The sequence below is a fragment of the Sinohyriopsis cumingii genome, chromosome 9, assembly GCF_028554795.1.
Source record: "Sinohyriopsis cumingii isolate HCF-2022 chromosome 9, ASM2855479v2, whole genome shotgun sequence".
NCBI classification, from domain to species: Eukaryota; Metazoa; Mollusca; class Bivalvia; order Unionida; family Unionidae; genus Sinohyriopsis; species Sinohyriopsis cumingii.
The window spans coordinates 42793162-42937340 of record NC_142969.1 but is presented as its reverse complement, the minus strand read 5'-3'; the positions used below and the strand labels follow the sequence as shown (position 1 = coordinate 42937340).

Sequence of the window (144179 nt, the reverse complement as noted above, 5' to 3'; positions counted from 1 at the left end):
AAGTGTAGAATTTTGAAGTACAGAGAATTTAAAGTTGAATGCATTTAGCAATTAGGGTTATCGCAGTTAAACCAGGAAAGTCTTTGTGAAGAGTCACTCTGAACTTTCGTCGATCATCTCCCCTATGTCAGTGTAAACTTCAAAGGAACAATATATCCTATCCAGTGAAATTGACCGGGGTATCTTAAACAGTCCTTAGAAGTAAACATTTGAGCTACCGACCCTAACCGCTTGGTAGGAACCTATGTCCACTTATCATATTTTCAAAGGGAAAATTATCACGCACTGTCTTACACAGATTCTGAGCTGTCTAAATCTGATGAACGAAATTATTTCTTTGGGAAAGATTAGGGACCCTTGCCTACGATTATGTAGAATAAATTAGGGCGTACACTTTAGTGCAATCGGACTTTAAAGTGACAATCCCAGTGTAGATTCTTTAGCCTGGAAATCTCCTACGAGAGGAAACTTTGTCTCGACTCTGTGGAAGCCTAAAGATTAGTGCTTTCCTCGTGAAACAAGAAAAGGGACCAGTGGTCGTTGTATAAAAAGAAAGGCATGTTTAGTGCAAGGACGCGGAAGTCCTGAAAGAAAAGCAGCGACGAGGTACGCAATTTTAGTTTCACGTAATATTATATTAATTGATTGCTTGTTTTATGTAACTGTGTTTGCTATGACTAGGTTACTATAATATGTATCGTTTATTCAATTCATTGAAATGTGTTGATGTTAGAGTTGTTATGAAACTTTATTCAATTTCATGGAGAGTGTTGATGCTAGATGTGATCAACGTCGTAATTACAAAACTTAGACTCAACATTTAAAAATGTTATTTGTATTTATGCAATAATTGTAATACATCTGCGTACATGTACCGGTCTGTGTTAGCTTTAGGGCCCTTAAGTCTTTAATCCGAACACAAAATCGGTTTCCGAGTTCTGCATTTTTGGAGGGAAAGGAAAATGGGTCTCATTATAGAGCTATATAGTTTTACTCTTCTGTATTACCATCCGCTATAGTGCATATTATATGATGTTGTCGTTACAGAGCTTAGAAATATCGTACAACGCGGGGTTAATAAGCCACGTCCCGGTTTAAGAAGGAAACTTAACCTACAGGTCAAAACCGCTGTCGGCGTAAAGAACTTTAGACTCAGATTAACATTATTATTATTACATTTTTTTGGGGTGATATGACGATGCAGTCGTATACATCACATTCTTGCTTTAATATTGATGGCCGTGAAAGCCGAGTCTGATACTTACTTCATGTCTCTCTTGATCTCTAACTTCCTAGCTTTATTATTATTATTATTATTATTATTATTATAGGGAGAAGACGGATTTCAGCCTTTTCAACGCATCCTGGAAGGACAGATTTCACCATGAGTTTAATACTTCGCAGAACAATGTGTCCAGTTATAGCCATTTTTGGAATAGGGCTGCTCTTGTTCATCACGATCAAAACTTTCACGAACACAAAATGGTTGAATGCCTCGGCTTTCAGGTATCGTTTCAGTCAGGCCAACATAAGCAGCTTCAATTCGAACATTTCTCGTTCCCAAACAGCGGGGCAATTTAACCAATACATATATCCTTATTTCGAGGAAGAATTCAAAGTAAACAAAGGTTTCATCGCAAAGTGGACACAAGATGGACACATTCATGAAATGTGTGATGGAAATATGAAGATATATGGGTGGAAATTTGCACGGTTGCATAATGTCCTAATGGATGCCACAGAATTTCATTCATCCCCTATAAGAGGAGGTAGAAGTTTATTCGATCATATCACGAGCGGAGATGTTAAAATCAACACGTACTGGAATTTTAAACTAGGATTTTGGAAGCTTTTTTGTAGGAAACAAGAACATCTTTCATTAAGCAATGAAATCTCGAAAAGTATGCCATTTGCAAACGCTCTGAGCATCGGAAGGTTATCAAACCAAATTCTTTCGAATGAGAACGAAACATTTACTCAATCACACAAAAATATTGTCACTTCAGCAGGATATATAGAAGCTATTGGTACAAAAGAGAATATTACAGTAATACCTGGATTCACTATAGCTATTTTAAGAGGTGATTACTGGAACCTTCATCAGTACACGATGCACTGCTTTCACATTTTTCTGATGATGATGTTCTACAAAAAGACACCAGAGCAGACGTCATTACTGGTAGTGGACGGGCACCCGGCCATATACAATTATGAAATGACCTGGAGGAAGCTTGTTGGCTCAGTTGTGAGAGTGGCAGACTTTGGTAATCAAGTCTTTTTTAAGGACCTAGTCTGGAGTATTGGAGAAGGATATAGTCCTCTTTCTCTATATCACGAGGATAACGAATACTTTTTGGAGGAGTATCGACACTTTTATCTTCAACAGCACGGGCTGAACAGTACATCATATTTAGATTGTAGAAAAGTGAAAATAACGGTTATCCTTCGGCGAAATTACGTCTGTCGATTAGGAGACATTAGTGGACGCGCAGAAAGAAAGATTCTTAACGAGGGAGAAGCTTTGTATGCGCTAAGAAATAATTTCCCTGACGCTGTAGTGAAAGGTCGAATGTTTGACTCAATGCCGATGGAAGACCAGTTGGCGTGGATTCGAGACACAGATATTTTAGTTGGAATGCACGGGGCAGGGATGACACACTCTATATACCTCCCCAAACACGCCGCCCTCTTTGAGATGTTTCCATTTGGCTTCAAAAATGGTAGGCCATGGTATTGTGTATATGAAGCTGTTGCTCGATGGAGAGAGCTAAAATATCGATCTTGGACAAACAATGATCCGAAAATTGAGATTGATGGAGGATATATTAATGTTCCTATCAATGTTCTCGTTGATAATGTTAAAATCCTCTACGACAATATGTGCAAATCATATTGAAATTAAAGAAGGAATACTACTGTATATTTAAGTGGGTTGCATGGAAAATAATTCTCGAACTAATTTTCATATCGTTAAGTTCTTATTTGTTCACACGTGAAGAAAGATTTGTTTAAAATGGGAAAATATATCCGTATATTGTTTCCCATTATTTATTATGAGGCATGATTATATGTTCCTACATAAGAAAAACGAGACATTTGTGAGCTATAACAAATAGATGGAAACTGCATTATTTTTCAGACATTAAAGTTAATTCTTCCTACAGACGTTTGCGCGTATCTAAAGGTTATTTGATCGAGCCATATTGACAACAATAATAAACCTGCTGTGATGTATTGCCGAATCCGACTTTCTTTATTGTCAAATAGGGTTCAATACTATCAAAATCTTCCAGCATCTTCATATACGTTATGACATATGATGTGCCTGAGATCTCCCTGTTCATTCCATTCATGCAGATTGTTGGTAGGAAGCGCTCTCCAGGCCATGATCTAAAATACCTCTCTATTTGTACACTTTTACATAAATGCTGACATAAGACAACATAACACATGCTTTCGCACATGCAAAAAGAAACAACAGTATGCAGCCATATTTCGCACTAATAAAACAATACCATTGGCAAATCCCAGTCCTCGAATCGGGTGACAGCGCTTCTAATATTTCAATTCTCTTACAAGCTGTGAAACATATCGGATTGCAATGCCTAAGACTTTCGATTTCGTCAACTTTCCAACTTCCTGCGACCGATGCGGTCATGTTCTTCAGACGGCATGCCGTACCTAACAATTGTTTCAAAATACCGGCTGAAATCCAGTCCGAATTTCAGGACTGAGCAACCTACCGTGTGAATCACCACATCTTTCAACAGCTGTTGTTACATATGCTTTAGGTTGTTACTCTATTCTTAGCGTAATTAGCAAACATTATGTCATTTAAAAAATACTGGTTGAGGAGGTAACACTTGTGTCGAAAGGAATGATATCTTGTCACCTTAAAATAAATGCAAGCACGGTAGGTACCAAGTACGTTTTGCAAATCGTTTGTATCTAAAAATCATCGCGTAAGCATCATCTGCCAATAAACATCATTTTGGTGTAATCACGTCATATTAGTACACGCCTCTAACGAAAATTAGATAATAATAATAATAATAATAATAATGAGGACGTTGTATAGCGCCTGGTCTTTAGAAGCTCTAAGCGCTTTACAACATTAGACAACACCTATAAGATAAAAACATATAATGATATGATTACAAAAACAAACAGCATGAAATTAGAAAACATAAAAGAAACATACTAGAGTCCGACAGTGAAACGTAGCACTGAGATCAAATTTTGTGTTTGATTCTGGATCTAATGGATAGCCAGTGTAGGGAACGGAGCAGCGGGGAGGTGTGCTCTGATCGTGGTACTCAAAGCATGATCCGAGCAGCTGTGTTTTGAAGTTTATGGAGCAGATATTGAGATGAACCAGACGTATTTGAGTTACAATAGTCCAGTCTTGAAAGTACTAATGAACACGTAAGTGTTTTAGTGGCATCATCTGAAAGATATTTGCGAATTGAGTTGACGCGTCTCAGCTCAAGATATGCATCCTTGCATATGTTCATGACATGTTGGTGCAATGTGAGAGTACTGTCCAGAATAACACCTAGGTTTCATACTGATTGTGTGCATTTAATGTTGGTGCTGCTGATATTTATTGTTTGAGGTAAAGGATGTGAATAAGAAAGCCTTTGTGTTGTGATCAGAATGGCCTCAGTTTTATCATCATTCATGGTTTCAGTTAGTTGCATAGGTGAAGGATAGTAACGACATGACTCCGTTGGCTATTACAAGAGCTACAACAAAGCTTTTTGTCCTTTAACGAAATCGTACAGAGAAAATTTCTATCCTCACGTGAGCTCATGGCTCTGCCAGCATCTCTTGACAAAATGATCTTGGATCTGCGTTCCTTGATTATGCTGATAAAAAGGGAGCTGTACTCTTTTAATAACGACACGGGTCTCTACTAATAATGCTACGTCGAATCTAATGTAGAAAATCAGTTTTAATCTTGTACAAGAGAATTACAATTCATAGAGGGATCACATTTTCTTTAGAAATGTGCAAGAATGTATATAAAACCGTATTTGTGCACTATAGCATGTTTGATATATGGTGACCTGCAGATTCTGAAAGCAACCTATAGTGCATAACATGAGTGACGCTTATATCTCAGCAACAGTTTACATAATATTTAACTGTGCGTGTATTATGCAATATAAAACGAGCATACCTGGTGTTTCTACGTCATATAACTAGTAGTACGGTAATGTTATTGCAAGGAAATCTTTTATAACTGCATTGAATTAAAAAGAACCATTCTTCTGGACAAAAGGCAACCTAAAGAGTCTTAGTACAATGGTTGGCCCCTTTTAGCAACTGAGCCCCATTTGACTATTTTAGTACCTAGCCTTATTATCTGGCAATTTGTTTTAACAGAACGTGAGTCTTACCTCGAGCAGATTTCAGAGACCTTGTATATCACCATTAAATATCTTGTATTGCCATTGTTTCGTGGAAAACAAACTTTTAATGTCATTAATTACTAATTCACGCATATTTCAAATGGTGATATCTGTGCCACCAAAACAAAATCGAATGTCTGTACAAGTTGTATTATTAGATGCTGAAAAGAGCTTGCCTGCCCATTCGGAACGAGATCTTAATTCAGAAATATTCTGATTTCAGACGCACATTGTCATTTTTTTATTAATATTTTGTTTGTCTCCATGTGGACAAACAATTTGGCGTGCGCTATTTAAATCCACACATTGAGTACGACACCTAGGTGTCACTCTCGACAGTACGATCTCATTATATATATCTAATGGATTGCATCATATGGATTTACTTTCTAGCCTCTGGCTTGGATCAAGCTTCATTAAATGAAATGTGTCCGACCTCTCATAGTTTCGTAAATATTTGTACTATTATGTAACAATTAAATGTAGCTCTGTTCCAGCCCTGGACATTCTCACCTAATACATTTCTCTTGGAATTCATAATATGGCATAATGTTTTATGTAGGTGATATCACTTACCTATCTTTTTTTATTTTGCACTGGTTGGACAAAATGCTGTCATCTTTACATTTAGACATTTGTGATTAACCAAGCGCAAACGACTATTACTCCCGTTAAATGAAGTACGGGTATTGTAGTTATCTAGAATATTGCAGATCTGCCACGTAGGTTCGCTGCCGATGGGTATAAATGTTATACAAGTTTGAGAAGATGATCACAAGCAATTTTAACAGTGTGAAAGGAGTCATTATAACAACGTATGAGCCTAGGACTAAATATCTTTAGCAATTTGTTACTATTATTTCATGACTAATGGTCATGTTCAGATCTGAAGCAGGAGATTATTCTTTGTATCAAATACTGTTTATCTTAACGTTATCATATATACTTTTATAAAACAGCCGTGTCTCCATCCCCCGTCTCGTGGAATATTTAACAAAATTAAACTATATATTTAAAGGATTTCTCGCTTGTAAGATATAACCTTCAGCAGAATCAATTTTGGCAAAATGTTTAATTCATTTTAGACTTTAACAACTCATTATAAACGTGGACGAAGAGATAGAGAAGGACGACGTTTGTAATACTATTTATATTGCGTTTAGTCTGTCCTATGCAATTATTCATCTGTTGCATGCGACACTAACATAGACGAAGTTCAAAGAATGTCAGACTGCCGTTCAGCTAGAGAAGATTAAACTCCTCAGTCTGTCACAACTACTCATATCCTCGTGTAACAGACCTTGAAAACTCTTTCTTAGAAAACATTCTCGGTCTCACCATAAAGTTGGTTATACAGCTTTTCCTTGCAACGGTTATATTCATATTTTTGATACCGTATATATGAATTTAACCTACTTAAATAAATAGAGGAACTTTGTCTTTAATACGTGCTTCCGATTCAAGTCCTGTTATTCATCTCTCTTTTGATTGTACAGTTCTATAATTGCACTACATTATGAACTCAAGAAAGTAACTTTTACTACTTATATCTGGTCCGAATAGTCTTCCACCGTTTGGTTCGATCCATAAGTCGCCAATATATATATATATATATATATATATATATATATATATATATATATATATATATATATATTCCCAAAACACATCAATGTATGTACAACAGTTTCGTTGTCCTGCAGCACGAGTATGTTGCAAGAACAGATATTTTTCCTCAAAATCACAAAAACATGGCTCAGTGAGTGTAACCTATGTTCACTCTTGGCAATATCTTTCGTCCAAACTATTAATTTGGCCGGTTTGTGTGTCACAAACCGTGTTGTTATTGTAATTGTAATTATTATATGAAATGTAGCTTTTGAATTGTGGGCTCCAGTGTGCACATTTTGTATTTTAATCAAAAAGCTCCCTAATGTCAGCGCAACTACTTGTTACGGGGGTGGTTGTGGGCGAAGCAATAGGAAATAATGTAAGCTTAATCATCCCACGTCATTTACAGTTTTAGACTCCAACTTTTACAACAATTGACATACGTTAACATAGCTACTGGGAACTGAAAGTCTACGTAATTCGGATTTATTTTTTAAAAAACGGCTATGATTAAATTTGATTAGCTAAAACGTGTGTGGCAATTGCTCCAGCTAGGATTAAACTGGATTAACTAAAACGTGTTTGGTATCTCAAAGATTCGTAAACATTTGTTCTATTATGTGACAGTTAGAAGTATACTCAACCTAAGCCCCAAGGCTTTATACAAACGCGATGGTAGTATCAAAAGTTTGATACTTGGTGGAAACGAAATAATCAAGATGGTAGGTTTAAACAACGTTAATATATTCTGGTTCGAATTAAACGGTGCCGCCTCAGAATTCAATCCCAGTAGTTGTTTTCAGGAGTGTGCCAAAAGTACTGACGCCATGCATTCCACACATTCCGATAGTATCTAATATAATAACAAGTTTTCGCAGGTGGCGAAAACAGTACTAGAGACGAAATGAAGATATGCAGGTCCGCCGTTTGTTAGCGGATCTGAGAAGTCTGAAATTAAATGTTTGTACACATATGATAAACGTTATGCTTGACTTTTTCCCTTCATTTCGTAAAGAATTTATTTATATTTGGAACAAGGTAATCTAAAATAATATAACCTAAAATCAACTACTGTATCCAAGATTTGATACTGTTGGCTTTATATGCTTACAGCGGTGACGTATAAAATTTTTCATTTCAGCTTACGATTGAAATCGGTTGACCCACTGATGTCGCAGATCAACATCGGATTAATTTTTCTGCATGTGAAAATTGGCGATGTTTCTCAGTTTGAGTGAGAAATTATATTACTCTTAATGTGATTAATCGTAGCTATTATATAGTTTTAAATGCACCCAAAGATGTTTTGGTCCAATATCTTTCAGGATTCGGTACGAATAGTCGAATAGGTGATTTGGCATATACGACATTTTACACGTAGCGGCGGCATTATAGTTTCAATCTAGCATGAACTTTTATTACTCCCATTGAACAATGTATTCTCACCCAAACAAACACAGTTGTAGCAAATAATTTAATTAAAACATTAAATGATTAACTGTAACGTTATTGAATTTGAGAGATTTAACATTTTATGTTACTTTTTATGCATATTTCAAATGTATTAATCCAAGTTGCCAATGGCTCAATTTCGCCTCACAGAACATCATAACACATGACTGGAAATGTGTACAATGCAGAAGTCATTCATGTCTGCCTCATAATAATTTACAGAACTGCCCCAGTGAAATGTTTTCCTCCGCAAAGAACGAGCAAATGTATGTCCAATATTGCTTAAAAAGAATATTTGCATTACTTATTTTTTTATATCTCATATCTGAAAAATGAATATTAAATTGTTGTCTTGGGCACCGCCAGGAAAACTAAAAGAAAGATGAGAAACAAAGGTCTCTATGCTGCAATGAAGCATCTTGTAGGTTAGTCTTTAAGCCGATTCCAAAGTTACTTTCAGGATCCTTTGAAAGTACGCCCCCATGAAGTGAAATGGGAAAGTTGCCATAACAAATAATGTAGATTACACTTTTGCCTAAAGAAATATAGTTCCATTTGCATCGAGAGCAGAACTTTAGCGACAGGTTCAAGATGAGATAGCAACGAATTCCTTCTAAAGAATATGTATTTCTTAGACTAGATACTATTTTTGGCCTTTTATGGTATATTTATAGACGTTGTAATACGAATTATTGTTTCATCCTCAGACCTCAAAGAGAAATACATCTAACGATATTTGTACTTTGTTGAGCTCGTGTCTGAAATGCTGGACATTGGTCATATGGAAGTTTTGAATATTGACTGTGGAGAGATTCCTGTGTGATTTTATTACATGTATGAGTAGTAGTACATCATGAAAATTTAACATCCAGCTAAGTAAGGGTATACAATAGCATGCCCCATCAAGTGCCACAATCGTGTTTAGTAACTATGTAGTCACTTCCACAATAGTACATCATGAAAATTTAACTTCCGGCTAAGTAAGGGTATACAATAACATGCCCCATCAAGTGCCACAATCGTGTTTAGTAACTATGTAGTCACTTCCACAATAGTACATCATGAAAATTTAACATCCGGCTAAGTAAGGGTATACAATAGCATGCCCCATCAAGTGCCACAATCGTGTTTAGTAACTATGTAGTCACTTCCACAATAGTACATTCATGAAATTGAATCAACGCGGACATATCCCGAAATGCATTGTTAGGTTCAGTTTATATTTAACGGAAATGCATTGAAGTAGCAAGGTCAAAGTAGAGATATGCAATATTACTATACGGTCTAAAGAAATATTTTCTTTTTCTTCACTTTCTGATATAAAAAAACAAACATTCAAGGTACTACAAAATCAACCAAATGGAAGCCTACTATTAGACAAGTTTTCTCTTATTAAAATTTTTTGTCTTCGATAGAGCAGTTATAAAATTGTAGCACTCGAATATCCCATGGTAATTGAACTAATTTTCAGGTATTTGACCGATTCGGCAACCTTAACGTCTTTACACTTAGATAAATACATTAAGATTCAGTTATTCAACCTAAGTAAGGAGGTTTTAGATAGTAGTTACGTCATCAGAAAAGAAATTTCATCCTGTGTAATAACAAGTAACAATGTTTAAAACCGTTGAAAAAACATCAATTTCAATAACTATTTAAGCAGGTGTGTTCCTTTACGGTCTTTATATATGAATAACAGTAGTTACTACAAAACGGCTATTATTCCTGTAGTATGCGTACTGTAGCTACTCATAGTATCATTGAACTGTAACGCTGATTAGCTGCCCATGCGTTTAAATGTTCTACAAGGTCCACAAGCTGATCACAAGCAGTTGTAACCATGTAAAAGGAGGCATTGCATCAACGTATGAATCTGTGACAAAGGATCTTATTAGAAAGGTAAACACATTTTCCACAGAATATCAGCAAGTTTCTTTAAATATTGTATGAATGGTTGTCATGTATACTTCTGAAGCTGGACAACATACTTGTATCTAATACTGTTTCTTGCATCGGATAGTTTTCTAAAACATTCCGGTTCCCCCCCCCCCCCCTCTCTCTCTCTTTAAGAAAATGAAATTTTTGTTAAGAGATTTCTTGCATATACGATAAATATCTTCAGCAGAATCTATATCGATGGAATGTTTGATTTATTTCTGACTTTAACAACTTATTTCATAAACGTATAAAGTAATAAGTAAGAACTGCGTTTGTGTAACTATTTAAATTGCTTGTTTTTTGTCCTAAGCATTTATTTATCTTATGCGTTCAACAGTAGCTTAGAAAAAAATTCAAAGCATGTCAGATTGCATGTAAGTTTGTGAATCTTTAATTCTGTGTGTGTGTTTGTGTGTGTACACTTGCACAACAGGCATCTGTATTTGTTCTCAAGATCAACACAAATCAGCCAAAACTAAACTATCTTTAAAACAATATTCTCGACTTTACAAAAGAGAGTCATATAGATTTTGAACAACTGTTTTGTACATATTTGATGACGTATATATGCATTTAAATTACTGAGATAAATAGATACATGGACGTTGTTTTCGATATGTGCTACTGCATTCTTGTTCATAATCTGGAATGATTATCCTAGATCAGCATTCCACATAAACGTCTTGAATTCATATTTCATGTTTCCACTGAATCATTACCATGGTATATGTCATTATTTTCGTCGTCGTCTTCATCATTATCAACGTCATCGACATCATCTTTTGTTTGTGTCATAGTCTTAGTCGACATATTTGAAGCTAGAATTGAATAGCAAGAATTATAATTTTATTAAGAGATCAATATAATTTTGAATTACAGTTATACGTATTGTCCCTAATAGCATACTTGCATTCATATCAATTCATCTAGTGTGACAAATTTGGTAGTAATAACATTAATGTCTTTGCATTGCTATTGTAGTTGTAACTATTACAAATATACGCGGCATAACGACAAGTAGTGGCATAACGAGAAATTTTTAATTAATGTAATAATGTTGTTTGTTGTACATTATTACAAAGTGGTACAGTTATTGTATGGCTATAGATAGAGGAGTGCAGTAATCCTTCAAACAGTTCAGTAACTTAATGGTGTTCACACGATAAGAAGATGATTATAGAGATGATATTTGTTTGACACGAATGAATAAAAGACATGTTTCATCAAGCGAGTGAAAAACTTACATAAACCAGCATTCACTCGAAGTAAGCAAAATTTCATTTTATTTTGCGCTCAAACGTATTGCCTTATAATGTGCGTAATACATTGATAGATTTTTTGTTTTACTGTGCTCAAACGTATTGCCTTATAATGTGCGTAATACATTGATAGATGTTTTGTTTTACTCTTGCCCGCTCGGTAATGCCAGCTGTTAACCATGTATGTTCTGCTTTCTTTTGTTTATATTCACACAGAAAGTTTCAGCAAAAACACAATTTGACATCCCAATTGAAGGTAAAACAAACAAAACTACACGAAAAAGTATATGCATATAGTTAGGTTTTAACTTAGCTCTTTTGTATAAGAGGCGACCAAGTAAGCGTATAGAAAGCTTTCAATTTCTTGGCGCTAATGTTATCGATGCGGCGGTGAAGAAAATATAAAGCGTATTTCACTGCAGTAAATTATCAGAATTATTTTTCATGGAAACTCCAGTAATTCACGGCCTAACTTAAAACAAAACCGTGATCTATAATTCTCAAACAGTTAACAGTTAGTAAAATGTTTGAGTTACATAATTAGGCTTTCCAAAACTATCGGGGGTGGGGTGGGTAGTGGTGGATGCTCTATTTATTAATATAAACACTGCACGCTCATGATTCTCGTCAGATGGTAATATGTGTGCCACCAAAACAAAATCAAATGTCTGAAAAAGTTGTATTATTAGATGCTGAAAAGAGCTTGCCTGCCCATTCGGAACGAGATATTAATTCAGAAATATTCTGATTTTAGACGCACGTTGTAATTTTGTTTATAAATATTTTGTTTGCAACCATGTGGAAAAACATTTTGGCGTGCGCTATTTAAATCCACACATTCAGTACGACACCTAGGTGTCACTCTCGACAGCACGCTCTCACTATAGCAACATGTCATGTCCATATGCTAGGATTTGTATCTGGAGCTGAGACGTATGAGCTCCATTTACAATTTTCATTCGTATTATACCAGTAGAGTTATTGTGTGCTCCTTAACACGTCAAGACTAGGCATTTGTAATTCCCTTCTACATGGCTCGTCTCAGCATCTACTACAGAAACGACAAAAAAGGTCACAAACATGGATTCTTAGATCATCCTTTGTCTATGAAGTAAAGAGGATGCCTCCCGCCTGCTCTATAACCTTCACTGTCTACCCGTGCAATCCGGAATCAAACACAAAAGATGTATACTATACTACTTTTCGCTGACTGGCTCCAGTACAATATACTTAGCTGACCTCACCCATGTAAATACCCCATCTAGGAACTTACGCTATGATCGTCTGATATTCGTGAAAGAGATTTGCTTTCTACAGTTGTGAAAAGGCTTTGACTGAAACATGCACAGCCTCACGAAGCTATGCTAAAGAATGGTGAACTGTGCGCTTCCTTTCATCCAGTTAAACCCATCGTCACTCCATAGTTTCGTTCTGAAAATCGAGAGACAGCATTGTCTGCGACAAAAACACAGAAGATAAAATGCCGTACACATACGGTAGATGGAGTCAGGAACTACTGTATGTGGTACACGTGTGTTCTGATGGTTGATTAATTTTAGCGTCTCTTCATGGCGCACAACCAATATATATATATATATATATATATATATATATATATATATATATATATATATATATATATATATATATATAATGGATTGCATCATATATATTTACTGGGGGTGGGGCACCAGACAGATGCCCCCCCTTCCAAAAAAAAAGAAAAAGGTGTTTCATAGCTGTGTGTACCCCCTCATATATGCTGTGTGTTATTGTTTAGTTACAGAATTTTTATGAAAAATTTATTTATTTCCCTAGTGTTATCTAACTGGTTGGTCATCCGAGCCTGGCTTCTGTCACCTTGCTCGGGGTTCCTTCCCTTGTCAGTTTTTGTGACCTTTGCTATAGGTCTCCTAACTCTCAGTGTTTGCTATATGTGATAATGCTATATTCTACGTGTGCTATATGGTCTGCATGTTTGAGACAGCAAATTAAGTCAAATCTTTCCCAGTTGTATTCCTATATTTTGGAATGGATTTCCATTCCTGTTAATATAGTTTATTTGCAGTTTTAGAATTTGGACAATGGAACAGTGTGCTAATAAATTTTTTTTTAAAAAAATCCTATTGTATTATTTGAGTGATAAAGTGTGTCGTTCCTCGTGTTTATTTAATAAGAATTTTAAACAGATAGGTTGCTTTCGATCCAGGCTCCACCCTTCTTTATTTCCATTGTGCTTCACCTAGATCGAATTAGGCCTCCCTTTTTTATTATAAAGATTACGCTTTAGGTTCCCTATTGAAAGTTCCAAAATTGTTTATTTGACCACTAAAATTGGTCCACCATACAGTGCGTGAGCTGTATGATTTTTGGGATAGAGAGAAGTTATTAGGGTCCTATTTTGTGTTTCCCCAAGTTGTTCTTTGTGTTACTGTTTTGTACGTACGTATGTTCTACATGGGGTGTTTTTCCAAGACTCTTTCATGGGCCTGTCCACTTCGCGTAGCGCCAAGTGACTTAGCCCCATGATGTCCTCGTCTTTTACTTTCCACACGTAGAATCCCTGCCCCTCATGAGTTGATGGGTGTAATTGAATTTGGGAGTGACGGGAGAGAGAAAAAGGGGGGGGGGACCGGAAGGGGGAGGGGAGCTTGGGCTATGTCATTTTCCTTCGCTCTTGTAAAGGGGTAAACATTCTGACAAGACTCGTCGTAATATAATTTGGTTATAGAGAATTTGCTATATGTACTCTAGCTGTGACATATGCGCAGCTAGGTACTAAGGTTTTCCCGCTGCAGGCAATTCCCACGTGCAGCATAGTCTGAGTTTCGCTCACTATTTCGAAATAACTAGAGCAGAAAAAAGTACCACCCTCGGGTGACGCTGTACGTGGCAACGAAACCATAGTACACTTTTGACAACATATACATATTGATATAACTCATACACAATTCCGTGACACTACACAGCCTTAAATTGTTTATAAACGGCTCAATGTGTAGTCGTATCCCTGAGGGGCTTGTTCTCACTGGTGATTTAATTGGTAGTTGAGATTGAAATGCTACATAGTTTGTTTCCTGCCCTTTCTAGATTTTTAATCTGACGTCTCTGCTTATGGGTGTCCCATCTTCTTTAAGCTGTGTAATTAGATGTGCATTGCTTAGATTTTGGGTCTTACCTTTCAGTTTTAGTATTGCTTTAAAAAAGGATCTATGGGTGGGTGTTTTAGGGTTAATGGATTGAGTGGGAGTTTCCTTATATTTTCGGTTAAGATTGTTCGGGTCGGAGTTTGCTGCCAGTGTGTATTTCTTAGTTTTATGATGTTTTTCAATGTTTACTGGGTATTTATTAATTGCTTCTATTTCTAGGAATTTTGCCATTTGGCTTTGTGTGCTACAATGTATTATAATATAGCCTGTTTTTGGCCTGATAATCATGAATTGCCCTGAATGAACCCTGTGGAGGGCCCCTACGATACTATTTGTGGTTAAGTTTAGTAGGTTTGATGATTGGCTTTTTATGAATAACGTGAGTTCTTCAGGGTGGTATTTGCTAGTGGTTTTCTAGTTATTGGTGTATGAGTGGGACTTGGTTTATAAATTGGGGGTTGGTGATTTGTTTTTTATTGATCTCGATTCGGGGTGGGGTAAGTGTAATGTTTTCAGGGTTGATATTACTTTTTGTGTTTGTTTGATGGGTGGGGTGGTTGTATTTTCCTGTCCAGGGTTAGGTACTGTTTTCTTAACCTCTGGTTTTGGGGGCCTTTCTCTTTCCCGTCCCATTTGTTGTAGTTTGTTTTAGGACTAGGGGTGGGGTTATTTATTTGCTTATTATGGCTGTCCCTATCGGTTTGGCTATATATTAGGGGTCTCCCTAAACATGGTAATGGAGACAAAAATAGAATAGTGCGAAAGAAATTATAGTAATGTACATTAAATATTATAATTTTTATTGTACGGACTTAAATACACAAATCATAAATAACAAATGTGATTGTGATATTGTTTTATTAGTGCACATAATACGCTTTAGTTAAAATAATGCCAAAATTCTCTCTCTCTCTCTCTCTCTCTCTCTCTCTCTATATATATATATATATATATATATATATATATATATATATATATATATATATTCTTTACTAAGACTGTTATTTTGTTCTAGTCTGACTCCGCTCAGCTCTCATCCTTATCCTCTGTTGAGGTTTGTTCCCTCCCGAAGGTGTCTTTGGTATAGTGATTTTACCATTTGGCGACATTACTGTTAACTTATTTGTACCCTTGTCTTTGAGAAACTTTCTAAATATTGCTTCTCGTTAAGTTTGTTTCTTGACACCACACGTCAATAGAAACGCGGTGATATATTGATTAAAACGAAACTATTCAACATGTACTCCGCAATAATCAATACAAGACATGTGCACATATAACTATATTTAAGTAAGTAAACACATAGACTAAAATAAAAATCAAATTTCCGTAAGTCTGAGTAACTTTACAGATTCCTAAAATTACAGATCATTACAATCAAAAATATATTTGGTCTCCCGAAAAGTTGCAAGAAATTGAAATCGAGGTTATATAATTACAAGTCTAATAATAGGACAATTATATATGTTTAGGAGAAACTTATCGAATAGCCTTGAAAATAAACAATTAAATCCTTATAAAATAATTCATTACTTTTTGAAGTCGTGGGATACCCATCAAGTAATCACATTTGCCTCCTAGCGAACGATACTGACGACAGATGTATCCCTCATCAATGGAAGACCAGGTCTTAAAGTCTTTGCTTGTTATAACTTCGCACGTAGAGTGGAACCAAAAATCACATACCTGAATCAAAATGTATAGATGCAAACTGCCGGCAGGCACAAATTGAAATGGGTAAACTATTAACGTTTATATATATACATATCATGTAAAATAATAATAATAATAATAATAATAATATTTTATTATGCTAATACAATTAGTTCTAGGAAGATGTTGGATGTATCTAATTTAGATATATCAGATGGTTTAAGATTTTACAAAAACATTATAAAAAAAGTAATTAGTGATGTGGGCTCTTAAAATAATCGAGTACGTTGAAAATAATATGCATACTATAGAGATAAATGAGAAGATACGTAATCTAATCTTGTAATATTTCCAGCGGATAATTTTGAGAGTTTTAATATAGTACTCTATGAGAGAGATAGAATATGATTTATTTAACGGCCTGATTAAAAACAACAATTCAACAATAGTTCTAGGGAGCACATTACCGACATCATTTTAAAAAAAAAGTTGGAGTCATTACAACATGGGTGATTTGCAAACAAAATACAGAAACAACATAATACATTGCTACAGTCTGAGATTTATGAATACCATTACGAGAGAGAGAGAGAGAGAGAGAGAGAGAGAGAGAGAGAGAGAACATGTATTATCGAGGTAATGGAATTCATCACCCAAAATGTTATTATGACATTCAGTACATTGACTATTTTTAAGATACATACCGGTATACAATCTGCATGAAATAACATCGAACTGGTCAAATTTTCTTATCGAAGACTCAATTATAAGACAGAAAGATAGAATGCTAATTTAAAGACTAAAACTCATCATTCTGTGATCAGTGACATACATTAATCAATCCGATAATAAAGCTAATGATAAAATTCAATTAATATTGAAAAACATCTACTTTATCAATTTTAACTGAATTTAAGAAATGTACTGTTATTATTTTTATATGTGATGTTGTTAACATTACACAAACAGGACATATATACGCTTGGGAACATGTTATTTATAATTCTAATCGCTTCTTTCATCTTTCCTTTTCACAATTGAAAGCATATTATTGAAGCACTGTGTTTATTATAAATGTCAACAACTGATACATTTTATTGGCAATTATGTATTTTATGTAGGTACTGTTTAATGTTAAACACAGATAACAGGAGGATTGCATATTCAAATGAATGATTGTACAGACAGCTCAACGAATTTGCAGAGAGAATATAATAATAATGATATATATATATATATATATATATATATATATATATATATATATATATATATATATATATATATATGTATGTATGTATGTATGTATGTATACTAAAGATAGTTAAATGGAAACTAAACAATATATAAGCAATTCAAAAGATGACATACCTCACATAAAAGACAGCCCGACTCACAAGCTTTCTTGCAGTCACCGCAAGGAAACTGTTTCTTGCTATTTCCTTTTACCGTTCTGATAATATCCAAGATATCACAAGCATCCACAAAATTGAAAATTTTAACACGGTGAATAGAGAACTGTTTTTTGATTTGACTGCAACATTCTTATATAAGGAATAAATGTCTATTGTAGCCTTCTCATTCTTATTCATCTTGATGTCAAATATTTACACTAAAAATCACTGTTTAAACATTAGTGAAAGTTGGTAACAAGCACTATTGTTCATATATCAGTTCAAGTCTGTCACAAATAATAGTGTTGATACCTCTATTCAATTCTATTAATGTTTATTGACCATTACTCCTCAGTGTGTCGTTCAACGATAATTATATTAGGCCATAATTGACAATGACATACATACATACATACATACATACATACATACATACATACAATGAAATGAAAGGATGAAAGAATGATAAAGTCAGAGGGACAGTGATTCATGTGGTCTGGAATGTAAAATTTTAAATAACAATCGTGATGGAACAAATTTGTTTTATCAGTTTCTGCATATAAATCTTATAAAACTAGTTCCAGTGATTTCTCTTATATTATAGTATTTTCGTCTCCATTACTGTGTTTAGGGAGACCGTATATTAGATTTTCCTTTGTTAATGGTTTGGATGGCCCCGGGGTTTTTACTGTTGTGGTAATAAGTTGCGCAGATTGGGTACCGTATTAAATGGTCTTGAGTAGTTGTGCCCCATGGCGTTATTGGAGTTACGCAATATCTACCTGTATGTTATCGGGCTGCTCTTTGTTTGCAGGGTTCGCCCTGCTGTTTATATCCGTCCCTGCTAGCCTTGGTTCAATGATAACTGATATGTGTTTCTTTTTAGGCGATTGTGCCAGTACTATGTAACTGGGGGGTGTCTTCTTTGGAGATGGTGCTTGTAACTGATAAACTATATCTGCCGCTATGGTTGTATCCAGTACTTCTTCCCCCACTGTAGTATCAAAAAGATTGAAAAACACCGAAATACACTGAAAAGTCGAAATACACTGGTATTTACATGTTCTCTCTGTATATATCGGTTTCCATACACAAATTATTATTTGTTTTTGTTTGAATAATAATATAAAGATTCTGTCCAGGCGTGTACTAGTATGAGTCTTAGTGCCTGTTTAAGGAATGGAGCTGACAACTAGAACTGTTATTTGCTAATTTAGTAAGAGGAAGTATAATTTGTCGTGTTTATTTTCTTTAATTGAAAATCGCACAACGGTTTTTGATGCTAAATCATGTTAGGATTCAATCCAGGGTATTCTGGTATGAGTCCTAGAACCTGTTTAATAAAATAGGCGGCAAATTGAGAGGTATAAATTTGTTTAAAAATGTGACAAGTCTTTAGTATAGAGTAAACAGCACCGAGTTTTGATTGCCCGTAGGCTTTCCTACCTTGTACTTAAAGGAGACTAGAAATCAAACTTTTCCTTTTACGTATGTAATTCTCTACAGATTGTAATTCGACTGCAATGTTTATAAATTAAATATCGTAAGCGGGAAGTGGTTATATTGCCTGGAAGATACCACGATTCCGTAAATTGCCGAGTTTTTCCGAGACGACAGATCACGTGGTACCGTGACGCAATACTAGCCAGTCCTCGAATACAAACATAAACATTGGCGAGCGAGGCAGACAGGAGGAGACCACATTTGGGTTGCACATTCAAAAGTTGAATCTGCAGTCTGATATAATAGTTTATGTACTGTACTGGTCAGTGCTAAAATAAATTTTTTAGGCACAGACCCCGGGCTGGTGACTTAAATAAACTCAAGCCCTGACTGAAATTCCACAAGCCCGGACAGTTCATACCTGGCAACTCTCAAGCCGGGAGAAAAACCTCCCGATTTTGGGGGTATTTCCTCATCTACATGCCGATCTCGTAACATCTCTCAATTTTTCGCAGCGAAGTCCCGATTATTACATTATGTCTGTCAATTTTCATTTGTCAGAAGAAAAAAACCCAACCCCAAACCATTTATAAATAGATATAACGTATGCAATCCACAGTCTAAACTGCCACACTGCAGACATCGTAGCGATATGACTGAAAAATTGTTAAAGCTACGTTAAAAATTCAAATCACACGCACACACGTCTAAATCCGGCACTGGACGAGATAATTAATATCACACAACAGTGTTTTATTTTTTTATTTTTATTTTTTATTTTTTCTTCTTCAGTAAATAGAATGCGAAGATTAAACATTATTCAAGTAAATTTCAGATGTTTTTAAACAACTACAACAGTACTATCAGTGGCGTCACTCGGGTTGGTGTCACCCAGTGCGGTAGCTCATGGTGTCATCCCCATGGTTCTCCTTCAGTAACAGACCATACAGAATCCTTAGTAATGTCATTTTGGTGTCACCCCCTCTGATGGTGTCACCCGGTGCAGTCCGCACCCCCCCCTCCCCGCATCCCCCTAGCGACACCACTGCTGTGCCTGATAGTCGTGTATTTAACTATGATCGGTTATCCGCTTATGAAATCCGACTAGACCGAGTTGTGTGTGCTCTGTAAAATTTGCAATTTTTCATTTTGGTGTCACCCCTCTGAGATGGTGTCACCCGGTACGGTCCGCACCCCCCGCGAGACGCCACTGAGTACTATAGTAAACAAAAATTAAAAGAATAAAACTTCACCAATTAGCTTAAACGAATGACCACTGTGAAATTTTCTCTGTAAACAAAATCGCGTCTCCATTTCCGCCAAAGAAACTCGGCCAGTTAACACCTGACATTCCTCTACCGTATATGTAAAGTTTAATTACCATGATTAAATTACAAGGAATAAAACAAAATATACCATGCAGTATATGTGGCCCTAAAGAACTAATTCTGAATAAATATTTTATTCAGCAAACAGTATTACATGCATTAAGACTTAAACCTAAGGAAATAAGGTGGGGAATAAAACGTGAGAAAACAGTTGCCACATGTACGGTAACTTGTGACTGTAGATTTGAACTGTTAAAATGAAGTCCATGGCATCGTAAGTAACAACAAAATAGGCATCGTTTATTTGGAAATCAATTGCTGGTGCTTACACATACACACACTGTCGAACATGGTTTCTTTGAAGTATGTCCGAAAGGCAGTCCTTCTCACAAGATCAATGCAAGGATAAGGATTATGTTCACTAGTCACACCGGCTTTATTGTTTGCGTACTTAAATAAAAACTTTAGCTATTTTGCAATTTAGCCAGAGCTGACAAGAATATGCAAAAGGGGCTTGTCCTGGGGGAATAATAAGGCGTACCACAGGGAGAAAAGGCACGTCCCATGGGCGCTCGCACACTGGGGCAAGGGGAATCTGGGTCAATAGTCCCCCCCCCCCCCCAGTTTATATTATCAGCCAGTTAATGTGGAACTTTGACCTCTTTTCTTTTAATCGCTGCTATTTAAACTGCCCAAGGAATAGTTTTACATTAGTTCCAATCTTTACAGATTACCGTTTATACATACTACATATATATAATGAAATTTTAAACAAAAAATTATAAGACTACTGAAAATTGTGTTTTCTCGAAACACGACAGGTTTAGAATCTTATTTTTAGCAAAGCTTCCATTTGATTAAAATCAAATCTAAATTTCACCTAGACAGTGGTGATTTGATTTAGATTGTGCCGTGTTAAGGCATGTATGTCAACATCTTGAAAATACATTTACTCATTTCACCAGCACGGTCAAAGTTTCCTCAAGCAAACAATTTTTGTTTCGACAAGCCTGGCGGGCACCTCACTTTGAATACAGGATGGGCCAGAACTAAAACCAGAGGGGCCCAGGGTGTCGGGCTATCAAATTTGTTTTTAGCACTGCTGGTGTAGATAAAAGATATATGAATTGGTTGTTGCATTTTGTGGTCACTTACTCGGCCTTCTGCCTATTTTCGTAACTCACACGTTTAACACTTTTCCCAGGACTTAAAATGTCCAAAGGTATGTCTGGAACAGCGCCAACTTTTAGTCTTGGCCTAGCATTTGCGTATCCTTGAGCTGCCATTTTTTCATGATCCCTCTAGTAACATTCAGTTGAGAAATGTAACGAGCACAGAGTGCTGTATGGTGTTGCTTTGAAATCGACTAGATTGTAATAATGTATCCATTCTTTCATTATGCCTTTATCTTTCGGAAAAGAAAAAGAAAAAATGTTGTCCACAGGCTTTTCTTAATGTTCTATTACACCCGTAAGCAACGCAAAACGGTATTGTCTTTTACTCTGGCAACTCCCACTTGGGCTGCTGGAGTCGCTACTATGACGTCACATCCCGAAAGTAACCGAATAGGCGCGGAAATTTTGCATACAAGGTCACGGAAATTCATCTCCTAGAAGATAGGCCAATATTTAAATATTGGCATTACGGTTGCAGATGATACTTCAGAATAAGGTTTTCTGCTATAGTACTATTAGTATTATTCTATATTTCCATTTGTTTCTGGTCTCCTTTAAGTATTTATTATTATATTAGGTGGTATGATTCCAATATGGCTGCTAGGCAGGTTGCTTGGCTGGATTCCTTTGTCTACTCTGGTCAAAATGGCTGCTACTGTCTGCTAGGCGGTCAGATTAGGTATTCATTGGTCTTCTTCCATCTGTGGCTGGATTTGCACTCTGTATTATTTGGCGGTTAAAAGATTTAGAGATCTTAACAGCGGGTAACGCGCTGTCAAGAGCCAATATATTTAAAGCTTTTAATCACGTGTTTTGCCCAGCCAATCGCAATGCTTTCGCACTGACTGCGCGCTGAGGGATTCTCTCTGCAAGGGACTGTGGCGTCAGTTGAGCCAATTTTCTTCTGGGGTGTAGAAGCGCTTCTTTTTCCGTAGAAATATTTTCTTTGTTGTTGTCGGTTCACCATGTTAGTTATCTTCCTCGTTTCCCGGAATTTTGACCCAGATGAATGGTCCTGAAAGTTAAGTGTTTTCATACATTAAATTGTTTCCATTCCAATAACTCTGCTAACGTTTCTTTTGTTATACATTACGTAACACTCATACTGGGTCATTCCATTCCAAATCAGAAATAGACCATCGATTCCGTCCCGATTTTAATGTTCGGTGCTATTCTAAAATTTATATGCATGGGGTTGGTGGCAGAATAGTCGACATAATGCTCAGGCTCGATCTCTTTGTCGTACGCAAAATTAAACCAGAGAACCATAAAGCTATACGTATATATACTTTCCATCGTCTCTTGCATAAATTCATTTCATCAACATATGTGCCTAAGAGTACTTTGTCTGTCTATTGTCCTTGTTACACTGTTTAAGTACTTTCGAACAGGATTTGCAAACGACTCCACGTTTGTTGCAAGATGTTGTGCAGGCTTTTGGACATTAGGCCCAAAGACAATTCGGTCCAACTTGGACCGAAAATAAGACAATTCGGCCCAACTCAAAAGACAATTCGGCCCAATTTTATAATACAACTGACAATAGTTATGACAAGTATTTATTTTTAACATATATTTTGACAATTCTTATATAATGTTTTTACCGTATAGTTCAAAATCCTTGCATTAGGTAACTTAATTATTCATTCTCATTTTAATTAGTTTGTAAAATAGAATAGGTTGAGAATAAAATTTGAAACATTTGGTGAACTAGGTAAATGTTTTCCGAAGTTATAATGGTTAGGAGCTTTCTGATATCTTTAAGAAAACCGTCCCAAAGACAAATATTACTGTGGAGAAAGGACGTCTGTTAAAAAGAAGTATAGTAGAGATGGACGTGATGCTTTGGGAGTTACGTAGACAATAATGAGATGCATCATATCTCCTGTGGAAGAAGGTCGATTTTGTTAGGCACTTGCCCACTTGGTCTCAAAACCTTAATTCTCAAGCAAAATACATACGTTACAAGAGATCTTCTCGTATTTGAACGTGTTATGATTTACAAAAAAAAATGATATCGGGAAAATGGTTGAAAATTGCATAATTAGGTATTTTGCGATAATTTCACATAAATGTTTTCTTGGTTTCCTTTTGGTCATGAAAATATGGCATGAAATTATTACAGATATGTTTGACTAACCATATTAAACACGTACATTCGTCATTGTAGTTATTTCTCCTGTATGTGACAGCTGAACATCATCATTATTCACATGATCACTGATCTGATATTATCATTATGACTTATTTTTATATTTTATAAGAAGATAAAATGAATAAAAATTTTATATTTAATTAAGTGCTGTTTGAAGAAAAATATCTTTATACAACTATCGCAAAGTTGGGCCGAATTGTCTATAAGTCGTTATGCTGTGTCGAATATAGACGACAGTAGATAAAAATTAACAACTCGTTGTAACATATGTTGGAAGATTGCATATTCTGTCGATGGTCGGTCTGAGGAGCCGTTTGTGGAATAATAATAAACATTTCCAACATGATTGTGTCATACTTTGTCATTATGGTTGTTCGAACTTTGTCGCCCAATTTTCGGTCATTTCGTTCTACATAAAATGTGTTGACAGGTGGTGTTTCGGTTTGGTAGACACTTTGTCCTGTAAATTTGTTAATTACACCTTTACAAACTGACTTGACGCGTCTAAGTCAGCATTGCACATTCTTACTTGAATTTGTATTTCTTCTTTCCATTCGAGTATCATTACATTACGTGTCATCACTGTCATCGTCAACATCATTGTTTGTTTCTTGTTTGTGTGTGATCAACGTCGTAATTACAAAACTTGAAGTTAGATTCAACATGCAAAAATGTTATTTGTATTTATGCAAAATTTGTAATGCGTCTGCGTACATGTACCGGTCTGTGTTAGTTTTAAGGCCCTAAAGTCTTTAATCCGAACACAAAATCGGGTTCCGAGTTCTGCTTTTTCGGAGGGAAAGGAAAACGGGTCTCATTATAGAGCTATATTGTTTTCCTCTTCTGTATTACCATCCGCTATAGTGCATATTATATGATGTTGACGTTACATAGCTCAGAAATATTGTACAACGCGGGGTTAATAAGCCACGTCCCAGTTTAAGAAGGAAACTGTTAACCTACAGGTCAAATCCGCTGTCGGCGTGAAGAACTTTAGACTGAGATTAACATTGTTATTATTACATTTTTTTGGGTGATATGACGATACAGTCGTATACATCAAATTCTTGCTTTAATATTGATGGCCGTGAAAGCCGAGTCTGTTACTTACTTCATATCTCTCTTCATCTCTAACTTCCTTACGTTTATTATTATTATTATTATTATTATTATAGTGAGAAGAGGGATTTCCAGCTTTTCAACGCATTCTGGAAGGACAGTTTTCACCATGAGGTTAACACTTCGCAGAACAATGAGTATAGTTATAACCATTTTTGGAATAGCGCTGCTTTTGTTCATCATGATCAAAACTTTCACAAACACAAAATGGTTGAATGCCTCGGCTTTCAGATATCGTTTCAGTCAGGCCAACATAAGCAGCTTCAGTTCGAACATTTCTCGTTCACAATCAGCGGGGCAATTTAACGAACACATATATCCTTATTTCGAGGAAGAATTCAAAGTAAACAAAGGTTTCATCGCAAAGTGGACACAAGATGGGCACATTCATGAAATGTGTGATGGAAATATGAAGATATTTGGTTGGAAATTTGCACGGTTGCATAATGTCCTGATGGATGCCAGAGAATTTTATTCATCCCCTATAAGAGGAGGTAGAAGTTTATTCGATCATATTACGAGCGGAGATGTTAAAATCAACACGTACTGGAATTTTAAACTAGGATTTTGGAAGCTTTTTTGTAGGAAACCAGAGAAGCTTTCATTAGACTATGAAATCTCGAAAAGTATGCCATTTGCAAAAGCTCTGAGCATCGAAGAGTTATCAACCCAAATTCTTTCGAATGAGAAAGAAACATTGACTCAGTCGCACAAAAATATTGTCACTCAAGCAGGATATATAGAAGCTGTTGGTAAAAAAGAAAATATTACAGTAATACCTGGATTCACTATAGCTATTTTAAGAGATGATTACTGGAACTTACATCAGTACACGATGCACTGCTTTCACATTTTCCTGATGATGATGTACTACAAAAAGACACCAGAGCAGACGACATTACTATTATTAGACGGGCACCCGGCCATATACAATTATGAAATGACCTGGAAAAAACTTTTAGGCTCAGTTGTGAGAGCGGCAGAATTTCATAATCAGGTCTTATTTAAGGACCTAGTCTGGAGTATTGGAGAACGATATAGTCCGCTTTATCAGTATAACGAGGAAAAAGAATTCTTTTTGGAGGAGTATCGACACTTTTATCTTCAACGGCACGGATTAAATAGTACATCATATTTAGACTGTGGAAAAGTGAAAATAACGGTTATCCTTCGGCGAGATTACGTCTGTAGATTAGGGGACATCAGTGGACATGCAGAAAGAAAGATTTTTAACGAGGCAGAAGTTTTGTATGCACTAAGAAATAGTTTCCCTGAAGCTGTAGTGAAAGGTCGTCTGTTTGACTCAATGCCGATGGACGACCAGTTGGCGTGGATTCGGGACACTGATATTTTAGTTGGAATGCACGGGGCAGGGATGACACACTCTATATACCTCCCCAAACATGCCGCCCTCTTTGAGATGTTTCCATTTGACTTCAAAAATGGTAGGCCATGGTATTGTGTATATGAAGCTGTTGCTCGATGGAGAGAGCTAAAATATCGATCTTGGACAAACAATGATCCAAAAATTGAGATTGATGGGGGATACATCAATGTCCCAATCGATGTTCTCGTTGAAAATGTGAAAGTACTGTATGACACTATGTGCAAATCATAATGATATTAAATATCTATATTATTATTATTATTATTATTATTATCATCGAAATAATTTTCATATTGTTTCGTTTATATTTGTTCATACGTGAAGAACGACTTTTCATAAGGGGAAATATATCCTTACATTATTTCCCATTATGCCTGGCGAAGCTTGATTGTGTGTGAGTACTCAGTACATACAAATGAAAGCTCAATAACCTGACTTCTACATGATAGTACTCTGTTGTGGTAACGCTGTTGTTGTGTAAGATGACCATTTTCTTTATAGTATGTTATAATCCATGGCAACATTAGCTATAACATGGTTTCTCACAAAATTGCACTTTTACCACCCAGTACTCCAAAGTTAAGATCTCCGAACGACGTAGGCATAATGCATTTTGCCTGGACACCCAATACAAACATCAATTTGTTAGATTATGCTTACAGACAGCTTGCAATACAACTGAATGAAACGTTTTCCTATTGCAATATGAATTAGATGATTGCAGTGGGGTTGCAATGGTGATGTGGGAGCTCCTACAATTTCAGGAAAGTTCTGGGCAGTCATGTTATTAAATTCATTGGTCACATAATTCAGTTCTTGTGGAGAGGGCCACTTAATTGTTGTAGCTAGGAGTCTCTTTAGAATAGCCTAGGTAACTTGTCTTCCTACCGTTATCACACTATATTCCCTTAACTTAAAATGCTGTCCAATGTCTAGTAATGTGTCTGTGGATCCAACATATGTCAAGAACGATGCTATTTTCTCTTCTGGCTGCACTGGTTGGCTACCACCAAAATATGGACAAACAATCAATCAACACAACAGTCATGGGGTGGAGTACATTGATCAAATATCTTCCAAACAATCAATCAACACAACAGTCATGGGGTGGAGTACATAAATATAAAATATATCCCAAACAATCAATCAACAGTACAGTCATGGGGTGGAGTACATAGATCAAATATCTCCCAAACAATCAATCGACACAACAGTCATGGGGTGGAGTACATTGATATAAAATATATCCCAAACAATAAATCAATCGACACAACAGTCATGGGATGGAGTACATTGATATAAATTATATCCCAAACAATCAGTCGACACAACGGTCATGGGGTGGAGTACATTGATATAAAATATATCCCAAACAATCAATCAACACAACAGTCATGGGGTGGAGTACATTGATATAAAATATATCCCAAACAATCAATCAACACAACAGTCATGGGGTGGAGTACATTGATCAGTTATGTAGATGTTGCAGAAAGTGGGTAGCTTTTCAACTTTGGACCCTTGGTAGGTGGGTGGGGACTTTATTATCTCTTGATGATGACCTGGTAGACCAAAAAATTGTTCTCTGCTGTTTTTCTCCCATTATGGGTGGTGAACGCAAGTAATATTAGAATAAAGGGCAGAGAACAACTTGTTGGTCTACTGATCTGGGTTAACGAAAAATGAAAATTAAACGAAGACCAGTTATTGTGGTCGACATCTCAGTGCCGAATTACCAAATAGGCAGAGTAGACACCGGCCCATGGGCCCCACGCCTTTCAGGGGCCCCGCGACAACAGATCAAAATAATATTGATTTGATCTTGAAAGAAAATTATAATCAAGCTTTCTTAAATTGTTTCCGAAATATAGAAGAAGAAAAAAATTAATCAAAGAAACGAAAACTTTACGTTAAAGACTCATTAGAGAAAATACTGTATTAATGTAGGGGCGAGGTGGGGTGGGCAAGATTTCGACTGCTACTACCAGTGATTTCTTAACTACAATACACATAAAATATATGCATGACAGAAGATACAGTAAGCATCAGAACAAACCAACATGTAGATCTGTTTTTTCTGACATTGCTAGTAGCGGTAATGTCAGAAAAAAGGATGATATCCACTTGGTGGTCTAGCATCAGAAGAAATGTACAAGAGGCATGGATGAAATGGAAGAAAACACAAGAAAAACAGGAATTGCTCTTTAAAACTAATGTTACCCATAAACAAAATATGGGTAATATTTCCAATGAAATCCTACCTGTGCTTGAGGATTTAGTGGAAAATCTTTAGAAAGAACGTACATTAAAATTAGCAAATCCACTGCCGTCACACCTAAAATTACTAACACGAATGCGCTATGTACCGTTCATATAGTCGTAATTTAATATAATTTGTATACTTATAAAGTAAAAAAACATTCAACGCATTAGTCTAGGAACACGCCATTACCGGACTCCATAAACTCAAATGCCACCATACACAACATAGCTATTTCCGCCATTTTGTCTGTACGGGACTTCCTTGATTGGATCACCCGATCATTAAGTCCGCTCACGTGACAGTATCACCCGGGCTACCCGATAGTAGCAAGTTGGAATCGAATGTCATTGCCAAGCTGGCCATGGAACATAAATTTTCCGATATCGTATTCGATGCATTAATATATATATATATATATATATATATATATATATATATATATATATATATATATATATATATATATATATATATATATATAATATGGCAACATAATGCTTAAGTGAAATGCATTCCTACAGAGTCAATAATTTAGTTTATCTTCAACGTTGATCCAAATCAGACCAAACTATCTTTTAAATCGTGAAAATTGGTTGTATGAAGAGTAATTCGTCTTAAATAGGTGAAAAACCTTTCATTATTTTTGATACAACAACGCGATATAAAGCTGTGATGTACTGAACTGTGTTTGGAATACTTTTGTTGTTGTGGGGTTTAACGCCATTTCTCAGCACACGATAGGCTATACATGGCGGCCAGTATTAATGGTGGAGGAAGAATCCGGGAAAACCCCAGAAAGAACCACCGACCCACGAGAAGCTACTGGCAAACTTTCTCACATACCCACATTGGCCGAATCCGAGACTCGAACCCACAAAGACAGAGGTGAGATGGCAGTGATCCGTAACGGAGAGCGTTTAGACCACTCGGGGCCCCGTTTGGAATACTACTTTAGGAGAAAATTGTGAAGTATACTATATTGTTTTTAATACTACAATAAGATATTAAATTATGATGTACCATACTGCAGTGAAGTAGAAAATTGTAGTGTACGCAGTCTTCATCCACATTCCATATATGGAAGAAAATTCCCTTTCTAGGCACGGGAAGATGCTGTCAGTGGGACATGCACAACAAATAAGAAGCTCAAAGAAGCCAAAAGCTGTGTCCGTGATGAGCTTCGCAGGTATGTGCAACCAGGTAAAACAATCCTTATCGTATTCCTATGACCGAAAATCTGGAAACTGCGTTTGCTACCGCTATATAACACAGAGCGCTTTGACGTACACTGACAGCAACGAAGGTGTCATCTACTTCAGAAAGATGTGTATGTATACAACATAAATTTTATTTGGATTCCTTTTGTTTTTAATGTGTTGATTGCCATACTTTCCATCATCCGGTACGTTCACATCTGGTTGTGTCAAAGGTTTGAACCGAACTAGACAAAGTAACATAACTAAATTATTATCATAAGAATACATGACTAACTAATTTGGATATAGAGTACAACTGAATAGGTAGAATATACAGTTATTTATTGCATTTGGTATTTAATTTTTCTTTTCCCACTTTTCTGGATGTACTCATTAACTCACTTAATCACATCCGATATAACGATACATGTTTTGTAGAGCGAATATTTAGATCGTCGTTGACTTTCAGACAATATTGTCGGTGACGTCATACCCGTATTAATAAATGTTTTTAGAGCGATAGGTACAGATCGTTGTGGACCTTGGGAAAAATGTACTCAGTGACACTACAACATCATACCGTTTTGAAAAATGTTTTGTATATCGATAGACAGATTATTTTATCGCAATATTTACCAAGATTTTTATTAAAAAATCCTTCGATTCACAATAATTTTACCTTTGCACCATCTAAGCTTTAATTTAAAGACAAATGAAAGACAAACGTAAGGAATGTTGTCCCACTGTTAGTTTAAGACAATTTCATGAAAGAAATATATTTATAATTTTGAACTAAGATGAATTATTTCATGAGAAAAATTATATCTTTGTTATTGTTACCGAGAAATTAAAGAGAGAGAGAGAGAGAGAAAGAGTCAGGCAAACAGACAGACAGAAATAGTTTAACTTTCATGCATTTTGATTTTTATGTCTGTACATTTTTATATCAAATAGCAAATGAAATTTACTGGTACATTTTACATAAAACCTTCTACAATTGCAAAACATTCCATTCATGCACGAGAAAATAATTGATATAATCCTGTCTTACTTAGTCGAATTCATTAGCAGATGGGACATTTATGTTAATCCTGTCCAACATTTGAAACAGACGGAGTTCAAGACTTTCATAAAAAAGAATTTGAAATAAAACTGATAAATGTTCATCTCAGCTATACGAATCTGATACAATTTGCTTAGCTGAAACTTATATTGATTATACCGCTCCAGAGAAAATATTAACATGGACGGAAACCAGTTTGAGGTGAGGTACTTTTAGGGTGATTGGGGTGGGGATGGGGTGTGGTGCTTTTAGGCCGCGACAGCACGCACTATAAAATCAGACCAGATCTTGATTATTTTGGCTGTTATTTGTTATATGATTTGGTTACAATCGTCCATTAAGAACTAAATCAATTTTAATCTATACGGCATACAGACTATCCAAATTCAAGAACAGATTTTCTCGTCCAGTATTAATGTTGCGAGAAAATCTTCGTACATAATTACTACGGGTAATCCAAGAGCAGACCTTCTTAGACCAATCAACCATAAACTGCACGATCTTTTAGTGCAATTCAATCTACTTAAAACAGTAAATGAGCCATCTCACTTATCCATGCACACTGCGACACAGATTAAGGTACAGACTGAGGGAAAAAGGCATTAAACACTAACAACCCCATCATTTGACAAGATATAAAAAGCAAAGAAATAGAGTAAACAACTTTGAAATAGAAGGAAATTATTTTTCAAACCCTTAGACGGTCGTTTATCCGAAAGCAATAAAAACCTATTCCAAAATAATATTGGAGTATAATAAATTTTTAACATAGATTTTGGGTCGTCAACAATTCCTTACCTCCATGCTGTTTTTATTCAGAACTATTACAATTTTGTACAAGCAACCTACTTAATGAATATTTTTGCTCCATTGTTTATATTAATGATCACGAAAGAGTTGTCTTATTTGGTAACAAAACTTAACACACACTGAATCAAATTCAGGTAATTGAAAGCGAGATTATAGACATAATTATCACTGTACAAAACAATAAAGATTCTGGATCTGAGCATATTAGCAGCTTCTAAGGAAACGAAATTTTCAAATAGCAAACCAATATTACAACTGTCAATGTCATTAAATTTACGACTAGTTCCAAATCAACGGAAAATGACCAATATGATGCCAGTATTCAAGAAAAATGGCAAGTCTATTCCGTCAAATTGCAGACCTATGTCCCATGTAAGTAACATTAGCGAAATTTTCGAACATTGGTTTACAAATTTAAGTATAATTTATTTCTATGAAATGTGAATTTAAATATGCTCTTATCGGATTGATAATATTTGGCTTATTAATTTTAATCCATGCAAAATGGAGTGCATCCTTTTCACCAACATGAACATACCAAACCTTGAATTTTTCAGTGAAGAAATTCGTTTTGATATATCACATCGACATCAGTGAATTATTCTATCATCGAATGGCTCTTGAAGTAAGAGTATTGAATCTATAATTCATTCAGTATCTATGCGAGCTGGACGACCGAGGAAGCTTAAATATATATTATCAAAACATAACCTAAATACAATTTATTTAACCTTCACTCGCCTTCATTCTGAAATATGCATCACGAATATGGTCCTCCTGTACTAATCCATACTCTGTAAAACTTGAAAAATTACAGCTTGAAGCAACCAGAATAGTTTGTTAACTACCAAAATTTGTTAGCAGAAAAGCACTTCATGTTGCGACTGGATGGCCTACTTTTGCAGAAAGGTGAACGATTAAAAACATATCTGCAAGTTTTATAAAATTGTCAGTAACCAGACTTCAGATTACATAACCGAATCACTCACACTTTGTTCACGAGACACAATGCCTGATAATATGAGAAACTCGAACAATATCAATCAGTATCAATGAAGAACGTTCGTGTTCAAAAGATCGTATATACCAGCATTTAACGACTCCTTGAACAGTCTGCCACAATCCGCAAGAAATTGTTGATCTATACCCACCTTAAAAAGAGAAATTACCGAGCAAAACTGCCGAAAGTTATTTAGCATTTGGTTATGTGCAAACGTCTGTGCTTTGAAATTGGCTAAGACACAAATGCAGTTCGCTAAATTATGGTTATTTAGGTGTAATCTTATAGTTAATACTGCCAGTTACTGTAGATTTCCAGTAGTAAAATACAATCATTTTCTTTTGAAATCAAACTATTAAAAATGCAAGAAATGAACTTTATAGCAAATTATCGTTGATGAATATTAATAGTTAGGCCGATAAACTTTTATTTGGCAACGTACTTTATACACCAGAATAACAATTTTGCTACAAAAGAACATGCAGCAATGTTATTATTAAAACAAAAGTATTCATCAACATATGATTACATCTTGTTCCATCATGACTACAATTAAAACCTTATATAATGGACCACAAGACACACCATCCCTCAGCTCATAACGTTCTTTCATCCCACTCATTTTATTACAGTCACTACGTAACAATAGTATGAAACATTCTTGCTGATGAAAACTATGATGTACCACAAATCATGACAGAGGCGTAGCTATGATATTTTGCGCCCGGGGACGAACTATAAAATTGGCGCCCCAGCCCCCTCCCCGTTTAATCACATTTTTGAATATTACCCTTGTTTACTTATTATAATGTAACGTTGTAAGCCTCATTTTGGCGCCCCTGTACCTTGTTGCCCGGGGACATATGTACCCTCCTGCCCCCCCCCCCCGCTACGCCTCTGAATTATGAAGCATGTTCATCTGCAGATACGTTAGATTAAAATTTGAATTCATGTTCATGTCGCAAAAATGTATACACTTATTGTATCCTAAAGAATGCGAAAACTATATGAGTATGCGTGCGGTACTACCCTTTCCTCCTTAACTTCTTTTGAATTCTAGCGGAGTCCTTTGAATGCTACCATTTTCTGAGTGTGATCTTGCTTTGATCACTAGTTTTGGAGGAGCATAAAAGCGGGGATTGAAGTGTGTGGAAACAGGCTGACCCACATGTTTACATACGGTGACCGCAGTCAAGCGCCCGGATGTGGATAAGTGCTGGTGATGTCGGAGAAAATCATAAAGTTTTACGTGTCAATAATTAATGTGATAATAATCTTTCCGTCGCTTTAATTGATTGCAAGATTTCTAAGTTAATACCTTTCAACATATATTCTCAGTAGTACATGTAGTGTCTGGAGCTGGTCTTGAGATAATAAAAACCCCGCTGAAGTCGGAGGAGGTGGGGAGTACCTAATCAACATGGTACATATACCAAAGGAGTGTGACGTTTTATCAATAAAGTACGGGAAAATCTCTGACAACATGAAGTCACCTTATCGGTTATATAAATAAACATAACTGACTCCTTTGCGTCTACTCATTAGCTTTAGCATGTTCCAACATTATAGATCTAACCAAGATTGGAAGACTTCTTATGCAGGTCTGTTAACTACTGAGAACAATGAATATATTTATGTCCATAATAATCAAGTCTGTGGAGATGCCTCTTTGATTTATTATTATTTTACATATTTAATAACTTGACTACCAATAATGTTTTGTCTTTGTCTATGTGGGCACGCATATATAAACGATATTGTGTCATGTTCATTATGCAAGACCGCATGTTTGTCCTCTTCTTTATTTGCAGGCATTGCCATCCTAAATCGGTAGACTTCTCGAGAAAGGATGACATCCGTCCATCAGCACTTACATCAAAGAAATTCAATGATCAACTGACCAATTAATGTGATAATAAACTTTCCGTCGCTTTAATTGATTGCAAGATATGTATATACACATACACACATTAGGCCTATAAACAAACAGAGATAATATTAATGCTATTCAGTCACAAATTACAAGCTAGGCATAATAGAGCCTGAACACACACACACATTAGGCCTATATATATATATATATATATATATATATATATATATATATATATATAAACAAACAGAGATAATATTAATGCTATTCAGTCACAAATTTTAAAAGGATACCCTTAGATGAAAGGTTTCTTTAGCTTTGAGTATTAAAGCAACAACTCTTGGTCTAATCATAACAAATTTTGTAAAAGGATTAACAATTGGTAGCAATATTATTGGTGCTGGATGTAGTGGCAGCGGTGAATATGGTGGTGATAGAAATGGAGGCAGCAGTGATACATTTGGTTTGAAAAATATTGCTGAATATTTGTTTAACTTAGCCATAGCAAGAGTCTCTCAAAGGGACTGATGCCCTATTGGGTGAAAGGATCTTCCAGGAATTCAACATTTCTTCCTTGTAACAGTCAAGTGGTGACATAATTTCTGATATTCTTCAGCAATAAGATTTTCAAATTGGCTCCTGTTTTACACACACAGGATGTGGGCTTGACATCATTAGAAGTCTTTTGGTGAAAACCCCATGTCATAAAAATCAGCCATTCTGGTGGAGTAGTGACAAGATTAATCAGACGTCATGGCAACCATATTGGATGCACAACTGCCACCATTTCCTTTTATTACCAGGTAGAAGTTTATTGCTGGAAACCCCATAGTGATACATCCATCCATTTGGAGAGGAGTAGAGATAACAATATTTTCAAGATATGACTTTCCATTCGGTATTACCAATATCACGGTTTTTGAAATGCCTGCAGGGGTGGCCTCACTGCATGTCAAACTGTCACCTAGTTCATTTAAGACCAACTGGATATCATAAGAAATCTTTAGGTGAAATCCCCACATCAATATGATGATCTGTCAAAGTAGAGTTGTGATAACAACTTTATTTCGATGGCTGCCATATGAATGTAAGATTGGCAATATATTTAAGACAGGTTAGATATACAGTAATAAGAAATCTTTCAGTGTAAACCTCATGGTGATATAATCACACACTCAGACGGAATAGCAATAACAAGATTTCTAAGAATACCACTGTGGTGGTCATATTGGATGTCAGATTGGTATAATTTTCATTTGGACCAGTTAGACATCATAAGAAGTCTTTCAGTGAAAATCCAGTTGATATGACAATTCATTTAGGAGTTGCAATAACAAGATTATCAAATTGGCTACTGTGGTGGCATTATTAGACATCCAAACAACACCATTTTCGTCTAGGACCAACTATATCGTGTGATGAATGTGTATGTGAAGTTTCATGGCAAATCCTACAAGCAGGTTAGGAGTAGCAATAACAAACTTGTGCTAACAGATGGATTGATATCAGAAAACAAATCATCCCATAATCTCTTCTGGCAAACAGGAGAGCTTAAAAAAGCATCAGCAACATTGCCTGGCATCATTAGTTGTGTAATAAACTGGCTTTTAACAGCATTGTAGAGAAATGATTTCTTTAATAGCTCATGCCAATTATTCATTCTTGCATTTATCAGGTTGTTCTTTGCAATTATATAAAATGATTACATCTTAATTCTGATTTAAAAAAAAATGTAAATTGCAAAACTTCTTGCAATACTAGAGTAATAAAAATCTATGTTTCATGGTCTATATTATCAGCCATGGCAGTTGCAGGTTTTTCAAGAAAAATGTTATTGTTATTGTCTTTCTTATCTGTTGGTGAATTATTGAAAGTGGTTTATCAATTTATGCTACCTCAGTATTTATATCTGGAACTATGCCTAGTTTATGAAAACTATTTTCATAAAATTCTATATTTTTATTACCATAACAATCTGTGTTAAAAATATACCTTTGGAAGAAACTTCCAAATTTGAATCTGAAATACATTACTGAAATGTTTTTGCATTGTCTTCAGTTTTATCATAACCTTCTTCTCGAAAAGATTCAAATATTTTTTTTGTTTGTTAGTTTCTTTGTTGGGTTAAGGGGTGGGTGGGTGTGCATTTCTCTTTGTTTTTATTATTATGAACAATACATTCTGTCTCCATAATAGATTTTGTATTTTGTACATGGGCACCTAAAATATAAATCACATATAATCCAAGATTCTAATTTTGGTGCCCTGTTCCTTCATTTGTTTGTCCTTTGCAATTTTGAAGAAAGTTGCCCAAATAACTTTGTAAACTTCTGATACAAACACTGTGTCTTCTACATAAATATAATCATAAAATAGTTAAGATTTAAACACTGTATTCATAAATTGGGTGAAAATACTTTAAAATGTCATATTAGTTAGATAAATAAAAATAGTGTTAAATTCAGAGAATTTGCAGAAAAGTGCTTCATAGCTGTTTACTGGCAAATGTTTCCAAAATCAACCAAGACAGCAAAAAATGGGTCGAAAGTTTGGTGGTTTCAAATACTACTTCAAATTGTATAATTAAGTTACAGATAAAAACTAGTGGATGTGTCATAAGAATAAAGCAGATTGAAGGAAATTCATTTCATTGGGTTTTAAAAGGTATTCATTTTCTTTGCCGCATTTTCTTCCGACATTTTGCACCCACACAAAAAGAATTTCCATCATTAAGCCATGGGACTACTGAGTAAAAGATAGATTTTATAATGTTAACTGTTGATGATGAACAAGTGCAACAGGAATGAAGAAAAGGTTCAGAAAAGTACAGAATGGTTTGGATTGATCATAAGGAATGCTGGGATGCTCTAATATGGAACAATGGGCCAGTATGTATATGTGTGTGTGTGTGTGTGTGTGTATGTATGTGTGCATGTGTTGTTGTTGTTGATCTATGGTTTAACACCATTTTTTAGCACAAGATAGGCTATACATGGCGGCCAGAATAACTGGTTGAGGAAGAACCCTGGAAAACCCAGGGAAGAACCACCGACCCGCAAGAAGCTACTGGCAGGCTTTCCCACATACCCACGCTAGCCGAGCCTTGGACTTGAACCCATGCCAACAGAGGTGAGATGGCAGTGATCCAGAACGGTGAGCGCTTTAGACCACTCGGGGCCCCATGTGTGTGTGTGTGTGCATGCATAGGCATATATGTATCTATGCATGTGTACGTGTGTGTATGTGCATGCATAGGCATGTATGTGTGCATGCATATGTATGCATGTACGCATATGACCGCTTTGGTGGCCTAGTGGTTAGAGCGTCCGCCTCAGATGCGGGAGGTCGTGGGTTCGATCACCGGCCGAGTCATACCAAAGACTTACAAAAATGGTACTAACAGCCGTCTCGCTTGGCGCTCAGCATTAAGAGGTTAGTGTTAGGACTGGTGTCAGGATAATGCGACTGAGTGGGAAATCATGCTACATGTCTGCGGCATGATGCCTCAGTGCTAGACATCACTATAAACTGCCACACTGCAGACATCGTAGCGATATGACCGAAAAATTGTTAAAGCTACATTAAAAATCCAATTTCTCTCTCATCCGAGGCAGACACTCTAACCACTATTCCACCAGAGAGTGGTGGCAAATATATATATATATGTGTGTGTGTGTCCACCTTTGGGCTAATTGAGCTCAACAAATTTTGTGAAATCTCAATAGAATTCCATCTCAACAGAATTCCATTTTTCTTGGAACATGCTCTATCACAATATATTAAGTGCAGGATTTCACAGTCAAAAGTGTCCATGACACCTGTCATTTGCATGCAATCTACATGTAACCAACCCTTAAGCTGGACCTCCCACTTCTCAAATTTACTTGACACATTTCGTTGATACTTCTTCTTGGAGTCTAAATCACAAAATCTCAAACTGGGATCCACATGAAAAATTGCTTTGAAGAATCTCATTTTGTATATTAAAAACTGGGATTATATTAGTGATTACTTGTTCCTATTTCAATAGGGTTTACTATAGTAAATGAAATCTATATGGGTTGCTACTGCCATTTTAAGACATATTATTAGATCAATTTATGCTTCAAGTCATGGACATGAAACCTCTTTCAAGTTCTGGATGTTACCCAATAGATAGATAAAAAGCCTCTTTCAAGTTCTGGATGTTACCCAACAGATAGATAAAAAGCCTCTTTCAAGGTCTGGATGTTACCCAATAGATAGATAAAAAGCCTCTTTTAAGTTCTGGATGTTACCCAATAGATAGATAAAAAGCCTCTTTCAAGGTCTGGATGTTACCCAATAGATAGATAAAAAGCCTCTTTCAAGGTCTGGATGTTACCCAATAGATAGATAAAAAGCCTCTTTTAAGTTCTGGATGTTACCCAATAGATAGATAAAAAGCCTCTTTCAAGGTCTGGATGTTACCCAATAGATAGATAAAAAGCCTCTTTCAAGGTCTGGATGTTACCCAATAGATAGATAAAAAGCCTCTTTTAAGTTCTGGATGTTACCCAATAGATAGATAAAAAGCCTCTTTCAAGGTCTGGATGTTACCCAATAGATAGATAAAAAGCCTCTTTCAAGGTCTGGATGTTACCCAATAGATAGATAAAAAGCCTCTTTCAAGGTCTGGATGTTACCCAACAGATAGATAAAAGGCCTCTTTCAAGTTCTGGATGTTACCCAATAGATAGATAAAAAGCCTCTTTCAAGGTCTGGATGTTACCCAATAGATAGATAAAAGGCCTCTTTCAAGGTCTGGATGTTACCCAACAGATAGATAAAAGGCCTCTTTCAAGTTCTGGATGTTACCCAATAGATAGATAAAAAGCCTCTTTCAAGTTCTGGATGTTACCCAATAGATAGATAAAAAGCCTCTTTTAAGTTCTGGATGTTACCCAATAGATAGATAAAAAGCCTCTTTCAAGGTCTGGATGTTACCCAATAGATAGATAAAAAGCCTCTTTCACGGTCTGGATGTTACCCAATAGATAGATAAAAAGCCTCTTTCAAGGTCTGGATGTTACCCAACAGATAGATAAAAGGCCTCTTTCAAGTTCTGGATGTTACCCAATAGATAGATAAAAAGCCTCTTTCAAGTTCTGGATGTTACCCAATAGATAGATAAAAAGCCTCTTTTAAGTTCTGGATGTTACCCAATAGATAGATAAAAAGCCTCTTTCAAGGTCTGGATGTTACCCAATAGATAGATAAAAAGCCTCTTTCAAGGTCTGGATGTTACCCAATAGATAGATAAAAAGCCTCTTTCAAGGTCTGGATGTTACCCAATAGATAGATAAAAAGCCTCTTTCAAGTTCTGGATGTTACCCAATAGATAGATAAAAAGCCTGGATGAGTAACTTTTTAAATCCTATGTGGATTATTATACTGCAAAATGTGGCTGTATGACAAATTGTTAACTCAATCGAAAAGTGTAATGGACCAATTAATTACTAAGTAGATAAATGGTGTTATTGTTTTAAGAATATAATTGAGTACATCAAAATGTACTGTAATTCAAGTGGTAGACTTATCATGACAACTCTGTAGACCTATGATGAAAAATCTGTAGACTAAGTATGAAAAATCTGTAGACCAATCATAACACATCTGTAGCCCTATCATGACAAATCTGTAGACTAAGCTAGACAAATCGTTAGACCTATTTTGACAAATCTGTACACTAAGCATGACAAGTCTGTAGACCTGTCATGACAAATCTATAGACTAAACATACAAATCTGTACATTAAGCATGACAAGTCTGTATACCTGTCATGACAAATATATAGACTAAGCATGACAAATCTGTAGACCTGTCATGACAAATCTATAGACTTATCATGACATATCTGTAGACCTATCATGATAAATTTGAAGGCTTGTCATGACAAATCTGTAAACCTATCATAACAAATCTTTAGGCTTATCATGACAAATCACTGATATTACGAATATCTTTCAATTGTTCACACCTGCCTGGCCAAAATCTCAACAGATTCTGAACACTCTAAAATCAACAGATTTAGACCACATTGTAAAAGACTGTCCCTTGATTAAGTTACAATATTTTGATGGCATGTGAAAACTAGAACACATGCTTGTATTTTCCTTTCAATAATGCTATCTTTGAAGCTTTATATCTAGTAACATTTTTGATGAAATCAAATATAAGACAGAATTTTACCTTATTTAACTTTTTGTCCAAGACTGACCAAGTACAAACACCCAGTAACAAAGTCTTCCATTATTTTATTTGGAGGTGGCTGGAGGCAATGCTAAAGCTTGTGGCAACTTCTTGTCATGGCCATAAAATATGTTTAAACTAAAAGCTGTCACAGGTCGCTGTCATCGTTTTTGTACATTTTTGGCTGTTGAATGCACATTATGCAAAGTGGGAGTCATGTGCTAAGTGAATTCCATGAACATTTTTCTATTTCATGTTTTTGAAGTCAGATGAGTTGTAGGCTTTGCTTCATTTAGTATTGAATTGAGGACATTCTATTCCATACAGCATTTGTATTTCATCTGGCATCTAAAGGATTAAATTAATCAGAGAAGCTCATATACAACATAAATTTGGAATAAAGTATCACTGCAGCACACTGGTTAGAGGATCGACTAAAAAGTAACCTTTTTGTCTTTCTCTTTCCACTGCACAAAGCATTCTAAATTCCTTTCAGTTAATAGCATGATAATTTTCAATATTCCTAAACTTCTAGTTTTGATATGACTCTCTTACATGAACATAGAAATTTTTTCTTTACCTGCTATTTGTGAAAGTGAGCTAAAAGGGGCACGATACAAAATATTACTTGCTCCTGAGTTTATGTTATTAACTCAATCAGCCTTTGTTTTATTTGCCGTTTCTGTAAAAGTGAACATGCCACATCATCCAAATAATGATTCATAGCACAGGCCACAGAACAATTAGTATTAAATAATAATTACATAATAATAAATATAACAGCACACTGAATATTGAATCCAATTAAAGAATGTATACTTTATTTAAAACAAATTTTAAACAAATGAATACATACAAATGTTAAACATATATATATATATATATATATATATATATATATATATATATATATATATATATATATACATATCCATTCTAAAATGCAAATAGTAGATAGCTAATATGGCTTTACTGAAATAATATATGCAGTTATAAAGGTGATATTGCAAAAATGAATATACTGATTATCTCATAATTCATGAAAGTATAACTTATATCTACCAACAAATACCCTAACAATTCAAAATTAAGCCAATTGGATAGTAAGCCTAACTCCAAAATAAAAAGTCCCGTTCCAAAAATTGTTTGCTCTTGAGGCACACCATTTAAAAAATAAGTTGTCTAATATGTTAAATACATAACATCAGAATGCAAACTTTATGCCTTCACTGAAGAAACAACAGCATTCTATATTATGTGTAAAAATCTAATTATACAATCATATAGATCAATTAATACAGAATTAATAAATAATGTATTGAAAATTATGGATTTGAAAATGATTTCAGATGCTTTTAACATTTTAGATGTACAGAAACCTTCCTTTGTCCACCTATAGTTTTACCAAATATACCATATATACTTGCTTACAAGTTTGATCCAACTACAAAGTTCACAGACCCATATCTGCCATGACATAATGTGCTGGCATATCTATGTCTATGCAGTCTGTTATAGCTAATCAGTAGAACAGATCTGAGTCTACGTTGTTGCAGTTGACAGGACTTGTACAGAAGTATATACAGTACACCTACCTTGAAATTAAGCGATCCTCAAAAAAAAAAACCTGAACAAAAATTTATGAGTTTTGTAAATTGTGGCATACACCGCTCCCTCGATAACTCGCGCCCGGATAACTCGCGATCCCGCTTATAACGCGGTGTCCGTCTTGGCTCCCGACTTTTTCCAGACAAAATGTATTTAAAATATCTTTGAAATATGCTGAACATGAAAAAATTTACGATTAGAATTGATAAATTAAACCTTGATACATTGCTCGTTTTATCATCGAAAATGGTGATTAATGCCCGTAAAAATATAATTCATATTTTGCAATTTGCAAGCTCTAGAGAAGAATTAATTTCAGAGATCTCGAAAACGCTTAATTACGCGTATTTGGACGCCAATTTTTGATCTGGGACGCAGAAAATCACTGAGGCTGGAGTCCTCCGTACGCATGTAATACGTGCGCGGGAAATTTCAAAGATTTGCCGGTCCTGTTTCAGCCACCTGCTTTGTGGGAAAATGTGTTGATCAGTTTACTGTGCTGATATTTACAATGACAGAATTCAGTGACTGAAAGACTCTTTGATGTACTGTTGCTATTTCATAAGAGTACATTAAAAAAAAAAAAAAGAACATGATGCAACAGCTAGGCGGCTAGTTCAAAGGCTTTGACTTGGCGGCCGAGTGAGAAAATATACTGATATTTAGTGATTGAATTCAGAGGCAGAAAGACCCAGTTTTAAAATCCTAGCGAGACCTCTGTTTAAAGATATCATATATTATGTAAGTTTTTAGGATAAATAGTTGTCATTATACTGTAAATAAACAGTCTGGTGAAATGGCGATCAATGAAAACTTCTGGCAAATGTTAACAGGTGGCAACAGAGAATGAAATAAACACCAATTAAACGACTTCCTGTGTGAAAGTCAGGTTCTAATCCTTTAATTCCGTTTCAGTGTAAACATTATAATCACAACATAGTCTGTTCATTGAAAACATGAAAAGAGTCAATCGACCGTCACATCGAAACCCGTGAGTACTTTTGTGAGAACCTAATTACATGTACATGCCGGCTTTGTTTTGATCAACAACTTGGGGAAGTGTTTGTTGCATTTAAAAAAAAATCGATTACAAGACCCCTCAGGTGCTGGATTAAGGGTCTTGGAGCTGCCTTTGATGTAAAGCAAAACAGTAACAGAGACAACGACGATGATAGTGACTTCGAATGTTTCAGTGAAACTGATGTCATTAATGCCGAGGCTGTTTGGGAGAAATTAGTACAGACTCATGGTCCTGAGATGGGCGTTTCTCTTGGTGGAGGAGTGGATTTGTGCTGACAATGATTGCCCTACAGCCGAATACATGTCAGATAAAACTATAATTATTTCTATAGCGAACAAATTTGCAGCAGAAGACGATTCTAACTGGAGTAACACAAATGTTGAAAGTGATGCAGACACAGATGTTGCACCCCCACCCCTCTGCACAGGAAGCAAATATTTTGATATTGCCATAAGGTGGCTGGAGACCCAAAATGTTGACTACGTAAAGCTCATGCAGTTGAGAAATCTGAGGGATTTTGCTCGGCGGCAGAGAAACCAAGGAGTAACACACACAAAAAAATTAACTGATTTTTTCAAAAAGTGAATTGATATTTGTCAAGTGTGGCACAAACGGCAAGTATTAACTTGTTCTAATTTACGTTGTTTTAAATTTGTAGACCAATTAAATATGTCAGTACTGATTAACTCTTGTTTTTCTTTTTTGTTTTCCATTTTACTTCTATCGCATTCAAATCTATCTATCTATCTATCGTTCGATCGACACTGTTTCTCGAAAAGAGTCGATCTTTTGTGTATAAAAAACTTCTAATTTGGCTCAAACAATAAAACTAGAATGCATACAATTCAACATAAAACTTAGTGGCGTAGTACACAATGTGTGAAATGGTACACATGTTCAGCGAACGGAAACCACGTGGAATAATGTTTTCGATGATCGCCTCAATATACTGTAATTTATCCTGAAATTTTTAATGTTGTCCTATGAGAAAATAATAAAGTACACCGTTATGAAGAGATATTTATTAACAGTTAATCTCAGAACAATTATAAAGTGAGTATTCAACAGTATAATCTGCCTACCCCTCCCCCCTTATTTTTCCGTTATGTCGTCAATCACTTTATTGGTTTTGGGCTTATTTTATAGGTCCCTCGATAACTCGCCCCTCGCTTATAGTGCGGTCGATGTTTCTGGACCCCGATGTGCGCGAGTTATCGAGGGAGTGGTGTATTCTGAATTTGTAGTGTATACATGCATTAACAGATGATACATAATAAATACAATATCAATACGAAAATAGCACCATAATTAATATAGTAAAACATTTGGTGGCACAGATCTATTTTAGCTGTATCCCTCATGAGAATCTATTATTTATGAACAGTTGTTGTTGTTGCTGTAGGGTTTAACACCATTTTTCAGCATACAATAGGCTATACACGGCGGCCAGTATTAATGGTGGAGGAAGAACCCGGGAAATCCCGTTAAAGAACCACATACTCATGAGCTACTGGCAAGCTTTCTCACATACCCACGTTAGCCGTTTTATGAACAGAATTTTGAGCAAATGACTACTGTGTTATTCAGGTTAATATACAGTAAGCATATTATGATTTTGCTGTATGTAATACATGGTCCAGCATTGCATGGATTGTATTATCGGATCATTTTATCACATATTAAGTTGTTTTGGCAGTGAATATAGAACTAAGAAAAATATGTAACAAGCAGATTCCATGAAGGAATGTCCCCTTGCTTATTGCTGGAAGTAGGATGGTGTAGCTTTGAAGAGAAAAAGAAGTGATAATTGTTGGTTGATTGTATGGTTGATTGGTTGTTTTTTTAACATGACATTTAACACATTATAGCCTGTATCCTAGCATGGAAATAGAAGTAAAGCGTCTTCTTCAAGGATTCACAGTGGCATCTGATGAGGATGAGCTGGCTGCATTTCAAAATAATGTCCACTTAATTACAATATGGATGCTCAAACAAATGAGCTATCATGGCACCCCAGGAGATGAGGATGAAAATAAAATATCACACAGGAAGCCAACAATGAAAAGCTGTGGAAAATTATATTAATATGGAGCTGCATATAGAATGTTCTAATAATCCCAAATTAATTAAGGAAATTATTATGTGGAAACAAAAGTGGTCGAGTCTTGTCTAATAATCACATCTCTGCTAAATGATGCTGTAGATCAAACACTAAAGAAAAAAAACTTAACCAAGGTGTCATCATCATAAAGTTACATACCAACAGATATATTGCACATAAATGAAAGTAGGCAACTCTGACAATCAGGGTCAAAACTCTGTTAAAAGATGACGTTGCATTCTGAACATAAAAAATGCAACACTGGCAAATAGATTCACATTCATATCAAGCTGCCCATTGTATTTGTTAAAAATCCCCCCAAAAAGTCCCTGAAGATCTAAAATCAGGAAATATTATTCTGCTAAATGACATAAATTGCCAACATTGAAACTAAGCTGAACTGCTTACCAAAGCTGGTTGAAATCCAAAATTAAATAATGAAGTCACTTTGCAGAAACAAAAGTGGGTGGGTGTGAGAATCAAGGCCTATAACTCTGCTAAACCAAGCAGAACTATGACAATCAAACTTGGCAAGGTCTCATCATTATCAAGCTGCATACCAAATTTGGCTGAAATCTAATAATAATTATGGGAGTCACTGTGCAGATATGAAAGCTGAAATGTCTCTCATTCAAGAGATGTGGCTCTGCTAATGAATGCTGACAATCAAACTTAGGCAAGGTCTCAGCATTATCCAATAACAATCATGGGAGTTATTGTGCAGCAACAAATGAGAGACGGAATGGGATTGATGCTCAGAAGATCTATGAACAGTACAGGTCCAATGTGCAGAAAAAAAATTTGTTGTGCTAATTTCCTAATGAATATACATGCACAATTGTTATCATTTATTTTTACGGTTGGCAAGGACCATAATACCTATAACATTTTACATTTGCATAGAATAATTTTTTATTCAACACCAAGAGTCCTAAAAATAGTTTTGCTAATGTGTTAATTAGGCAATAAATAAGTAAAATAAATTATTTCATGGTTAAGGTGCCTATTCTCCTTTAGCTTTTTCATGAAATTATTTATGGTCTGGAAGAAAGCGTATAAAAATTGAAGTATCTGTGACTGGAAAACAAACTTGATATCTGATTCATGACTCGTAAATGGAGTGAAAATATACCCCACCCCCAACAGAATCAAGCATTCTCTAAAGTTAGAGCCTGTAGCAATGGAAGCTTTGTAAAGTAATGACCATAGTAATTCATGAAACTAAAAGATGGAAAGTTTGAAATTATACTCATTCAAGGTGTCATAAGTATTAAGATGCATGCCAAGTTTGACTGAAATTTAAGAAAAATTGGGAATGTTAGGCTGCAGAAAAGAGGATGTGTAATCAGGGACTATATCTCATGTAAATGATGACATTAGGTGTTGTTAATAAAACTCACTCAAGATGCCTTCAGTCGGAAGCCACATGCCAAATGTGGCTGAAATCCAACAAATCTGTGTGTGAAGTTATCTTGCAGAAATCCAAGTTAGAAGGATGGGCAATCAAGGTGCCATAACTCTTCCTAACACTGACTAAACCAATAGGAGACAAATGTCAATCTATATTGAATAATTTTGCATTAGAATACATTGGATGATTCTGGAGTTATGCCCACTAAAAGCAACATCCTTGTGAATAAGTTAACTGCCAAGGGTCTTGACCCTAATACAAAATCCAATTAACATGACAAAATCTAAGTCTTGTGACAATGTACACACCAAATTACTTCAGAGGATACTGAAGGGTTCTTAAAATGGTCTGTTTAAAGGATCTGCTGTAGAAGATTTAATATCAATGGAACTAGGCCATATTTCTGTCAAAATCAAATGAAAATTTGAAATTGAATAAAGGCACACCTACATAGACAATTCTCCTATCCTAATGCTGTCTAATTATGTGTGAAGGTTGCTAATCAAAAATGAATCTGAAAATATGAAGTTAATTGTCAAGGGCCATAACTCTATCCAAAATGGAGTATTTAAGCCCATATAAAGCACATCTATATATATGAGACAATGTAACATTGTTATCGTAGGGTTTAACGCCATTTTTCAGCACAATATAGGCTATACATGGCGGCCAGTGTAAATGGTGGAGGAAGAACCTGGGAAAACCCTGTAAAGAACCACCAACCTACAAGAAGCTACTGGCAAGCTTTCTCACACACCCACATTGGCCGAACCCCGAGACTCGAACCCACGCAAACAGAGGTGAGATGGCAGGGATCCATAATGGTGAATGTTTTAGACCACTTGGCCACTCGGGGCCCCGACAATTTAACATGAAACTGCATCATAATATAGTGACTGGTTCTTAAACTATGATGCTTATTAGCATCTGCAGTAGTGGAGATGTAATAGTGATAGAAAAGGGGCAGTAAATCCTTTTAAAACAGGACCTGAAAAGAAAAAGGCTCAGCTACATGCAACAGGCATTTCATATACTTAATACCATCCAATTATTTAATAAGGGCTGCAAACCTATGCTGGTTATAAGTATGAACAAGTGGAAAGCTGATATGTATAGGATGTCAACCCTAAATATCTTTCTGAAGTTTGTGAATTGTTTCTGTTTCTCCCGTAACCATGAACTGTATACCAATGTGAGTAGCAGTAACAAAAGGAGTTTAATATGCATATGTATGTATGTATGTATGTATGTATGTATGTATGTATGTATTTGTATTTGTAACTGCTTATATTAAATTTTGACACTATTACATCATAAAGTTAATCAGTTCTCATTCTGGTCAACAACAAAAGGGAACCCTTCTGCAGGCACCATTTCTGCCACAATGTAATTTTTGAAAGGAACATGCCTAAAATGACTGACAAACTTAAATGTATTAACCACAGTATAAAATTATTTTTACTGATCACCAAAATACCCATAATCTTCCTTTGAAGTAAACATGAGTGCAATTCCTTGCAAGCAAAAAGCAAGAGACCCTTGAAGGTATTGATGCTTTATTGGCCTCAAAAGAATGTTCATGAATTCAAGATGTTTCTTCTTCACTTCTTGAGAAAGTCTAACATACCAAATTTGGGTTTTGGTTTGGTTTAACGTTTCACTGCACAGTAACACAAGTAGGTTATTTAGTGCCGAGGCAATTAAATAAAGTGCCTTGTCCAAGAACATGCCATGGTGGCTGATTTAGGCTGGTCTGATGGTATGATTCAAATCCACATCCTTTTCATTTTGAGTCCAACATGCTAACCACCAAGCCACATTGCATCACCAAAGTTGGTGACAAAACTATTGTTCTAGGCTTACAGCAGCATGCTCATAATATGTCCAGTAGTATAGAAAAGAATTCTGACGTTTTGACCTTGAAAATGATGTCACACACTGATGATAAGTGAATCTGTCAGAAAATATCAAGATATAATCACAAGCTAAGTTTAGTTAAATCTATAAGTATGCCTGACTGCATGTTGTACGAGTGCCATTTTCATTTAGGACCAAATAGACAGCATAATAAGCCTTTCAAAAACAAACGCAATGCTGAAATGACCATCCACTGAAGAGGAGTGGAAATAAGGTTTTCTAGATGTATGCCATAATGTATGACAGATCTTTTTTCACTTAGAACAAACTAGATATTATAGAAGTCTTTTCAGTGAAAAACCCCATTAATACTACAATGCATTCTGAAGGAGTAGCAATAGATACAATACTCAAGGTGGTCATATTTTTATTTCAGACCAACTTGATGACAAAAACAGTCTTTTAGTGACATCCCTATGTCAATATAACCATCCATTAAGATGGTGCAATATAAAAAAAAAGATATTCTAAGATGGCTACCATGGCAGCCATGTAAAATGTTTGAGGGGTACCATTTTCATTTATGATAAACTATATGTCATAATAAATTGTTTTAGTAGATATGACCATCCATTCAGCAGAAGCCGACTTTTAAAATAGTCATAGTGGCAGCCATACTGGATGTCAGATCAGCATCATTTTCATTAGGTCCAACAAGATATCAGACGAAGTCTTCAACTAGCAGCCCCAAGTATATCAACATACTTCTGGAGGAGTAGGAATAACAAGATTTACAAGATGGCTGCTGTTGTGGCTATAGTGGATATTCAAGGGGCACTACTTTCATTCAGGACCACATACATGTTTGGGATTAATGTATTTGTAATCCTCCTATGGTTTAGAAGTAACGATAAAAAACTTGTGTTAAGTGACGAGTGATGTATGCTGGGCAGGTGCTGAATGATAAGCCATCACATAAGCTCATCTAGTCTATGATGAGTTGAGCTAAAATGAAACTCTAATGTAAGGTTTTATTAGAACAGATCTGCTCTTCTCATATGGGGATCATGGAGACTGTTCGTCTGTCTTGCATCCTCAGCTATCCCATTCTACTTATCTTTTTGGACTTATCATTAGTCTTAGGGGGTGGAGCAGCATCTGCAGCTAGGTGACGACCATAGAGACTGAAAGGTAAAATTTTGTATTATTGTGCTGTTAACTTAGGATTTAATTTTCCTCAGCATACTCTTAGCGATATTGCAAAGACTTGACTATTTGAATTTGCAGATTTGGGAAGAGGTTCTATTTCCTTAAAAGACTCTTATTTGTTCCTTGGATCTTTTAATCTGTGGATCAATGAAACTTGGTAACCCATGACTAAAAACAAACTCTTGATGATGATACTTAAATAATACATGATCATATCTAAAACCTATCTCATTATGGTTGATACCATTTCAGTGTTCTGAAAATATACTTTGCCAAATAAATGAAAAAGAGCACAATGGATGACACGATATATCCATCTACTGTTAAGAGATATATCCATCTGCTGTTAAGAGTACTCCATGAAAACACTAAAACGATGTGGTTGACTCTAGTCACCAACGGTGTCAATAACCATCAACATCTGATAAAGGTATATGGTTTGACATGCCATGACACTGACCTTTCACTGCCAGACCCTCAAATCTGTTGCTATCTTTATTATATTAAGAGCAAGCCATCCACAAAATTCGGTCAAGGAACTTAACCTAGAACAAAATTCTGAAAAACTCAATTTCCCTAAGTTACCATTAACCCTTTCACCCACAAATCAATGGGAATCAACTTTACCTTAAGTGCAGATTCAAATCGTCACCATTCATGAAGTTTACTCCTGGTGACCTTGGGTATTGACCGTAACCTCAAAATCAATAAACTACATTCTTACTCCAAGTGCAAGCCATCCACAAAGTTTGGTTCAGATCTGTGGTGGCATATTATCAGATTTACTGGAAACTATGGCAGTGACTTATTTCTTTTTTTAAAATCTTGTCTGTGTACGAAGGTATGTTAGGCTATATAATGAACTGATTTATTTATTTCTTGTTTTGACTTTGACAGGATACAGAGAAAACATAGTATGAATTACTTGGATTTCATGGAATAACTTTTAATTACTGGCTGACAGAACAACTATCAGTAATATGAACATGAAATGCAGCGCAAACTTAGCAAATCAGTAATAAAACAGAAAGTTGGAATTCATTTTTAGTTGCATTCACTGCACAACATTGCTACGCCACTTATGTGTAAGGGTTGCTATGATGTTTACAAAAACAACTTGACATAAGAACAGGAATCAAACTGAAAAGGTGATGTCTCCTTTATTTTGATACAGGGCCCTAAAAATACGGAATAGATTTTTCTAACATAGGAAATTTTTCATTAATGAGAAAGCCAGAATACAGTAAAAAAAAACATCAACTGTGAGAGATTACTATGCCACTTACAACTTGTATGTATCAGTCCTGATATACTCAAAGACATGGGACACTCCTATCTGAAACTGGTCAGCAATTGGAGCCACCCAGGGATTATTTTCTCCTCTAAAGGCCTGTTTGGACCCCACCAGGTCAAGATTCCCTGCAAAACACAACATCAGTTGAACCTTGTTTGTCCTAAGTAATCCTAATTTAATGACTAAATGTACAGTGATTCGGGTTTAAAAGATACAAGAAATTAAATCAAAAACAGACATTAGAATGAATCCTTTAAAAGACCTTCAATGGGTTATAGTGTTCCTTTTACAGCAACCTATATTAGGCCTACACTGATAAATGTAGCAAATGTTTGTTGGTGAAAACACAATGTCTCAATAGTCTCAATCTACGGTATCATCCATCTGAAGAAAATTGCTTTACACCATAACAGGGACTAGGCTAAGGGACAATTCTGGTGAAACAGTCACTTTTGACTGTGATATTTCACTTCAACATGCCAGGAAAAAGTTGATTTCGCCATTTCGGACATTCTCACCACTCACCGTCCCATTTCCCTACCGAAACCCGTATGACATTCTCCCCCAAAATATAGACTTTAATATGTTTTGTTAGTGATGAAACATATATTTATAGGCATACAAAAATGTTTTTAATATAAGAATTATGATTTTCATACAAATGTGATGTTCTAAGATGTGCATGACATCACAAAATTTAAAGACACAAAACCAAATGAGATTTCTCTATGTCAGTTTTATGAATGAAAATTTTACAAATGTAAATGATTTTACAAATATTTTGTTTACAAATGTAGAACATGATCCTTTGCCAATGAAGAGTTTCAGTAATGTAACTAGGAATAGTTAAATATTTTCAAAGTCTGGTTTTGTATTGCAGCAGTTTTTCAGATTTAAGATAAAAATTTATATGTGAAATAAGATGGCAATTTAATGTATTTTAATTCTTGTATATACGATGACAAACATTTTCTCATCTCTTCATCTCTTGGGAGACATTGCTTAGTGCAAAAAGTCCATTGTGATCTCTAGTTTATAAATGTAAGAAAAATATCAAAGAACCAAATTGTGAATTTATTAATTTGTTTGGGTATCAATTTTTGGTGATTTTGCAAAACAAAATACATTTTTGTTGGTACCTAAATCGGTGAATTTGGGATGCAATTACATTTCCACAAAAGGATAATCATTTGTTGAGTTTTCAAGTTAATTTTCTGCAACAACCACAAAATCAAACAAAGTTTACACACCATGAACACAGTGAACTCACTGCATCTCCTTTAGGATTACATTCCGTAGACTCTTGTTGCTACTGGCATTATAGTATACAATGATGTGAAGATAATCATGAGTAATCGTTTGGCAAAATATTAGCATAAGCTTCTGACAATTTTAAATTTTAGCAAAAAAAATCCACAACTGTTCTTCTGCTTTCAAGTGGAGTATTCTTGGGAATTTTTTTTAAAGAAGTTACATAAAATCACATCAACTTGCTGCTTACAGCAATTTCATTTTTATATGCAAGTGTATGAGTTGAATTAAGGCATTATAACTTTGTGTTACAAAATGATATTGCTACATGGCACTGCTGGGAATTAGGTCAAAATACAACATGCAATTTTTATGTAATGACATAATACATAGATAAATGTGTTATTTTATGAAATAAAATTACCTATCTCAGGGGGAAGAACTGTCAGTCTGTTTCCCTGAACATGTAGCTCCCTCAAGCGAGGCAGATCTCCAATCTCCTTTGGAAGAGCAATTAGGTCATTATCTCGTAACACCAACTGTGAAACAAAGAGATTGTCAGAGTATAAATTAATTACCAATATGTTAAAAAGAAACAAAAGCATTATCAGGTATACAAATCGAAGCAAGCATGAAGCGAAGATATAAGAGATGACGGCACAGCAATTGAACCACACTTATTACAATGTGCTCAGAAGGAAAATATAAAAAGAGGAACAAATGGGGGATCCATCCCCCCCATAAAAAAACAATGGATCAAAACATAAAATGTTGATGTACAATGCTGGCCGAAAACTTGTGCAAGAGATCAACAACATAAAGCTATACACTATCTTTGTTTCAAGTCCAATGATTTTGGTAAATTGTTGTTAGGATGTAAAAATCATAGATGGAAAAAGTGGGCTATCATTCTATTAATTTGTGATATTGTATTCATACAGTAAATCCAATGAAATGTTGCTGACTGAAAGTTAAATTTTATCCAAAAGCTTCTAACTTAAATGCTGCACACCAAATTTAGCTGAATGAAACACACCCAGGTAGCTATGATGAAGAAACCAGCATTCAGGAGGCTGATGAATCTGGAGCATCAACTCCTGTTAAGCATCACATAGAAAGATGGAAATCAAACTGTATTTAGTTGAAATTCATGGTAAATTACAGAAACTAGGGTTTAGGAGGATCGGAAGTCAGGGGTCATAATTCTCTAAATTAATACCATAAAACAGTATAAATTAAATCGAAACATGGCATATTCAAGTTAAAGTTTCATGCCAAATCCATGAATCCTTGATAAAGACACGTTTACATGAAGTTGTAAAACACAAGAATTCAAACTTACTCCAGGTCTCATCAATATAAAGTTTCATGTTTAATTCGGTTGAATCTGTTGTAAAGTTATGCTGTGGAAAGCAAAACTGTTATAAGAAAGAGCAATCATGAGCTGTAATTCTGCAAACTGAACTTGTTCTAGGTTTATAAATTAAGTCATAAATTTACCATGACAATGTTACATCTGCCACCTTAAGTGTTACCTTTTCTATTTCATTTGGCAACCATTTCGAAAAGCATGGTTAACTCAAGACAAAATAAATCTGTAATCTTCTAGCATGTCAACTTATAAAGATGCATGCCAAATTTGGTGTAAAATAAATAATGATTGAAACCTGAGTTGGAATGATTAATAATCTGGGGCCAAAACTCTTGTAAATGACAAAAAACTGGAGTCTTGATCACCAGATTTCTTGCATGGATCTGTGTAAGCAATCAAATATGGGTCTGGTAAAAAAAACAAAAAAAACAACACACACACATCCAAAAAAACAACTGAATTTCACTGTAACATCGGAAAAAGGCCTTTGACTTGAATGACTGCAGAAAGCATATACAATCAAACTCATTTTATCCACAAATTAAATAGCATCTTGCTTGACAACTACTTCTAAAGTGATCATAAATTTTTTTGGTTATTTAAATATGAAGAGAGGCTGCTCTTTATTAAGTGGAATTGTTTTGCTTCAAATGCATTATCACATGTGGATGTTGATCCTCGGAATCCTCAATTAAAATTTAAGAATCACTCCTCTCATTAAATAACTTCATATAGGACTCTATTACAATGCCAGTATAGTCCCTTTCATTAATTTAATTACACTAACTAGATTAAGAGGGGACTCTATTACAATGCCAGTATAGTCCCTTTCATTAATTTAATTTAACTAGATTAAGAGGGGTATCATTTAATAACTTCATATAGGACTCTATTACAATGCCAGTATAGTCCCTTTCATTAATTTAATTACACTAACTAGATTAAGAGGGGACTCTATTACAATGCCAGTATAGTCCCTTTCATTAATTTAATTTAACTAGATTAAGAGGGGTATCATTTAATAACTTCATATAGGACTCTATTACAATGCCAGTATAGTCCCTTTCATTAATTTAATTACACTAACTAGATTAAGAGGGGTATCATTTAATAACTTCATATAGGACTCTATTACAATGCCAGTATAGTCCCTTTCATTAATTTAATTACACTAACTAGATTAAGAGGGGTATCATTTAATAACTTCATATAGGACTCTATTACAATGCCAGTATAGTCCCTTTCATTAATTTAATTACACTAACTAGATTAAGAGGGTTATCATTTAATAACTTCATATAGGACTCTATTACAATGCCAGTATAGTCCCTTTCATTAATTTAATTACACTAACTAGATTAAGATCCGAGTGAGTTATTTGTGAAGATCTGGTTTGAGAAACATAATACAACACTGTAAACACTGCTAATTAATCATACAAGGTTTGATTTGTTTAGCATATTTTTATTTCTTAATAATTTAGTTGCTTAGCTCAATATGCAGTTAAAGGTCACAGGCCACCTAAATTGTACAAATGTGTGATATTATTATAGTCATAAAGAAACACATTTGTTATGTATGCACACCATAAAAATGTTTAATAAGACTAAAAATGCCGCTTTTCTAAATGAAACATTTATCCCTACTATTCAACCAAGCCATTCAGGTGTTTAATTTCCCCATGTAAATGTCTATGTGATATATCTTATGATCATGCTTTTGTACAGCAAATATGGTACACTGTATTGCATATGGATGTAACCAAAAGAGTGGTGATGGGAAGAAAAGGGTTCTTTCTTTTCCTGAAAGACCCTGTTTAGTCTAATAGGATGAGGTAGCAATAAAAATAGCAGAATCTTGACCTCAAACAGGTGTTATCTTGGAATGACTGGATACACCTATATCATATTTAATGAGCATGTAAATACCACTACAAAGCAATGTGATTCTTTTAATAATAGAAGTGGAAACAACATTAGAAGGAATTGCGTTAACTAGTGATATTAATTGATATGGAATATGGTAATGCACTTGCACACAAGTATAATCAGTCATCAGGTAAGTGAACAATAGAGATTTATAATCGTGAAGACATCTGTCTGTCTGTCTGTCTCTCTCTCAATGGGGCATATGGATTATGTGTAAGAAGAAAATTGTGATGGAATATGTCTTTGTCATGGTTATTCTTCTAACTTTTAATTTCTAATGCACATATATGTAATTATATTTCAACAATGTATATTACAAACAACGTACATTACTGGTGCATGCTGCTTTAGTACAATTACATCTGATCTGTGTTAATTTTTAATACTGACTATCATGTAATTGTTTAAAATACTCATTGTGGGATCCTATATTTGTTCATACACGATCCCTTCCCCAAAATGAAATACTTTTTACACATTATTTTTCTTACTCTTGGAGAATTATTTTCCATACGAAAAAATATGATAAAGCAATTTGGATAACATATCACATATATAAATCGATTCGGAGTATAAGACAAAGCTAAGATGTTCTGGTCAAAAAGTAATGTCTTACAGTCCGGCAAATACAGGACATGGAATGGGTTAGAATCAAGTGTTCTGTATGCTCCATGGGTAGGAACGGCCAATCAGGTAGAAAAAGTGATTAAAGCGTGAAAGTACAGTCTTGCCTGACTCCTGTTTAAATCAAGAAAAAGGATTTGTCCCAGATTAGCGACTTGGAACATTTTACTTGTCTCACTTTGAAAATGAATATTCAAGGACATTGGGCCATGGGATTTGATCAGTCCTGACACAACATATACTGAAACAGAAAGAAATGTCTTTGTAATTTCAGTTCAACAGATTTTGACAGAAGCAACTCCTAATGGTAACAATAATCATCAAAGATTTTTAGCAGACCCTCATAAGACTGTGATCTTAATCATTCAGATTCATGCCAAATACACCTCTTCCTCGATAACTCGCACACATCGGGGTAAAAGAACATCGACCACACTATAAGTGAGGCAGGAGTTATCAAGGGACCTATAAAAAAGCCAAAACCAATAAAGGAATCGACATAAAAGCAAATGGGTGGTGGGTGGGTTGGCAGGTTAAAGTGTTCAATACTCAATTTATAATCATGAACTGATTAACTGTGAATAAATATCTCTTCATAACGGTGTAATCTGTTTATTTTTCCCTCATAGAGCAACATTAATTTCAGGATAGATTACAGTATATTGAGGAGATCATCAAAAACATTATTCCACATGGTTTCCGTTCGCTTAACACGTGTACCACTTCACACATTGTGTACTATGTCACTAATTTGTGTGTTGAATTGGATTCATTCTAGTTTTATTGTCTGATCCAAATTAAACGTTTTTTTTTTTAAAATACCAAAGATCGACACTCTTTTCAAGAAATATTGTCTATCAAGCGAATGAACGAACGATAGATTTGATTGTGGTAGAAGTAAAATGAAAAAAAATCACAAGGGTTAATCATTACCAACATGAATTTAATGGGTCTACAAATTTAAAACAACGTAAATTTGAACACGATAATACTTGCCGTTTGTGACATGCTTGACAAATATACACTGCTGTTGGGCATTTCTGCGCACTTAAGGTTTCCATCTCCAATACTGAAGCAAAACACATACCGAATTCGACCAATTGACAAAAATAAAATACAGCAATCCTTACCATTTGAAAAGAGGCATTTGTCACCAGAATATTCTGTTCAAAATAATATTAATTTTGCACACAGGGATACCACCCCCTGTGTCTCATGACTCATGATATGTTGGCCTATTCTGTGCATAACATTGAAAAGATGTAATGTTATCCATTGGTCTAGAGAAATGAAATAGATTACTTTGGACCGTTTCTGTCAGCAGTTCAGTCGAGTAATTAGGTCAGGTTTATAGCTAGTTTTACCAAATTCAAGGTAAAAATGCCAATAAATGGCAAGAGATATTACGCAAACTAAACCGATCTTGTAAAAAAGTTAGTAAAGTTCAACGTTTTATAAAAAATAAGCTATTTTGTGGAAGAGAAAAAACAATGAATAGGATGTAATGTGTTTACAATGTCTTATTGATGGTGAAAAAATTACTAATAAAGTTGGAAACAGACTATATGCCAGGGAATTTCTTAAGAATGTATGTTCTAGCGGCAAGATGACACGTTGGGTAGCATTTGATTTTGTACGTGTGGGACAACTTCTTGCAAAAGTGGAAACTTGGATTAAAATGCAGTATTGTGTTAAGGTATACATTTCCCTCTTTTATATAATGTATTTATTTGTATGATAATAAAAAATACATAGTAAATCGGATTTTCTGGGTTACTGGTTCAAGAACGTTATGGAGTGGGTCTTCATGTTGCATTTAGAAATCACACTTTCATATGCATTTCGAGTCGAAATGCGGGATATTTTTGTACACTTTATGAATATCACTTTCCTTAATTAAAGTATGATCATTCTTTCTTGATATAAGATGGATTTTTGAACAAAAATAACAGGTGGTTCAATGTTTACAGAAATGACGTATCGTTGCACAGAATTACCCGACGTGCAGAATTAGCCGACATGGTGTTAACTTCATATTTTGAAAAAAATCAGTTAATTGCTTTTTGTGTTACTCCTTGATTTCTCTGCCACTGATAAAAATCCAGCAGATTTTTCAACTGTATGATCTTTACAAAATCAACATTTTGTGTCTCTAGCCATCGTATAAAAATGTGAAACCATTTTCGATTGGTCAAAAAAATGAATTTTGATAATGGTAGTGACCACAAGAACTTATGCTCAGATTTGCATGCCTTTGAATTTTTTCTTTGTACCTCCCTTGCTTGATTTGATACAAAAGACATATTCAAAGTGATAAAACAACAAAGGTCTCTTTTAATTGATTTTTTAATGCAACAAACACTTCCCCAAGTTGTTGATCAAAACAAAGCCGGCATGTAATTAGGTTCTCACAGAAGTACTCACGGGTTTCGATGTGATGGTCCATTGACTCTTTTCATGTTTTCAATGAACAGAATATATTGCGATTATAATGTTTACACTGAAACGGAATTAAAGGATTAGATCGTGGCTTTCACATAGCAAGGCATTTAATTGGTGTTTATTTCATTCTCTGTTGTCACCTGTTAGCACTTACCAGAAGTTTTCATTGATTGCTATTTCACCAGACCGTTTATTTACAGTGTATTGACATCTATTTATCATTAAAAAAATCTTACATAATATATGATATCTTATTTAGAACTTGCAGATTTCACAATATGGATTCTATCTTTACGAGCATTAATCACCATTTTCGATGATAAAATGAGCGCTGTATCAAGGTTTAATTTACCAATTCTTATCATAATTTTTTCACGTTCAGCATAAAGATATTTAAAATATATTTTCTTTGGAAAAAATCAGGAGCCATGCCAGACACCGTGTTATAAGTGGGATCGTGAGTTATCCGAGCGTGAGTTATCAAGGCAGTGGTGTATGACTAAAATCCAATAACTTGGGCATAGTTATGCTCTGGAAATTCAAGTTAGGGAGATGGTTGATAAGGGGCAATCACTCCTCAAAATGACAACACGGAATGCTGATCATCAACCTTGTGTGAGGTTTCATTAATATAAAGTTGCTTACCAAAATTTGGTAGAAATCCATCTATTTCCAGTAGAATAATCTCATCAAATGAGACCCATACAAACATGTACCTACAAATAACTTTTAATTTATAGTGGAAAACCCCCTCAAACCAATATTTTAGCTTTTCTCAAGCATTTTGCCTCTTCTGAGGCTTCCTGTGTTCACATAACCTCCAGGGTATTTTCAGGATACTTACCTCAACCTGAAGGCAGTACCTGAGCCATTTTTCCAATACTGTTCCCACCCAAAACTTCTGATGGCACAATAGCACACATACATTCCATAATATTCACAATTATAGTCCCCTTAAAGGAAATATCAATACAGAAAGGGTCAAGGCTTTTAGAAAAAAAAAAACGGGGGGAGGGGGGAGATTGGCAAACTACGTAAACTGTTCTTTAAAATAAACCCATTAGCCTGCCCTAAAATCTATGAAAATGGTGATGGAGGAATTATAGTGCAGTGGCAAATCATGGTGGATGGGCAAATTTATACTGTAGTAACAACAGTGTTGACAGAAAGTTGTAGTGGTCCCACTACAGTTCATTAGCTGGGGTGAAGATGGTTACAAATCATTATAAATAAAAATCAAATCAAATCAAATGCATACTTACTATCATTAAATTCTTCAGTTTACCAATCTCAGCTGGTAGGATCTCAAAGTCATTGTCACCAAGGTATAAAGCACGTAGAGAATCTACAAATTAAGTCTGTATTCAAACAATAATTTCCACGACAACAATAACACAAAATAACACACTTGCTAGACTTTTATCACATAATAAAAAATCTTTTTTGAGAAAGCTCTCTTTTCTCACATAGTTAATGAAAAGTGTTTGAAACCGCCAAGTTTTTCACTATGTTATCAAGAGAAAATATCCAACAATATGTTTTTGTGGGTAAAAAAACTATCATTATTTGGACATTGTAATTTGCTGTTCCCAATTTATTTTTATTTTTTTCTATTAAGAAAATATCCAAATTGCTGAAGATTTTTTTATTTACAGAAATTCCTTGAACAAACAAATATTCCATTTATCTTGTTTTCTACAGTAATGTAATCCAATTTTAACCAGCAGAGTAAAAAATTGTTTAGATAATGGCATGCATGTTTGTTTGTGTGTGTGTGTGAATTGGATTTTTAACATAGCTTTTACAATTCTGCAGTCATATCACTATGATGTCTGTAGTGGTGCAGCTCATAGTGATGTTTAGCACTGGGGCATCATGAGTGGTCAGTAGATGATGGCAAAACAAATGTATAATAAATGTAAAAAAATTAGCTACCAGGGTTTCTCAATGTGCAGTTTAATACTTGTGATGATACTTCCTCTTATGCCATATATGACTTCTAACATAAAACTGTATTGTTGACTATACTACCAACATTGTTACAAGAAAAGTGATATAGAAATTTGATTATAAATCTGTCCAAGGAAGTCATATTGAATGTTGTCTAATAGTGAGATGTAATCCATAGCTGTTGTCCACAAAGAAATATTTACAGGCTAGTTATCACCATGCACTTTTAGACCAATCATTATTCTAATTCAGGTCTGTAACTAAAGTTTATAAATATCAATTCTAAACCTATAACATTTACTTTTAATTTTAATTTTTGGGATTTTGAAATTTGTGTTAAACTTACCAAGCTGGAAGAAGTTGGCTGGGAGGCCATTCTCATTCACATTGTTGTACGTTAGGTCTAACACTTCCAGAACAGGACAGGCTCCAAACCCTCGAGGCAAAGAGGACAATTTGTTCATACTGTGTAGAAAGAAAAAATTTAACCCAACACAAAACAGATGTAATAGAATTTATGTTAACTTCAGAGGGAAAGTTTAGCATCAATATCATTTGTTTTTACTGTTATGCTGTAAGAATAATAATAAATATAAACAAATTAAAAACTTTCTTTGTTTTCCAACACACATGTAATTATGTCAAGGTCTAGAAGACAAAAAATTCTTTAATTTACAGATTAAAACAGGTGCCCTGAGTGGCCGAGTGGTCTAAAGCACTCACCTTTATGGATCAGTCATCGCACATCTGTTTCGTAGGTTTGAGTCTCAGTTTTGGCCAATGTGGGTATGTGAGAAAGCTTGCCAGTAGCATTTTGTGGGTCGATGGTTCTTTCAGGGGTTTTCCCAGGTTCTTCCTCCACCATTTATACTGGCCGCCATGTATAGCCTATCTTGTGCTGAAAAATGGCATTAAACCATACAACAACAACAGACTACAACAAAAACTGTTTATAATGAACTTCTCATTCTTCCCCAAATTACTTCAGTTTATCATTAATCTGTTTTAACCTATCATACTGCATCAATAACATTACACAAGGTATGTGAATTTATTTTGTACCTGCTGTAAATATGTTGCATACAGTGCTTCAGTCCTTGGACAACGACCAATTTTCTTTTACGTTATTAACAAGCCACCTGTGCCTGTTCACATATTTGGTGTGTGTGTTTGATTTAGATTTTTAACATAGCTTTAACAATTTTTCAGGGATATTGCCATGATGTCTGCATTGTGGGTGGCAGTTTACGGTGATGTCTGTCTGGCACAGAGGCAGTATGCTGCAGATATGCGGCATCATGTCCCACCCAGTCACATTATCCTTACACCAGGCTGGCCAGTCTTAACACTAACCTCTTAATGCTGGGTGCAAAGTGAGGCAGCTGCTAGTACCATGTTTTATAAGTCTCTGGTATGACTCAGACGGGGTTTGAACCTGTGACCTCCTGCACCCGAGGCAGATGCTCGAATCACTTAGGCCACCGAGGAAGGCAGTTGCAATGTTATCTGAGTCTGAGTCAGCCAGATCATTTTTTAAGGTTTGCTTAGCATTTACTCTTGCTACAGAATATACCAATCAGATACTCATGCAGAAATAGCTGAAAAGGGACTAAATAATTGTTTTAGTCAGGTGACTGTATTTTTTGTTGCAGACTCTAGTATTTTTTCCTATTTATCACCATCAAAAGTTATCCTCAGTAATTTCACTGTCAGAATTGTATATTTTAAAGAGCTGGTGGAGAAAATTTTCTACTGTAATAAATTACTGCATATACCTGTATATGTGAAGTCATGTGTAAGAAAGCCAATAATTAAGTCATCAATTACACCTGTTAAGTATCATAGTGATAGTAATTAAGTATTTGTGACATTAAATAAGTCATCAATTGCACCAATAAAATATTAGAGACAATAATTAACTCATTAATTATACTAATGAAGTATTAATGACCAGAAAACTGATAATTAATGGATCCTGCAGATAATTAATTAGTCTTGTTTCTCATCGTCGGACTGCTTGAATTAAACTGTTACTTTGTATTTGATTTTGCAGATTTCCTGAATAAAGAACACCATACTGGTGTTGTATTTGAACTTATTTAAGTAAAATACTGACAAAATTGCTTTCATTTCCGATTACAAATTCTGTATAACATGTAAATACAACAACCAATTATCAATAGAAGTCATGCACATGAATGTTGTGGTCATTCATTAACATGTCCTGAAATGTTCTGGATTATCCTTAATTTCAAGAACAAGCTGCATGACAAGTGTCCTGGGCCTAGTCTGAACAAGGTTTACATATAAAAATCGGTGGTTCTTTCCGGGTTCTTCCTCCACCAACCATGTATCGCTTATCGTGTGCTGAAAAGTGGCGTTAAATCCTACAACAACAACAACATATAAAAATGTTGGCTTTAATTTTTTGCACAACTTTATGTATGCTGAACGACTTTGATAATATTGGAGAGGACCCAAAAATTGTCAATATGAATGAATGGTTGTTAAATGTGCAGCATATGGTTGCTAGACCAAGATTACATGTATATGGTAATAAATCTTTAACCTACAGTGTACATGTAATCTTGTAACATTTATCTCCATTCACCCATCATTCAAATAATTTTGTGCTCGACTAAATTCTTGGTTTGGTTTCAAGAACCTTGAGTCCGAGTTCAATTTTTATGCCTAATAACTGTATGTATGTACTGTGTTTACTGACATAGTTATAGTTCTGATCTGATTAAAGGGAAGTAACAACAACTCTAATAACAAAACGATAAGTTTGATGACTTCAATTAATTGATCAATACATGTAACATTTATCTCCACCCACCCATCATTCAAATAATTTTGTGCGTGATCAATTCTTGGTTTGGATTAAATTTTGGAATCTTGAGTCTGAGTTCACTTTTTACACCCTAATAACTGTATGTATGTACTGTGTTTACTGACATCTCTATGGTTCTGATTAAAGGGAAGTAACAACAACTCTACTTCCAAAACAATAAATGTGATGACTTAATTAAATGATCTTCCTTAGTCTTAACCTTTCAGAGCTCACATTGCGATTATGATAGAAATTCATGATCAACTTTCTGCAAAATTGCAAGTTCTGTAAGATGAAAACTACAGACTCAGTTTTGAAAACTGATAGTCCAGAACCAGAAAATACAATCCTGAAGATGGGGACTCTCACAATCAAGAATTTTGTATCACAGAAAAATCAGTTATTGTATTTGCTTGAAATAAAACTTACCTCATTAGGATTTTCAGTTTTGTAAGGGGCCTTAATGTGGCAGATAGCTTCTGCAAACATATAGTATTGTCAGGTCTGTCAATGAACTTAATTTTATGGGTACCTCTGGCAAACTTACCCCACATTTAGGATTCTCAGTTCTGTCATGGAACTTAATTTTACGGGTACCTCTGGTAAACTTACCCCACATTTAGGATTCTCAGTTTTGTCATGGAACTTAATGTTGTCGGTAGCTCCTGTAAAGAAACTTTGGACTGTCAGTGACAGAATGCAGTACATGTATGAAGGTAATGAAAAGAACTAAATCTAGTGGATTACGTCTTTCTTTTTTTATTTGAAGGAAGAGGGATCCATCTCAATGAATAAATCAGTAGTTATTATATAACTTGAGAAAGAAATGGATATTAACGTGATGTGATTTGGATTTTTAACATAGCTTTAACAATTTTGCAGACATGTCGCTACAATGTCTGCAGTGTGACAGTTTTATAGTGATGTTTAGTACTGGGGCATCATGCCGCAGACATGTAGCATGATGTCCCACCCAGTCACATTATCCTGACACCAGGCTGACCAGTCCCAACACCGACCTCTTTATGCTTAGCGCCAAGCGAGGCAGCTGTTTGGTACCATTTTTGTAAGTCTTTGGTATGACTCGGCCGTGGATCGAACCCACGAACTCACGCATCCGAGGCGGATGCTCTAACCACTAGGCCAATAGAGCGGTTAAATGGATATTAATATAATACTAGTCACTTTCACATGCTAAATGCAACAAAAGTTCTGAAACTAAAAGGTGTAAAAAAATTAACCATTTTCCAAGACCTGAGCAATCGGCTATATTAAGATGTCAATTTATTAACACTGATATATGGTAGATTTTCTTACCTTGAGATGATTATTGAACAGATTCAGAGTTTCTAGACTGTAAAGATTAGTGATGGTAGGTGGTATAGCTGGAAAAAAAGATTACAGAATTAAAATCTAATGAGAATGGGACAAAATAAAATTAAATGTATATTTTAACATGTTATCAAAGCTACATGTATATGAATTAAAACTAAGTTGTTTTGCTTTTTTAAGCTTCAATATGCATGCAATATATGAGCAGGAAATTAATCTCCTTGCAATTTAAAAGAGAAAGATAAATAAGATAAATTAATTTCACTCAAGACATTAAATTGACTGCGTACCCATCTAATTTTACATGGCGGATATGGCAAAGAAAGTGTTCATTCAATCTGTGCTTCAATATCAACCACCAAGAACAGAGTTATTTCAGTGTTTTCAGTGACATCTATGTGTCCGACTTCTTAGATGCACAAAATCACAACGTTAATAAAACCTTATTTTATGAAAAGTTCGTTCTCTCTGCATACCCATTTAATTTTACATGGCGGATATGGCAAAGAAAGTGTTCATTCAATCTGTGCTTCAATATCAACCACCAAGAACAAAATTATTTCAGTGCTTTCAGTGACATCTATGTGTCAGTCTTCTTAGATGCACAAAATCACAACGTTAATAAAACCTTATTTTATGAAAAGTTCATTCTCTCTGCATACATGTATCTAATGTCATAAAACTATGCCTTTGACACTTCAAAGTCCATCCCCTATCTTTTATATAATGTTATAAAAGCATGCCTTTGCCACTGATAAGTCCACCGTAACACTTTGTTTATATGGCAATATGTCAGGACTTATCACTGTAAAAATGTCCGAATCATTATTTATGAATTTAACTCAGAATTATATAAACGACTCAGCAATAATGAATGTATCTTTCTAAAGATTAATTTAATTTTAACATGTTTATAAATATTACAAATAAAGTGGTACACAGCATTAACAATTGCTGGTTACCTGGTGGCTCAAAACAGTGTATTTCCTGAGTAAAGCAGTAACACTTTTAGAAACTTCTGCTACAGATCCAGCAGATGTTTAAATTTCAAACACAAGTAGTACTTTAATCAATATCCATTTTCATAAAGATAAATTGTACATGATTCACATTAAGAATCAGTTAAAATGGTTTCAGATATATACAGTATAACAAAAGTTTAATTCCAGTTAGCAGATAGAATCAACTGACATGTCCAAACACCAATCATTCAAATAATTTTACATCCGAAAATATCATTTCTTAAAAAATACAGGATTGATAAGAATTTACTTACATGGTATCTTGTTATGGCTTAGCGTCAGTCTTGTAAGATGACCAAGTTCAACTGAAATTTAAAAAAAGGTCACATGTCAGATTTGAGAAAAACCAATCACAAGATCATGATATCAATGATGGGAAAATGTGAATATTTGTTAAACATTTTACAAAATATTAATCTTGCTGAATCTTCAATTAGCAGTGGGGCCAAGTGACTGGTATGGTGGATCATGAGATTGTGAGTTCGAGTCCCAGTATGGTCACTGCTCTATATGATTGTATGTCAGTACATAAGGCAATTCAGGATTTCAAGTTTTTGGGAAAGTTTACTTTCCCATGGACAAATACATTTCCAATTTTTATTTGCTAGCTGAATTTTACACTTTCTGCACTTAAGTATCTTGAAGCAAGTTGCAAAAATCTGTCCCTTCAAGATTACAATATTCACTTCATATCAATTAAGAAAACATCACATAAAACCACTGCATGTTTCATGCTGATCTTTGTGTATAATACTTGAGACTGGAAAACCTATCAGGAAGTAACAGATTTCACCTACTCTGATGTGCAACCTACATCAGGATATTAACTTGTACAGATAACATCCACTTCCCCAGGTAGTTGGAATTCCATAGGGCTGAATTAACAGCAAATACCACAATCAAAACAGCTGTATTGTAATCCAGCTGGATAGAAATGGGGGACGTCCTTTCCCAACACTTTCCCCAGCCATCAGTACTCTTCCCTCTGTACTCGGTATCCTCTATTCCTCCTCTCAGCGTATCCCATGTTTTAAAGAAATGTGGAAATGGGCTACCTCCAGTATTTGATCAAGCACTTCATTTTCTGAACTTATCTTCAGATTTTTTTCTAATATTGCATTGCCATTCTTTTCTTAAAGAAATGTGGCAATGGACCAGTATTTTCAAATATGGGAAGGACATATTTTGTTTTTTCTTACTAATATATAATCCTGAATTTTGAATTAGCCAATGGAAATGCAGCTTTCAAGAATCTGAAAGTGAATCAAATCATTCAGTACACATTCATGCTCTTCATGTGAAGATATAAGACTTCATCTATTGGTTGATTAAAAATAGTGATTATGGTAATAAGTTAACACAGGTTACTAGAATATGAACCCTAAGCATTCGCTGTCAGATCTTCATGTATAAAAGTGGAGATCTGATTTGAATCAGGTTGGATTTCAGTCTCTCTAAGCTTTTAGAAAACTGATTTCACAAAACAGCTGCCCATTTATTACAGACATGTCAAGACAAATATACTGGTGGTGGAGTCATCCTCCTTAGTCTACATGTAAAAATGGTACAATATTAAATGCAGCAAGTTTCTGAAAGAAAAAAAGAATACAAAACAACGGAAGTTAAATAAATGCCACAGGTAATGCGATTTACAGCAAGTACTGCCCACAAAGTTACTGGTAATATCTGTATTATGGTCCAGATAAAAAAAGCTGGGCTTCAATATCAGTCTGTCATGCTTTACTGTATATATGTCTTTTTGCAGTGATTATAAATTTCATAAACAATAAAATTAAAGCTCTTTTATATTCATCAAAGAAATGAATACTGCATGCAAAGTAGAAACACTCCCTTTGTATTGCTACTTAAGATGCCATTAAAACTGAAGCACATCATCTCTGCATGTTACTGTATTTACCATATATGTTGGGACACCATAAATTAATTTCTAAAGTAATTTTTGTGCACTGTATGTTCTGGACAGCTCTTTATTTTAGAGTTTGGTTTTGGGACTTATAAAATAATTAAAAAATTAAAATAGATGCTTAGCTTGCAAAATGATTAACAACAGTATCAATTGTAGGAGTTAAAAATGAAATCATTCAAAACTTCCATGTCCAAAAGTGACTAAAATTTTATTAAGTTTAATTTTAAAAAATCCAGTCAGTGTTTTTCACACCTTTCTTCCTAAATGCATACTTCTGAAAAACAAAATTGTATAAATCTATGTCCAATGTTAGAAACCTTTAATACATGTGGACAGATGATATTGCTACTGTGAAGAAAACAGTAAATTTAGTTAACTTATAGTTTAATATATCATTTCAAAACTGGATATAAGAAAAGCACATTTCATTCATTCATTCATTCATTCATTCATTCATGTATTATTTGCAAATGAAAAAAATACAAGATCCTCCACATGTCATTTCAACTGCAATTAGCACAAATGTAAGATTCAATCTCACAAAATAACAAAGAAAAAAGACTAATGTACAAACAGGGACGATTACCTCGAAAGCAAAATTCTAATGTACAAATGGGGACGATTACCTCTAAAGCAAAGTTCTAATGTACAAACGGGGACGATTACCTCTAAAGCAAAATTCCAATGTACAAACGGGGACAATTATCTCTAAAGTATTTGCACACCCTCATGTTTGTTTGTACCCAAACATCAATTTACAACCCCCCAAAAAACGAAAAGCACCAAGGATATAAAAAATGCACAAAACTTAAGTCATTTCACTGAGTGATTGATAATTTATAACCTGTCACCAAGGAGTCTGTAACACTGTCGACTTACTGGCATTTCAAAGCAAATGGAAAATCCTCATGTAAACATGGAGACAAACTGCCTACTGTCTTTTTCTAGTTTCTTGAACAACTTATTTCAGTAAAAGGTTGTGTCATCTGTGGCCAATATCTGCAATGTCTAGTTTTATGATTTTTCTTTAAACAAACTGAATAAATATAAAGGAATATCTCTTTTATAGATGTATTCAATGAGATGTAACTAAATGTTTTTAAAGAATTGCTTTAAATGATCACTCCTTAGCTCTCCACACACTACATTGTGCTCTAGACTAAACGAACTGGCACTAATGTAAACAGAAGCTAAAAAAGAAATGTTGTCTCAAAGCTGGCCGGTGTAGAACAGGATGAAGAATTCCAGTTATCTCCCTTATTAAAAAAAAATTGACAGTTAATTTAGATAACCTAATTCAAATCCCTTCTAATTTGTCAACCTTTGTGTCAACTATCCAAGAGATATCTCTATGTATTGCATTATTCAATGCCCAGTCAGTAGGACCACCGGAAAAGCGCACAGAAATAGTTAATTTTATCAACGACCAGAATATTGACATCATTTTCCTGACAGAAACATGGCTAAAAACATCAGGCAATGAGCCCAAGTGTGCGGATCTAACACCCACTGGTTACTCCATCAAGTCGTTCCCCTGTAACTCTCGCAGAGGTGGAATTGCAGTCATCACAAAAAACTCCATGATCAAACGTCTTAACCAAACCACAACATTAAATTTCGACCATACATCGTTTGATCTAGTCCAAACCACACTCACACTGGAGCAAAGGTCAGTCCATTTTTTCTGCCAATACCGCCCTCCTCCTTGTAGAAAAAACAAGCTGGCTGAATCTCTCTTTTTGGAGCAGTTTCCGAATCTCCTGGAGTATGGCAATTCGATAGGTGGCAACCTGATTATTCTTGGAGATTTCAACTTTCCCTCTGACTGTCCCGGAAACCCAAACACATCAAAACTCATAGATTCCATTAATGTTTTCAACCTCAAACAGTCAGTTAACCAACCCACCCATAAACATGGTCACATTCTAGACTGGATTCTTCATAGACCTGATGATAACATTCTACGGTCCTCCCTGGTATCCCATGACGTTGCATCAGATCACCTCTGCATTGTATGCCATCTTAACGTATCAGTCCCTAACTCTCCACCTTTATCTGCTACTAAGAGAAATCTCCGTATGATAAATAGAACCAAACTAATACATGACATCCAAGCAAACCTAACAATTTGCTTACCTCCTACCGCAGAACAACTCGATAACTGCCTGTGTTCATTGCTCGACAAACATGCCCCAGCTACCAAGTGCAGAGTATCAATTCAAAAGTGTTCTCCATGGTATACCAGTGTTAGGGACCAGCTTCACACTGCTAAAAGAGACCGCCGTAAAGCCGAGAGGCTTTGGCTTTCCACCAGACTCACTATTCATGAGCAAATCTATGAAGCCGCTAAGAAGAATGTTACAAATATAGTCCATGCAGTGAAATCAGCCCACTACACTACTAAGATCATGGAAAGTTCCAGCTGCAAAGAGCTTTTTGAGATTACTAACAAGCTAATATCAAGGAACAAACGTACACCACTTCCAACTACCTTCTCTCCAGTCGACCTTCCGGACATGTTTGCAAATTTCTTCCATGACAAAGTACAAACCATTAGAGATAAGCCTGACACTACAATTTCAATTGACTCGTTGTCACCATAAAGTTGGGATACAGAATTTGCGCAGCAACCATTAGCAGCATTTGAACCTGTCTCTATGGATTTTGTATATATAATCCTGATGAAGAGTGCACCAAAGTCATGTGAACTTGATCCGATTCCAACATCACTGCTGCTTGAGTGCTTAGATCCAGTATTGTCTTCACTAACTGATGTTATTAATACCTCTCTCTCATCTGAGGAATTCCAATCATTTTTCAAAACTGCCACTGTAAAGCCTCTGCTGAAGAAACCAACACTAGACCATGACGATTTAAAGAACTACCGCCCAGTTTCTAATCTCCCATTCATATCAAAAATCTTAGAAAAGGTTGTGCTATCCCAGCTTGTATCTCATCTGAATTCAAACAGTCTTTTTAGCAATGAACAATCTGCAAATCACCCTTGCCACAGTACTGAAACTACTCTTCTAAAAGTAGTTAATGACATTCTCTCTGCGTTGGATAGCAGAAAGATTACAGTCCTCAGCCTCCTTGATTTGTCTGCAGCATTTGACACAACAGACCATGATATATTACTTCAGCGTCTCCAGCATGTATTTGGCATTCATGATACAGCCTTACTGTGGTTCAAGGCCTACTTGGTCAACAGGACACAAATTGTATCTGCAAATGGAATACACTCCAGCCCAGTTGATCTATGTTGTGGTGTTCCACAGAGGACTGTTCTTGGACCTGTTACTCCTCATTCTATACACTCAGTCGCTCTCAAGTGTCAAAGATCATCATCTAGTGTCTCACCGATTGTACGCTGACGACACCCAAATATACAAATCTAGCCACCCAACTGAAGTTGATGCTACCATCCAAGGTGTAGAGAGTTTCATTTCTGATGTGAAATCATGGATGACATGTAACAAGCTGCAGATGAATGATGATAAAACAGGCCATTCTGATCACAACACAAAGACTTTCTCATTCACATCCTTTACCTCAAACAATAAATATCAGCAACACCAACATTAAATTCACACAATCAGTACCAAACCTAGGTGTTACTCTGGACAGACTCTCACATTGCACCAACATGTCATGAACATATGCAAGGCTGCATATCTTGAGCTGAGATGCATCAGCTCAATTCGCAAATATCTTTCAGCTGATGCCACTAAAACATTGTGTTCATTAGTACTTTCAAGACTGGACTTTTGTAACTCAATTCTGTCTGGTTCATCTCAATATCTGCTCCAGAAACTTTAAAAAGTTCAAAACACAGCTGCTCAGATCATACTTAGAGTACCACAATCAGAGCACACCTCCCCACTGCTCTGTACCCTACACTGGCTATCCATTCGATCCAGAATCAAACACAAAATTTGTTCTCTGTGCTACGTTTCCCTGTTGGACTCTAGTCCAACATACCTATCCGACCTCACCCATGTGTACACACCACCAAGATACTTATGCTCCTCTTTTGACAATCGTATACTCATTATTCCCACTATGAAAACAAAGTCATATGGACAGCATTCTTTTGCATACCAGGGCCCAGCAACGTGGAATGAATTGCCCACTGAACTTAGACACAAAGACACAGTGATCACATTCAAGAGTGCTCTCAAAACTGACTTATTTCGACTGCATGAACAAACTTAAAGACCTAATAATGTTTCCTACCTTAAATATTCTCAGCATGTTTTATTATGTTTTCTAATTTCATGGTGTTTGTTTTTGTAATCATATCATTATGTTTTTTATCTTATAGGTGTTGTCTAATATTGTAAAGCACTCAGAGCTTCTAAAGATTAGGCGCTATACAAAGTCCTCATTATTATTATTATTATTATAAAAGTGGATGAACTACATCACATCTGTTGCTTGAAAACACACTCTTCCATGCAAATATGGTAACCATGTAACAAGTTGACAGTGTTTCGGCTGCCAGCGACAAGTTAGAACTTAAAAATCAATGAATGAAACAGACTAAGTTTTGTGCTCTTTTAACAATTGAAACCTTTTATTTTTTTTAAATCAGCAGGGAGGTGATAAATGAATGGCATGGTGTGTAAATTGGTTAGATAGTAAAAACAAGGGATACATATTTCCACTGTCTCTTTAATTTATGTGAAGAAAGGTAGAAATATCACAGTATTTATTAGGTATAAAATACCTTAAAAATCTTTTAGGTTTTGACATATTTGCAAATTCCACACTGTTGATGAGAAAACTGCTGATCTCCAAATGTTGGCAATTTTGAATACAGTACGTGCTATTTATAATTTTAAATTTTTATGGTAATATGCTGATTCAGACCATGGCTAATTCAGACTAGACTTATTCGGCCTAAATTATGGTCTGATTCCGACCAGATTAGGGCCTGATTTGGAACAGATTCTTGGATGATTTGAACCATATGAAATATTATGTTTATCTGGGATTTCAATGTGAAACTTAGATTTTCATAAAATATGGTATTTCTCAGTAATTTCCAGGTACGCTGAACAGTTCAAATATGCTTTTAGGGAAATAAAACCTTGCTTTTACATGTGATAAAGGCGTGTTATTTATAATGAAAATCAATGCAGTTTATTTGTTTTCCTCTCTCTCTATGTTACTTTTTTGTCGATATACACTGGTGTGAGAATGTTAAGACTTTAAAAAAACAGATCATGTACAATATATGTTTAAATACTAAGAGGATCTAAGTGCTAGGAATTGGGCACTAAGAACATGGCACATGGTTCCCACGCTTTTCTAAATATAAATTTCCAGGCCTTTTCCAGGACGAAATTTATTTTTTCAAGGATAATATATGACCATTACTGAAAGGAATTAAAGAACTTTTTGGATTATAAAACAAGCATTTTCCAAATATGAAGAAGCTTCTCTTGCAAGACTCAAAAACATATATGTCAGAAAAGATGATCATGTACAAAACCACAAAATGAGTCACACAAAACAAATCAGACTATTGGCATTTAAAGCCATTTCAATGTACAGAATACAAATCCTAACTTTACTTTGCTGACCTGCATTATGTTACTACGTGGAAACAACATACCCGCTAATGAACAAAAATTATTTTGTTTCCTTTCAAACCTTTAATTCTAAAGAATTCTAGAGCAATATATGTGCATGTTATACAAAGTAAACATTTCCTATCACAGTATGAAAAAAAAACCAATAAATGCAAAAATCTTATCTTGTAACAAAAAAAGTTTAACCCTGAATTTTAATGTGCCAATAAAATCTCAAACAAGATTTTTCAACCAGCATAAACTCCTTAAGATGATTGGTTAAAAATTCCATCATTTAAAGATATTTACAAAAGGATTGATTTAAATTTTGACAAAGATCTTCAAAACTATATATTTTTGTATAAACAAAGAGTGAATTTTCTGTAAAATCAACTTATCTTCTTGTAGTTCAATAAACCAGTTGCAAAACCTGTATTGATACATGGGCTCTTATTGTTTCTTAATACAGTAATACCTCGAACATTCGCGAGGTTAGGTTCCAGAACCAGTCGCGGATCAGGAGGAATCGCGAATGTTTGGTACGAGTCACTAAAAATGCTAATAAATGCTTATTTCTAGGGTTTAAACCCTAAATATGACCCAAATCATGCTCCCAAAGCACTTTAATTTCATTTAAAAGTTAGCTTAATACATTACCCTTAAAAAGAGAAATAAATGGTTGACGTAAAAATAGAGTACAGTATCGCCTAATGGGTATTTGCCACACTAGTGCATTTACAGTACGGTACATGTATACTAATATTACCCCTATACTAATTCATTGGCTGCCATTTTCTTTTGCACTCACAGTAAGGTAAAACCAAGTAACGAATGGGACTGTAAACTTAATGACTGACGTTTTCTTTGTCATTGTCAGGAAGGTAAACTAGGTAAACTTCATTTGTCACAGAAGTCATATAACGAAGGTACAATTCAATAAAATAAAGAAAACATGTACGTAGAGGGTACCAATGAAAATTTTGCGAATCACAAAACACAAATGTACGAGGTATTACTGTATATAATAAAAGGAACGACAATTTCCCATTTCTCCTGCATTCTATTTAAGATATGAAACCAATGCTTCAAGCTACATGTCACTGTGTAATAGTTTTGCACCAAAGTTCAGCTGAGAGATTCAACATTTTTCTAATCCAGGTTTCCTCTGAATATTCCAACCCCATTTTTCACATTTGGACATTTAGGTTCAGAGCAATTACATATAAAAAATGTGGAATCTGCCACCACTGCAAGATAGCTTACCAGTGGGCCTAGCAAATTTAAACTATGTTAAATCAACTTATACCTGTATGAAATTGATAGGAAAATTATTTACTTTCTCAAAAATGGGAAGTATTATATTTGTTATGTCTTTAATCCACTGACAGACTAGATGAAACTCGGCACAGATGAAACCTGACCCGGTACTCGCCATTTGTATTAATAGTCACATGACATCACAACTCTTAAACAACGACATCAGAAGTCCAAGAGTCATGTAATACCAACAACAAACACCTTTTTAATGTTGTTGTACAAAATTTCAGTTATATTAAATGAAAGTCTGATACTTTTCTAAACACCATAAAGAACATAATTCTCAACATAATTATTTCGAGAACAACTACAAGAAACTTGGCCAGTCTGATTCATCAAGCATAGTAATCAGGTTCCCTGCTTCGCCTGCTCTCTGCATGAGAGAGCACATGTCAACGTGGTAATCACGTGATACAACAAAACTCTGGAAGTAGGTCTCGGAATAAATAAAGAGAATTTTGTGCTCTTTCGTTTTTGTATTTTTATTACAACCAGTATATGACTTTCATAAAAAAAAATTTTCTACAATATTTGAAAATTATGGTTGTGAGATGCTTAGTGCTCGTGCGACTAAGTATTAGAATCGTTAGTGTCAGCTCAAATTTCATCAACGTATTAGTTTTATCATCTTTCAGCAGATGAAAGACATAACAATTTTAATACTCACAATTTCTGAGAAAATAAATAATTTTCATATTGATTTCATTGAGGTATAACTTGATTTAACAATGTTTAAGTTTGATGGCCCAACCGCTAAGTGGCTATGCTTTAATGCCACCATGTTCTCCTCTTCTGATGTTAGACTGGTTTTCATACCTTCCTTATAAAAAAAGATATGGATATCAAACTGTGCGTGAAACAAAAAGTCTACTAGACAAATCTAATTCACTGGGTGTTTGGATTGTCTCAACAAATATATTTATGGCAAGCACCCAAATGATCCATACTGCGACCTCCTAATATTCTGGTTGGAACTCGATAAATTTAACTCACGATCAGTTCAGTTACGACTCAATTATGTAATTGTTTTGTGCGTCAAGTTGTGGAGGAAAATTTCTGGGTTTTCCGCGTCAATATTTGCAAAATTCAGGGACTTTTCAGTCCGGAAAACAATTATGATCATTTTTCCCGACTTTTTCCTGATTTCTCGGTAGCATGGGAACCCTGATGGTATAGCATTAAATAATCCAGAAAACATAAATAGTGCTAAAACAAATCGATAGATACTGTTAAAATGGGTCATAACAGATACAAAATGTATTCTGAGTATCAGGAAAGACAACTCTGTCAAGATTATGCTCTAGGAGTAAATGTACCCTTATTATTCTGTGAACATAAGATAAATAATTCATAAATCATATTATCATCACCATCTTCACCAGAAGCAGCAGCAGGAAAACAGAACAAATTATGTTAAAATGTTATAAATGACTGTCTCATAGCTGCCTACAGTATGTCTCTTATTCCGCATATATTACCAAGTATAAAACTATTCAAGAAATCTATATTTAACAACACATCAGTAGACAGTAGAACCTGTATAGTATTAAATTTTCTTTAAAATGTATAAATATAAATTATTCACTTTCTGTTGCTAGGGACACTAAGAAGCACTAAACAGTATCATTTGGTACAACAAATACTTTTGAACACTTCGGGAACTTAAAAACTAAAATAGTAATTGCATTTAAGGATTAACTATTGTTGTCAGATTATGGAACATAAGAATATCCTGGCTTCATGATATACTGTGATATCAATAGTCACGAAACGGCGAATGTTTAATTCTGTCCCATGAAAAAAGTTCTCGTTTCATCATAAACATGTATTTGTATATGGATATTTTGCTTCAATATAAATATTTTTAGATCTGAAGAGTAATTAATCATTTTGTATCTATTTTATAATGGTTGTTTCAGGCGTGAGGTGACAGTTGTTTCCGACCTAAAAGGATGGTCACTGGAAAACAGTTAATGTGTATGACTCAAAATTGTGCACTTTCTCTCAAGTAAAAGAAAAATGGCATATTCAAATACTTATTATTATTGAAGGATTTTTAGTTATCAATGAAACATTGATGTGTTGAAAAATAATTTAAAAAATGCGAGCTACTACTGCAGGTGAAAAGAAAATAGAAAGGTTATGTTCCACACTGAAGTAACTAAATAACTGCCTGCTGTTGTAATCGCTGAAATTTAAAAATATTGTCATCTTCTCATGCCTAAAGTGGCTGCAACAATCGAACAAGTTTACTCAAAACATCTAGAGGGTTTGTCAATAATTTGGTGTTCTTTGAGGAGCTGAATAAACATATCAATGATGAATTTCAAGACATAAAGGTACTTTACTTAATTCTTTGCAAAATATTTCTGTGGAACTATATCTTTAAAATTTTAACTAGTAACCGTAACAGGGTATTAAATACTTTTTTTTTTTAATTCTTCATTCTGATAGTTATATTCAAATTAAAATTGCCAAGCACTGGCTTTGTGTATTTTCTCAATTTCCCTGTCTTTTGTCCTAAGTAAATAAAGCATGTATAATGTAACTACAATATCTTTTCCCTTATATTTCAGGTAATACACATTTTTGACCATAAACTCTCCGTTTCAAAATCAAATTGAAAATGAAAGCAAATATTCATGATATTGCTATATTGCTACATGTATTCAAATTTGTGAATTTTGTGTTGAGAATTGGTTCCTTCTTAATGTCCACAGGCAAAACATCATTTGGGCAAAAAGTCTTTCTCCCAAATGTTGATACGCTCTAATGACGAGAAAACTTTGACAAATGAAGTTGCCATGATATTCCCCAAGGTGTAAAGGAAACTCTGAACTAAGCATATCAAAGACAATCTTAAGCAGCAGATGACTGACAATGTGCCAAAACATCAGATGAAAGACAAAGAATTTATCAATGAGACATTGGGCCCTACTGGAGTAGCCTTCGCAAAGGATAGCATTGACTTTAATGAAAGAAATTTGAAATTCCAAGAAAGACTGCATTATGAACTCAAAGACTTTCTTCAGTATTATAAACAATACATAGTAGTGAATCAATGTATCAACAATAAACAATGAACTTATTTTACAGCTGCACACAAAAGACAGATATTGGGTGGGCTCTCTATTGCACTGGGAACTTCAGTTTGGTTCAAAGATTTAGTAAATATATAACTGTAACATCTGTGTGGTGCATCATATATGAGGACAAGCAAATTTACTTTGAGAAACTCCAGAGTGCTAAAACACGATAACAGAAATCAGGGATTTTGTATCTCTTCTGATGGTACATATACAGTTAAAAGGATGCAATGTGTCGCCAAAAAAGCCAAACCAGAAGATATGGGTGAAACCTTGTTGTCAATATATGGCAAAACAGTAAACTGAGGACAGAACCATTACTTTAAATAGCAGCCCCAGCTCTGTGATTGCTGATGAACTTTACATGTTGGGTTAATATATGGTGTAAAGTAAAAATTAAACTTGCACAGTCTGTCTTGAAACATGATCTCATAAATTTCATAGTGATTCTTATGGCTTTTTAACAGCAGCTAAATTTTCTTGTTATTGAAATACTAAAATGATGCAGACTTAATAATAATAATAATAATAATGATAATAATAATAATAATAATAAAAGCCTATATGTGTATAAATCATTATCTTTCTGCTGTTCAAGAGATGTTTATATCAACATACCATGGATGTTTTAAAATTACTTAAAAGTGTTTTCCTGATGTTTAAAATACATTTATATCTGTTACGGTCTGTGTTAACAATAATTATCTATATATTTAAGTACCATTTATTTTTTCTTGGGCAATTTAATGCTTTACAATGTTCTTAGTAACTATGTTCTTGCATTTAGAGCCTCTTTGTGCTTTTGAGTAGTTCTTAGTGGTGTTTATACTGCAACGCTGTATTATTGTGGGCTCTATATTATTGTGGCAAACTGGATTTTCCAATTAATTCTCGACACGTGCCATCTAGTGGTTGTTTATAGATATAAAGTTGTAGCCATTTGGGATGGAAATATCTTATAGCACAATTTCCTCTAAAATGTCAACATTTAAAAAGTTTAGAATGAAAAAGAATGAACATAATGTTTTTGTAAAGTGCATGCAATTCTGTTAATCATCATACACAAAAGTAAAGTCAAATTTGCTATACCTGCATTGGCTTTGAATACAAAATATATTCAGTGTATCATCTGATATTTGATGATTATAGGTCGTATAGGTGGCGCTCTACAGTTTCGCATTTTGCATAGGGTTAGGATTTTAAAGAAAAAGAATTTCCCTGGCTTTCCTCACTGGTTATACTGGCTATTTAAAAAAGACCTTGTATACCTTAGGTATAATTCAAAGAACCTTTAATTCCCTTTATTTTGGTGTATGATTGATTGGTGTAATATGGGTTATAGAGTATACAGCTTGGCCTTACTCCAGATGTGCACCTTTCAAAAAAGTGCTAGCTCCACTTGGTCATTTTCACTTCCTGAACTTCAGAGGTAAATTGTATAAAAAAGAGCCTATAACTTTTTTTTACATTTTATACATTTGGTAATTCATTCATTGCACTTTCAGAAGCTGGTATTGTCTAGTCTGGCAAAATTCATTTTCCCTATTTTAATAGCTGCTATGGATAGTGTACTTTAACCTAATTCAGGCTGATTTTTTTGCACAAGGGAAAAGTTATTTTTGTTAGCAGTGTGTTTAAATCACGTACAATTTCCAAAAGTACAATATCCAAAGAAATATCATCCACATTACATTAATGTAGCATAGAGGTATGCCAACATTCTCTACAATGTGCATGTTTTAAATGCAAACAACTTCACCTTACATATGTCACTCTCTCAAAAGTACATAATAACCGGTGAGCACCCCCATACTGATGGTGACATACATGTCCTTACAAGGTTATACTTACAATTTCATTCCATGGTAACCAATATGGACCAAAAGTGATAAAATGTTGCTTATGATCATACTTATTGTATGTAAATAAGAATACAATAACAGTTAAACTTCCTTGAAATCAGTAATATTTCAATAATAATAATTCTAATATTTGATAATAATTTTTATATATTTATATTTTTTGCCCACATTGCATTTAAAATTCATATAAGTTAAATACTAATTGTTTTTAATTTGTAATGTTGATATTCAATGATTTCCATTTTAATGTGTTCGCTTAATCCTACAATGTAAGACATAGCACATGTTGTTTTTGTTTTAGTGCTATCACCTCCCCAGAACAAAAATATTGGGTGATGTGTCTTACGTTGTAGGACTAGTGTTCGATTTGATCAGTGGACTCTTTCGTTTATTGTGGAAATAAAGATTCCTTCACATAGGTAAGTTGCTATTTATGTTTATTATAATAAGTGCATGCTACCGCGATAATATAGAGTCGTTTTCCCATAGTACGTCAACCTGGGCCAGGCACTAGTCCTACATGTAAGACATAGCACATGTTGATTTTGTTTAGGTGACGCCCACAACATAAATATCAGCGTCAGGTCAGACATGTAGGGCTAGGTTAGGCAGGATATGGTGTTTTATTTACATTTACGCGCTTCGACTGACAAATATTTTTTTATAGGAATAGAAAGATGGGAAGTCATTGAAACTTTACAAATTATAAGTAAGCAGCAATAGCAAAACAGATTTAATATGTACCGATAAGAACATTAAGTACCGCGATAATACAGCTTTCCGGGCTGCCAAGACCGGAATCAACCATGGTCCATATCAACCAGCATTTCTATTGATCAGTTCTTGCCGTAATATCTTCGGGGTTTTAGGGGAAAAAATTAAATATGTAATAATGAAATCCCGGCAAACCCCAAAAAGTTAATTTTACTCTTTATAAATGCATATGTCAGTATAGTATTGTATAGCGGTTCAGTCACCCCTCCCTAGACTGAGAATGTGCTTACGTAATCCAGGAATTTCCAGGATGTTGGTGACTCCTTTATCTATTATTTCCAACTCTGTATTCTTCTGGTCCCTGCATTCTTCAACATACTTTTTTAACTTAGACATGGCTGATGCATGTAACGCAAACTTTCAGAAGTTCTTTTTATTTTCCGGTTCCAAAAATGGACATAAAAATCTGACGGAAATGGTACTGTCTAATTCTGGATACAGTCAAACGCCGAGATAATTCTTGTCCCGGACTCTAGACATCGTGTCGGTAATATGGCGAGTGACCTTTTAAAATCAAACAACATCTATAAAGATATTTTCGCTACATTAAGTCAACGCTGACAATCATTGTATAGTTATACACCTTTTAAAATTTATTTTGAACCTCTTTCTTAAGATATCAGTAGTATATGGGGTACCCTACGGACAATGGGACTTACTATTAAAACATGGTCCTTACACTCTACAGACGAGGGGAATTTAACATGGGTGGGCTACACTACTGACAAGGGGAATTCAACATAGGGAATGTATAGTGACACTATATTTGGCCTGTATAGCGACAAGGGGAATTGGATAGGGGTAACCTAAGGGTACTGGACACTGGGGAAACAATGACAACAATGTTGCAAGTGGCAGACATCAATCGGGCGGAGCAGTTAGGAACAGTGTTGCAAGTGGCTAACCTGAATACGCGATACTCTAGGTAGAGTTAAATACAATAGAGACATATACATAGAGACGTTCATAGAGACATAGACATATCAAACAAACAACTATACAATTGACTAAAAAAAATTTTGGCAAGAGAGAATAGACATCTTGTCGAGACATATGAGTGGCCCTGAAATGGGCCTTTGGCTTTCTTCTTCTTTTTCTTCTTCTTCTAATTTATCTATTCTCTTCCTTGTTCTCCTCCAGCTTCTCATCTTCTCTATCACATTTGTCTTCTTCTTCTTCCCATTCTCTTTCTTCTTCTCCTCCTCCTCATCCTCCTCTTGTTTCTTCTTTTCATTTTCTTCCTTCTTTCTTTCTTTATCCATCTAATCTTCTACCGTCTTCTTTTCGTAATTGTCTTCCTTTTCCTCTTTTACTTTCTTTATCACATCTTTTAACATGCCTTTAGCCTTTCTTAAATTATTAAGCTCTATCTTTACTCTGTGTTGGTTATAACACCCATACTCCACCTTTACAAGCCCTTCTTCAATCATGTTGATGTTATCTAGATCGTCTTGCTACTTCTTCATCTTGTCGCTGTGGTTAATCGCCATCTTTGTTATTCAATATTGAATGGCGCGATTTGACTTGACTTTTCAATTTGGGTCGCATGCGCCTTCGGTTTACACCCTCATACGAGGGTTATTTAATTATTTGCGGGGAACGGAAAGAGAGCATCTTCCCCCAGCATATTTATGCACTCAAAGATTCCTTTTTAATTCAGCTAACAGTTCGTGTGACAATAAAGTTTCCAACAACCTGTATGGAAGGCTAATATGAGTGGGATAGGACCCAGCACACACTCAGATTAAGTTAGTGTCTGTCTGCTACAGGATAAGACGTCTAATTGGATTTGGCACTACTCTTATGACGTCACCCCGGTTCCGTGCTTGCATGCTGTTCGATGCATCTGATTTATGGACGAGTGGGAATCGGCCAACACACTCGTCTTTTAATGTCCGAGCTGGGAGGGAGGACAGGAACCCGAAAGGAGGAACCAAACGCCGACCGGAACGTACCTGAAATGCCTAAGAAAAATAATAGGTCAAATTCAACCCAATTATATACACATCGGGTAGAACGTATTACCAATTCAATGTAAGCCATAAGTGTGTGTGTGTGTGTGTGTGTGTGGTTCGGATTTTTAACATAGCTTTAACAATTTTTTTAGTCATATTGCTACGATGTCTGCGTTGTGACAGTTTATAGTGATGTCTAGCACTGGGGCATCATGCCGCAGACATGTGGCATGATGTCGCACACAGTCACATTATCCTGACACTAGGCCGACCAGTCGAACCGACCAGTGAAACCCACGAACCCAGCATTTTGTAGTAGGTATGTAAGACCCCAAACATCAAATTGGTGTTTAACCTCTTAATGCTGAGATCCAAGCGAGGCAGCTGTTAGTACCATTAGTAGTATATGGGGACGATTCAGTGACAAGGAGACTTGAATGTTAAAATAGTGTCCCGGCCCTTTGGCGACAATGGGAATTTAACATGGGGAAATTTTTATGGTTTTTGGCGACAAGGGGAATTTAACATGGGGAATACAGGACCGGCACTATAGCGACAAGGGGAATTTAACATGGGGAGCACATGATATGCATGATAGCGACAAGGGGACTTTAATGTTAAAATAGGGTCCCGACACTTTGGCATCAAGGGAATTTAACATGGGGAAATTGAACATGGGAAACACAGGACCGGTACTTTAGCGTCAATGGGACTTTAACGTTAAAATATGGGGTTTGCACTTTGGCGTCAATGGGAATTGAACATGGGAATGTCACCTGGGGATCAATGGGAATTAAACATTGGTGACGTCATGGGTTTATAGGGTCAAAACCTTTTATAGGGTGAAATGTATTTGTAGGGACAAAGGGTTGATAGGGACAAACATAGACATACAGAAACAAACAAATACACATCCAAACACACAGAAAAGAGGACAGAAATATTCTAAAGGAAGACTCACAGATAGAATAGAGACTCGAAAAAGAAAAGTCTGTTGTATGGGTTCAAAACATTTATTCAAGTATATACATGGGCTCTCTGGCCTGTGCTTTGGTCTAAGCTCTATCCATTTAATACATAAACATTTGGACATAAAAAACCTATATACGAATTGTTTAGTTATTGACTCTAGTAAATAATGTTTAAAATTAAGGTTCACTCCTTTCTAAATACACTTCATATACAACTAATTAACATTAAATGTTCGATTATAAGAAAAAGCTAAAACAAAAGAAGTAACAAACAATCAAATAAGAGAAAGTTCATGTTTGTCTCTCTATCCATCACACACGTTGTTTAAAATCTGGTCAGCTACCACTTGTGTCCCAACATAGATGTTTCCCATCACGTACTCCCTTTCAGTCGTAAATCTGCTGTTACGTCCATCGTGCTAGATACACTTATCGGTAAGCAGATCAAGAGCAGTCATCGTCTTCTTCCCATGGAGGTACAACATATGCCATATGAATAGTCACTTTTCCATCGGTGATGTCAAATTTTTCTCTCATCGACTGCACGTCTTCAATCGCCCTCAAAAGTTTGGAAGAAGTTATTTCTGCAGGTGTGCTAAATCCGAGACATACAGGCGAGTTCAAACTGTCGTGATACATAGATAGGCTCAAACGACCTCGATCTTTGACTTGGCAATGACATTTGACTTCCTCTAACAGTGAGTCAAGTAGATCCGTAATGAAACCTGATACTTCCTCGGCTGGAACGTCAGACGCGAAGTCTTTAAATTTCACCGTGTAGGTGTAAGTTGTCGTTCTAAATTTTCTCGAGGTCGCTGTCTGAGTCATTTGGATGCTAAAATACTCCTTTTGGTCTGTTGAATCCTTTCCCTTCTTGAACGCACTTTGCTGTGACGGTATGGTGGTGAAAGAGGTCACTGATGTTTGTTCCTTCTCTTTTTTCTTCTTTAGAGTTATTCATCTTTCTCGTCGCTTGTCCTCGCAATGAAGTGTCGTTCTTGGAAGTCGTCCCTTTTTATACTGGGTGATATCAGCATGTCCATAAGGCAACGTTTTGTGCTCTGAAAGTTTCACCGGTTGCACGTAGTTTGTCATGGCATTAGTACATAAACAACTAAGATGTGGTACTGCATTTGTGATGTGATCGTGAGGCATAGAATCACACCCGAGTTTCTCGTTGGACTTGAGTCTTACTCTCTATACTTGCTGTTTGAAAGGATTCATTTTTCTCGATTGGTCTTGGTAGTGACAATGAACTATTGGTCTTGGACGTTGTCCCTTTTTATATGCTGACCAATATCGACGTCACCGTACGGCAACCTAAAGTGATTGGGAAGTCTCACTCGCTTCTGGTACACGATTTGATAGAGTTTTTCCAAGGGTCGACTGACGATTTGGTGAGTGGGTAAACGTACAATCTTATGCGGTTCACGGGTGGTCACTTTAAAGTTTTCATCCTCTCCAGAGTGCAAGGCTTCTTTCAATACCCCAAAGTTGACCACTCGACTGGTGCGATAATTCAGAGTCAATCCTTTTACTTCACACTCAGTGTGCACTTCTCCTTGTGGGTTCCGGTATTCGTAGCCGTAATTTTTAGGACCGCTACTCGCGAAACTTAGAATCTTGTCGTCGGGGTACTCATCTGTCCAGGCACCTAAACGGTCTCCTTCGATGTTAGGGTGCTGTTGACCCGGGCGATCGATGTAGATACAACTGTCCGTGTCAAAGTACAGGACGCGATCCCCTAACAGTTCTAAAGCTTCATACAATTTTAAGCTAGCATGGGCTGTCACGTAAGCCGCAATGATGACATTTCCAAATGAGTCGGCTTGTACAAAGTCCAGATCTTCTTCGTAATTGACTAAGATCAAATCCTCACGAACGACGTCTACGTGTTTCATGTATTCGGTTTTGTCGTGAATCATCTGGAAGTAGCGGGAAGGTTCTGTCAAATATTCCGTCTTGGGTAAACACGGTCGTTGTGCCATTTTGCCCCACAAACAATTTAACATCACTTTGGCAAACGATCACCTTCCTTCGTTTTTCTCGATGTAGTCTAAAGGAATACCTTCTTGTGCCCATTATTTCTCTTTGAATGTCTTTTGGTCTTCTGAAGTGTGACACCAAGAAGGATAGCCACTAGCTTCTTGTTTCAGTTTCAAAAAGGCATCCACATAGTCTGCGAAAAAGCCTTTCTGACTTGGGTCACCCTTGTGGTATTGTTGTGTCTTGGGAAAGTGGCAAATTTCGTACACTTCTAACAGTTGGTATCCAATGTCCAGAGCTTTGAACAATTCCACGCTAAGCCACGTCCCCGTCAAGGCGCGTTCTTTTTGGCTGTGTTGACAAGGCTGGTCTTGGTTGCACGTTTCATCACAAGTACGGCACAAGGGAAACATCAGTTTGCATTGACAATGGTAAGGTAACACGGGATGGTACAAGTCGGTGGGAGGCAACACTTTACATTTGATCAAGCCTTCGTATTGTCGAATGTGGTTGAGATCGATGTGTTCCGTTAGCAATTGCGGATGCTCTGCAGAAAAGCGACAATATTTGCACACGTAAGGATACAGCGAACACACGTCCAAGTATTTGATTTCTTCTCCTTTCTCTTCGTCCGCTTGGCACAACAAACAGGTGGCATTAGTCCTTCCTCCGTACAAACTATCCCTCGGGTTCAGGGGGTTCAACCACTGATAACTTTCCACGATTCGTTTAAACTCGAGATCGATTTTCAAACGGTGATCGTACTCGTGTTCCCACATTTCCACCACTTGGTATCCTTGCTGTTCTAACTTCAGCCGTCGCTGACAAGTGTCATAGTACAAGTCTTCCATGGTTCGTTGTAAAAACTGATTTTTAGTGTCACGATCAGGGTAGCAGACTGGACATCCGTGAAATAAGCAACCGTTAAACTCGTACACGATCTTGGAGTTTTCTAAGTCCCAGCCATCTACTGCATGCATTCCGATGGTCTTTTCACCCCCTCCGTTGCGGTCATGCTGAATCCATTTGTCTTCCTTGTCACACAAGTAATGTAACCAACGTAGGGCTTTGACCGAGTACTGACGTTTGACAAAGTTGTTTGTTTGAGGGGTGATGACAGCCAGGGTGTTTTCAGGCATGAATCGTTGTCTGTACACTAAGGAACACGCTTTGGCAATGGCGCAAGCTTCTTTCAAAGGATCGACCCCTCCGTGTTCCATGAACAGTTCTCGAAATTTTCCACAGCAACGTAGTAAAATGTCCACGTCGGAACGACAATACTTTATAAAATTTCTTCCTGAAAGTCAAAAGGGTCCGAGGCGTGAGCCTGGTACCAAGCGTAGAAAGCTTCTCGTTGTTCGGTACGCATGTTGTCAGGGTCGTAATAGTGAGCCTCAGGCAAATGGGGTAGAACAGCATGTTGATTGGCTTCGGTATTGAAAAAGTGAGGAAAATACCCTTTAGTCATTTCTGTCATTCCGAAAGTTTTAGGCATTCGACTCAAAGGCATGGCCGAGTAACTCATGGAATCTTTAAACTGTACTTGTCCCACTTGCATGAAAATGATTTTGGCTCCGTTCAAAGTGACTTTAGGACGTTCGGTGCCTTGTTCCGTATAGTATCTGAGAAGAAATTGTCCATCGTATCCTGAGAAATTGTGGGCCATGACTGTGGCATGGCGATGACAATCTCCGTAACGTTCGATGTCCTCTTGGCTCCATGTTTCGTCGATGGGGTCTAAGATCCATTGAGCGAAATCGACTAGCGTGTGCGGTCCTCGAAAGATTTTTTCAGCCCTCCAGGAATCTTACTGCAGTGAGGGCAAAGACTAAAGATAGGTTCTTGAATGCACTTCACACACGCTCGATGAGCCACACAGAAATTAGAAATGTGAATGCCAGTCTCTTGCATGCATTCGGAATCGAAAAAGATGAAATTCCCTTTCTTCTTGTGGTCCTCATTTTCCTCTTGTTGTGGTTGATATTTTTGCATGTAGCATTCGTGTTCCAAGTCCACGATTTGGTGACAAATGTGACATCGTTTCTTGCCTCGACGTACGTGAAACTTGGCACTATTGGTACGTATGCCTTGTCCACACGTAAGGCACAATCTCAGGAGTTGACATGCACTTTACTGCTGTGAACCTTGCGTCTTCAGATGTTGTTGGTAACAGGCTGGACTGACAAAAGTGCGCTGACAAGTAGGGCAAATGCACTCGTTCTTGTCCCTCCTCCAGACAGGGTTGAGAGGCCAAACATCCTGAGCATTTTGATCCACAATGCTTGTGTTGCTCTCGATTGTTATAGACATAGTCACATTTCTCACAGTAATAATCGTATCCCAGGAATGCGGTGATACTGGTAATGGTATCAAATGTTCATCGTGATGATAGACATGACTGTATTTTCCATCCTTAAAGTCGTTCCCTCAAAACAACAGAGTTCCGCCCACTTCTTGAGGGTGCACTTTCAAGGTGTAGCGTGGAGCTAGGACATCTTGCAATTTTTTGCATTTCAGGAATGCCGCAGGGTGTGTCTTTGGACAGGTCGGTTTGTTGTAACAGGAGTTCTGCTTCGCTTCGTTGTTTGGCTCGGTCCGATTTTTGAATAGTTTTCCAGGCTCTTTTCCATTCTGCCGTGTCGTTCTTGTTGGCATAGGTTCGTCCCACCACAATAGTCCTGGCTAAACACATCTGGTCTCGAGGGTTATTAATTTGGACGAGGCTCTTTTTGGTGCTGAGAAGGTCGTTCACGAATAACACCTATTTGCGTTGTCCGGTCCCTTGAGGAGGAGAGACGTGGGTCATGAACACTGTGGCTTTTCCATCAGTGATGTCAAACTGGTCATTGGATTGTTGCACGTGTTGAATCTTTTCCATGACTTTGGAAGGGGTCAATTCTGCGGGACTGCTAAACTCGATCCAAACGGGGGATTTCAAACCGTCGTATTGTATGGAAAGTCTCAAGCGATCGTCTTCTTTGGCTTCACATTGTTGTTTCAGTGTGGTTAACAAAGAATCCCACACTTCGGTGATGAACTCTTCTGCTTTCTCCAGCGGTACGTCGGACTTGAAATCTTTAAACTTCACCCTGTAAGTGTAAGCCTTAGTTCTAAATTTTCTAGAGGAGCGCTTTTCCGTCTCTCGAATGTGGTAATATTTTGCGGGTGATACTGGTGGAATTTGGTTTGCAGTAGGCTCTCAATGTCTGGTCGCAGAAGTGGAAGGTATTGGTTCAGGTTCGCTCATGTCTTCTATTTGAGCGAACACTTCTTTTCGTGTGTGAGGCGATGCGTCACTTCGCTGCCTCTTGTGTTCTTCTTCTCTCTCACTGAAATCGTGCGATCGTTTCATCTCGATTGCTGATTCAGAAATGATTTAACCAAGTTCATTCTCTCCATATATACCCTCCCTACCTCTTGTTGTCACAATGACTTGGTATATTTCACAAGGGCAAGTGAAAGCCAAGCATATAAGAACCCAACGACAGCAGTGCGTCTTAAACATCTCATGCATTTTGAGGACCTTTCGATTCAAACCCTACCACGAAAGAAAAAAGTTGCAAGAAAAAAAACAGACAGTTGGTGTCTTCAAGAGACCTAGAGACGGTAGCACTGTGTCGCTGGGACACATACGTACTCCAGAAAACTACGCCACTCGACAACAATGTCTCCTTCTCTCAGTCACTTCTACTTTGTCGCTGAGTACGATTCTACCAACTCTGTTTTAACACACGTTTTTCTTCATTTGATATTTTTTAAAAATATACTAAACTCATTTTTAAAAGAACTACCCTTTTAAGACAGCAGTGACGGTGTCTCCTCCTGCTGTTACCACTGTTGCTGCACAAAGGTGATCTTTCCTTAAGATCAAAATATGAGACAGAGTAAGTAAGTTGTGAAGTTGAACGGAGGTGTCTAAACAACAACTGTCAAGCCCCTATGTTCCATTTCTGTTTGTGATAATAACTTGTGATACTTCACATTTTCTAAAGTGGAAATCTTTACAAACCGTACAAAGGATATACGACTTCGGCTTCTGACAGTTGCACAGACTCTTCAATTTATAAGTGTCACGAGAAAATTGTGTATCCAATTTTTACTATTTTCCAAAACACGCACACACTTGCAACGTGACCAGAAATCTGTACTTCTTTATTTGTGGATATCCCAATGACCCGTCCCAGCATATAAAGCTGGTTAAGAACTGTAGGAATATCACCTCATTTTTTTCAGAAATATCAAAGCTTTTATGTGTATCTTCCCTGTTCCACCATTTATTAGTGCTTAGGTATGTTCTCTAAAGACACAAACAGTTTGGAACAAAATTAAATTTTGAATTCAGGTTTCTCTCTGTTTATACATTTTTTTCAAGTTGTTGGTGCATGGTAGATTACATCCAAATACCTTCTCAAAGTGAGAGACATTTCTACACATGTCATTGCCTTTGTTAAATTCGGTTTTACTGGTTAACCTTTAATTCTATTTTTTGACGTATTTCTTTTTTGTTTATATACAGAAGATGCAAGATTATTTATTGTTGTAACGATATTTATGTTGTTTAGTCTGTTGCTGCGAAAGAAAATATCTATAGCAAAGTGCTGAAGTTTGTTCAGTTTTTTATTTTTTTATTTCAAGCTCTACAAAAGGTATCAAGTTTGTCTTGCAAGGGGATTGAAACTTTAAGTTACGCGGATGTGAAGGAAAACATCTTTGTTACTACAGTTTTCTGTCTTTGTGTTCGTTCTAATCATGCTTGTCTTATATCTTTGTCTTTTAGAGATCATATTTCTTCTGATGTAAATACATGCATCAATGGACAGACAGCTTGGGTTATCATTCTTGAGGTTCACTGTACTTTAGCTTATTTACTTCATACAAACCCCAAATTCACTAGTTTGAAGAGGAAAAAACCCCAACAAAAACTGACACCTGGTACTGTAACACTTCTGTCTCTATTGATGTGAGTGTGCTTGACAACATGTTTGAGGAAGATTAAAAATGTTTCTCAGTTTCAAAACGCGAACCGTTTAATATTTGATGTGACAAGAAGAAATGGTACAATACGCAACAAAGGGGTTGTAAGTTTACACTCCAATCTGTCTGCACTGCAATGGTAACAACGCTCTTGCGTTGGCATTATTTTGCCACACTACCTTAGAAAAAAAAACAATGCATCACTCGTCATAAACGATTTCATTGGCTAGACTTATTTTCTGACCGCGTTCGCTTCGAATTGACTTCAGTACCTTTTCGCACAGAGACAAGATCGGACGTGTTTTTTTAATTCTGCGGCTGGTCGCTACACTACTTACCCTGAATTTACAACCAAACAATGTGTTGCACATTGTAAGTGACTTATTCTTGTCTTAATCTGTCGTCCAGTGAGAAAGGATGATATCCACTGGTGCATGCAGCCGTTGATACCATAGTGGTTTAATTTCGCAATTAGGCCGATTGTCCACACTAGATCGAAGACTTTCTCTAAGTCGAGGACAATCGCTATTAGATTGCGATCGCATTTTCTTTTAGCATTAGATGCTAGTTTAATGCTCGATTCAAGCCGTAATAGTTGATCTAGAGTGGACCTTTTGTTACGGAAGCCGCTTTGATTTCTTTAGTTGATGTTATTGTGTTCTAAATGGTATTTAAGCCTGCTGTTGATCAGAGTTTCCGTCATTTTGTATATTTGTCTGTGAGGGAGATTGGCCTATAGGACTTTAATTCTGTTGGATCACTTCCCACTTTTGGTATTGAGATAACTATTGCTTGCTTCCACTTGTTGGGTATTATTCCGGTTTTACAGGATGTGTTGATTAGGTTCAGCAATATGTTCTCCATTTTTTAGGGTAGGTTCTTGTAAATATCGTACCCTAGATTGACATCTCCTGGCGAGATTGTTTCTTTCTTTCTTTCTCAGGACAGTTCTCCACTCATGTAAGGTGACATCCATACTTAGTGGACTGTACTAAATTCCCAAATCTGAGAAAAGTTCGAGTATCTTTCTTCCACAAGTTTCCGATGGGTTTGAAACCTGATATAATGGTTTTTATTTCTGCTCATCCCTGCAAAATGCATAGCTAGGAGGTTGGCTTTATCCTTGTTGGAGATTGCTCCGGTTATATTAGGCATAGGTTGAGTAGCTTTTCCTTTCATCACTTTTATTCTGGTCCATACCTCTTTTGCATTACTTCTTTTGTCCAGAGACGAGCAGTAACCTTGCCAGGTGTTCGTCTTTGCGGTACGGATAGTAAGTTAAGCTACCTGTTCATACATACAACCCTAAACACACACACACACACACACACACACACACACACACACACACACACACAGAGAGAGAGTATCTTACAAGCCAGGGAAACGAATTGTTTATAGACACACTTCTATCCCATGACTTACAATAACACTAACATACTAACACACAAAGACACCAATGTGGCAGAGTAGTATCTCTTTTCTCGAGATTTGGGGGTAGCCCTCAAAAAGGGCTATTTTGTCAGGGTTTGGTAATATCTTACCGCCTAAAATTGCGTCCCCGCCGCGCTGCAGGCTTTCTGGCAAGGTGCGGCCTGCGTCTGCGGAATGAGAAGGAGAAATCATTGTTGTCCAAACGTCCACAAATCCTCTTTCTGGATCCTCCTGCTGCTGTTGTAGTTGATGCTGCTGTTACTCTCTCTGCTGTTGTTTCTGCTGCGTATATCTCTCTGTCGATGTCTCCTGTTCTTGCTTCACTTGTTCTTTAAAGACCTTTGCTATTGGGTCTTGTCCCGCTTCAAGCATCCTGAATTTTCTTTTTTTTCTGGCTTTTGCATCAGGTTTTGCCTAACCCATAGGTTTCGGTCAGCTTAGCTAATTTCGAAGACATATTTACGGCTTAACTCATCGACAATGGAAAGTAAGACAGGGGACCGCTACGCTTTATAAGAAAATCCCTGCTTTTATTTAGGAACGTTTTAACTGGCATAATGTAGAAGGATAGAGCGAAGTGAAAGAGCATATACCTTTATACACTATTAATTTGTCTTAAACAAACCACAGACAATCATTTTGTCCATACCACAAATTTTTTATTCAACCAACAAACATTCAACAAATAGATAACATCAATAATTTTTTCTCAATCGTCAACTTATTTACAGGGTTGACAACATTATGAAGTCAAACTGGATTTCCACTGATTGAGGTCATGAGGCCATTGATGTACACTGCATTTCTTATCTAAAGATACGATCATCTATCCACTTTATAATCTTTTCTTGAAGAGTCACGATCAAAATAAGTCACTAAATGTTCTAACGGATATCCAATACGGCGTTGATCAAGACAATAGACACAATATTATCTACACGCCATGGAATCTGTGCCTTGTAATTTTACAGTATTGAGTCGTCTTGGCATTTCTTCTCTTCAAGTCAATGATTCCTTCCGAAGGTTCTAATCCGAGGTTGTAATCCATACGAATCAAAATACTCCACTCAGTCATAGCGGGGAAAGTAGACAGCAGGTTCCTGGGACATGACTGTCGTCGGTGTTGATGACATAAGCTTGATGGTCTTTCGTTTTGCGACAAGGAATTTCATCTTTAGCGTACACGACATGATTCAAGCAAGCGGTATACGAACTGTTTCTTAAATGGTAATAAAGTTCCCAGGTATCCATTTCTTGACAGGTAATGATAATGACGTTTTGCTTGAAAATCACTGTCAAGTAAAGGTATCTTCGCCTTGTCTCCGTACTCTGTGGAATTAGAGCTTCGATGAGATGGATCTTAAGAGAAGTCAATGGAGAGGAGGAATGATCACGCAGTTCTTTATACCACTGATGCAACACTGCTTCCGAGATGAGACCCCGAGCGTAATCCAGGTACTCGTCCAATTTTTCTTCTTGAATCATCATCAGACATTTATCGTGTTGAATTTGACTGTGAAGATCATTTTAACATCCATTGCAATGCTTCTTGGTCAACGTTGTAATTTTTTCTGCCAGGGTATTGGCAAAGCAGGAGACTACTTGTTGTTCTTTTTCTGGCCATCGGGACATCATCATGTTCTCTTCGTCTTTGTCTTTTTTGGTGAGTGGTTAATCTTCCACGATATCCTCGCATTCCATTTCCAAAGAGGTTCTACAATTCCAAGATGGATAAAAGTCTTTCACAGCTTCTAATAGTGTATAATTCTCTCAAACTGTTGACTTCTAGTGTATTGTCGAATTCTGCATACAAGATGAAGTTCACCGTGTTGGGTAGAGCTTCTGCAAACAGAAGTTCCACACGAAGTTGACCGTATTTCTATAGGGTGGAAATATCGATCGTCGCTTCCTTGATCTGGAGTGAAATCAAAGGTCCACAAAGCGTAGGCTCCTGCATAATTGTCGTACGAAATGCCGTGCCTGATGTTGTTCCCTAACTACCTCATGGCTTCGTACAGGGACAAGTACGATCTCAAGTAATTCCTCCCGGCAAACGTAGGTTCGACGGGTCCGGTATACAAGGTTTTGCCATCGCGACTGACTTCAGTCTTTGACACTCTTTGGTGCTTAACTCGAAAGGATTGGCAGTTGAAGGCTTCGTTTCTGACGATACCAGCGATTAAACGTTTGGGTATTTATTTTTGGAACAGATGATGTTCGATCTTGGATCGGAGTCCAGTTTCAATGGTGAAGGTGTTATCTTCCACGCGTCTATCGAATAATTGGCGGTCGTTCTGTTCAAAGTATGACTGATGTCATTCCCAACTTTAGGTAACACTTCCACTCGTCGCACGTAGAGTCTGGTTTCTTGGATGATGGTTTTGTACTCGTTGACATTGGCCATCAAACGGAAAACGGCACTGCTTCAGTTCAGTGTCAGGCTACCATCCACACCGTTCACCAAATACTTTTCTTGGAACCACATGTCTAAATGCAAACGATCCATCTGTTCTAAACTACGTCTTTGCAGTATTTTTTTTTCGACGGTCGTTACAACCCACAATGTGAGGATCGTCAGCTTCGGTCACGACTGTTTGGTTAAACTTGTCCTCGCCCGCTGTATCAGCTTTTTCATACTACGCAAGCATCCAGATTAGATTATTTTTGGCATCTTTTTCGTACGTCAAGAGATATTGGATGTACGCTTGCTAAGGATAAGCAGAAATGCTGTTAAACTCCGCTCCGCTGAACAAGGAATGCATGAAATATTTGACGGGAGCTACTCTAACAGCGACTCTCGGAGCGGATGTCGTCCCTTTTGATTCCTTTGACTTTCAGGTACAAGTAAATGCTTTTCAGATCGATGTAATCTTCCAGCTGTCCTTTGATTTCAAATTCGACTGGGATTGAGGTATTTAAAGAGGAGACGGTATGAAATTCTACCCATTGAGATTCTGGCTTTGTGATCATGGTGGGTTGCATGGCAAACACATCCAATTCCGACTTTTCGCAAGGCTCTCAGTGCATCATTTTGTTTCTTTCTGTTGTTTAAGTATCAAAAACGTCTATTTGTTTGAAGGTTCTTCTTTTCTTTTTCGGCCTTGCCATGTGTGAGTGAAGTTCTCAGGAGGGTTGTCTTGGTCTCCTCTCTTTCTGCCTTGTCCTTGCTGTGGCGTCAGGGAAGCAGGAATGCCTGACACGGCAGCTTCCAGTACATTTATAGGAGTTTCTTGTCGACACAAAATATCTTTTTCAGTTTGAAGCAAGACATTTTTACCTGCTCTCAAGAAGGCATCTTTGGTATTTTGTTTGTCGATGATGACAGTTTGAAGAAATTATTTTCCTTGCGTCAACCTGGGTTCTTTGAAGGTGTTCAATCTCGTGTAACCATTGGTTTCAAAATGGAGGACACCAAATAAAATGCAGATTTCAGCATATTTCCTAAACCATGTCCTCGCTGTCATGACTTACAAGTCGTCACATAATCATTTTTGAAAATAGAGTTTCACTGTGACTTTCCCCTTCGATAATGGAATAATTTATCCCAGATCAGATCTCCTTTTATACAAATGTTGACGCTGTCGAAATACAACTTACTGACAGGCAGATAGTGAGGTTGTACTAATTCGCGGTGAGTGTGATAGGTGTTTTGACCTGCCTCGTCATTCGTTGTGGCAGAATCCACTTTGAAAGGAATGAATTGCAGTAACAGTGCGGATGTGTGTCCCACCACGTTATACTCCACCACATCAATAACCGAACGAGGAATGAAAGTTCTGCATTCGTACTTAGATGGGCTTAATCAATGCAAGGTGATGATATTTAGTATGAACCGTTCACCTTCAACTTTCCATTGTTTATTGAATCACTTAAGCACTACGATTTAGAGTGTCAGATACTAATTTATAACAATGTTGTGCTTGTAGATTTTTGGATTAATCTAAACCGATTACCAGTAAATAACCCTTAGAAGAGTCGTCTGAAAACTGGTCATGGTTTATTAAACGAAATTTACATCACCTCAGAAATTTGTACAGCTTGAGTTTGTCACAGAATAAGGCAAGAAATAACTTGGCTTTGCCTTAGAACGATTTGACTATCTTTCGTTGGAGACGCGTACAACTTTACCTAGGGTGAGTGATTGTTTTTTCCAGGTAAGCGACTGTACTAGCATGTATCTCATCGAAAATTACTTGCGACTCGAGACATTAAAACCACGATATGCACGGGTATTTTACCCTGACTATTACTCACTCTCCTATGAATTTGATGTAGATTCCATTTCTAACCAACACTGGTCGTTTTGGATCTTGTCAAGGAGTGAACGTTCTCCATTGTGTTCTCCAGCCATAGGGGTAAGTGTTAAATTCATATTTTATTTGATATGTGAAGCTTATTCAGGTATTAATGTCATATCGTGTAATAATGCATTTATTACTACGCAGATTTGAAACGTTGTGAACTTTGAATTACAAGTTGCTATTAGAGTTTAATTTATTAGCATATATCTAAAGATTTTTCAGAACCCATTATTATGACCAGTTTGGTTTTATTGTAGCTGTTTAGGGCTGTGTAGAGCTGTCTGAAGTTGTTCAGGGCAGTTTAGGGCTGACGGTAGCTGTGTAGGGCTGGCTGAAGCTGTTTAGTGCTGCGTGCTGTATATACGCATGTGTGTACGTGTGTCTGTACACGTGGTGGAGCCACGAATGTAGACGTAGCCAATACAAGGGTGATATATGCTGTCTCAACGTATGTGTATACGTATGTCTGTACATGTGGTGGATCCGTAAAGGGTGTGAGCGGCCGATAAAAGTGTGGGCCAACCCAAGGACTCGATGAAACTGTGTCGTTCATCAGTTTATGAATCATAAGACTGTACAAGTGTCAAGAGGCATATGCTTGTTCCAACTGATGTTTCAAATGACTACATTTTCAATTGCATGAGATTATTTTGAATCTTATTTGTATTATAGGAGATGTTAAATCTCGCTTACATCGCATTATACATGAGATTATGTGAATCTCACTTACAGTGCACAATATTAATTGAAACATATTTGAATTCCTTAAGATTATTTGAATTTTAATCGTATTCCATACGTGATATAATGTGAATCATCGTCATATTATTTGTGAAAGTCTACACTTATTGTATATATATTAGAGTGTGACCGTCTTGACAAGATAATCTTCAAGTAAGTGTTTATTTGTTTAGCCTTTCTAGGTCCGTGGGTCCATTATAAATGCATTCAAATACATATTCATTTTGTTTTGGTTGCCTTCATCAGGAAGATAAGGTTTGTCTGTTCTGTAAAATTAAATTTGTTATATTACTATCAGTCATGTCATCCCCTATGGATTTGGTCGCCTTAGGCAAATAACTTGGGTATGAGGGAGAGAATCATTGTATTTATAATATATATTTTTTTTCGTAATTCATTTTATAAATTTCCGTCGTACATCACATTGTGTTTGCGTTATTTATTTAATCCAAAAAGTCACTCGGTTTCTATTTTGTTAGAGTTATTGCTCATTGGTTCAGACTGTTATATATTTAAATACATACTCCAGATATTTGGCTTTTTATATCATAATCATCAACTATAGATTATTAGCTTTTGTTTATACCACTGATAACATTTAAATGCCGTATTCCAATCCGGTTTCTGTTAGCAAGTACAAGTCAGTCAACTAAATAGTTATAATTTAGTATCTGCTATTGATATTAATACATCCCAGTACGTATCTTATATGCCAAATTTGTGGGCTGGTTTGAAACCATAATATTTGCTAACAAAATTCCTGAAATTTAAAAAAGTTTCAGCAACTAGCAAAACACCAGGTATTAAGTATTGTTACAAGCCAAGTGTAGTTACTTGACCGAGCAGTGTCAAACCCTGGCGCGATTCCGCTTGAAGTCATAAGTTTACCCTAAATTTTCAAAGACTTCCATTCAACTTTTGTTGTAAATTGGAAAGCCCAACGTGTCCATTCTATACATACACTTTTACTCTAATCAATGCAAGAGCACAGTTCTCCAAACTTTCCAAATGCTTATAAACCGCACATCTGCATGGTTTCTATTCATTAACTTTCCATACCGTTAGTATTTAACTCCGTAAAACGATACAACTTCCACAAACACAGGGAACTACTTTTACTATTCCACCTTAGGCCAGTCGAATCATGGTTTCGGGCCACATTTTGCCTATAAAATTGCATCACATTTTCTACCATGGCGACATACACGGTATCTGTCGAGTCCCTTCCTAATTATTCCACTGTGTAATTTACCAGACTCCTTCCGTAAATACTGCAAACGAAGTCACACAACCAATGTGCACCATTAAATTTTAATAGACTTTGGCACTCCAGGAACACTCATTTGGCTCTGGCCTGGATTCACTAAAAGTAAACAATGGCATAATGGAAACTCACTATCACTTATTTCTGTGACGTTGGCTCATACAAATTGGTTAATTATATCGGGCAAAGGAATGTTTCCACTGGAACGAGATCCAAAAATCAAGCAAATAATCAGAAAAATCTTAGAATTCCTTTAAAAAGGACGCTATAATAAGCGCTTACTCCATATGTATTACAATATAAATCTCGATATTCACCAAAGTTTTTATTTTGCCGGTTTTCCAATATTTTGTGCCTCTGATGTTCCTGATTTACTCAATAAGGAGTAAAACAACTGTTGCTTTTGAAGCAGTTCGGTTTGTTAAAATGTTTCAAAACTTTCAACATAACCATACGGATTAACACCTTTCATAGTTAATAATTTATGTACATAAGTAAACTGACTCGTTAACTTAGAATACACGTTTAAGAGATTAGATTATATTTTATCCAAACTGTTATTAAGAAAGTTTAAAAACAAAGTCAATAAATTGTAGCGGACCAATACCAAAAGCCATTTTGCTTCTTCGTGGTATTTATGTATGTTGTCATCTGATTTATTGTTTATATTCATACGTCAGTGGTTATATTCATAGTTGTTTGTCGAGATGATGGTTATGATGCTGGGCTGGAATTGGAGATCGGTTTTGCACGTTTTTGGACATCCTATAACTACACCGAGTGCTGAACATAAGTCTGCACTTGCGCCATAGCTTGGAATGCACGTCTAGCACACACGTAACCTTCAAAACATGGTTTAGAGCAATCTTTATTGTCGGTTATGATTTCCATTTTAAAATGATTTCTTAAACACCTTAGAGTATTCTCTTTGATCAAATATATTGTGAATGTTGTGTTTCATTTTGCTTTGCTCATATGCAAATTTTTGAAGCAATGAAAAGAAAAGCCATTTAGTACTAAACACATTTTCATTTTATTCACAGCTACTTTAAAAGTAATTAGAGATATAAACCTACATTTTACTTGCTGTTTTAAAAGTAACTATAAATAAAATATAAAATTTTATTTGTATATTGTTGTCGTAAATATTTCCTGTCAAACTGACTTAAAAAACTTCTCTGTCTCGTTGCTATATGTTTGTTTTAGAATGGTCTTGTCAAAACGGAGCCCTAAATAAATTTCATTGATCTCAGTAGATGTTTGTTTGCAATTCACCCGTAACACTTCAGTTATCGAACATTTTTTCTCTTTTACTACGAAGCGATCGATTTTTTGTAATCGTTATTAGTGTTCACAATAACATGTATCCCAACTTAAATTGGTGTTAAAACAGAAATGAAAATCCGTATTATCTTTCTTTAACTAGGGTGCTGGGGATGTCGGGCATCCCGAAGCGCTTCAAAACCACTGCATCGTCCGAACAAACAGTGGATCAGTTGAAGAGCATGGGCATGGGACAGATCTCTTTGTAAGTTGTTAAAAATATATAAAAAGGTTACATTCAGAGATAGTGGAGAGTGCTTTAATACGTTTCCAAGCATGAGTACAAGTAATTTTGTTTTATTAAGCTACAGTACAAGTGTTATTCAAAGTGTACTCGTAGGAAGATGAACAAGTAGAGTAAATACACAGAAGTCAGAAGCCTGACACTATGCAGTTTGGAAAAATGGGAACAAGAAGTCAAATTAAATTTCAAGATTAGTTATTCAAAATGTTTCATGAACAAGTTGCTTTGTATGCCATTACTCCTTATTCTATGAAAATTATTTAATCCTGCTTGTTAATGTTTACGTGTATTCATTTGTCTATTTATTACGAAAAGTTAATTAGCACAAACTTTAATAAAAACAACTCAAGACAGAACAATAGAAGATATAAAACTTAAGACAACTATGTGTTAGCTCTTGATCATCAATATGCATAGTAGAATGACCTCCAGTCATTGATTTGACACAATAGCAATAGGGCTTGTGAGAGTAAGTAAATATATTCCATACATATTTTATAAAGGCCGTGGAAAGTTTCTGACGGGTGAAGCAGCACCCCGAATGAATCTAACGTTAGGCAATCCACGTTAACTGGAAACAATAACATAAACTCTTTGAAATGCTACAAGCCCCGCACTCACACACACACACACACACACAGTCTCTAATCATCACCACTTTATTACAGACCGACTAAACGTCATCTAATGTGTTCGGGTGAAAGTTCCAGGTCAATATGATTTTCTTTTCAGAGGTAGCCATAACAACCTTTTCAAGACGGACAATATGATGTCCTTATTGGAAATTTCAATTAGGACGAACCCGATGTCATAAAGAGTCATGTGATGAAACCAACGTTGCATTTTCGTCAGCAGGAGTATTTACAACAATGCTATTTTTAAAGATGGCCATTGCAGAGGCCATACTGGACATCAGATCAGCTCTAGGTTCATTTAGTACAAATGAAACACAATGAATGTCTTCTGATGAAACCAAATTCCAATATGACATTCCAATCTAGAGGAACAGTAACAACAATATTTTCAAAAGGGCCACTATTGGAGCTGGATACCTTGAATTATGTTTTGTACCTAGGTATAATAAGATACGTATCACGCATAACACCAAAATTGAGTTCACCGACCTGTCATTGATATTTTCCATGCATGTCTAGATTGTCTTTGACCAAATAAAGCATTGACAAAATTGTATATTTAAAACAGCGATTGACATATTTTTACGTTTAAACTGACCTTGGCGTTATCCAGTCTGGTATTGGCATGTAAATGGATCCACTAAACGGTTGATATTGTGTAAGATGGACCACAACTTATTGACATCTTTCGAGAGTCCATTCCGATCCAGTGTTGGTGTATATTTCCAGCTTTTTGATAATCTTTTCAATGGCACTGCCGATTTTATCATTCATGATGTTGCTGTTTGTGCGGTTCAAGATTATGCGAGCACCAATGTGAATACACGGTGTCGTATAGTTTTATATCCAGGATTGTCACAACTTATCAGCATAACCAGATGTTCATTCAGGTCAATGTCTGCTTTAATCCCAGCATGACCAAAGGGTTGTACCACCGATACGATTCCAGGAATCACATTTTTCGATTTTTGTCGAGTGTTTCTGCCTGTGTGTGATTGTTATGTTTTTGCACGAACGTATTCGGTTGCTTCAGGAGCGATATCAGATGCTAGACGACGTTTTGTTCATCCTCAGTACAAATAAGGCTTTGTTCTAAATTGTCTACTAACGCAAGAATGTCGGCTTTTCTTGAATCTTTGGGTATTCGGATGTTATGCTCACGCACAATTTGCCTTATTTGCTGTACCGTTGTTTTTTTTGTTGGTGATCATTGTTGTTACTGTTAAAGTGGTAATCGGGAGTGCATTGTGGATTCAGTACAAATGAGTTTTATCAATTCAAGTATGTCTATTTTCTCATATGAATTGATATGTACATTCCGTGTTGTTGTGCGAGATGTTTTAGCTGCGACACTTTGAGCTTGCTTATACTACCGGGAGGGTGAAGAGTCTTTCTGATTGGGAACTTATGTCGATGGCTCGTATTACTTTTTGTATTTTGTAAGGATCAGAAACTGCAATCGCTTCAGTCCTGGTGAGTATTTTATTTATTTCTTTGTTGTTGTGGAGTCTGTTTGTGCCTGTGCAGCCACAGAAGCTTGTGGCTGTCATTTGTTTCTCCTTGCTTTGTAGTATTTACGTGACTTGTCGGATGTGTGAGTGCAACCATTTATAGTTATCATTAACTAGATGATGGGAATAATATGTGTGAAAAGTTTCATGGCCTTCCACCAATCAGTACCAAGGATTCAGTGTTTGGAATTTTCATAACCGACACATACAAAAAGCTGATCTGTGAACTCCAAGATAACATGCAAATTTTTCATATCTATTACAAGTGTTGGTCAACTACTTAAAAAGTGGTCAGAATGCGAAGGATCTAATATATGTGAGCAAATATTATTTCCTAACATTTTCCAAATCTGATATGTTCTGGCTGATATTTTTCGTGCTGGTATTTAGTCTTGACAATTTGGAATACCTTGTAGTTCTTTAGTCTGACAATCGAAACTAATTAAGAATATATAAAATTATATATTAATCGTTTCAAAGAAAAAAGCCCACTTATTTACCTATACCTAAATTACTAATGTATGCAAGAAATACAGACATAAAATACTTTGTTATATGAGCACCCAAATTTACACATTACTGAAAAAATGATGGCGATTTCTGTTTAATTAGTGCCTCGTCCGGCGTACTAAATATGCATAACTTAGTTATATATCCCTTTAGTTCAAGAGGACCAATGAAACATATGACATCCTGAATGTCACTTGTCACTGATCTGTATGAGGATATACGTGGCAAAGATAAGCCGTATACAGATGACTTTATATATAAATATCCCACTCCATGTGATAATAAACAGCAACATACTTTCTAGGCTGCTTGAAATCAACCAGAACTGTGGCTAACACTGTTATCTGCTCCCCACCTAACTTGATCGTAGTAAAATCAGTCTCTAGAGTTCTGCCTCATTTTCAGTTCCATTTCAGAGACTGGAATAAAGCAATGACTAGAACGGATGCCAGCAAGAGCATTTTCTTCATCGCAGTGAACAGCCAAATGGAACTTTGCTGCACTGCCTGATATGAAAAGAAGTACTCCAAATCATAATGGCCTGACGCTTGTGGTTATTTTGCCCTTAAATAGATCACATAAACCAATGTCTTGGTGTCAACCATTGTCCAACTGCTTCAAAAAACAAACCATTGTTGCAACACATGCCAAGAATGTTTTTTTCTTTAAACAGAATCACTTGCGCGGACTTAAAATCCACGTACTCGACGAAACTATATCTTTAATATTACTGTTACACACCAATTCCGTCCAGAATAAAAATAATAGTCGGTCCCTTTACTGATATCTTTGGTAGCTGAACACTCGTTTATATTGTGCAAACGATGGACTCACAACCAACGATTTGTCTAGCAATGGCACAATTTCTGCTTGATTAGGTGGAAAATTCTGAATTTTGTGGTACAGGTCAATTTCATCACGATCTATATATGTAGGACAGCAATTCTTTCCTTTAGCTTAACTTTGCAAAATCTGATTTCTTTTCTTCAAAAAGTCGATGTTGAAATATAAATGAAATTGTAGATGCGTTGATCTTGTTTTGTTATATCAATCAGTAGAAACAACAGCTTCAAGTTAGTAATTAGTTCGTATGATTGTACTGTGTCGCAATTACAAGAAAACACTAACTCACTATCAATAGAATATGCAGCTACCAACGTCGCACAAACCCGTCAAATTAACAGTTTGGGGCGAAGCATGTTGAAAAGAGTGAATATAGGTTATACTCGTTGGGCTATACAGATGTTGCGATTTTAAGGCAAATCACGTGTTCCTGCAAGATAATCGTGCCCCGTGGAAAAGTATGCTGTCATACATACATCGATGTATTTTCGGGATATAAACCAGTCAGTCAGAGATTTATGTGGAAGAGGCAGGCAGGCAAGCAGGCAGACAGGCAGGCTGGAGTGTGTGTGTGTGTGGGTCGCCCTAAACAAGCGTTTTGGTCAGAAAAGGGTGGGTTCGATGTGCTGGATCGGTGTGTTTGTGTGTGTGTGTGTGGTGGGGGGGGGGGGAATAGACCTCGACGAGCTTTTTGGCCGGTGGAGGGGCAATTCGAAACATAAGCAGATAAGTAAAGAATTGGAAGAGTGAATGGTGTTCACTTGTGGCCACGTTTACTTGTTATATATATGGGTGACGTTTGGAATGAAAAAGTGTGTAAATGCATTGATCCAAAACTGGGATTCATATTCGGACAAGGAGACAAGTGGCGAGATCATAATGTATTGCCATGATAGAACTGTAAAATTAACAGGACTCAAATCAGTTTATATTAATCTCCGTTCATTAAATATTGTATTTTCACCATACGATGTAGCCTTAGTGCGAATGTGTGAGAGTGCATTGCTAGTTTTACACATCAGTAAGCGTAATATTCGAGAATTTATCGTTGTTTGTCTTCCCCTTTTTGAGTGATTACCGCCTGTCCTAAAGATAAACCCTCCCCTATCGTAAGTATGTAAGCGATGGGGAGTTCTTGACAACCAACATTGAACTAACTGGTTTTAATAACATTGTAATGATATAAGTTCCTTTAGGGTTAAAGAAATCGCATCTGAGGTTTTTAAGTCGCTATTCCTGTAGTTTAGTCTTATTGTGAACAACAAATGTACTGCTCGATGTATTTGAGGAACAATGCATTACTATTTCAGTATGAGCACGGGACAGGTTGTCATTAGCAATGCTATACAGCTGAATGCTAATTATAAGTAACCATTGAAAGAGGTACAACAAAAACGGCACTGATCCCCATTAATGCATCACGTATTCCGCTTGGTATAGGTAATGTTTGAGGCCATCGATACAATTAAAGAGGTTATTCTTATAATACAGATGGGTCCCGGCATTGGGATAAGTAATAATGACATACCATTGACCTTAAAAGACAATTTGAAATAAAACTGCAAGGTCTACGAATCTTGTATAATTTTGGAGGTGACCAGTTCGTTGTGTGTATATATATATATATATATATATATATATATATATATATATATATATATATATATATATATATACACAGACAGCTGTGTATTGACCGAATGAATGAACTCACATTTCCGAGTGTGTCCGCTACAAAATGTAGTTTTTTGCCTTTTGTGGTATTCACACTCACATTTGCATATTGATAAGTTGATTTTTATTTTTATTTTTTGTATTTTTTTCTTCAAAAATTAATATAATACACGCGTATGATTTAAACATGAAAGATGGTTATAATAATAAAAGTAGAGCACTACAATCACTTGCTTGGCTAGGCCATTCACATGATGGAAATTAATGCGGAATAGAAACTAATCGAAATGATGAACCAACAAGAGATAATTAAAATATTTTAATATATTAAAAGCTGATATGTAATTACTCTGCTTTAGTAACAGTACTACTGACCATAAACCTATATCTCTTTTTTCGGTTTGACTTTAAAACTCTCTCGCTCTCTGTCTGTCTCTCTCTCTCTCTCTCTCTCTCTCTCTGGTCTGTTTGACTTTAAAACTCTCTCTCTTTCTCTCATCTTTTTGTCGGTTTGACTTAACTTTTGCCATCATTCATAAGTCCAGTGATATTATGGCATGGCACAAACGAAAATCCTCTACGTTCGTTATTTCAGAGATTTTAGCTTGCTACGATTGTCGATCGATCTCGAGACAGAGAGAGAGAGAGAGAGAGGCCTTTGGACATTTTCATATTTAAATAATAATAATAATCGATTTTAGAACGTTATAGTATGTTTAAAAAACAACAATAAAAACATTAAATACATCAAAGTATGTGTACCACCTAACCAAGGAATGTACTGTATAATGTCGACAAGATTTGCAACTTTGTATCGTCGATAAACACTGAAGATAAATCCCAAGGAAAGTGCACACGTATCGTTAGGATGAACCATATTCTTGTTGGTTACTTGGTCTAATTTCTATTTCAAGGTTATAATCCAGCCCAAATATATTTTCTCTCTCACTCCTCATTTCTGAATAGTTTGTCCGTTATGCATGAGAGGGGGTAACATACATTAGAAAGGATGGTGATGAAAATGTGTACCATATTAAATTCATTTAGAAAACGAGGATTTTTTATATACCTTTTATCGTTATTTTCATACGTTACTCATGATTAATGTGTGGAAATTCATCATTGATCTAGAATCAACTGCAGAAGGTCGCTAGAATGTTATTATATGCATATCATTGCGCCATGGGCGGATCACAATTTGATATACCAAATACAAAAGTATTGGTTTATTAAATTGCTTTATACCAATGCTTTATATATATATATATATATATATATATATATATATATATATATATATATATATATATATATATATATATATATATATATATATTCCCCTGTACATTATTTCATAGTTATAACGGATATATAATTATGCTGGTAGCATTTTGCTGAGTCGAGGAGAATGGCTTAGTAAATCTTTTGAAACAATGAATATTTTAATGACGAGTACATGCCAACATGTATATCACTTGATTTGACACAAATGTTGCTACAGCATGGAGTTATCCATTCAAAATATGGACATGTGAAAACTAAACGAGATATATTGTGTATGTTAAACATCTTGTAAAACTTGCTACGTTTCCAAGACGAGTAACATGTTGAAGTGTGATAGTATGGTAGGTATTACCTCTGTTGCCTATTTTGAAGATATTTCTTTAACTTGCGGAAAAACAATGTCATTACCTAGTGCAAAGTCTGTGTAGGATTTGCCAGTCTAAGATTTATAAATGAATATCAACAGATAGTGTAAGTTCAGTCCGTAAACGCTTGCGTGATCACTTGGAAAACTAATGTCAAAACCTTAAAACTTGAATATTTCTTTTGTTCTTTGGGGTTGGGTTTTATGCATTTGATAAAGGCGCAACTCCATCAATAAAATTATATCGCCTACACATAAATAATATGCAAAGGTATTAGACCCCAATGCATAGGAACTTTTATTCTCGATGTTTTGCATTAGACCCTTACAGTGTGGGATTATTAGCATACATTTTATTTTTGCTTTGTGCAAGAACGCGAAAGCAGATTTTGTATATACCGTAGCCGTGTTATAAATAAAAGTTGGAAAGAAAACGAACAAAAGATAGTATATACTAGGCTCTGAAACCGTTTTATGCAAATGAATTGCCTGGTGACAGATCCCTCGATATATATATATATATATATATATATATATATATATATATATATATATATATATATATATATATATATGTGTGTGTGTGTGTGTGTGTGTGTGTGTGTGTGTAAAATCTCAGAAAAATTGGTTAATTTCGCGTTGTATTATCCAAATGTTGAATCACATAAAAATTATTTTATTCTCGTCATGATCATATTGCAACGAGTATAAATATTACTGCGAATATATTTCGGAGTTAAATTCATGAAGTCTTTCCGTTAGTCAAGGGGGTCCTTGTTTATCAAATTAGGCATTTGTCTGAAATATTTAGCTCATAAAAGCTCAAATTCTCGAATATTTCCATTTCTATCGAAATGTCATCATATTTGTTTGATTTACGAAAAGCATTACCGTCAAATGTGTCGCTCTTAAATATAGTAGCAAAAGTGTCATCACATATTTGCCGCCGTACATACCGCTTACATATTTGAGTCGTGTTCTAACGATTTAAATTAAATTTCTCTTTTACCTGGACATTAAACATCACGCCACCCACAAATGGCGTTTGAAAGGGATGTCATTAACCCTAACCATACATGTTTTCATTCTGTTCTCATCAGTTGTCTTACTCGTGGCAATGACCATCGTGGTTATTTCCGTTCAATTTCCGTGTTTGCTAGATAACCTTTTAGCCCTTTAGGTCTCCATAATGCAGTACAATTTAAAGCAGATATTTATCTTTTCGTATGAAAGCATAAAGGCACAAACGTTAGTGGTCGCCATTCATTTGCCAACTAAATAATCAGAACAAAGCTGGGATATGTATTTAGAAAGATGTAGCGCCACCCGTGAAATGGTGCTGTATAATATATACACGCTAAATGTCATGAAAGGTTTCAATCTAAATAGTAGACATGAAACGTTCAACACTTCTCTTTTTCAGAATAATTTATATTCTATGGTAGCAAATCAATGTTATAGTTCTGACATTTAAATAATAATCTGTCATTTTGAACCAGAGACTCTACTGTTATATGCACTATCATATTTTATGTGAGTTTATACATTTACTACTCTTGCAAATTTCTAAAGCATCCTCACTGACAACTTCCACTATCACTTGCAGAACTACTACAATCAATATTGCTACAGCAGCTGGAATAACTGCCCCTATATCTACTGTACTAATAGATCTTCTGTGTTTGATGCTGCTTATGTTGAAATGTTATATGTTTGTAGTACATTATCAAAATTATTAAACTGCGTGGAGATTATTACCTAAAAAACCCCAAGAGAATCATGTTTTAATCATAGAAAGTTACATGGAATAAAACAAAACAAAAACAATATGGAAAAATTATTGGCATCTCAGATTTATTTATTTTGTTATGTATGTCAAATATCATGTATTTGAGATATATTTGAAACCTTTCAAGTGGACATTGTTTTCTTATCATGACGTTATTATGGTGTTACGAGAGCTTCCAAGGCACTTCAAGATGTGCGCTCCCAACCATTGTCTGCCTCATATGAAAATTAAAGTTGTATTTATCGTCATTAATAGTAGAAAATTTGTCATCAGTGGCTATATCGGTCTTCTAACTAATTATGGTCAATCCAATTAGCACGTACGCAAAAATCTGGCAAAGCTTGGCCGCTCCCCCCCCCCACACACACACATGCGAAATTTTTTACACCACCCCCCACCTGCGTACGTACGCTTGACGAACCCCTTCCCCAATTCTATAGAACTGCCTATATTTGTTCCCCGCAGAAACGATCAAGGATTAATAATATTAGCTTGTTTAATAAAATAGATAGTCCACCAAGGCTGTATGTCTGGCTGCATCAAAGAAATAAGCTGCATAACTTTAAAAAGTTTGTCTAGTGTCCGCTAAAATTCAAATACCGACTGAACCCAGTCGAACAGGTTATGTATTAGACAAATTATCGAGGTCCACCACCACCACGTTTCCAATGCCCACGTACATTATCAGTAGACCTTCCATACACATGCGTATGTATATGGGTTAAACCCCCTCCCCCTCCATGCGTACGTACAAAATGGACGACCCCTTATCATGTACTGCTTATAATACACTTTTCATGCACCTTTACAACAATCAAAATGAAAGCAAGAGGGATATCATATTAGCTCATTTAAAATGAAGGCATGTTTGACCACTGTTTCCCGGTGCTAATTAGTGTCATATTTGTGTTTACTGAAATTTGGATGAAAATGTCTGTCAAATTTTGATCTAATGACGATTTAAGTTTTAAATGATATATAAATGCATGGGTGAGAGACAATAGTTCTGAAAGTATTTTATGCTGCCAATGTGGCTGCAAGTCATGTTGCAATCAATATTCATCAGTGTCCGATTTATCTACCGTTTTCCAACAGGATCATGATGTTGCTGAAAGTTAAAATCACAACCAAAAAATGTGTTATCTTATTCTGTGTTCCTTTTGTGTTACAGACTAACTTTGCTATTCGAGTGATTATACTGCAAGGATGACTCCGAATATGAAGCAAGAACACATCGTGTAAGTTTAGTCACTGACAGATTACGTGATTCAAAAGTCATGAACAATATTGATTTGATGGTGCATGCTCTGATCTGTGTTATATATATATATATATATATATATATATATATATATATATATATATATATATATATATATATATATATATATATATATATATATATATATATGTGTGTGTGTGTGTGTGTGTGTGTGTGTGTGTGTTTTATTCATCAATTTTAAAAAATAAAATTCGGTCTTTTTAATCTTCTCGATGTTTAATGGTTATATAAACTACATTCAAATTAAATCTTTTGCTTTAGATGTCAAACCTTGGGCAAGGATTCATCAAACCCTAAATAGTTTTAACTTTAAAAATGCCGGTTCACTGACCACGTCTCTATCTTGTCCATATTGGAACACATGGTGAGATCCACCCTCTGAATAACAATCTGGATAGCAAGTCATGTAATGTCCCCGAGGTAGTACCATCTACCTATAATGCTATATAAAACAGAGTAATCTCCAGCTCGCAACATCAGTCAGACACGGAGGTGATTTCAACAGAACTTCTACAGAAGAAACGATAGACGAAGTCAGCACACGTCAGAGTGTGATCATAAGAATACGAAGATCTTCTCAATATATTAAAGCTGTTGATGCAATAATTTACACTGAAAAATACTCGTTTGGAGGAATCGACAATAATCAATCGAAAAGTAATTCACAAGAGGTACAAACTGTGAGAACAATTCTGATTGACACCGTCTTGAGGAAACTATAAGGTAAGTATACTTACGTTTCGGTTTATCGTGCTTCATAATATTTGAGATATTCAATTACAAAATTAAGAATGGATAACTCAGAGAAAAAACATTTGATGCAATTTGACTTAGTGTCGTTAGAGATGCTTTACAAGATGGCGATAAAGAAAAATATAAAACATAAGTAATAATCAGGTATATTAATTGAATGATTGTGTGCAATGTTCAGTGGGCCGTTTGTGGGCTTAACATCTATCCATCATCTGTCTCATCCCATAAATCCTGTACGGATATTGTTATGCAAAATTGAAATGCTCCATTAGAGATTGCAATCAATATACTATCACACCTGCCTGTTGACTGTGCATGGTATATGCAGATTACATAAACATTTGCAATCTCTGTGGACCTGCATACCTGAAGAAATATATATGACATATCGGATTGAAAAGCAATAAACATTCTTTATCAGAGTACAAAAATTACTTGGGAGCATGAAAACACATTTGATAAAGTCCAAGTAATACATTAGTTCCACATAGACGAATAAAAAAGAACTCATCATTATATGCTCATTTTTTCTCCGTTAACTTTACTTTGTCAGAATCGTTAAGTATTTTACGATATTGTACACATTCATATTGCATTGACATCAACAAAGGAACTACTTTCTGTTGTAAACAATCAAAGGACGCAGACTTCAGCACTTTTGATTTGTAAACAAATCATGTACGCTCGCGTAGTAGGCGCTTCGCGTTTTGGTTGATTAAATTTGTTTCTGAATGAAGTAAAGCAGATGCTTCGTGGACTGCCACAATGTTTGGATTTAGGCTAGCTGTATACGTCAGACAGGGTGCTTACAAACAACATGCAAGTGACAAAGAATAATCTGTCTTCTTTAGCTGGTAATAAGAATGGCAAAAATATACTTACAGTTTTACATCCTGATGTACTTTCTTTTAGTTCTGCAAATCCGAATGACACGAGCCCTGTCATAGGTTCTCAATCTTGATTACACATTTCAAAATTGTACTGTAATTTCGAATATAAGTGCAATTACATCCTCCTTACTGCACTCAAAATGAAATAAGCATTAAATTCCATAGCGTCTTTTTGATAATTGCAATTGAAAGGCTTCATATTTATCCAGCATTATGATTTCAAACATTCAATGACAGAAACAGAAACACATTTGCAGATGTCACCATGCTTCTCCATCTCTTCTTCAATCCGATGTATTTCATGTGGAATTGTCACATATAAATCCACTCCATAATCACCAGCTTTCGTAGAATCGAAAAGAATACCAAAATCTATTCATTCCAGATCAAATGGAAAAGTTGTTGCAATGCTCATTCATTCAGAATATGACTCCAAATTTCAATTTCAACTAGACACGCCATTTTCTTTTGAAAGTTATGTGGAGCGCGCGGCTAAGTTAAAATTTATCTGGGCGGAGTTATGTGCGCAGTATTAATGTTGTTGTTGTGTAATGACGAATCTGCGCTTGTGTATTTAGTTTGGAATACAGCACACATTTAGTTACTTTGTTTCTTGTGTGTATTTTGTTCATATAATTAAGCATTAGGTAGAATTAAAAAAAATGAGCGTATAATAAAGAGGTTACTGCATTTGTATGGGAAAATATGAACTCGTTTTGTCGGATTGATAGACTGCACTCCCAAGATCGTGCAGTATTTACATCCAAAAACTCGTTCATATTTTCCCATACAAATGCAGTAACCTATAAATATTATTCATATACATGAATGACTATTTTTTTATTGAAAACGCAAGGCAATCAGATCTTATGACAGGTGAACACCCAATTAGCACTACCGTATAAAGCTTGGTACTATGTTAACAAAAGTAATGCCAGGGTTAACAAAACAACAGAGACATCGCAGTGGAAACCCTTATCGTTCATCCAGGTAAAGGTAATCTTTGACGGACTAAGACGATAAATTGTTAAAAGATGTACAAGAAATAAACAAATGTCTACGTAGAGAGACATTTGAATAATCAGGATTAGGCGAAGACAAAACTTTGAATGATTTGTTTTGGCTCATGGGTATGGCATAATATAAACAACGAAAATTGATATAGAGTGATTAATTTGATGGTAGTAAAAATCGATCAATTCATCTTTAGAATATAGAATATTTGATAAAATCTGCCAACAAAATTGGATGAAGAAAGCAATAAACGAGACACCATGACATTTAATGTACCAATCATAATCAATGTTATATATATATATATATATATATATATATATATATATATATATATATATATATATATATATATATATATATATATATATATACTAAATTGTCAACTCCAGCCAATCAGATGGTAAATGGTCGTGCATTGTTCGTAAGAAATGATCGTACAAAATACAAAACAACTTAAAGTACATCCGTGATATGCGGTTCAAAGCCTGGAGAAAAAGAATGAAATAGGTTCGTCTATCTTTGGCAAGGCAAACCTTACAACACTGCTAAAAGTTTTTGTTTTTTTAAGAAACTGCGAAGAGGATGAGAATATTGGTACAAGCTCGTTAAATGATTTCAGTTTAAGTTTGTTAGCTTACACAGAAGGTGACATAATTAATGTCAACAACGTTAACAAAACGCAAGAATCTTCAGATGAGTTGAAAATGAAGAAATATTCTTCGTAAAGAGTTTATTTTAATAATTGTACGAACCTCCCACAAAAATGAACAAAAACAGTTTCTGGAACTAAATTTTTGAAATATACATTAATTATTGAGAACTTGGTACCATTTAAATAATCTTTGTTCTTTCCTCTGAATATTACAAACAAAATTGTTATGTTTAATGGGAAAGGTATGCTTTCGTTAGTGTATTAAACATGGAAGCATGGTATTTTATAAACTAGTAAATTCATGCGAAAGCATCCATATAGTCTACAATGATCGCGCCTTCTTTGACTATGCATACAAAATTGTCATCAAAATCATCATGAAACTTGTGATTTATAACGTGTGTTCCAACGTACAACAACACATTTATTAAAATGATTTGCAGAAATCATTAGGTATCTCACAGTATCTCAGATTGATTTTCTTGGTAGTGACGACGAGTCACTTTCATACAGTATACACCAAAAAGAAATTATAAGGTATCATCAAATGTGTACATACACGAAACACACATAATAAAAGGCTTAGATTATGTAGCAGCAAGATTTATTTTAGCGAATTTAATATACTTGTCTTAGAATGATATACATCTTATATACAGAACAATAGCCCCTGACGGGAAAAAGGTATCTCTTTTTGAATATACATTATGCAAACTCTCATGAGAATCCAATAATTTTCAATAATTTTCAAGGGTATTTCATTGATTATTACATTGATTATTACATTGATTATTACATTGATTATTACATTGATAAATACATTGATAAATACATTGATTATTACATTGATTAATACATTGATTAATACATTGATAAATACATTGATTATTACATTGATTAATACATTGATTAATACATTGATAAATACATTGATTATTACATTGATTAATACATTGATTAATACATTGATAAATACATTGATTATTACATTGATTAATACATTGATAAATACATTGATTATTACATTGATTAATACATTGATTATTACATTGATTAATACATTGATTATTACATTGATAAATACATTGATTAATACATTGATAAATACATTGATTATTACATTGATTAATACATTGATAAAAAATGTATTATTACATTGATTATTACATTGATTAATACATTGATTAATACATTGATTATTACATTGATAAATACATTGATTAATACATTGATTAATACATTGATTATTATATTGATCTTTACTTCTCTTCTAAATAAGCTTTTAAATGATTGGACTGAAAGTAATCGCATTATTGACGAAGCTCAAGTACTGATGAGATTTGCACTCTACATTCTGTCAAACATAAATAAATAACAAAACGGGGGTTAGCTTTTGCTGTATGATTGTAGAGTTGTATATAAAAAAAAAAGGTTACCAATCTCGTGCACATTACAGCTGATGCGGTCTACAGTAGCCGTCCATTGGAAAATTTATAAAATATCATGATAACTATAACTGTGTAGATATATACTTGAATACATGAACACAGTTGTAGTTTACTCACATTTTGATAAATGCTAATACTTCTTGGTAGCATAATACTGCTGCTAACAATAGTAACTTTGAAGCAATTATGTATGTACACACACACACACACACACACACACATATATATATATATATATATATATATATATATATATATATATATATATATATATATATATATAGACAGAACGAAAAGTGCTATCCCTGGATTCATATAGAAGAATGCTTGATAATAGTAGGCAGAATTAATATTTTAATACAAATAATATTATCATACAGGTTAGAGAATTTGTACTTCGTACTCTACGGAGATTCGAGCCCAGCTCCACAGGTAAACGGAACCCATCTAGTCGAGACGATTATGCCGGCTATGTATGTCTGCATGGCGATGGGTGCCGTTTACCCGCTGACCTGGGTTCGAACCTCCGTAGTGTACGAATGAAAAATTATCTAACCTGCATGATATATGATAGTATTATTTGTATACAGTGGGGTACATTTATTTGATATTAACTGCCACATGCTATGACTTATGTATGTAGTGAAAACTGAAACGATGAGTAAGTCATTTCCATGGACATGTAATCTTTGCAATAAAACAATTCCCCTCTCTATTCTAGGTCTTACACGGAAACATGACTTCCACATTAATCCTAATCAGCGTGTTGCTGCTTGTGACTTCACAGTTTATCTGTAAGACGAGCGGCGACGTTACCACTAGTAACGTCCAGTGTCGGGCTGGCCACTCGTGTGGAAAACATGCATACTCCTACTTCTGGTGCTACACTGACAATAAAAATAACTGGGATTATTGTTGCGAGTTAGATTGCAAGTATGATGATCAAGACGCCTTACGTTGTAAGAGTGGCAGTTATGATTTGTTCTGCGGTAATCCCGGTACGTTAACTGCCCGTGGAAACGCTTGCCGTTCTTCGCATCCATGTGGCCATTACGGCTATGAGTACTATTGGTGCTATACAGATAATAACAACAATTGGGGGTATTGCTGTCATCCAGGTGCCACATGCTCTGCGCGAGAAGGTTATGGGTACAAGGTCTGCAATGCTGGTCTTTATAGGGATAAAGGTGGTTACTGGACACTTTGCTATGCTTTAGAATAGAAGATAAGAGTCAAGTAAATTATTTGTACCTCCTGGATGTAAGCACATGAAAGCAAAATATGCACACTAATAATAAACTTTCTTCATTTGATTCAACATATGTATGAATTAAAGATCTATAAAGATGACAATTTGAATGATAAAGAGCTTCTAAGATGCAATTTATTTCTCATTTAGATCCCAACATATGTTAAGAGCGTGAGAGATCATTGCAGTTCTTATTAAACAATTATCGGTGTATTGCTTAAAGACTACGACCTTGCCGACCATTATTATGACCTTAACTAAGAAAAACGTGAATCCAACATTTATACAACTTTGTAATTTTTTAAGTAATATTATAGGTTCGGCATCAGGCAATTGTCGCATTTCTATAGTAACATTCAATTATTTTGTGCATTGAATGAAACTACTTTCATTTTCGTTTCCATTACGTCTTAGCATTCTCTTGATAGATATCTGCAAGATTACAATGAAACTTAAGTATTTTGAGTTAACACTCAATTAAGATGTTTTCACCATACCATTCTTCGCATATTACATTAAATTGTTTGCATGTATTGTAACATTTCTTTAAATAATAAATAATCATGATACGAACAAACAAAATTTTTATTGTGTTTCTCCGTAATATATGAAAATTTGCAGCATGTCTGGACTATGTACTTAATAAATCTTTATCTTTGTGATGAAATTATATAATGGGAAGACACGTGTGTGCAGAGAAAGATGAGTAAAATGGTGACGCATAACGATTCATATACATGCATGTTTTTTTGTGGATGACTGACGCGCAAAGACATTCTATCCAACGTGTGCATGTTAAGGGACCGATTATGAACACATACTAGAAATGAATCTTTTTAAATGGAAAAATGAGTTTTCCATAGAATTACAACCAACAGAGAAGATATTGATGACCCCTTTTATTTATGCTACTAATATTTTACCGCTTAAAGTAGATTCTAGGCTATTTTCTTTAACGAAAACTCTCAGTGTAAAAATAGACAGAATAAGATTTTCATCATGTATTCAATGCTCCCTTTACAAAACAAGAAAAATGGAACATATCGTCAATGAATAATGACAATATGATATTACAAGTATATTTAATATATGTATCTATGTTATAGTACAAAAAGTGCTAAATCTATGGAACACTTTTATATAAAAAAGATTAAATTAGATTTGATTCAATATGCAAATTAATGATAATTAAATCTCTTGATATCGTAGTTCTAATCCTTATTGTCATCTCTCTAACTAATCTATAACAATTGAAAGTCATGCCCTTCACAACACTCCATAAGGAATATAGCAAAATGATATCGTTCTTCAAAAGGATTCGTCACCCCTCCATTTTTGTAAGTCTTTGGTATGACTCGGCCGGGGATCGAACCGACGACCTCCTGCATCCGAGGCGGACGCTCTAACCACTAGGCCACCGGAGCGGTCGTCAAACTTTGTGTAGGCATATAAAATTGAATGCCTATGATAAGCATCGATACCAATGAAATAAAAATTGCACAAAACTTGATTCATTTTATTCACTGGTTTGTAATTTATAGCCTGACTGTAACCAATGAATCCCTAATACTGTTGACTTACTGGTGTTCCCGATGTAAACAAGCAGACAAACTGTTCACTGTCCTTTTCTGATTTCTAAAACAATATCTATTAGTAAAAAGCGGTGTTATCCGAGTCCAATATCTTTTGCTTAAATATGTTTAAAACAAACTGAACACTTAAAATAGAACTCTTGAATACATGTGTTCAACGAGACATAACTCCAAAATTTATGGAATTATTGAGATTATCCAAGAGGATGATACCCGTTACATCTGTTGATTGACCACTCAGACTCCTCCATGCAAATATGGCGACCATGTTACTAAAGAAACCTACGTTTGATTCGAAACACAAACAAGTTGACAGTGTTTAGGAACGCTCAGCGACAATCAGGCTAAAACTCATAAATCAGTGAATGAAACGACTACGTTTTGTACAATTTGTTATCTACTGAAGCCTTTTATTTTTTTAAAATCAGTATGGGTTTTAGAAATGAATTTTATGGTGTGTGAATAGTTTACGTATTAAAAACATGGGATACATTTTTCCAATGCATTTTTAAATCAGGTGAAGGAAAGTTGGAATATCATAGCATTTAAAAAGTTTAAAATACCATGAAAATATTTTACGTTTTGACATATTGACAAATTCCACAGTGTTGACGAGAAAACTGCTGATCTCCAAAAGGTCGGAAACATTGACTATACTACATGCTATTAATAAATTTCGATTTTTTTTTGTGATAACAAGCTGATTCGGATCAGATTATGGTCTGATTCTGACCGAATTCGGGGCTGATTCGAACCATATGAAATATTATTCTGTTTCATCTGGAATTCAAATGTGACACATAGATTTGTGAAAAATATGGTATTTCTCTAAGGTTCCTGTGAATGTTGAATAGTTCAAATACGCATTAAAGGAAATAAAACCCGATTGTACGTGTAAAAAGTGTGTTGTTATATATAATGAAAATAAATAACTTATTTGTTATATATATATATATATATATATATATATATATATATATATATATATATATATATATATATATATATATATATATCAGGATGGTATTGTTTTAGTTACCTAATTATTTACAAAAATGGTATTAATATCTGCCTCGCTTGGAGCTCAGCATTAAGAGGTTAGTATTAGGACTGGTCGGCCTTGTGTCAAGATACTGTGACTGGGTGGGACATCATGATACATGTCTGCGGCATGATGCCCCGGTGCTAGATATCATTATAAACTGCCACATTACAGACATTGTAGCGATATGACTGAAATTATTTTAAAGCTACGTTAACAACCCAAATAACACATACACACACACACACTCACACCGTTTTTTCGAATGTTTTTTTTAAAATACATTGGGTAGAAAATTTGTTTCCTCCAAAAATACGTCTAGATAAACTATGAACACTGGGAATGATTTTCATAGCTGAATTTATGATGTATTATTTATTTTTGCATCGTCAAGAGCAAAGAAAAAATAGCACATTGTTATTTAAAATATTTTATATATATAACATTTCGATGGAGGAAATAACATGGTCCATAAATGCTGACACAAAACTAAAGAAGCTGACTGGTTGAAGTCCGATTCTCAGAGTAGGACTTCCACAGTTCCTGAATCATATATGGCACTTCCTGTTCAGTTTACAGTGGTATTTCCTGAGTTTACCCTCAAATACCATTTAAACTTAAATTATCACCGTTTGTTTATTATTTTGTTTGACCATTACATCCTTTACTTAATTTAGTTGCAAGCAGTAATAGTAGGATCATCTGACCATGAATTAGCAAAACCTGTTTCACTAACAACGCTATCGTTAAAGCAATTTTAATTTCATTTGCCAATTGACTGAATTTAATACCATTCTAGGACACAAGATATTATGACTTGAAATAAATTTGTGATCACTGGCTATGCTATAGTGCTATTAGTTTATAAGTGTAATATTATATATTTGTTAATGTACAAAAATATATATTAAGAAATCAATACATGATGGATTTTAATGATTTAATATGTGATTTGAATTAAATATTTTGAAATGTTTCAAACGTTTAAGTTAATACAAGTTGATTTACTGGCTTTCGATTTCATTCAAAATACAACAATTCAACAATAACAGCGGATACAAATCTAATAACAGTGAAATACGTTGTACTATCGTTTCTCATCACTAACTCTTCATAATTGTTACTGTTGGTAATCACGCGAAAGAAAGATTTGATTGAGATATCAATAAATACATTCAGTCAATTTATAAGCATTGCTGTTTGACAGTGTTAATAAATGTCTGATTTATGAAAAAGTAACTTTATAAAAAAAATTTAAACATTGAAAAATTATTCTGGTTTCAAAAATCTAAATGCGATAGCTCATCTATTATATTCTGATTTCGGACTATAAATGTGGCAAGTATAATACCTTTCTGATTTTAAGGTTAAAAATGAATATCTACCTTTTACATTATATTACTATGCAAGCGAAGCAGTAATAACGAGACAAAAATCAGGTATATGTAACACATTTTATTTTTGTAAAATACATTTCACATGGTTCGAATCATCTTGTAATTTAGGACGCATCAGACCGCAGTTTTATCCGAATCAACCAGCATTTTTATTTATCAGTTCTTGCAATATTATCTTCGGGTTTATTAGAGGGAAAATTAAAATATTTAATATTCAGATCCCAGCAAAGCCTCCAAAAGTTAATATCCCTCCTTAAAACTTCATATGTCATTATAGAATGAGCTTATCCGTATTTCCAGTCACCCCTCCCTTGACTGAGAACGCGCTTACATAACCCAGGAATTTCCAGGATGTTCGTGTCTTCTTTATTCATTATTTCAAACTCTGTTTTCCTCTGGTCCGTGCATTCTTCAACATAGTTTTTAAGCTTAGACATGGCTAATACATGTAACACAGATCTTTAGAAATATTTTTCCTTCCGGTTTCAAATATGGACAAGAAAATCCGCCGGAAATGGCACTATCTAAATTATGAATGCATTGAAACGATGATATAATTTTCACCTCAGTTCGATAATATGGGGAGTGACCGTTTAAAAGCAGACATAATCCACGATAGTTTTTTCGCTAATTTAAGCCAATCCTGACAATTCTTGTATAGTTTTGAACATATCAAAACGCATGTAGAGCCTCGTTCTAAAGATATCCTTTTTACTATGTACATAACATCTAATTTTCTGAAACCACAATGTTAATGTTTGTGATGGTGGTAATGCATGATGATGATGATGATGATGATGGAGAAATTGATGAATTACTGAGTGAATTGGGAACATTTATTTGCCGATTATCAACAACTGTTGACAAATTTATCGCAATGAAGACTGCAAAAGTTTAAAAGGATTTTTAGATCTGGAAGAATGAGCCATTAATCAACTGAATTTCCATTAGGAAAAGTTGAAATCATTCGACCACGCAAGAGTATGTGAATACAAATAGTATAGATTGGTACCTTTCATAAGCATGTACATTCACAACAGGACAGTGGCGTACTAAGGTTAAATAGAACCTGGGGCCAATGGCGTGAATGGCACCCAGTGCGACGACGATGATGACCCAAAAGTGCCAGAATGTGAGGAACTAGAAGGTTTTGGAAGAGGGCCCACCATCTACGTGATCTGGTGAAGCGCTATGAGCTCTCTCTGCTTGACCCAAGACGAAGTGGAGTCCGCCAACGACTGTCTTGCAATTTAATGACATTGGGTGGCATTTCCTGGCATCGTTGTAACGTTTGGAAGTTTTACGTCGTCGGTCGCTACCGAACGCAATACACAGATGGTAATACAAAATGAAACCAATTCACAACTGACAAAAAATCAACTGTCGATATTTGCGTCGTTTGAAATTATTGACATCTAAAGGCACTCACAAACATATAAGCTCCACACACCCCTTCTCATAAATCCAACTACTAGTGATTGTCTGACTGATTCGAAGACAAACGTCTATTTTAATTGATTTTGCATGCGATAGTATTGATCAATGTCTGGAACCCTCTCTTTCGTTGTGATGCGAAAGTGGATTGGGGGTAGGTGTTGCGGGCATAGAATGATAGAGTAGCAGTTTTTTCGTAAAGTACACGCTGGCAACAGAAATGAATTTGCAAATTCTAGTTATACGGGTGCATTATGTAATTTGCTGAAATGTCGGTATTCAAGAGTAACAATTGCGGAAATACACAAGTTTGGTAATTTTCAAAAAATGTCATCATTTGTTTTGACGCCTGAAGGCCATACCCCACACCCATTTGTTTAAATCTACACATCCCGGAGAAGATGCATAAGCAAACAGTTTAATACAAAAATGAATTACTAGAACTATGGACGACATTACGCCGACATCTCTAAGCTACATTATGTGCTTTTGTAAGACTATATATAAAAACAAAACCCAGATAATGACACTCATTAGCAGACTGGAAACACGAAACCTAACTCAGCATACCATTCTACAAATATTTCAAATATGAATTTAAAAATAAATTACCTACCTCATCAATTATACTTTCGAACATTTTCATTCAACGTATAAGATAAGATAAGATAAGATAAGATAAGATAAGATAAGATAAGATAAGATAAGATAAGATAAGATAAGATAAGATGAGATGAGATGAGATGAGATGAGATGAGATGAGATGAGATAAGATAAGATAAGATAAGATAAGATAAGATAAGACAATATATGATAGCAAAAGCAAATAGAAAGACGAAACAAAACGAGCACAACATTTTTTTTAGGAGACAACAAAATTGGCGCACAATCCCAGCTCAATCATCCGGGTAAAATGCTAGAAAACTGATAGAAAGCTGATTGAAAATATTAGTGATTATCTCACAGACCTAATAAATTAAATGCACTTGAAATATATCTTAAAAAGTCAAGAGCAAAAACGAAGAAGTTCTAAACAATCATATTCAAATGGTATAACACATGACATAAATAATAATAAATTGGTTATAATGGTTGTAATAATAAACAAAATAGAGATTATAACATTTTCTATGGATCTGACATTAAAAATTTTGTATCTTGTTTAGACCGAGATAATGATTCATTAGGATCATGAATTGTAAATTGATGGTGTATTCATCTTCGTATAAAACCTTTTAAAATTATAGAATCTAACTGAATTTATTTCTAAATTATATTCTTGCAATAGATACATTATTATTAAGAGAATTATAAACAGTTAAAACGTTTTCCACATTCACAAAAAGCTGTAGACGAATTGAGCAAAATATTTGTATTAAAATTTCAAAATTACAAAAGTTTCTATCTTTTAGAGTTCTCAAATTTGACTTGCTATATACCGTGGTAATTTACATATGAATTTATAAAACGTACTTTACGTTCCGTCTAATATTATAAAACACATGATCATGCTTTACCTGTTTTTCTATATTCAGATGTAATCGATTGTTTGTTTCTATTTTCCAGCTTGGAATTAATATTTTAGATCAGGTTATTTTTATACCATGATTAACTGTATATACAGAACTATTAGCTGCTTTCTCACAGAAGTCACGAAGATTTTGTTAATCAGTAAATTTTGTTTAACATCCATACACAAATATGTCGACGATGATCAGAAGCTCACTGAAAACTGTTCCAGCAATATTCTGAACTTGGCTATAGGTCAACCGATTAGGCTACAAACAAATTATACAAGCAAGCTAGATAAAAATTCCTTGTCTGTTGGTTTATATTTGTTAAGTGGAAGATCCGTTTGAGGGCAAATACTGTTGGCAAACAAATCATGCACAGTCTGGCAAAGTGAAGGAAAAAAAAAAGAAAAAAGAAAGAACACTAAACAACGATAAAATAACAGAAAGACAATATATAAGACGCTTTAAAGAAATCATGAAAGACATCAGTAATAAGACAAAAACTATAAAAGATATATTTTGATGAAAGAAACGAATTTTGCATATGTAAAATAAGAGGCTCGCTGTAGAAAGAAAAAATGTAACAATGTTAACGTTACTCAGACAAAATTTCATCTTTTTTAAAACGTTTAAGCAAATTAATAAATTCAAGTTTGGAAATATATTACCGAAAGTGAAGGTAGAAAATGGGTAACTATATTACGAATCTTTGCAAATGGATATAATAGTTTATATCACACATCGATAGATATCTCTCCAATTACAGAAAGTTTAAAACCGCCACTAACTCATTTGTTTATCTAACATCATCTAAATATACAACAAATGAGAATGTTAGAACCTTACATAACACATATTTTGCTAATAAAGTCTATTTTAATGATTTCACACAATATATTTTACAATTAGACAAGTAGGCTTAACAGATCCTGTGGAACATAAAGTGGAATAATTAAAGGGTGATAATACTGAAGGAACTATTTACGAACAGGAGTTGTCTCTACACGATAAAGAAGTTACGGTTTGAGAAATTTACAATGGAAGGTAAAATTATGTTCTGCTAAATTGAACATGATGTGATGAGTCTTCTAATAGCTGAGACCAATCTGAAACCATTACTTGTGTAAAATCATAGTACGATTGATTAAAAACCTTTGAAAAGAGAGCTAATAGTTAAATAAGCTATCAATTATACAGTCCAAGACAGACGGAGTAAAACTGAGAAATTATGAAGATCAGATTGATAACTATAATGCAAGTAAGTAGTTGTGAAACATGCAGCCCAGATATTACATGAATTCTAAGAAAGGCATTTCCTAAAATTCAGAAAAATGTTTTTAAAATGATGTCGTTATCACGTAATGAAGGTCCTATATCGGGAAAAAATATTATTCTAACTAATTATGCTTTAAACATGACATGAATTTAAAGCAATTTATTTGAAGAAAAAATACAGCAGCAAAAAGAAGAAACAAACCATCAAAGAAACATAAATTTGTACCAAAAAGTATTGCAGATTTTTTCCGAGAATAAGTGACGACTATTAACTTTATGGAGAAAAAACCAGGATCAGTATATAATTTGAATGATATTGAACCATTGCTAATGATAATAATTAAGAAAAATGGTAATATGTGTAGATCTATAAGCATGCAGCTCATCATAACTGTAATGTTATCAAAGAATGCGAATGAATATAATATTATCTTTCTGAATTTAATCACCGAATTTGATATATTGTTACAATGATCATAAATTAAATGTATGATGTCATTTAACGAATGTATGATATATATTACACACAAAATTTGATCAAGAAGTTAGGGGTGATTCAATCTGTATTTTAACAGAGTAAACTGTTTAAAGTTGCACGTTATTAGAAACAGACAATTGAATCGTTTATAGATTTACCTGATTGTGTTCAATGTAAATGAAAGGTTCGCATTGATTTTCCGAATAGAGATAATAACAAATTCTACTGTATACGATTAAATCTGTTTTTAATTCAATTAAGAAAGATACAAATAGACTCGTACACTATCACTTGGTAACACACTCGCATTGCTTTAATAAATGAGAGATATTAATAATTTGGAATCTGTATCGAAAAGAGCTTCTAATGAAATGGTCAGAACAAGGAGGGTCAAAGCACACACATTGCCATATATTGCTGGTTCTAAAAGTGTTTGAAAGCATAAGTTGTTCTGGTAAAATATTGGAAGACAAATACTAATATGAAATCTTAAAAGAAATAACTTAGAAACTATATATGAACAAACTCAATCCATCAACATAAAAATGTTATTCGCACAAAATATAAAGCTGACAAACTTTATATTTTATCTATTTGCCGCATTGTGAGGTAAAGAAATGAGCCCTGGTACTAAGTCCATAAATGGTCAAGATAGCGAAGCGGACAAGTTTAACAATTAAAAGTTTGAGATCGCAGCAATCTAACTGGTATAAATATAAAGTACTGGCACGCAACAATAGGAATTTAAAAATATGCATAACATAGACTTTTATTTATCCACATTTATTTGGATATGATTCACATCACGTTGCTGGCAAGAAATGATCATAACCAAAGAGTCACCACTTTACCCAACAATGATGGATAAGATATATTCACTTGCAAAATGTTTTAGTTCATAAATATGGAAAACCCTTTTTATCAAAAGATGATTAGTAAATTTAGATGTTTTGAAATTGTCCAATCTATCGAATATAAAATCATCTAACTGGTGATACATTCATAGAAAGTAAAATAGTTTTAGAGCATTGCAGTTAACATATTTAAGAAAAGACACATCTATACGAAAACATATATTGTATTAACAGTTTAAATAGAATATACTACCTTAAACGTATTTTGAATTTTTTTCAGAATATGGACTTAAACATTTTGATTTCCAGTATGTGAAATATCTGATATATCATCCTAATTAATAAACCTTTACTACATTTGTCGTTATTGTTAAGTGTAGAAAGACACACTAATACTGATATATATATCTGTCTGTGTGTGTTTGTGTGTGTGTGTGTGTGTGTGTGAAGAATGTATAACTGTTTAAATGCAAAGTTACAAGAGCTATGGCAAAGACATCTCTTGAAAACGATGCTGATCAGGACATTATTTATTTAAATAGTACATTACTTTCTTTGTTGATTTTTTTGTCCCATTTTTTGTCAATCAAGAGGTGTTGATCACTTTTTATTGTTATTCTAATCTGAGTGAGAAAAGATAATCACTTCTAGAACAGAGATAAGGTATTGGGGATTATTAGCGGAACTGAGTCCACATAGGTTACTATTTATTATTTAGTGAAAACCAGTTTTCTTTTGAGATAATGGAGACCACTTGCTTTAGAAAGATTTCATCAAAAATTTAAAAACATCATTCTGTCATATTGCTTTGATACCCAAAATGATTAGGACGATGGCTGTATTGAAAAAATTGCAAATGCATGAAGTTCGACCTTTCGAAAATGATTCTAACAAATTTAACTCACGGAATTATGAAAGGAAATGTTCGCATTTGTATCCCCATATATACTTTATCAATATAAATAATTTAGTATGAACCGTTTACCTTCAACTTTCGATTGTTTATTGAACACGATTACTATAGCTGTGATACATCGATAATTTCATTATTTACAGCGACACTCGGAAAGATCAGTTGGAAACCAATCAGACATTCTTTCATTGACTCATTGATGCAAATTTGACAATGAATTTAAATAATATGAGTTTTGCTCTGCTTATTCTACATTCTTAGGTCATACTGTTGGATACAGTAGTTTTAAACCTAAAGAAATAAATTTCAGGGATATCTCTGAATTCCCCGTGCCTATCAATAGAAAGCGACTAATATGAGTTTCGGGTGTGATTTAATATTATCATAAATGTTTGGGAAAATTATTTCTCAATTGCTAAACCCTTGACCATTGGTTATGTAACAAACATTAGATTGGTCTGAAAAGTTTCAGGAGTCTTTTGGTATTTTAAAGTCCATTTATAAGAGTGCACAATATATTTCAGCACTAAATTTCACTCAATCATTTAAAATGTCTGCTGATGCAAGTGATGTAGGGATTCATGGAATATTGATCCAATAAGACACAAAACGGAGTGTATCATCCAGTGTTGGATTTCTTACAAAGGTAAACAAACAACAGAGGAATTATCCTACAATAAGAAGTATTTAGTACTAAATTTTCCGCATTTTAACGTGTATAATAGTTCGGATCCTTCTCCAATTATTGTATTTAATGATCACAACCACCTTACCTTCATTAATAAATTGCTACGGTGTAGATTAATGACGCAGCAATACAAATTCATATTAATCATTTCACGGAAAAATATAAATAACAGAAGATGTACTTTCACGTTCATATAAGTACTATTTTGCCTTTTTCTTTTTATATTGTCGGGCATTCATAAGACATATTCATATGTAATTTTAAGTATCGTTGGATCAAATATATTGTTGAATAATATGTAAAAGAAAGCATTTATGGATATAAAAAGAATTCTTTATGAGGGAATTGTTATGTATATTTAATTTGTATTGTGTGTTGACGTTTGTCCGTGATTATATGATATGTATGTTCAATTTGTTAGACATAATGTCCCTTGGACATAATTTTGTGTAGGAGTTGGTCCTACCTGACATATTCTGTTTTTCCAGCAAACAATATATTACATAGCTCTTACCCGCATCCTAGTTATATTATAGTTTTAAATTATATATATATATATATATATATATATATATATATATATATATATATATATATATATATATATATATATATATATATATATATATATATATATATATATATATATATGTTGTTTACTTCAGAAGTACTCGTTTTATGACATAATACTAGTATTTATGGAATCAATCAATGTTCTGTTTCAGTTAATATTTGAGATGATTTATTTCAATTCTTCACTGGAATTAAAAAGTTTTCAACATTATGTTCGTACTAAATCACTATGTTGGTATTATTATGAATTCAAGGACATCTTTGATTATAAAGTTGTGATCCAGCCAGACCGATTGAAGATCGCCACATTCCTGGGTTTTGGTATATTGGTACATTCAAGATTGAAACACATTCAGAATAAACTGAATTCGTCCGGAATATTCTGTATTGTTGTTACTCCTGAATATTGTAGGGTAGGAGCTAGACCTACCTGACAAATTCTTTTTCAACAAAATTATATCACATAGCTAATAATTACTTATACGATTAGATTTTATATTAAGTTCATTATTGTGTGGAGGTGATCTTATTTACAGATGTTACAGTTTACAGATGTTGAACGGTCCTGGTTATTGGCACATTAGCACATTCAAGATTGGAATACATTTAAAATAAACTGAATTTGTACGGAATACTCTGTAGTATTATTGCTCCTGATAGAACATTTCAGGCCATTTTGAAACTTAATTCAAAATTATGTAAGGCCTTTTTAAATTTTCAATTTGTATTCTAGGGCAATAAATTATTTGTTGAATTTTACAAATCTTCTTGGTATTCGATCTTTTATTTCACATAGTTTTGCGACCATAGAGTCGTAAAAATATTTGTAGGAATTTCTAAAATAATTGGAAAGAAGTTAACAAGCAAATTGTAATAACTTTAAGTCTCGTTACGCATCTTATGATACAATACAAGATTTACATAGATTAATTTAAAAAATAATTTCAACAACATATCAACTATTGTACAATACTCTATTCATTATTACATCATCACATGTGACACAAACATATGAAAAACTTAATGTAGGTTGCGCAGCAATTCTGTAATGCCCCTTTAGTAATTTTAACATATTTTCTCATATTTCAAATTCTGCATTTCAATGGTAGTTTTATTTTCTTTTCAATGGCAGTTTTATCATCAACAATTTGGTCAAAGTGACTGAGTTAAAGAAATGAATATTGGGTCGAAACGTGCACTAGGCTGAGGAAAGGAGTGCGACCTAACGTTTGACCATATAGTTCTCTACTTCCTTCAGTTTTCAGCCTGAATGGATTAGCCTGGGAACAATATACAAATTATGATTAATTCCACTTGCAATACTAAAGCCTAATATTGCCATACATTTTGCTTTCATAGTTTCGGTGGCTATATCTGCTTAGTATAAAAACGTTTATTAGGTACATGAGCATAGCTGATCTTCCTCCCTTCTTTCTCTCCTCTTTCACGACTGGAAGCCACTGACAGTAAATCAAAACACAAAACGTCACAATTCGAAAATATGCTATTACGAGAGACATGTAAGACAAAATGTAACATGAAGTAAAGTCGTTGTAATATTTCAGGATTTTGTATGACACAATTATCTGTAAGTAATTCAGTGTGACATTAACATAAATATCAGATGTATACTTGTTTAATATTGTAAAGGGATTATACAAATAGTTAACAAAATATTAACATTATTCTTCATGTCGCTACTAATGTAAAAGTACACGAGTGAGTTAATGTAATTGGTTAAGAAACTCTCAGTCTAATAATTATTGCACTGCTGTAATTCTTTTCAGCCGAATGTACATAACAACACCACGACGAAACTCATTAATGGTACATATTTCAAAGAAATTGGATGGGTGCATCATGACTTGACAAAGATTTCGTTCTCTTGTACTTGCGTACTCTGGTTATCTTCACAGATGGTTCCTCCATGATGACGATTTTGATGCAGGGCTGGAATTGGATATCGTTTTTGCCGGTCTGTGGACAGCCTACCTCCCCACTTGTGCTTGACACAAGTTTGCACTTCCGCCATAGCTTGGTATTATGTAATGTATATCTAATATACACATAACCTTCAAAGCATAGTTTAGAATAATCATTGTTGGTGTTGATGATTTCCATTGTAAAATGATTTATTTGATAAAAACCTTGGAGTATAATAAACTCTTTTTTCATACATATTGTGATTGTTTTGTTTTCTATTTCTTTTGCTCATATACAACTATTTGATGTCATGGAAATAAAGGTCATTTAACACAAAAAGAGTTTCATTTTATTTACCTGCTACATTAAAAAGTAATTATAGATATAAACGCACATTTTAGTTGTATATTGTTATATGAAAAAGTTTTCATATTCATTACATGCAGTTTTAAAAAGTAATCATATATAAAATATAATTTTACTTGAATATTTTCGTCATAACGTTTTCCTGTCGAACGAAAGGCTTGAAAACAAAACTCATTTATCTCATGGTTATATGTTTGTTTTATAATTTTCCTGTCAAACAGAATCACTAAATAAATTTCAATGATCTCAGTGTCATGTGTTTATATGCAATTTGCCTTTAAGATAGCAGTTGCCAAATTTTACTGCTAAGCTATCAATTTATAGTAATCATTATCAGTGTTTACAGAACCCTGTCTCTCGATTTATATTGGTGTTACAATCCTTATTATCTCTCGTTAGCAGGCGATCCTTGCATCGAACTGTGCCCATAACTAGGGGTGCTGGATTTGTGGGACATGTTGAAGCGCTTCGTAACCACTACATCGTCCAACATACATTGTATCAATTGAAGGGCATGGGGCAGATCTCTTTGTAATTTGCTGAAAAAGATATAAAGAGACTACATTCAGACATAGTGGAGGGTGATTTAATACATTTTCAAGTACGAGTACAAATAATTTTGTTTGATTAAGTTACAGTACAAGTATTGTTTACAATGTACTCGTAGGAAGATGTACAAGCAGAGTTAATGCACAGAACTCAGAATCCTGACACTGTACAGTTTGGAAAGAGAGAAACAAGATGTCACATCAGATTTCAAGATTCGTTATTCAAAGTAAATATTTTTCAAAAACAATTTACTTTTTACACCCCTAATGCCCTTTCAATGAAAATCATTTCATCCAGTTTGTCAAAGTATACGTGAGTACATTAGTCCATTTATCATGAAAAGTTAATTAGCACTACTTCTCTCAAATTCAACTCCAGACAGCACAATACGCCAAATACGATTTAAGACAACTATGGTGTTAGCACTCGATAATAAAAATGGAAAACAAAATAACCACATGAGCCGCATCAATGGATTGGACACTGCAGCATAAATGCTAGTGAAAGTAAGTAAATATATTCAAAATACAGGGTAAGAAGGACTAGGAAAGGTTGAGATGGAAGAAACAGCACACCTGGAGAGTGCAACTGGTGAGTGTAACTTTTGACAACCCTCATTAACTGGAAACAACAATACAATCTCCACGAAATACAACAAGCCCGCATCCCCCCCCCCCCCGTAAAAAGACAAAAACACTCGACCTTTTTCCCAGGCCAGTATGGCTTACTCTTACAACAGCTCATTAGTGGCATAATGTGACAAGAATTTTATAAACTGATTAACAAAATATTTAAACTTTGACATTAAATAATCTCTTGCAAAATACGCAAAAATAATTACCAAAATGTTTTATATCACATGTTGCCTCAGACCAAGCAGTTATTTTAAATCATGAACAGCAAACGTTGTCTGTGCTGCCTTGCTTTGAATCTAAATCATTTGGAAGCCAGCTTTGATTTCAAGCTGTCAAAAACTAGTGGCAGTATATAGTTTAACCGCTAAACTGATGAAACAAAATACAGAAAGAACCCTACCTGTTTGCGCAATTGGCCCTATCGATAACGCAATACCTATTAAAGAAGATTGGAAATGTTGAATCATAAAGCATCCTAAGTATAGTGTGATTTAGGTAAAAGGCTATTAAAAGACAGGGAGAAATAAAGTGTCCTACGTCTTGACAGAAAGTCGCCCATCCAGTGATGTAACACAAATTACAACAGCAGTATTGTGTTTAGAGGAAACTTTGTATCAATAACATTCCAATTTTGGCACAAATTTTATGGATGTTAATTACAAAAGATATAATCAAAATATAAATAACTTTAATATTAAACCAGTAATTTGAACCAGGGATAGGAGTGGTTAAGAGAAAAGAGTAAATTAATGACATTACATTTTCAATATGAAGCGAACTGAGTAGATAATTTATAAATATTTAAGAGCTAATGAATGTGCTGCTTGACTCTTTGTCCCATTCAAGGACAAAATCCATGTGCATGATTAGTAATGCACGAAGTAAGTTACTATAAGTGAGTCACCGACACTTTAACCGAAATGTGCCCATTCCCCAATATAATTCTTGACGTAATGTCCCTAGCCATGGATAGGTCAGATACTGAAAATGCAAGAGCATGAAGTATTGCATTTCACATATGAGGCAAATCAGGTAAGGGGTTACTGAACTGTATGTAATGGAAAAGACTTAAACAAATTCTGCTCATCAACACATCCACACGCTCAGACAAGAACAATCCAAACACTGTTTTATTCGAGGACTCTTAACTGCAATATTCCCGATTATTTCCCAACAAAAGTGTCCCAAATTAAACTGAATTTAGGTGAATTATGCTTCATTTCCCTTATATTTCAGGTAATACACAGTTTTGACCGAAAACTCTCCATTTCAAAAGCAAATTGAAAACATCAGATGAAAGACAAAGAATTATCAATGAGATATTGGGTCCTACTGGTGTAGCCTACTCAAATGATAGCATTGACTTTAATGAAAGAAATGTGAAATTCCAAGAAAGACTGCACTATGAACTCAAAGACTGTTTTTCAATCCTATGAACAATCCATATTATTGAGTCCATGAACCACAAACAAGCTTGCTGTAAATTGCAACCCAACGATAAACAACGATGTTATTCTACAGCTGCACACGATAGCAAAAGATAGATATTTGACGGGCTTCCTGTAACAATGAAAACGTCAGTTTGGTTCAAAGATTTAGTAAATATATAATTGCACCATCTGTGTGGCACGTTTCTGAGAACAAGCAAATTTACTTTGAGAAATTCTGAGTGATAAAACAAGATAACAGAAACTAGGGATTATTATCTCCTCTGATATATATATAATGTTAGAAGGAATCACAGTATCGCCAAAAAAGCCAAGCCAGAAGATATGGGTGAAACCTTGTTGTCAATATATGGCAAAACAGTAAACTGAGGACAGTTCCATTCACTTTAAATAGCGGCCCCAGCTCTGTGATTGCTGATGAACTTTACATGTTGGGTTAATAAATGCTTTAAAGTAAAAATTAAACTAGCACAGTCTGGCTTGAAACATGATTTCATAAATCTCATAGTGATTCTTATGGCTTTTTAACATCAGCTAAATTTTCATGTCATTGAAATATTAACATGATGCAGACTTAATAATAATAATAATAATAATAATAATAACAATAATAATAATAATAATAACAACAATAATAACAACAATAATAAAAGCCTACATGTGTATAAATGATTATCCTTCTATTGTTCAAATGATATTTATATCAGCATATCATGAAGGTTTTAAAATTACTTAAACTTTAAGTACTTTGCAAAAGATTTTAGTGTTAATGTCTAAAACTAATTTCTTTCATGTGCTCTTAGTATTTCTTAGTAGTTCTTAATCTGTCTGATAGTAAATACATGCTCTTTATTTGTAAAGTCAGTAACATAATGCAGAGACTGGAAGCAAAGAAACTGATTATACTAGAAAAATGGAAACAGTCTTGCCATATTAGAACTCATTGCACACTATTTATTTAAAAAATTCCACACTGTATCTTACATATATTTTTTTTTTAAAAAATGTGTTCTTTCAACTCTTTTAGTCCTGTTTGCCAGTAAACTGAATCCTAGACAGATTTGTCTTTCCGGATGCTTAAAATACATTTATATATGTTACGGTCTGTGTTAACAGTAATTATCTATATATATTTAAGTACCGTTTATCTTTTCTTGGTCAATTTAACGCTTCATGTTCTTAGTAACTATATTCTGGCAATTAGAGCCTCTTTGTGCTTCTTAGTAGTTCTTAGTGGTGTTTATACTGCAATGCTCTTTTATCATTAGCTATATAATATGCGGCAAACAGGATTTTCCGATAATTCTGGACACGTGCCATCTATCGGTTGTTTACAGATATAAAGATGCAGCCATTAGTGATGCAAATATCTTATATCATAATTTCCTCTAAAATGTCAACATTTTGAAAACGTTTGGAATGAAAACAAGAAACATCACTTGTTTGTAAAGTGATGTAATTCTGTTGATCATCATATACAAAAGTAAAGACAAACTTGCTATACCCTGCATTGGGTTTGATTACGAAATATATTCACTGCATCGTCTCATGTTTCATGATTAGATGTCATATACTGATGGTGACATATCTGTCCTAACAAGGTTAAGCTTTGAATTTAATCCATGTTAGCCTATATGGACCAAAATTGAGAAAATGTTGCTTATGATCATACTTCTATGCATAATTAGGTAAAGTTAATTTTCGCCTTGTCCGGGAAACCTGATGACTTGGGTTTAAGTTACCTTAAATATTTAATTTCGGGCCCTAATTTCTAAGAATAATTCAGGCGCTTCATTGTGCAGCGGGGCCTGCTGGCCATTGGATTTCTGACCAACTTATTCTAATTTTGTAGGGTCCTGCATACATACTTTATCTTTTGTCACGTACTGTCGTTCACAGATTCCGAACTGTTCAAACCTCATGAAAGGAATTATTTATTTGGGGCAAATTAGGGACCGCTGCCTACGATCGGGAAGAATTAATTAGGGTGCACACTTTAGAGCAATCAGACTTTAAAGTGGCGACCTTAGTCGAAATTCTTTAGTCTGTAAATTTCTTGGAATAGGAACCTTATTCGACTCCTTAGACGTATAAATATATTAGTGCTTTCCTCGTGAAACAAGAAAGGGACCAGGTGAAAGAGAACAGCAATAAGGTGCGCAATTTTAGTTATTCTATTATTTGATTGTTTGTTTTTTTGCAAATGTGTTTGCTATGACTAGGTTTCCATATTTTGTATCGTTTATTCAATTTTATGGAAATGTGTTGATGCTAGAGTTGTTATGCAATTCATTTTATTCAATTTCATGGAAAGTGTTGATGCTAGAGTTATTATGCAACTTATTTTATTCAATTTCACGTAAAGTGTTGATGCTAGAATCCGTATGCAATGTACCGTTTTAATTATACAGTTATTTGTTTATTGGCAGAATTGACTGCATGTGGTCCAAATGTTCATATGTGTAGAATTTCATAGGATTATATGAAAATAACTTCATTTGTTTGTTAGGACGATACAGACTATCGAGAGTTACCTAATTATATCTGATTTTGTGATGTTTGAATAATCTTGTAGGTTAAGGATTGCTGTGAGTTACAGTTTGTGAATTTCATGCAATAGTAATCGAACATGAAGTAGCATGTAAAAGAATACGGTGGTAAGCGAGTTCAGTGTCCTACCGTACTATGTTATAATTTACGCAGAGTGTATAGCCATCATGCTCTGAATAACGTAAGTGAATTGTATGTACCTCTAGAGAGTGGGGTATACTGAATGATGGTGTAATTTTGCCCTTTAAGGAACAGCTTTCTGGGAATGATACGTGAAAGTCTGAAGTCAGAAGTCCGAAAGAAAGAAGGACGGTGTCAGAGTGAACGGACCAGGAAGTCCATGAAGGGACAAAGCATAGAGCTTAGGAATGATGAACTAGGAGAACGTTGATATACAGTCAAGGACAGGAAGGTGATGCAAATCGGTCGCTGACATTTGTTCTGATTAAATTTGTCATTTTCCTGTCAAAGGGGGCTCGCATTGCTTTATTTCGTCCCAGTATTCTCGTTCAGTTCTCTGTTGAAATTCCATTCTTCTTTCACTCCCGCCGGGCTATAATATCGAGGTAGATCATCTTCTATATAACGCCAGCCAAACCCAATTAACCACCCCTCTTACTAAGAGGGCGACATTACAGGTATATAGGCAGTACACATTATCTATTACTACGTGTATTACCTAATTTTGTTTAGTTGGGCACCGTCACTACTGCAATTGCTTGGTCGAGTGTTTACAGTCGTATAATGGCTCAGGGAATCAGGTCTGTCCAATCGACATGGATACCGTCGTATGCGCATCGGCATTACCCACCCTAAGTGGCCGGTCTCCAGCTTTACCCTTATCTCATCATACATTTGTCCTGCCCACCGTACAAAGCCCCTGCGCAGCCACTAGTCGAAGTCGACTGTTTGAAGTATGCCTAATCGATATGTATTGCAACTGCATTGCTTGGTGGCTGAGAGATATTTAGTTATATGAGACAGGAATGATAATGATCCTTTATCGTCATATGTATCTTAGCGTAGTTAATAATGATCCTGTCACTACTGCCATTGCAAGGCCTGCCTCAGCTGGATGGGTCTGACTCAGTTTATGTAGGATCTGGACTATTATAATTTACCACTACATTGCTTGTTTGTCGTGTAAAATTAGGTTTTCAAATGAACTGGGTATGGGTAAGATCAGTAAGTGCAATAAAGTTTTCTTTGTTTGCCAATTTCTTTCAGGAAATATAAAATATTTTATGTCGAACTGATGTTAGGGTTATTGGGCAACAGGAAGTCCGGGTAGGTCGTTGGTGATCCTATTTAGCATTGCTTTGTCCTAAAATGTTGTGCGCGATATTTGTTGCGCAAGTTAAATACATGATGCAGATTTTTGGGAATAGGACAATGCTGGCAATTCAAGCCCCTGGCCTTGTTGTTAGGGAGATGTTTTCCAGAACTACTGGCTAATAATATTTTTCCAGTTTTGATTCTATTGATGATTGTATGGCCATGTTTATTAGCCAGAGGAGGTGCTTGTATACTCCTAGATTCTTCTTTTTGTATAAGGTAAAGCGGGAGATCTTTTTTGTTTACTATTATCCCATTCCTGTTGTCATTTTCCTATAATTTTCTTACTGATTATGCTATAGAGTTCTTAAATGATGTACCTTGATTATGCTATAGAGTTCTTAAATGCTGTACCTTGGTGTGGTAGGGTTTGTTTCTTGAAGTTTACTTTTGGCTGCATTGTCCGATTTTTCGTTTCCGGAGATATCGATGTGGCATAGTACCCACATACATTCGATTTTACTGTTATTGTTTTTCATTTGTCGTAGTAACAGGTTGGTCTCTTTTACGAAGTTTTTACGGCAGAGATGCCGGATTTAAGTGAGTTTAAGACGCTAAGTGAGTCGCTAATTATTATTGTTTTAGGTATGTTTGTGGATTGTACCCATTTAATGGCTTCAAGTATGGCCCAGAACTCTACTGTATAGATAGAACAGTTATCTGGGAGTCTGACTCCAAGTTATATATTTTCCTCCGTTACTACTATAGCGGTTATTGTTCTGTTACGGTCGTTTGATTTTGATCCATCACTATAGATCTTATCATAATTGTGATACAAGTTTTCAATGGTAGAGTGTATTATGGATCTTATCTCTAATGGGTTATAGATTTTGGGTTATAACATAGTTGCAGTTAAATGAAGTGCGGTATTTTACAGGTACATGGGATGGGATTCGGATATTCGATTTGTTTAGCATGTGTGTTTGGAATTCCGAGGTTTATCATTAAGTCACGAATCTTCTTTTCTTCTCGTGGATAAGGAACTAACCTAAGGCTGAAACAGATGTTACATCTTGCTATGCAAATCTTGGTTGGATGTGAGTTTTCATGGATCGATATTCTTGTCGCATATTTGAATAATAGTTCCCCCCTTCGTAAGGGAAGGGGGAGGGATTCTTCTGTTGTGATCTGTATTTTTTCTCTTTATAAATTCTTGAGCATTCCTGTACATATGCGTAGGGCTTTTGCTTTAATATTGTTTAATGTTTTCAAGAGGTATGGTCTTGACGAAGATTACAGCTTTCACATATAGTCTATCTTAGATCTTATTAGTGATCTGCATAGAGTGAAGAGGGTGTCATATTCCGCTACCCAATTCAGTCCTTTAATGTTGTAGCATCTTCTAACCAGTTCATGGATACGATGTTTCCATAAGATATGTTCGTCAAAATACATACCCAAAATGTGGTGCCTTTCTAAAATTTGATTTGAGTGTCTTGAATGTACTGGATCGGGTATCTATTTTGGTCTTGGAACTGAGGTTAAACAATTCCTACCGTTTTCCCGTTTGAGATTTTAACACCCTAAGATGCATGCAGCCGTTGATACCATAGTGGTTTAATTTCGCAATTAGGCCGTTTGTCCACACTAGATCGAAGACTTTCTCTAAGTCGAGGACAATCTCTATTAGATTGAGATCGCATTTTCTTTTAGCATTAGATGCTAGCTTAATGCTCGATTCAAGCCGCAATAGTTGATCTAGAGCGGATATTTTGTTGCAGGAATCACTTTGAATTCTTTAGATTATATTATTGTGTTCCAAGTGGTGTTTAAGCCTGCTGTTAACCATAGTTTCCGCCACTTTATATATATTTGTATTTGAGGGATATTGGCCTATAGGAGTTTAATTCTGTTGGATCTTTTCCCGCTTTTGGTATTGAAATAACTATTCCTTGCTTCCACTTGTTGGGTATTATTCTGGTTTTACAGGATGTGTTGATTAGGTCCAGCAATATGTTCTCCATTCTTTAGGGTAGGTTCTTGTAAATCTTGTACCCTATATTGTCTTCTCCTGGTGAGTTGTTTTTCTTCCTCAGGACAGTTCTCCACTCAAGTAAGGTAAAATCCACATTTAGTGGACTGTAATAAATTCCCAAATCTGTGAAAGGTTCCGGGTATTTCTCTTCCACAATTTTCCGATGGATTTGGAACCTGATATAATGGTTTTTATTACTGCTCATCCCTGCAAATTGCATAACTAGTAGGTTGGCTTTATCCTTGTTGGAGATTGCTCCGGTTATATTAGTCGTAGATGGAGTAGCTTTACCTTTCGATGCCTTTATTCTGGTCCAAACCTGTTCTGCATTGCTTTTCTAGTCCAGGGACGAGCAGTAATCTTGCCAGGCGTAGGTCTTTGCGGTGCGGATAGTAAGTTTAACTGCCTGTTCATAAATACAACCCTAAAACAAACACACCCACACACATACACTATCTTACAAGCCAGGGAAACGAAGTGTTTATAGACATACTTCTACCTTACGATAACATTAACATACAAACACACCAATATGGCAACAGAATAGATTTCGTGGTAGCCCTGAAAAGGGTTCTTTTGTCAGGGTTTGGTAATCTCTTACCGCCTAGAATTGCGTCCTAGTCGCGGTGCAGGATTTACGACTGGATACGGCATTCTGCGACAGGAGGAGAAATCATTTTTCTCCTCACTGTAGTCTTCAAATCCTCTTTCTGGCTCATGCTGCTGCTGTTGTAGTTGATGCTGCTGTTGCTCTCTCTGCTGTTGTTTTTGCGCTTATATATCTCTGTCTACGTTTACTGTTCTTGCTTCACTTGTTGTTTTAAAGACCTCTGCGCTATAGGGTCTTGTCCCATTTCAATCATACTGAAATTCCTTTTTCTTCTGGCTATTGCATCGAGTTTTGATTAATCCATATGCTTCGTTCAGCTTAGCTAATTACGAAGATATATTTACGTCTTGACTCATTAACAATGGAAGTTCAACAGGGGACCGCTACGCTTTGTAAAATCTGGAAGGACAGAGAGAAATGAAAGAGCATATACCATTATACAATATTCATTTTTAAACAAACCATAGATAATCATTTTTTCCATGATACAACATTTTTATTCAACCAACAAACAATCAACAAATAAATAACATCAACAATTATTTCAATCGTCAGCTATTTTACAGGGTTGACAACATTGTGAAGTCAAATTGGACTTCCACTGATTGAGGTCAAGATGCCATTGATGCACACTATATTTCCTATCTAAATACAATATCATCTATCCACTTTATAATCGTTTCTAGAAGAGTCACGATCAAAATAAGTCATTAAATGTTCTACGGGATATCCATGACGGCGCTGATGAAGAAAATACACAATATTGTCCACACACCATGGAATGTGTGCTTTGTAATTTCACAGTATTGAGTCGTCTTGGCATTTCTTCTCTTCAAGTCAATGATGCCTTTCGAAGGTTGTAATCCATACGAATCAAAATACTCCACTCAGTCATAGCGGGGAAAGCAGACAATGGGTTCCTGGAAGATGACTGTTGTCGGTGTTGATAACATAAGCTTGATGGTCTTTAGGTTTGCGATGAGGAAGTTCATCTTTAGCGTACACAACAGGATTCTAAGAAGCGTTATACAAACTATTTTTAAAGTTATTACAGTTGCCAGGTATATATTTCTTCACAGGTAATGATAAGTCAATTCAATCCTGACATTTTGCTTGAAAATCTCTGTCAAGTAACGGTAAGATATCTTATCTGTGTCCCCGTCCTCTATGGAAATAGAGCTTCGATGTGATGGATCTCAAGAGAAGTCAATGGAGGGGAGGAATGATCACGGAAGTTTTTATACCACTGATGCAACACTGCTTCCGAGATGAGATCCAAAGCGTCATCCATCTACTCATCCAATATTTCTTCTTGAATCATCTCCAGACATTTATCGTGTTGAATTGGACTTCGATAGTCGTTTTAACATCCATTTTAATGCTTCATGGTCAACGTTGTAATTTGTTCTAAGAATTACTTAAAAGAGGACGCTATAACAAATGTGCATACTCCAAATTTATTACAATATAAATCTCGATATTCACCAAAGTTTTTATTTTGCCGGTTTTCCAATATGTTGTGCCTCCGATATTCCTGATTTATTCAATAATGACTAAAACAACTGTTGATTTTAAGGCAGTTCGGTTTCTTAAAATGTTTCAAATCTGTCAATATATATATATATATATATATATATATATATATATATATATATATATATATATATATATATATATATATATATATATATATACTCTCTCGTTACCTTCATAATACAGTAATCCTACAGAGGGGTCCCATCAATTGGATGAGCATCAATAATATGCCACTGACCTTAAAAGAATTGTTGTTGTTGTTCTAGGGTTTAACGCCATATTTCAGCACAATATAGGCTATACATGGCGGCCAGTATAACTGGTCGACGAAGAACCTTGGAAAACCCAGGGATGAACCACCGACACACGAGAAGCTACTGGCAGGCTTTCCCACGTACCCACACTAACCGAGCCCTGGACTCGAACACACGGAGACAGAGGTGAAATGGTAGTGATCCGGAACGATGAGCCCTTTAGACCACTCGGGGCCCACCTTAAAAGAGAATATATATATATATATATATATATATATATATATATATATATATATATATATATATATATATATATATATATATATATATATATATATATATATATATATAAGCATTGTGTTGAATCAAGGAGAATTGGTCAATAAATCTCTTGAAACAGCCAACACTTTAATTACCGGTACACGCCAACATGTACATCAATTGCTGTGATACAAATGTTCCTACAGTATGAACCCGTGCATGTAAAATGTGTACATCTTAAACTCTAAACGAGATTTAATGTTCACATTAATCATCTTGTAAAACCTTGCTACGCTTTCCAGATGAGCAGCATGTCTACGTGTGATTGCATGGTAGATAATACCTCTCTTGCCTATTTGAAAGATCTTTCTTCAACTTGCATAACATCAATACCATTAGCTAGCGCAAAATCCGTCTTGAGTTGCAAGTCTTTGTTTTATAAATGAATATTGACAGGTAGTGCAAGTTCAGTCAGTCAACATTTGCACGATCACTTGGAAAAATAAATTTCAAACAATTAAAACTTTGATATTTTTGTTGATGTTTTAGGGTTTGGTTTTATGTATTTAATACAGGCTCCATCCCATCGATAGAATTATATCGCCAAAACATAAATACTATCTAAATTTATTTCCTTCATAGCGATCACAGATATCATAAACAATATATTTGTATTTTCTTGAGCTTAGACCCCAATAAATAAGAACTTTTATTCTCGATGTTTTGCATTAGACCCTTACAGTGTGGGATTATTAGCATACATTTTATTTGTGTCGGGTGTATGAACGTGACAGAAGATTTTGTACACACCGGAGCCATTTTATAAGCAAAAGTTGGAAAGAAAAAGAACAAAAGATAGTATATACAAGGCTCTGAAACCATTCTTATGCAAATGAATTGCCTGTTGATTTTCCAGAATAAATCAAGGCATTAGTGACAAATACATCGATATATATATAACAACATCACTAAAATCTCAGATATTGGTATATTTCGCGTTTCAGATCAAAAAGTGTAATCAAATAATGATTATTATATTCTCGTCATGATGATAGTGCAACGAGTTTAAATGTTACTGCGAATATATTTCACAGTTAAATCCATGAAGTCTTTCCGTTAGTCCATGGGATCGTTGACTATATGCATTGTATTGGCTTTTGACCTACGTTTTGTATGCAACATGTTTATCAAAGTATGCCTTCTTCTGAAATATATAACTTTCCGTAACAGTTATAAAAACTCAAACGTTCTACCATTTACATTTCTATCGAAATGTCATGTGTGTATATATATATATATATATATATATATATATATATATATATATATATATATATATATATAGAGAGAGAGAGAGAGAGAGAGAGAGAGAGAGAGAGAGAGATATTTGAGTTATGAAAAGCATTACAGTTAAATGTGTCGCTCTTAAATATAATGGCAAAGGTGTCATCACATGTTTACCGCCGTACATACCGTTTACCGGCAGATCACATTTTTGAATCGTGTTTTAACGATTTAGAATAAATTGCTCTCTTACTCGGACAGTGAACATCACGCCACCCTCAAATTGCGTTTGACAGGATGCCATTAACCCTAACCATAAATGTTTTCATTATGTTCTCATTAGTTGTCTTACTAGTGGTAATGACCGTCGTGGTTTTTCATTTTGCGTGTTTGCTAGAAAGCCTTTTGACCCTTTAGGTCTCACACAATGCATTACGATTTAAAACAGATATTCTCTTTTCGTATTGAAATATTAAGGCACAACCTTTAGTGATCACCATTAATTTGTCAACTGAAATGCAGAACAAAGCTGGGATATGTATTTAGAAAGATGTAGCACCACCCGTGAAATGGTGTTGTATATTCAAATGGTGTTGTATATTCAAATGTCATAAAAGGTTTAAACCTAAATAGTAACCCTGACACTCTCAACACTGATGTTTTTTTCAGAATAATTTATATTCTATGGTAGCAAATCAACGTTATAGTTCTGACATTTAAATTATTTCTGTTGTCAGTTTTAATACGTTGTTGAAATATGGGATTTATCTTGCTCCCTCCGATATGTAGAGAATAAAAATTGAATGTCTGGATGATAATCTGTCGTTTTTTACCAAAGGCTCTATTGTTATGTGTACTATCAAACTTGTGTGAGTGTTTACATTTTCTTCTTTTGCATATTTCTAAAGCAACCTCACCTACAACTTCTACTATCACTTGCAGAACCACTACAACCAATATTGTTACAGCAGCTGAAATAACTGTCTCTACATATATTGTAATAATAGATCTGTTGTGTTTGATGCTGCTTATAAAAACATGTTATATTTTTGTAGTACATTATCAAACTTATTTATTTGCGTGCAGATTATTACCTGCAGAACGTCAAGAGAATCATGTTTTGACCATATAAAGTTACTTTGAATAAAACAAAGAAAGCATATCGAAAAACTCTTTTTCGTCTCAAAATTTAATTCTTTTCCATGTAACTCAAATATCATGCATTTTGCGATTTATTTGAAACCTTTCAAGTGGACATTGTTGTATTATCATGCCGTTATCAAAGTGATACAAGAGCTTCCAATGCTCATCAAGATCTTCGTCCCCAACAGTATATGCCTCATTTGAATTAAAGTTACATTCATTGTCATTAATAGTAGAAAATATGTCATCAATAACAATATCGGTCTCTAACTAGTTATCATGAACCTCTTATAATACACTTTTCACGCATCATTACAACGATCAAAATGAAAGCATGAAGGAAATCATAGTAGCTCATTTAAAATGAAGTACGCAATATTCACAATTAATCAGTGAGAGTTAGTGTTATTATGGTACATACAAAAACTTGGATGACAAATGGTTTCAAATCTTGAATTAATGACGATTTAAATTTGTAAATGATATATGATTGCAGTCCGATAGGTGACGGTCATTAGGCCTGAGAGTTTCTCATACTGCCAATGTGGCTGCAAATCATGATGCAATCAATATTCATTAGTGTCCGATTTATCTACTGTTTTTAGACTGGATCATGCTGCTGATGAGAGATAAAATCACAACCTAAAACTGTGTTATCCTATTAAGTGTTTATTTTGTGTTATGTACTAACTTTGATATTCGAGTGAGTATACTGCAAGGATGACTCCGAATATGAAGCAACAACACGTCGTGTAAGTTTAGTCTCG

General features: G+C 35.1%; 2 protein-coding genes and 1 long non-coding RNA gene across 3 annotated transcripts; 2 read left to right on the top strand and 1 right to left on the bottom strand.

Annotated features, from left to right (window-relative positions):
* The first annotated feature begins 2110 nt into the window (after positions 1-2110).
* LOC149791634 (EGF domain-specific O-linked N-acetylglucosamine transferase-like) lies at positions 2111-2896 on the top strand. Its single transcript, XM_089969463.1, has one exon. The coding sequence runs from the start codon at positions 2111-2113 to the stop codon at positions 2894-2896; it is 786 nt and encodes a 261-aa protein (XP_089825589.1).
* Positions 2897-41686: 38790 nt separating this feature from the next.
* LOC149791633 (ras suppressor protein 1-like) lies at positions 41687-81118 on the bottom strand. The gene is made up of 9 exons (XM_089970193.1): positions 80920-81118; positions 66402-66452; positions 65111-65178; positions 64406-64458; positions 61307-61425; positions 60273-60355; positions 53069-53183; positions 51386-51518; positions 41687-50074 (listed from the first exon to the last, which is right to left on the bottom strand). Exons 1-9 carry the CDS (start codon positions 81023-81025, stop codon positions 49990-49992), a joined length of 813 nt encoding a protein of 270 aa, XP_089826319.1. The 5' UTR covers positions 81026-81118; the 3' UTR covers positions 41687-49989.
* Positions 80250-100704, top strand: LOC149791632 (uncharacterized). The gene is made up of 3 exons (XR_016423378.1): positions 80250-80334; positions 99742-99843; positions 100615-100704. It is a non-coding gene; the product is annotated as an uncharacterized LOC149791632 (long non-coding RNA).
* Positions 100705-144179: the final 43475 nt, after the last annotated feature.

Coding starts and splice junctions, on each gene's coding strand:
- LOC149791634 (XM_089969463.1), top strand. CDS start 2,111: ATGCACTGCTTTCACATTTTTCTGATGATGATGTTCTACAAAAAGACA.
- LOC149791633 (XM_089970193.1), bottom strand. CDS start 81,025: ATGTCTAAGTTAAAAAAGTATGTTGAAGAATGCAGGGACCAGAAGAAT. Junction 60,356..61,306: donor AGCCAACTTCTTCCAGCTTG/GTAAGTTTAACA, acceptor CTTAATTTGTAG/ATTCTCTACGTGCTTTATAC. Junction 53,184..60,272: donor AACTGAAGAATTTAATGATA/GTAAGTATGCAT, acceptor TTTGTTTCACAG/TTGGTGTTACGAGATAATGA.